The sequence below is a fragment of the Erythranthe guttata genome, chromosome 6 (genome assembly GCF_056151865.1).
Source record: "Erythranthe guttata isolate IM_541 chromosome 6, IM_541, whole genome shotgun sequence".
NCBI lineage: Eukaryota > Viridiplantae > Streptophyta > Magnoliopsida > Lamiales > Phrymaceae > Erythranthe > Erythranthe guttata.
The window spans coordinates 8,778,976-8,923,154 of NC_142538.1; the positions used below are offsets into that span (position 1 = coordinate 8,778,976).

At 33.5% G+C, this 144,179-nt stretch overlaps 15 protein-coding genes and 1 long non-coding RNA gene across 21 annotated transcripts; 13 read left to right on the plus strand and 3 right to left on the minus strand.

Annotated features, from left to right (window-relative positions):
• Positions 1-10,955: 10,955 nt before the first annotated feature.
• Positions 10,956-13,875, minus strand: LOC105965661 (uncharacterized). The gene is made up of 2 exons (XM_012990229.2): positions 12,991-13,875; positions 10,956-11,365 (listed from the first exon to the last, which is right to left on the minus strand). The coding sequence occupies exons 1-2, from the start codon at positions 13,440-13,442 to the stop codon at positions 11,140-11,142; spliced, it is 678 nt and encodes a 225-aa protein (XP_012845683.2). The 5' UTR covers positions 13,443-13,875; the 3' UTR covers positions 10,956-11,139.
• Positions 13,876-17,823: 3,948 nt separating this feature from the next.
• On the plus strand, positions 17,824-20,949 carry LOC105965666 (Homeodomain-like superfamily protein). The gene is made up of 2 exons (XM_012990234.2): positions 17,824-18,891; positions 20,143-20,949. Exons 1-2 carry the CDS (start codon positions 17,917-17,919, stop codon positions 20,857-20,859), a joined length of 1,692 nt encoding a protein of 563 aa, XP_012845688.2. The 5' UTR covers positions 17,824-17,916; the 3' UTR covers positions 20,860-20,949.
• An 18,339-nt stretch (positions 20,950-39,288) lies between these two features.
• Positions 39,289-39,747, plus strand: LOC148770090 (uncharacterized). The gene has a single exon (XM_088818971.1). The coding sequence runs from the start codon at positions 39,289-39,291 to the stop codon at positions 39,745-39,747; it is 459 nt and encodes a 152-aa protein (XP_088675097.1).
• Positions 39,748-49,429: 9,682 nt separating this feature from the next.
• On the plus strand, positions 49,430-51,962 carry PROT2 (proline transporter 2). The gene is made up of 7 exons (XM_012990230.2): positions 49,430-49,761; positions 49,860-50,084; positions 50,493-50,587; positions 50,668-50,857; positions 50,957-51,081; positions 51,170-51,385; positions 51,476-51,962. Exons 1-7 carry the CDS (start codon positions 49,638-49,640, stop codon positions 51,851-51,853), a joined length of 1,353 nt encoding a protein of 450 aa, XP_012845684.2. The 5' UTR covers positions 49,430-49,637; the 3' UTR covers positions 51,854-51,962.
• A 683-nt stretch (positions 51,963-52,645) lies between these two features.
• Positions 52,646-54,147, minus strand: LOC105965664 (uncharacterized). 2 transcript variants are annotated; one of them, XM_088819820.1, is made up of 3 exons: positions 53,995-54,147; positions 52,803-53,069; positions 52,646-52,770 (listed from the first exon to the last, which is right to left on the minus strand). In XM_088819820.1, the coding sequence occupies exon 2, from the start codon at positions 53,064-53,066 to the stop codon at positions 52,830-52,832; it is 237 nt and encodes a 78-aa protein (XP_088675946.1). In that variant the 5' UTR covers positions 53,067-53,069; positions 53,995-54,147; the 3' UTR covers positions 52,646-52,770; positions 52,803-52,829. The 2 variants fall into 2 exon arrangements, with proteins under 2 accessions (XP_088675946.1, XP_088675945.1); XM_088819819.1 differs by having other exon boundaries at positions 52,646-53,069.
• Positions 54,148-55,342: 1,195 nt separating this feature from the next.
• On the plus strand, positions 55,343-59,325 carry SYP81 (syntaxin of plants 81). Of its 3 annotated transcripts, none has more exons than XM_012990231.2 (8): positions 55,343-55,729; positions 55,958-56,064; positions 56,288-56,371; positions 56,483-56,587; positions 58,099-58,242; positions 58,343-58,609; positions 58,777-58,908; positions 59,110-59,325. In XM_012990231.2, the coding sequence occupies exons 2-8, from the start codon at positions 55,987-55,989 to the stop codon at positions 59,251-59,253; spliced, it is 954 nt and encodes a 317-aa protein (XP_012845685.2). In that variant the 5' UTR covers positions 55,343-55,729; positions 55,958-55,986; the 3' UTR covers positions 59,254-59,325. The 3 variants fall into 3 exon arrangements, with proteins under 3 accessions (XP_012845685.2, XP_088675947.1, XP_088675948.1); XM_088819821.1 differs by having other exon boundaries at positions 55,353-55,729; positions 55,961-56,064; XM_088819822.1 differs by having other exon boundaries at positions 55,357-55,729; positions 55,915-56,064.
• Positions 59,326-63,506: 4,181 nt separating this feature from the next.
• Positions 63,507-65,794, plus strand: LOC105953601 (putative sugar phosphate/phosphate translocator At3g11320). The gene is made up of 4 exons (XM_012977273.2): positions 63,507-64,192; positions 64,881-64,984; positions 65,092-65,320; positions 65,544-65,794. The coding sequence occupies exons 1-4, from the start codon at positions 63,743-63,745 to the stop codon at positions 65,694-65,696; spliced, it is 936 nt and encodes a 311-aa protein (XP_012832727.2). The 5' UTR covers positions 63,507-63,742; the 3' UTR covers positions 65,697-65,794.
• A 1,897-nt stretch (positions 65,795-67,691) lies between these two features.
• Positions 67,692-69,176, minus strand: LOC105953594 (Glycosyl hydrolase superfamily protein). The gene is made up of 2 exons (XM_012977265.2): positions 67,938-69,176; positions 67,692-67,856 (listed from the first exon to the last, which is right to left on the minus strand). The coding sequence occupies exons 1-2, from the start codon at positions 69,087-69,089 to the stop codon at positions 67,809-67,811; spliced, it is 1,200 nt and encodes a 399-aa protein (XP_012832719.2). The 5' UTR covers positions 69,090-69,176; the 3' UTR covers positions 67,692-67,808.
• A 48-nt stretch (positions 69,177-69,224) lies between these two features.
• On the plus strand, positions 69,225-71,012 carry LOC105953603 (L10-interacting MYB domain-containing protein). Its single transcript, XM_012977275.2, has 3 exons — positions 69,225-69,413; positions 69,909-70,285; positions 70,380-71,012. The coding sequence occupies exons 1-3, from the start codon at positions 69,287-69,289 to the stop codon at positions 70,866-70,868; spliced, it is 993 nt and encodes a 330-aa protein (XP_012832729.2). The 5' UTR covers positions 69,225-69,286; the 3' UTR covers positions 70,869-71,012.
• An 11,040-nt stretch (positions 71,013-82,052) lies between these two features.
• LOC148770091 (L10-interacting MYB domain-containing protein-like) lies at positions 82,053-83,211 on the plus strand. Its single transcript, XM_088818973.1, has 2 exons — positions 82,053-82,484; positions 82,579-83,211. The coding sequence occupies exons 1-2, from the start codon at positions 82,053-82,055 to the stop codon at positions 83,065-83,067; spliced, it is 921 nt and encodes a 306-aa protein (XP_088675099.1). The 3' UTR covers positions 83,068-83,211.
• Positions 83,212-90,044: 6,833 nt separating this feature from the next.
• On the plus strand, positions 90,045-91,881 carry LOC105977504 (uncharacterized). Of its 2 annotated transcripts, XR_016031810.1 has the most exons (5): positions 90,045-90,248; positions 90,386-90,425; positions 90,967-91,167; positions 91,341-91,523; positions 91,628-91,881. It is a non-coding gene; the product is annotated as an uncharacterized LOC105977504 (long non-coding RNA). The 2 variants fall into 2 exon arrangements; XR_001174566.2 differs by having other exon boundaries at positions 90,967-91,523.
• Positions 91,882-97,132: 5,251 nt separating this feature from the next.
• LOC148770092 (L10-interacting MYB domain-containing protein-like) lies at positions 97,133-98,291 on the plus strand. Its single transcript, XM_088818974.1, has 2 exons — positions 97,133-97,564; positions 97,659-98,291. The coding sequence occupies exons 1-2, from the start codon at positions 97,133-97,135 to the stop codon at positions 98,145-98,147; spliced, it is 921 nt and encodes a 306-aa protein (XP_088675100.1). The 3' UTR covers positions 98,148-98,291.
• Positions 98,292-103,589: 5,298 nt separating this feature from the next.
• On the plus strand, positions 103,590-110,723 carry LOC105953604 (uncharacterized). Of its 2 annotated transcripts, none has more exons than XM_012977276.2 (8): positions 103,590-103,962; positions 106,038-106,178; positions 106,273-106,465; positions 106,678-106,764; positions 108,097-108,486; positions 109,093-109,249; positions 109,620-110,252; positions 110,348-110,723. In XM_012977276.2, the coding sequence occupies exons 2-8, from the start codon at positions 106,108-106,110 to the stop codon at positions 110,446-110,448; spliced, it is 1,632 nt and encodes a 543-aa protein (XP_012832730.1). In that variant the 5' UTR covers positions 103,590-103,962; positions 106,038-106,107; the 3' UTR covers positions 110,449-110,723. The 2 variants fall into 2 exon arrangements, with proteins under 2 accessions (XP_012832730.1, XP_088675949.1); XM_088819823.1 differs by lacking the exon at positions 103,590-103,962 and adding an exon at positions 104,264-104,369.
• Positions 110,724-114,101: 3,378 nt separating this feature from the next.
• On the plus strand, positions 114,102-116,335 carry SBPASE (sedoheptulose-bisphosphatase). The gene is made up of 8 exons (XM_012977279.2): positions 114,102-114,235; positions 114,417-114,539; positions 114,631-114,816; positions 115,047-115,128; positions 115,218-115,439; positions 115,522-115,622; positions 115,720-115,791; positions 115,892-116,335. The coding sequence occupies exons 1-8, from the start codon at positions 114,119-114,121 to the stop codon at positions 116,171-116,173; spliced, it is 1,185 nt and encodes a 394-aa protein (XP_012832733.2). The 5' UTR covers positions 114,102-114,118; the 3' UTR covers positions 116,174-116,335.
• A 604-nt stretch (positions 116,336-116,939) lies between these two features.
• Positions 116,940-117,464, plus strand: LOC105953595 (uncharacterized). Its single transcript, XM_012977267.2, has one exon. It carries the CDS (start codon positions 116,940-116,942, stop codon positions 117,462-117,464), a length of 525 nt encoding a protein of 174 aa, XP_012832721.2.
• Positions 117,465-135,089: 17,625 nt separating this feature from the next.
• Positions 135,090-136,916, plus strand: LOC148770093 (uncharacterized). Its single transcript, XM_088818975.1, has one exon. It carries the CDS (start codon positions 135,090-135,092, stop codon positions 136,914-136,916), a length of 1,827 nt encoding a protein of 608 aa, XP_088675101.1.
• Positions 136,917-144,179: the final 7,263 nt, after the last annotated feature.

Consider the following 144,179-nt stretch of genomic DNA (forward strand, 5'->3'; position numbering starts at 1 on the left):
AGGAATCCTACCGCAGTTAAACTATCAAATTCCGACAACCAGAAAGAAAGTTATAACTCCGAAAAACACTATTGTTGGCCTGAAAAATTATGATGCGAAAATTCAAATTTGGGAAAGAATAAAATACAGAGAGACGGTTGTGGTTGACTAGAGTTTAAATCTGATTCTCTAAAGAGTATAATAAGTACTCTATGTGACCGAAAGAAATATGTCAAATTTTAAAGAAAAATCAGAAGATATCTTAATAGTCAGTTCAATATATTTCTCAAATGAGGAATAATCAAATTATCTCTTTTATTACTAAACAAATGATATTGTGCCAACTTTCAATTGATCAACCGGCACAATGAAGTTAGAGGTGCAATGGGAAAGGAAAAGAAAGGGAATGTTTAGCACTTTAATATATAACATACGGTCGAGCAATTAAGTTATAGAATACTAGTGATGACATGGAAAACATAACTTTATGATCAAATAATTAATAATGAATGCCAGCTCAACCTTTTGTTTTTCACAGTTTCCAACAGACAAACATGATAATCACTCTAAAAGACCTGAATTATTAAAAAAAACCCATGTTTTCATGTGAAAGTTGTCGGCCGCCGAAGCTGATTACATGTGATGTGGAATATTTTTTTTAACGAAAGAATTACAATTAATATATATGTGCACTGAATAAACTTACACTCTCTTATAATAACTTGCGAATCATATGAGAGTCGTGAATTACATCAAGTTAATAACGTCTGATAAGTTCTACTTAGCAATAATTAACAAGGGAATTCAAACTTGAGTCATTTAATACAAAATGTTTGACTCCAACTGTTGGATCATCCGATACGGGACGTGACACTCGTTTTCTTTTCTTTTTTTCCTATTTAGTGTGTTATTTTGTTCCATAATTCATTATTGCTATTGTATTGTGATTTTCTTGATTGGTGATTTTGGGAACTCCCTCAAAGACACTTTTTGTAAACAACTAAATCTAATGGTTCATGATAATTTGACTCCACCTTGAACCTACCGCATATCGAATTTTGAAAAAATAATTTGTCTTTTTTTTTCCTTTTCTTTTTTTTTTTTTTTTTTTTTTAATTGAGAAAGAATTTTGACAAAACTTGGTCATTTGAAAAACGCACTTATCATGCCATCCACCTTCACGGCTTCATCTTTGAGTTGGCCGTAGTTATTACTTATTAGTCCTTCAGTTTTATATTGGGTGAATTGTATTTTCCACCCTAGAAATAACACTAATCGGGGCTTTGCACCCTTTACTTTATAAGTTGGTAAAGTTCACCCTCAAATGATGTATCTCATGTCAAAAAGCACCATATATCAATTTCATGTGAGATGTTAATAAAACAAACTCAATATATCATGACATTTTAGATTTTGATTTTTCTTTCTTGCTTTCATTTATATTTCCTTAACTTATATTTTGAAATACTAGTACTTCACCCGTGCGTTGCACGGAGGTCAGATTCAAAATGAGAAAAATAAAAATATTTAAATGATTAGCTCTTTATAACAACACCAATTCAAGTAAAATAAAATTGAAGTAAATAAAAAAAATTATCTCTTAATTCAGAGTTGTAACATATGAAATTCATTTAAATATTACAAAAAATAATACATGAAGCGCGCAAAACACGATATGAAGATTATGTGAAATCATTTAAAACATATGGTATAATTCTATTTCATGGAATACAATTACTACACCATGTGAATCTTATGCAAAATAACTAACTTAACAACAAACATAGTAACACAATAGATATTCAAATAACCTGCAAGTTTATCACTAACAACATTCAATTAGTGATGTACATTACTCAAACAACAACACAACTTATAAATGTTGCAAAAGAGATACAATGTATACGCCACAACCAATACTGATATCAACACTGATACTAATATTAATACTAATACTAATACTAATACTAATATACTAATACTAATACTAATACTAATACTAATATTTAAATCAATATCAATACCAATACCAATACCAATACCAATATCAATACCAATACCAATACCAATACCAATACCAATATCAATATCAATACCAATACCAATACCAATACCAATACCAATACCAATACCAATACCAATACCAATACCAATACCAATACCAATACCAATACTAATACTAATACTAATACTTACTGATACTGATATTGATACTGATATTGATACTGATACTGATATTGATACTGATACTGATACTGATACTTATACTGATACTGATACTGATACTGACACTGATACTGATGTTTTATTGATACTCATACTAATATTAATATAAATACTAATACTAATATTCATACTCATACTAATATTGATACTCACAATCATGTTGATACTCATATTGATACTGATACTAATATTGATATTGATACTGATATTGATGTTGACACTAATACTAATACTAATAATATTGATATTAATACTAATACTGATATTGATACTAATATTGATACTTATACTGAAATTGATACTCATATTGATACTGATACTCAAACTGATACCAACATTGATACTTAAATTGATACTGGTACTGATACCGATATTTATACTGATATAGACACTTATATTGATATTAATACTAATATTATTACTAATAGTAATATTAATACTAATAACATTACTAATACTATTAATAATACTAATATTAATGCTAAAACTAATTTTAATGCTAATGTACTAATGCTAATGATACATATACTGATATTGATATTGATATTGATACCGATACTAATATTGATACTGGTATTGATACTGATATTGGTACTGATACTGATACCGATACTAATGTTGATATGGATAGTTATAATGATATTAATACTAATATTTGTATTAATACTAATACTATTACTAAATGTAATACTAATACTAATACTAACACTAACACTAATACTAATATTAATACTAATATCTAATACTAATACTAATACTAATACTAATATTAATACTAATACTATTATTAATACTATTACTGATACTAATATGTTAATGTTAATACTAAATTTAATGTTAATTCTAATTTGGATATGCTAATTATTATGCTAATGCTAATTATAACTGTAATTCTAATATTATTCAAATCCTTATCCTATTCTTAATCCTATTCATAATACTAATTATAATTCTAATCCCAATCATAATCATATTTCTATTCCCAACACTAATCATAAGCCTAATAATTTTAATACTAATAATGCAAATGCCAATGCTAATGTCAATTCTGATTCTAATTTTAATTATAATTCTAATCACAATCCTAATGTTAACCATAATCCTAATACTAATATATGTCACTAATTATCGTACTATGCATAATCATAATCTTATTATAATTCTAATACTAATATTAGTCATAATCCAATATTAATTATAATATTGTTAATCCTAATTACAATTCGAATCCTATTTCTAGTATTAATACTAATACTAATTCAAAAAATATTAATTATAATTCTAATTCTAATGCTAATATTAATCACAAATTTTGATTTTGCATCAGTATTTTTTTTTGCAATGATCTATTATTTTTTATAGAAAAAAAAATTATATTCAATCTCGAACCTTTATATCAAATTTCTTATGTGCTGAAGCATCAAAAAATGCATATTAAAATATATTAGAAATTAATATTTAATTATATTATCAAACTGACATTAAATTATTTAAAATATTATAAGGGTATAAGCAAACATTAAGACGTAAAAGAACAATAATCGTTGTTAATAAGATAAATTATGAAAATTCTCCTGAACTTAGGCTAAATTACAGAAAACACCCCCAGTTATTGGTGATTACCAAAATCTACTTGATGTTGTTTCTGTCTTACACGACCCCCTTATGGTGTGATATTATACGGAATATCGTTTATTCCATGTAATATCCCAAAAAATATGGGTTCTACCCTTGCAGACGTGTCATTTCTTTTATCGTACTTTTTAAATACAAAATTACGCTCAGGGGTGGTCATGGTCATAATAAAAATTTGTGAAAGTTTTATTTAGGAAGAATAAAGATTTCGCGTAAAGTCCCCTGAGGGTAATTTTTGTCTTTAAAAAATACCATAAAGAAATGTCGCGTGTGCAGGGTATAATCAACATTTTTCGGGGAATATTCCGCGTAACAAAAAAATTCCTTGAAAACTCATACCATAAGGGGGTCGATGTAAGACGGAAATAAACATCAATGGATTTTGCTAATTACAAATATGTGGGAGTGTTTTTCTTAATTTAGCCTAAGTTCAGGTGGTTTTCATAAGTTATCCTTGTTAATATACAACTTAAATTAACTTATTTACAGGTATGACCATATGTTAAAAACAAACATAAAGACTGATGCTATTGAAAATAGATCAAATTTCAAGTAAACAAAAGTCACTATAAAATGCTTATATAAATAAAAAATGGAAAAATAAAAATTAGCTGATATTCTAAATATATAGAATATATAGTATATACGATCATTATACATTTTAACCAAAAGATATGATATTCTTAATGTTTGGTTTGAAATAGAGTGAATAAAGTAATTTAATACCAAAGATTTAGAATAACATTGTTATATTTTGAAATATATAAAATCAATTCGTTTTTTTTATCAATTGATTAAACTTAACTTACGTTATTCAAGTTATTAGAATAATCATGATAAAGTTTTTATTTTAATTAGTATATAATTCAAAAAGCTAAATCAATCGTAAAATTTATTGTCACTATATTCGGTGAAGAAAAAATAACCGATTAAACAATAACATGAAATTCATGTAGTATAATTTCTAATATGGTAAATAATGGGGAGTATATTACTCTACACATGGTAGAAACACATAGTGTCGATTTTCGCAATATTGTAAATTCGAACATTTATCTTTTTTGTTTTTACATATAATATCAATATATAATATTAAATTAGTTAAAAAAACATATTCTCTGGTCATGTTCATGTAAAATGTACCATATCAAATAATTTATTCTGCAATATTTTGTTAATATAAATCCAAGTTTATGAATTAAAATACAAAATTTCTGTAATACCACCAATTAAGCAATTATAATAAGGGAAGATTTTAAATTAAATTTAACTAAATTAAATTAAATTAATTATAAAATTAAATTAAAAAAATAAATTTATTTAGAGTTTCCAACAAAGTTGATATATTTAGAGCATTTTATAAATGGTTGGATATAAATATATTAATAAAATAATTAAATAAATTTAATTATCTTTAATTTTTGGAAAATGATGACATGTTTTTTTATGATTTATTTCCACCAATCAATTCGCCACTTGGGATAAAATTGAGGACTTGTCACCAATTGAAATTGCCAAATGTCAATCAATTAGGTGTGCAATTCAACTTTTATATATTATATAGATTTTATTGTAAATAAAAAAATGTAAGAGAATTTTTTTAGTTTCTTTCATTAGCAGTCAATTTTTTTTAAAATTCGCAAAATTCTTATTTCATCCAATTTTAACTTTATAAAATATATTAAAAAGTTATAAAATTTTCAATACTTTACATATTTATTTTGAAAAAAAAATTAAAAAATACAATCTGACTTTATTTGATTTGATTTTTTTAAGGAAATGAGTAATTGATAGAAAGATCGACTGAATAATATAATTGGATTTTCAAGTTCTTTTCTTTTTAAGGTGTAAGACGATATCCAATTTTGATTTCAAAAGTTTCAAAATCTGAATATCAATTTCCAATTTTAAAAATTATTTCAAATTGTTTTGAAAAAAAAAGTAAGTAAATACACAACACACAATATAAATACATAATAATTTAATTTTTTAATGCGATTATTTTATTATCTTTCAAAATTATAAGGACAAAATAATATCATGTAGTTTAAATATAATTTCAAGTTCAACTCGGCTAACAAAGTAAAATCATAAGGTATTAATTTGTATTTGTTTATCTAGCTTCCAAGTAAAATAATAATTTAAAAGTACAAAATAAAAAATAAAAAATACCTTCAAGAATAAAAACGACTTAAAAAGTTAAGATATCGTGTAAAAACGACTTAAAAAGTTAAGATATCGTGATTTATTTGATTTTTTTGGTTAAAAACTCACGAGAATTAGATGTAGGGTGTAATCTGCCTTGAGATATTTAATATGAGGGTGTACTTTGCCAATTATAAAATTTCAGGGTGCAAAATGCTAATCACTATCATTTTTTGGGTGCAAAACGCAATTCACCAATTTTATATTATTTGTCTTTTTAGAGAGTTTTTTTTGTCCAAAATTATTATCATTTTAGATTTTTAATGCAGCATTAATTGAATTATTTTCAATTTTACCATTTTTCACGCCTAGTTAATTAATTATAAGACAATTAATATCAAGGATGTTTTGGTGATTTTTCACATTTTTTTTACTATAATCTATACACATTTATTGTGTTTCTTAATATGTGCGCAACAACTCAATACGTCATTTAAATTGAGACGGATGAAGTATATGCTCAATAATAAAATCATAAAAGTACAACTTTTGGTTAAATATTTTAATTATTTGTGTCGTCATTATTAATTTTTTTATTCCTCTAACCAGATTTCAGCTAATTGTTACTCCTTTTGCCCATATTATTCGTCTTTTTTGGTGTTTTTTTGTCCCAAATTATTTGTCATTTTAGAGTTTTAATAAAACATTAATTGCATTTTTATTAATTTTACCCCTATCAATCTTAATTATTTAATTGGAAAATAATTATTGAAAGGGTATTTTAATATTTATTATGTTATTTTTGATGTAATCTATACGTATTTATTAATATCGGGGTATAGTAATCATAAAAAAAATTATAAGGTTATCTTTATACATAAAAGAAAGGAACGCTAGGGCAATCTAAGAAATCATAACGACATATTTGTAAAATAATAATATTTTATGCATATATATAGTTTTATTTTCTATTTTGCGGCCACTTTTTTCTAATTACCTTAACACAAAATCGATTTTTTCGACCCTACACCCGGTGATAAACACCAGATGGATTTTCTGTTGCCATGTTGATTTTTTTGTATTCTATAATATATTCCCCCACTCGGGTTAAAAATGACACGTGGCAGCAGAAGACCCACCCGATTTTTATCACCGGGTGTAGGGTCGAACGAGTGCACAAAATATGGGCTAGCACAATCCTAATTTACTACCTCTATATATTTTTAATAATTGTTATTATTATTTTTATCTTCTATTTTCCACCCATTTTCTCTTATTCTTCTTTGTTTTATTTATTTAATGATCAATTTCATATTATGACAATTAAGTTTATATAATCTTTTTTCAGAATGAGTTGTATTATTAAATACATATAAATATTAATGGTTCTATTGATATCACTAATAAATTTTATTATAATTGTTATTGTTATCTATTAAACTAATCATTGTTTTCATTTTTGAAATACTATCTCGTGCATCGCGCGAGGAAAATTCTAGTAACTTATAAGAATTGCATTCCATTTTAAGGGGCAATTTGCTATAGATCCTCCTATAAGAGACTTTATATGTATTAATCCAACTATTAATTCCCTATTTTTGTTAAGTTTATTATTTTTATTTTGTCTAAAATATTCCTAACAAAATATGGAAATTAAAAATCCTCAAATAATAGCCCACTTTATTCAAGTTTTAATTCCACGGTTTCTTCCCAACAAAAAAATCGCTGCAAATCTTCAAATCCTAGCTACGATTTTACATTTCGTTCATCTTTCTCCTAAACCCAAAAACAGAAAACAACAAAAATTGATGTTCGTTTGTTGTTTGTTTATTGTTCGTTTGTTGTTTCGTCGTTTTTTTATTGAAAAAAAACCCTAAGTTTGTTTGTTTGTTGTTCGGCATCGCCTCATAACGCCAAATCGGAGAACCTCAAAAGCAAACAATATGGTGCAGAAACGTACAAGTCCGGGTGTTGAATATAGGTGTTGAATCTCTGTTTGCAGTTGCTTTGTCTCTGCCCTGCCATAATTAGGAATCGTTAGCAGTTTGCAGTTTTGAATTTATGTTAGCAATTGCTTCGTCTCTACCCTGCCATATGTAAGAATCGTTCACAGTTTGCAGTTTTAGATATATGTTTGAAATTGCATTTTTCCTACCTTGCCATAACTAAGAACCGTTCGCAGTTTGCAGTTTTAAAGTCTCTATTTGCAATTGTTTCGTCCTACCTTGCCATAACTAAGAATTGAATGGCAAGAATCATTCGCAGTTTGCAGTTTTGAAATATTCGTTTGCAATTGCTTCGTCTCTGCCCGCCATAGCCATTTTGAAATCTCCGCTTGTAGTTTTGAAATGTCCATAGTTAATAATCGTTTGCTTCGAGCCTAAGAATAGGTTGCAGTGTTCAAATCTCTCCATTTGTTTTTCGCTATTATTTGCTGGTTTGATAGTTTGATTAGATAGAGAAGATAGACGAAAAAGGAGAGAGATGTGTGGGATTTGTTTTCCCACTTACGTAAATAACTGATTCCATAAAAAAAATAAAGATTAATAGTTTTGAGGGTGCTTACGTATAGTAATTTTTATTTTTATGTAATTTATATTATTTTTTGGATAAAAATGACGTACACATGTATTCATCTAATCATTAATCATTATGATATCCACCCATATAATTTCAAGAAAGAGGACATCTAGCCAATTTCCCCCATTTTAAGTTAGGAATTTACTCCTCCAATTTAGTTCTGGTAAACAAATAAATTAAGAATAAATACATGTTTCAGCAACAAATAAATTAAGAATAAATACATGTTTCAGCATTCTACGATGATCCTCTGTTTTTTTTTCTCTTTAAATTTGTGTTTAAAATTTACTAACCTTGTTTAGATGGATTCATTTGAGTGTAAAATTTAATTTTAACTCCCTATAAAGTCATTTGAAATTATAATTAGGGCGAATGGCAAAAAGGCCCATCACATGGAACTTAAATGCATTTTGGTCCACAAAAAAAATAGTCTCTCAGTTAAACCCATCCCCATGTCTTTAGTCTAAAATACCCTCCATAATATAATTCTTATCAATTCCACCCATTATGCTTTAACTTCCTTAATATTACACATTGACCCCGGATTTAAACAAATATATCACATTAACCCCCAAAATGTTTTTTTTTTTCAGAAAATAATTTTTTTTCTAAAATGTTTTTTTTTTCGGCCAGATTCCGGCGTTGACCGCCGGAGACCGCCGGTCTCCGGCGTTGACTTTTTTTTTTTTTCTTAGAAAAAAAATATTTTAATTAATATTACTATCTTGACTACTAAATGACTGTCACACACAGTAATATTACTGTTTGGGACAGTAATATTATGAATATTATTTTCCCGAACAGGAATATTATTAATATTATTGTCTAAGACAGTTAAATTACTGTTGGATACAGTAATTTAGCAGCCAAGGCACTAATATTAATTAAAATATATAATTTTTTTTAAGAAAAAAAAAAGTCAATTAACAGTTAAATTACTGTCTCCGACAGTTAAATAACTGTTGGAGACAGTAATGTAGCAACGAATACAGTAATATTAATTAAAAATATTTTTTTTAAGAATAAAAAAAGTCAATTAACAGTTAAATTACTGTCTCCGACAGTTAAATAACTGCCGGAGACAGTAATTTAGCAACGAATACAGTAATATTAATTAAAATATTTTAAAAAAAATCAATTAACAGTTAAATTACTGTCTCCGACAGTTAAATAACTGCTGGAGACAGTAATTTAGTAGCAAAGACAATAATATTAATTAAAATATTTTTGAAGAAAAAAAAAATCAATTTACAGTTAAATTACTGTCACCGACAGTTAAATAACTGCCGGAGACAGTAATTTAGCAGCCATGACAGTAATATTAATTAAAATATTTTTTTTTAAGAAAAAACAAAATTATTAAAAAAAAAAAAAAAAAAGTCAACTTCGGAGACCGCGGTCAATGGCAGTTGACCGGCCGGAAAAAAAATTCTGGGGAAAAAAAGTTTTTCGAAAAAAAAAAAAAAAGTCAACGCCGGTCAACGGCGGCGACCGGCGGTCTCCGGTGGTGGCGGGTCAAAATTGAAATTATGGTTAAAATTGGTTAATTGATGAAATTGGGCTAAATTGGGGTGTAAATCATGAAATTGGAGTTGAATTGGGTTTCAATGAATTGGGGGTAATTTTGGTATATATAAAGAGATTTTTCTTATTTGCAAATAAGTTTGAATGGACTGTTATTTGAAAGACAAAAAAGTTGGATGTCCCTCTTTTAATTAAGTGCCCTTATCATGGGCCTATTTGCCATTTGCCCTTATAATTATTCCCTAAATTATGTCAGCAAATCGAAATATTTCAATCAAAATTATTTTGAAGAAAAATAAGAAATCACAATCACAAGCGAACACATATAAGCATATAGGACCTCGTAAGGTACCAGTTATTCTAAAATCAATTAAATTTTAGTGCATTTAAATTAAAGGGTAAATTACAAACACCCCCCTGAGGTATGGTCGAATTACAAAAACACCCCTCTTGTTTGGATAATTACAACCACCCCCTCAACTCCTCAAATTTAGTGGAATCTTCGAGATTATATGGAAAATTATCACTTTTGTACCCGTTTTATCCCATTCAAACTCTACATTATGAAGCAAGATGATCATAATATGTGATTTTTAGCTTGTATATATCAGTTTGTGGTGCATCAAAAACTGTATTTTTTACACAAAACGAGTACAAACTAGAGCACATTTCACGGAATCTAGATGACTATGTTGAATTTGGCACCATAAATGTGGAGGTCTAAGAAAAAATCATAGTTCAGGGGTAGATGTAATTATCCAAACAAGAAGGCGGTTTTTGTAATTTGACCATACCTCAGGGGGTGTTTGTAATTTACCCTAAATTAAAATATTATGAAGGTAGATGAAAATGTGTACAAATCAAAATGCCAGTAACCATGAACACATGGCAGAGTGTTTTCTAGTGTAATAATTTACATAACAAGTCACTAAAGATACATATTTTCACTTGATTTGTACCAAACAAACAACAACCGAGATTTTTTTTTTAAGTTCCGTCACTACTAATACACAAATACGAGATGTTATACCTCAGCAGATTAAGCGTGTTTCACGAGGGTACGTTGAAGTGGAAAAGCCATGAAATGACGAATGCAAAAACCATACAAGCTAACAAAAAATTGAGAAACCGATGACCTTTCCAGAAGTTTCTAGACTCTGACAGCCGTGCTGTTGTAATAGCAGCATCGATTGTTTCTTCGTTCCACTGCTCAATCATCTCTGCCTCGTTAACCCCAGTTACATTTTGTGCTATTGATCCGCATATCTCACATGTTCTGCAAATCCAAACATACACCAAAATAACGTTTGCATTAAATAATAGCGAACGCAAGACAAATTGAAAGCTAAAATCACAATGACCTAATCAAACACTAATTGGCTACGAGAAGCTTCGGAGAGGTTTCTTGAATAAAATTGGCTTTTTTCTTGATCCTTTTATCGCCCACAACTAATCGAGATCGACTAAAAAGATTAATTTCTTCACCGTTGCTTTCCCTGTGCCTTATAAGTTATAAGTCTCGTATCGTTGATTAATTACTATTGAAGTTCTACAATATAATTAATTAAACAAGACTAGACACTAAATCTATGCCCTGTTTGGTTGGCAAGATAAGATTAGCCGAGATAAGATTAAATAATCTAATGAGACCCAATTATTTTATTGGAGCTTGAAACGTCCAACAAAAAAAATTCATTAGAAGGCAAGAATAAGCCAAGATAAGCCATGATTATATAATTTTGGCGGGTCGACCCGGCAATTTATTGAGGATACCAAACATCAAATTAAGTCCAACTATTTAGTTAATCATGGCTTATCTTGGCCACCAAACGGGGCCTAAATATATTGCTTCCATTCATTTAATGGTAGCCGTAGATAGATTGTGTATGTATGTACGTAAAGTCGCACTAACAGATAACAGGAAGAAAAAAAAAAGTTGTGATAAGACGATCGTGCGCAAGATTTTGATTCCTCAAATGTCGGTTTGGCAAAAAATTAGGTCACGTGTTGACGTTTACGAAACTAGAAACAACAGTTGTGGTGAATCCCACTAAACAAACACATGATAAATGTTAGTCGAAAGCACTAGTTGCTACAAGAATTGCACATAGAATGAAAAGCAAATTAGCAAAATCAAGTAATAATAGTCATCCCCACAAATACTAAAGAAAGTAGATGCTCACTAAATTAAAAAGGAAAAGGAAAAGGTAAAGAATCATCGGCCACAAAAAGCAGAATTTTGCCTAGTGCTTTCATCTTTTCCTCTCTTGTATATATTCTTTTCATTTCATACTTCTTTTTCTACTATTGCCACATCCAAATAGTCTTTAGATCAGTGTTTTGAAATCCGAACTGGATCGTCCGGTTGAACCGGTTAAACCGCGAACAATTGCCTTGTCCGGTCCGGTTTGACCGTAATATCAGAACCCGAGTGAAAATGTTTTTTTTTTGTCCCAAACTGTCCTTTTTTACAAAAATAAAAAAATAAAATGACCGAAACGACGTCTTTTCACTGCCCAATTGAAAAATCAATTTTTTTTTCTGAACTTGGAAGACATGTTATCTTTTATTATAATTTCTATAATATTTGAAAAGATTCAACGTGATGTGTGTGTTGATATGTTGTGCATGCAAAAGAAAAATAAGTATAATTTACATTTTAATTGAAAATGAGTAACGAGTAATGAGTTGGACCCTGGTTGAACTGGTCCAACTGTGACCTTGTCCGGACCATATTTCAAAATATTGTTTTAGATCCCACTTTAAAAGCTACAGCTGTTGTTTCAAAAGATAAAGTTTCATTACTATCCCACTTCAAAAAGCTAATCATAAACATCAAAAATCAAAAAGAAAAATAAAAAAAAAAAAAAAAAAAGGAAGAAGAAGAAGAAGAAAACTTACTTATTGCCCTTAATCTTGAACCAAGATTCAGCACATTGTGAGTGGGCAGCAGCCAAATCGTTCTTACAAGAACAACCAAGTTCAATGGGGGTCCCCCCACTCCCAGATTCTTGATTAGTTGCATCCATGCTCAGATGGCAAATCCTACAATCTCTTTTCAAATTCAAATGCACCTTCTTTTCGTCGTGGGTCCCACATTCCAGATCCATCATCTCCACCGAACACTCCGACACATTAGAATCCCTCTTCTTATCCACCGCCGCCGCCATGTCTTTACTTTCCGGGACCCGAACAATCTCGTTTGCATCGGATGAAGGTGGTCCGGCGGCAGCAGCAACTTGGGTGCAGCAGCCATCTCCGCCGCCGCCGCCATTCCGAAGGGTATCAGAAGTATCATCATTAGCTGATTCTAAATCAAAACCGTGGGATTTCTGTACAGTAGTTGTAGACATTTTTCAAATGAACCCAAATCAAGAATCCTCATGTACAGGAAAAATATGGCACTGATATATCATCAAATAATACCCCTACCTACCACAGGTCCAAGCAGGACCCTCTCTCTCTCTCTCTCTCTCTCTCTCTCTCTAGTTTGTGATTTGATGGGACAGAGAAAAGAAGAAGGGGAAAACAGAGAGGCGGGCAGCAAGTGAAACGGAATCGTCGGTGAGGGAGAGGGGGGGAATCCAATGGCCAATAGGCAATAGAGGCTGTAGAGCTTGTTTTGCAAGTGAGATTTTTGTTGCAAAATATTTTTTAGCGACGGAATTAGTATCAATTATTATTATTCACGAAAAAGATGTGAAGTTGAAGCATGTGACTGCTGGGATTTGTCGGCTAATAAATGAAAAAAGAAACTTCAGTTGGAGCGCAATAATAATAATAATAATACTAATAGATTAGAGTAGAGGAGTACTAATCGTTTCACTAACTTTTAAGGTTAACAACAAGACAACCAACTCCGACTATCGCTTTAGGTCAACTATCACTTCATCAACTAATAAAAAAAAGGTATCCATTATTTTCCCTATTTTTAGTTGAATATCTGTTAGTACAGTTAAACCTCTATAAATTAATAGAGATGAGGCTAGCAAAATTTTACTAATTTAGCGAAATATTAAATTATCGAAGTAATAGTTTAGATGGTTTTCACCGAATCGGGACCAGAAGAAACTATTATTTAAGCGATGTTATTAATTTATCAAGTTTTGACTGTATAATTTATTCTTTTTTTAGGGAAACAATTAATTCTATTATTGTTGTGTGCAATGACTCTTTTATCCCACTTTATGTTTGATGGAATCCCTGTTTTTTTCTAGGTTGTTTCACTTACTGAACGACCGTCTCTTTATCTCTCTCGGATTTCTCTCCCTCTCTTCAATTTTTAAAAGATACAAAATCTCTATCATTCTCAATGTTTTCGTGAAATATATTGAAGAACTTTTGTATGAGCACATTAGAAGGATGAACTTTTGGTCTGAGGGCGAATTATAATATTAGAAAATATTTTGGCGGTTCTTTAATCCAATTAACTTAGAAAATTAAGGATACAATTTTAAGTAAAAATGAGGTGTATTATTTTCTTAGATTGTTGACGATTTTTAGCGTTCATTTAAATTCGATTTTTTTTTTTGTCTGTTTTAGTGTTCAATTTTAGGGATTTTGAGTGTTCTTTTTTTGTTTGTTTTTTCGGAGGAGGGAATTTGCGATTATTATATGAAAAGTTTTGTTTTTAATTTGCAATTGTTTCAAATTATAGTTTTATTTCAATTTTAGGAAAAAAAATTCAAAATTTTAGGAGGTTTTATGTTTTAAAATTCATCATCTCCAAGTATTCATTTTTATTGATTTGATTTTTTCAGTTTTTTTTTTATGCCTGAGATAAAAGAAAAAATGATTGAAAAGAGTGAAGAGTAATTGAACACAGTGAAAAATGGGCAAAAAAGAGTGAAAAAAAACTAATAAAAATGGTCAAAATTAAACAACCTATATATAGAGATTTTTAGAATATTTTCATTAAAAAAAAAAAAGCCAACATCTCTTTGCCGACTAAAAAAAATGACAGCAGATGGATGTTTGATGTCTACTATACATATAAGGAAAATATACATTATATATGGATAAATCATAAAACATAAAATTCTAATTACATGTTAAAAAATTGGTGTGCAAATTATGTTTGGGGCTAAATACACTATGCACCCCTGGGGTTCTTTTGGTTGGATATATTAGGGTGGATGGGACTATTTGTCCCGATTAATTCATTGTTTGGTTGTTGTGTTAGACCTCCTCTTGATTACTGGCCCTACAGATTTTATCAGTTAATTAGCTGACTATTTGTCAAGCCAATTTCGGCTTGACAAGCTATCATCAATTAACCCATCATCTGGCCATGTACGTAAATACAATAAAGCCCTTATAAAAATAAATTAATTACCAAACTATTACACATAAATAGTTATCTTCTTCACAAAATCTATATCGCCGAGCCCTAATCATCTGCAGGTAAGCAGCGTTGGTTTCTCCATCTTATTAAACATGTCTAATCATCTTTGTTTCATCTTTGTTTCTGGTAGAACAAGTGACGGTTAACCAATAAAGATGCAAGTTCACGCATCGATACTGCATATAATATAGGTTATTTTTATGCTACACCCGGTGAAGGTTACACTGGGTGATTTTTTACCGTTGATCTACACATACCAATGTTGGTGTGTGTGTTTGTATGTATATGAATGGTAAAGATCTACCCGGTGTATTTACCCGGTGTAGCATAGTATAAGCCCTGCATATAAAAAGAAGAGAAATAAAATATTTCTTGGAGAATCTTAAGCGTCGGGAGAGAGAAACAGAGGTAAGCATCGGCAGAGAGAAACAGAGGGACTGGGAAATTTCGTAACGAAGGACGCTGAAATAAATCTTCTTATAGTAGAAGAACATCGTGTTTGGCTGTGGGAAAACGAAAAGAGGCGTAAAATCGAAAATTGGAGACTACAGTGCACTGTTTTTTTTTTTATTTTTTTTCAATTTCACCTGTTTGACTTTCAAATTGTTATATGATTTGCAATTTGTACCCGTCAATCAGTTTAAGCCGGCCTTCGCCTCATCGCCGCCGCAATCCTTCGTCACAACGACGTTAATTGGGCTCAAAGCTTCACCTTCCATTAGATCAAGGCATACTGACTTATTTCAAGGAACATGGTCATCTTACCCCAACTTGTTTGTTCCTTGGATGAACAAAGTATATGGTGCTGTTATTCATGGAAAAAAGGGGCCAAGAGGCATAACGATTAAGAAAACGGGCCAGTCGCTAGTTTTTTGTCTCTATGAAGAGCCCGTGACACATGGGCAATGCAACATCGTTGTTGAGAGGTTGGCTGATTATCTCATCGATCAAGTTCTTTAAGGAATTATTACTTTTTTTATCGAGACTGAGTACTAGATTTTTCTTTCACATTTTTTAATGTGCCTTTGATGCTTGTGTGTGTTCTTTTTTGAGCAGTCATGGCTATTTTGACACAGTTCAAATTTTAATGTATTCCTGGTTCTCTGTTTTCAGGCAAACAAATGATATATGACATTGATTTGGGAGGCTATGAGTATATATACATATGCACCCTCTTTTTATAAAGGCACCATCCACCTCTTAATAAGTCCTCGTTAAAAGAATAATACCATCTCACAGTAGAAATAGAAGAGATAAAAGGAAAAAAATGGCATAAGAGATTTAATAAATCCAACAGTAAAATTAAATCATAAGTTAGTGTGAGTTTGATAAAGGCCTGAACATTTGTTGCACTTTATCTATTGTTCATTGTTTTAGAGGCCAAAAATATATGACTTTATAGTTTTGAAGCATTGATTCCTCATAAAGAAAGGAGTTGGAATATAAAGCTGTCCACATTTTTTCCAGAAAAAAATAAAAAAAATTGCATGTCTTTTGAATTTCTCACCATGTTCATTTAAATTGGGCATTTCAGACATTTTACAATTAATCCCATGTTATAACTCAAAATCAACCAAACAAAACAGAAGATTGTTTATCATTTGCTAGATAATCCCACAAACCAAATGCCATGATTACTAATGAAATTACTAAAACGTAATAAAATTTACCCCTCGATATAGCATTTGTAACACTTACCCCTCGATATCAAATATTTTATATTTTAAAATAAAACGTAATAACATAACTATCTAATAATTATTGGATCATAAAAATTAAAAAGTAACTAAATTAAATTACTGGGAAAAAATAAAAAAGTAATATATATTGTATAATGAATGAAAATATATTTTAAGAAATTAATGAACTAAAATAAATTTAAATACTTAAGATGACTATTATTTATGTATTGATTTCTTAAAATTTATCGATATGAATATATTTGATTAATTGATCCAATAACACGTAGATGTTATTTATTAAATATGTACCCAACAATACAAGATAATATTTTTAAAGTTTAAAATATTGCATTTTTCAACAGATATTTTTTTAGTTGTATAATTTATTTAAAATATTGCATTTTTCAACAAATATTTTTTAATTGTATAATTTAATTATTCTTTTAGTTATAATTTTAAATAAAAAAAGAAAATTTTAAGGTATTAGGATTTAAAATACAACTTGAATTGAGCTTGAGGGTGTAAGTGTTACAAATGATACTTTAGAGAGGTAAATGTTACAAATGGTATAAATTAACTGTATTTAACCTTTATGTTTGTAAGCACTTGCAAAATTTGGTGGTTAGTTGTTGGAATAGGGCCGATAGTCTTAATCACGGACCAAGCTAAATGGGCCACATGTATCCATCCAATATTTAGGCTTAGTTCAGTGAAACTCGCTCCATATTCGAAATTTGAATCTTTCTCCAGAATTGCATTTCTTTCTTCTTTGTTTGTCAGGCAGAACACCTGTTTGAGGAAATGCCTCACCCAAAACCGATAAACAATGAAGAACAAAACCCAACGAATACTCCACGAAGATCCCCCAGATTTCTTCACATAAACCAAACAGCCGCAGAAAATCGAGCAACCCCTAATCCGTCAACAAGGAAAATCCGTACTCCTGTTTCATTTTCTGCACCTACAGGCTCCGCCATTACCACAACCCAGAAGAGAGGGGTGAAAGATACCAAGTCCAGAAGTTCGACAAAATCTAGCAAAGGGTCTGCAAAATTGGACCCCAATTTGAGTAGGCTGGATTCGCCTACGACCGAGACGGAGAAGAGGGTGACAAGGAGTTCGATTCGTAGAAGCAGGTTCGCGAGCAGTTTGAAAAACGACTGCAATGAAATTTCAAGAAAGACGGATAAAAAAGTAGTTGAATCGAAAGATTCGAACAAATCAAGCAATGGTTGTAGAAGGTCTGCAAGATTGCACGGCGGAGCCAATGTGAGTAAAAAAAATGTAGAAGTTTTGGATTATCGGAAGCAAAATGTTGTAGAGAAGATGGTCACGAGGAGTTCGGTTTGTGGAAATAGGTTGGTATATATTGACCTCTGTGACTCCAGTTCCGATGAGGATTCGGGCAAGACTGTAAGACTTTTGTCGAAAAAGGAGAAGCCCAAAATTGGTGCTGATAGTTGTTCGGAAAACGTTGAGAAGAGGGTTACTCGTAGCTCTAATCGAACAAATACGATCAAGTCGGTTGAGAAATTGCCTAAAGGGAATGGTGAGTTATCTAAAATATGCACGAGTAAAAAAGTTGTTAAAGATTGTGGTGTTGAGATGGGAAGTGGAGACAAAAATCGTAAAGAGAACAAGAATATCGGTGACAAGAGAAAGAGATGTGAAGTGGAAGAGTGTAAAGGATGGAGCGAGGAGCAAGAATTGGCTCTGCGAAAAGCTTACTTCACAGTAAAGCCCACACCTCGATTTTGGAAAGAAGTTGCTCGAATGGTAATTAACGTGCCCTTTGTTGCTTGTGTTGTTCTCTACTATTTTGTTGTTGTTTTGCTTTTCCTTTCTTGTGAAAGAACTCATCTTGGGTCCCGTCATGCATAATTGCCCCAAAAATTTCGATATTGCAATCGAAGAAGGACTTGAAATGAAATCTCTCCTCCAAAATTTTAGTTGATAGGAGCATATGTACGAGGGCGAAAACTACGTCTAGTAGGGTATTGATACAATGTATGTAAAATATTACCTTTTAGATCCTCAGATTTATGGAGTTTAGTTGTCATACTGCAGATTGCTATGAGTTAGGTTTTGATACCGTAAGTGTCAAAAGGAGGATGTTAGTTATTAGCTTCTTAAGTTACGAAGATGCACTCGTGGTTTTGATTCGATAGTAAGAGTCGTATAGAAAGATCGATAAACTTCGTTACAACAAAACGAGTTTTAGATTCTAAGAGACGATTCTGTAACTATTGTCTTTACCGAGTAGAAAGTTGAAGATGAAAAGTGATCTGGCATAGACCATAGGGTAAGTAGTGTTTTCAGTGATCGGATCTTGGGCTAACACGGCACGTGACGAAAAAATGGTTCGAGATATGCCAGAATCTGGTAACGGTATAAAGGCTGATCGCCACCTCAGCGTATCTTGGCTGGTCTTATCTCAATGCAAGATTTAGGGTCTTGATATATTAACCTGCATTTGAATCTGAATCCTGATGGACGAACTAGTTACTCCAGTGAAGAGATTTAAATATTACAAATAACCCCCTTTCTGTTCTAATACTGTATATGACATCTCCGTTTAGATGAGGGAGGAAATTAAACAAATGCGATTAAAAAGATAAATCAGAGAGAATGTGTAAGAGATAAGTTCGGATAGTCCCACTTCTTTCGTAGCGTTGAGGGCAGCCTTCATTATCTCTAATCATAAGTTTCTTTCTCAAAGAAATTATGGATATACTGATAATCTCCTACTTATTTGTGACCTCGTTTTTATCGGAAGCAAAATGTCGAAAAAATAGAGGCTTGTATGTCTAAAACATTGTCTTCTATTGGTTAGAATGAGTTTTCTGTGCGCTCCTTATTGATATACATAATTACATATATACATATACATATATTTGTACCTTCATACATAGATTTTGCTGTAATGCTACATTAGCTTTTTTTCCATTTTATGTGAAATTTCTACAACTTTGTTGAGCAAGAATCAATCTCCATAGTTAATAAATCGACATTGCAATATATGTGCAGGTTCCTGGAAAATCTGCAAACGAATGTTTCGACAGAATCCATTTAGATCACTTAACCCCAATTCAACCCAAAAAGCGTTCACGCCCCAACAAGAAGAAGGAACAGTCACCCCTCGCATTTTCTGCGAGCAAATTGCTTAGTCCAGCTAAAATCAATATTAAAAAGCTCCGATCCAGGAAAAGAACATTTCTTGCTCAGAAAACTGTCAGACAAATACTTCAGAAGCAGCAAAACGAAGATCAAGATTACGAAGCAGACTTGTTCGACATTCTTGAATCGACAACAATTGAACCGTCTCTCGATTTTATTCAAGAGGGCACTTCGTCATTTGCCTCGCCTACACCTAACCAAGGATCGAAACACCAATATTCGAGATTAAATAGCTCGAAGAAAGCAGCCGCTGCTTTTGTGAGCCCACCGGTACTTAAGCAGATCAAGAACAAGGCCCTGCATGAGAAATACATAGACCAACTGCACTGCAGGGAAGCCAAGCGAAAGGCGGAATCTTTACGGGTTGCTAAACGGGTCGAGGGCAAAAACGACAAAAGTAAGAGCCGTTTGGAAATGAATTTTTCAGTTAAAGCTGCGAAAGATGCTCTGGTTCTTGATGCACAAGATGCTATCAGTCAGTTACGGAGAATTCAGTCATGTACGAATGATGACACAGATGACGATGATAATGCCAGTTATGGTGACGAGGATGAGGATGAATTTTGATGATTTTTCTTTCGGCTGTAATAAAATTGTGAGTATTCCTTAACTGTATTGATTTACGCGGCAGCAAAATTATGAATGTCGTTCACAATAGTCTTCTCTTTCTCTCTCTAAAAACCCCCAAATCCACCCAAACCCCAAAAGCCCCAAAATTCACAAAAACCCTCAACCTTTCTCACAAATCTTTCCAAATCCGAAAATCTCGTCAATTTGAAAGGTAATTAATCAAAAGTGGTTATATATATTGAATTTGTGGTTAATCATGAAAATCCCCAGAAAATCTAGGGATGGCAATATTACCCGACCCGGCGGGTACCCGCCCCGCCCCGCCCCGTTTTCGACGGGTAATACCAACCCCGTTAAGGATTGGGGCGGGTAAGGGTTTTACAATTTATACCCGCAACGGGTAAGGGGCGGGTACGGGTGTAGTAAAATTTCCCCCGTACCCGACCGTACCCGCCCCCGTTTACCACCCATATTTTTTATTTACGTATAATACCCTTATATGTATATTTAATATCATGTATATTATATTTTATAAAATGATTGTTGATTTGCATTTATATTTTAATCGTATTTAGTAATTAACAAGTATATATATTTGCATTGGAAAAAACAAGGCTATTTTTTTTAAGGAACATAACTAGAATTGATTTTTATATTCAAAGTAAGAAGGAAAAGCTAAAATGGAAGAGAGAAAAAAACGGGTCGTCAAACGGGGCGGGTACCGCTGGTGCAAAATGGGGCGGGGGCGGGTTCTACAATTCCAACCCGCAAGGGGTATGGGGCGGGTGAGGGTTGCTTGATTTTCCAAACGGGGCGGGTGCGGGGATTGCGATACCCGCCCCGTACCCGCCCCATGGCCATCCCTAAGAAAATCGCGATTTGGGGCTGTTTTTAGTGTTGGGTTTTCGAATTTTCCACGCCCAAAATGGGTGTGTGAAAGCAGTTTCCACGCCTAAACCAGGCGTGGAAACTGCTTTCACACGCCCATTTTCGGCGTGGAAAATTAGTTCGGACGTTCGGTCCAGACACCGGTCAGGGGTCTGCACGCCTAGACTGGTCGTTCGGTTCAAAATTTTTTTTGCATAGTATAAACGAAATGAATGATTATATTTAAATATGTATTAGTTAACAAACTCGCTGTAGCCTAGTTGGTCAGGGGACTCGTCTATTACACAATAGACCCGTGTTTGAGTCTTGGTAGCATGGCGTATGTATGTATTTTTTGCCTAGTATAATGAAATGAATAATTATAATTAAATAAGTTTTAGATATCAAAATTGCTGAAGCCTAGATGGTTAGGCAAGTTGGTACTTGCACAATAAGAACCCGTGTTCGAGTCCTTTACTTTATTGGGTTCCGTATCTCGATCGCTACAATAACATGGGTTTTGGAACGATTTTTAATATAAAAGTTATTAAAAATAAAATTGTAGAGAGAAAGAAATAGGTAGATAGTGGATTTTTTAAACCCGCATTCGTAATTTTGCTACCGCGAATATCACCTCCCATTCCTTAAACATGTGCTGGAATTGTCTATATACAGAACCTGTATTTTATTGTAACAGGTTGAAGGAATCAATAAGGTGTGGTGTTCCTTTCTCGAGGAAAAAGAAGCGGCAATTTTCTTCGATGCTGATTTGTTCGTGAGTTAGGAATATTTCTTTAGGGATTTCAAAATTCTTTAGGGATTTCAAATTTACAATATAATAACAAAACCTATCGAACTCGATTGGATAATTTAAGTCTCCATTTCGACGGAAAATTTCGAGGAATAGATTTCAAATTCATAACATCAAATCCCTTGTACTTGTTTGGACAGAGAGATTCATAACATGAAATCCCTTGTACTTGTTTGGACAGAAATATTTGATCTTTATAATTGAGCGGTTTATTTTATGCTACACCCGATGAAATACAGTTGGTAGATCGCTATCGTTTATTCACACACAAAACAACAAACACCAATATGGGCATGTGAAGATGGACGATAATTAATTTGTTTCGTTTCTTTGGAGCTTATTTTGAACGGAACTTATATAATCACCAACAAAAATCATGTTCATATGTTCAACGGAGACAAAAGTTTATTAGTAAAATTAGCAGCAAAGTTTTTACGCTAATCGAATTTTTTACGTAGGTAAACCCGACAGCATTTTAGCGCATATTTCTCTAGATCATCATCGGATCCATTGATGAATCCCTATCCTTGCACTGTAGTATCTGATCTTGTCACAAGATATCATAAAATGTCAAATATTCAAAAATGCAAATTTAGATGTCAAATTATTCAATTTTTTTTTTTGTTTTTTGGTATGGTTTGATTAACAAGCCATATAAAAAATTAATGGCAAACAATTAATTTAAGATTAAAAAAAACCTACCCTATGAAAAGCTTAGTTAAATAAGTAAGAGTGACAAACGAGAACAAGAATTATTAACCCTTTATTCAACTCAATATTATGATCCAAAATTATTAAAACCCCATTTGGATGAAATAATTTGAGTTTGAAGCAAGAATTTTAAATCACACTAATTGTGAAACTCAAAATAAATATAGGTCCAAATAGATATTTATTAATGTGATTTTTTTTTTACTTGAAAATCCATAATATTAAATGAATAATAGTGTTAAAAATATGAAAACAGAGCCGGTCGAGGGACACCACCAATTTTCAGGCCCACTTCTCAAGGTGTTTCTATCACGTGCTAATTCATAAGATAAGATTGACAATAACATCGGAATTATATCAAAATTATCGAACGACTCTATTTTGGAACAATAGTTTTAATTTCAATTTGATATTTTGTATTCCTTATACTTTCTATCTTTCTTTGGAACGAATTTCAAAACCATATTATCTTGGGATATTTTAATGAAAAAATATTTTTTTAATTATAAAATATAATTTATTTTTTTTACCATTTTGTGAGGTTATTTTGGACCATTATTTTGAAATTTAAAAAAAAATAATCCTGCATAAAACAATATAAATTTTCTTAATTTTATATTAGATAGAGGTTTTATGATGATCATATTATATACTATAAAAAAGGGCCTAGTGGCTTTGCAAGGGGAAGAGATGGAGAAAGAAAAGTAAATTTCTAAAGGTGATATATTCTCTATATTATTTACATATATGCTGAGCTCTTGTTATTTGTTGGGTGTAAGCGCTTACTTCACTTGAATATGTGCAGTTTCGATAAAGTTACAACAAATAGATAGGTTGTACTGTTGTATTCGTTCGAGAAGGGGTCGTGAAATTCGTCTCAAGAGAACAACCTAGTCTGAATCTCACATTGCCTATCTTCATTATATTGTAAAGGCTGCAGCTATATGCAATACTAATTCCACTTGTGCAAGACCAAATTAAAGAAAGATTCCAAAAGATTCCATTTTATTAAGATGAAATGACAAATATACCCATAAATTAAATTGTCTTTTGTTTGCTCATGCAAGACCAAATAACAAATAAAAAAAATATGAAACAACTAAATTTCGACATTAAGGTGTTGAATATGTGTCCTTAAATTCGACACCTTAATGTCGAAATTTAGTATATTTGGACTAATTTGCTAACAGTTAAATTTCGACACTAAGGTGTCGATTTTTGTACTCCAAAATCGACATCTCAATGTCGATTTTTACCTATAAAATTCGACATGTACATGTCGACTGTGTCTGCGTGGAATTTTTATTTAAAAAAATATGAAACAACTAAATTTCGACATTAAGGTGTCGAATATATGTCCATAAATTCGACACCTCAATGTCGAAATTTAGTATATTTGGACTACTTTGCTAACAATTAAATTTCGACACTAAGGTGTCGATTTTTGCCTATAAAATTCGACATGTACATGTCGACTGCGTCTGCGCGAGATTTTTTTTGGGAAAACGATATTCTAACTAAAAAAACACATAAATACATATTTTCTTGGGTTTTTCCACCGTAGATTCTTCTATTTTGATGTCTTCTGACTCCATACTTACCGTCTTTGTAAGATTTGTTGAGTTTTGATGATTTTGAATGTTTAGGTTTTGTGGGTTTATAGATGAGGAAGGAGAAAGGTTTTGATGGAGAAGATGAGAGTTGGTCTTGTGGTTTTGTGATAGGTTTTTTTTTTTTTTTTTTTTTTTTTTTTTTTTTTGAGTTTTTGGTATTGCACATTTGGAATTTTCTATTTTTTCAACAGGTAAGGGTATTATAGTATTTATACATTAAAAAATTTAATTTGGTCTTGCACAAGTGGAATTAGTCTTGCATATAGCCGCAGCCTATTGTAAATTTTATTGCAGATGATTAAACGTCAACTATAAAAGGAGAGACCAAATGGAGTCCGAGCCGCATTCCATTTTTTCGTGATCGATCGTCAAAGTGCAGCCGTAATTTCAACATATTAAAATTTGTTCTTCAAATCAATTTTAATTTACGAAAATATTTCCACATATTCTAATTTTCTTTTGGAAAATTACAATTATAATTATATTTTTATATTTAGTATATTATAGGTGATTGAAAAATAAAAACACCAAATCAAACAAAAATTGTGTTGAATATTAGAAAAATAAAAAATGTTTATTGAAAAAAAGTCTAATACCGAGCAAAAAGTTTTTCATAAACAAATAAACAAAGGGTCAACGCCGTTGATCCGCAGTCAACGGTGGAGTAATTGTTTTAGTTTCTTTCCTTTCAAAAAAGAAAAAAAAAATATATTAACGAGGAAAAAAGGTTTGTTCAAAAGTTAGTTAATTTGTAAGTTGAGTAAAATTAAGAAAATATTATGGGAGGTGATATTCGCGGTACCACTTTTACGAATATGGGTTTGTAATAATTCACTCTCTATCTCGCTTTTTCTCTCTAGAAAAAAATTATCTCAAGTTTTTAAATTAGAATTCTTCCCGAAACCAATCTTATTGTAGTGATTTACAAAAGAAAATGAGTGCATCGGTTGAGGATCGAGATACACAATCCAATGAGGTAAAATTTGTTACTTTTTTTTCTATAAATCAGGAAAACGTGGCTCACGACCAAAATGGGCGCATAAAATTGATTTGCACGCCCAAACTGGAAGCGGAAAAGACCGATCCATGCCCAAAGCGGACGCACAGTCGGTCTTTCCGCACCCGGTTTGGGCGCCCAAGTTCTGCAATTATTTTTTTTAATACTACTTTTGTTACTACTCTTTAACCTTATTTATAAGTATTTCAGGAAGAGCAACAAGCTTCTTCTACATTTGAAGTTGGTCATAGTGAGCATTTCATAATAACACAACTATTTAACTCGAAGAATGAGTTGATAGATTGGGCGAGAGTGACCGCCAATAATCTTGGTGTATAGTTGGTGAAGCGTAGTAGTCCTAAGAATAGAGTATATCTTACTTGTAATCTATTTGAGGCGAAGCAAATAACTTCAATAGACATAGATGTGGAAAACAAGAGATGGACTGGCACAAAGAAATGTCATTTAAATTTTATTTGGTAGGAGCCGAACACTACGAGGATAGATGGGAACTTAGAATATTATATTGGAAGAATAATCATGATCCCATGTATTTGTGGGGGCTTGGGTCTACGAAAATGACTCAAGAAGAGGTGGGCATTACCCAGATGTTGGCAAAAAGTCATGTACCGCCGAAGAAGATTTTAATACATTTGAAAGAGAAGAACTTGGCACGGGATGTGCATTTGAGATAAGTATACAATGAAAATGTGAAAATGAAAAAGCAAGCTAGGGGAGGCCATACAATTATGCCACATTTGGTTGGGTTGCTTGAGGAACATAACTATATAAGTTATTGATTTCATGTGGGCTCAACCTCAGTCGGTTGAAATGTTAACATTGTTTCTGTATGTTCTATTGTTCGACTATACGTACAAAACAAATGTGTGTAAAATGCCTTTGTTGGAGGTTATTGGTGTTTGCTCCGAGGGTCAGAATTTTACTGTTGTCATGGCATTTATGCGCCATGAGAATGAAGAGCATTATACATGACCGTTGAACAATTTGAGAAGGCTACACCTCCCAAATAGTGTACCGAGTGTAGTTGTGACTGATAGAGAATTGGGGCTGATAAAGAGTTTAGAAAAAAAGTGCTCTCGGAGTCATATCATCTTCTATGCACATTCCATATCAATAGGAATGTGGGTCGTCGTGCTGCATAATGCTTGGGTAATGGTAAGTCTCGAGGAATTGCATGCGTTCATGGGGCTTGGCAAATAGTTGTAACTTCACTATCTGTTGCAGAATTCGAAAGTAATCTTGCGGCAATGGCCGATGAATACAGAAACCACTTCCAGAATTCGAAAGTAATCTCGAGGAATTACATAAACACTTTCTCCAACTGGAATTTTAGAAATTAGGTGTATGTGAAGAATTTGAAAAACCTACTTCCAGGACGCTGTGGTTTCATTGTCAACAAGAGCAAACGCAAGTAGTAGCACTTGTTGAATGGCGTCTAAGCAAACGGCAATTAGCAACTTTTGTTTGTACTTAGTGTAGAGATAAGTTCCATCACACTAATAACTCTACGTCAAAACTTGAATCCATCCAAACATGGCTTGAAGGCCCAATGTGTTGGAATGTCTGTTGGTTTCAATACAACTCAATTGTCGTATTCGAGTTTGTTCTATGGGGTAGCTTCATGAACTTGGGTAATTTGTTCATTGAGGACTCCCAAGTCCCGAATAAGTTATCTCTGCAACGTTTCAAACCGTGCCAAGCTTGCATCCTTGAAAGTTGAAATTCCAAGCTGGATCATCTCGAACAGATTGAACCATTAGTGTAGCAATGTAGTTCATGTCCAAATTCGTGTGTTGATTCGAGATTTCATCCATTATGCAATTGTGGGGTCCACCATATCTCGTAATAAGAAAGAATCATTTGCCATATTTTTTTAATATCCCGCAACGACCATCTGCAAGGCTTTTCAGGCGTATTTTGCTTGCACTTGACACTCCATATCTTCTTATTACTTTCAAACACTGTAAATTCTCGTTTAGCAAACCGAATCGAATGGTCCATCACCGCAGCGCAAATGCAATTTTTTTTCCTCAAACACCATCCCGACCTCAAGAATATCTCGATCGCTGTTGTAAAACCTATTATATTAGCCCATTCCAACATCAACTGAATCGGCCGTGACTTCTGGAAACGACATCAAGAAAAATTGGATAGATTCATACAATGTTGGTTGTCCCTTTGCTTCCGTCCCTATTCGTTGTGCTGCAACAACGTCTCCCAAACATCATGCGCATCTACATCTTCATTGTCGTCGTCTCCGTTATCGGATGGTTCCAAATTTACAGGACTGTTTGGCCCAAGGGAGTCTCCTATAGGGTCATTATCTTCGAAAATGTTCCATCTCGTCCCACTTGACTCAACAACAAATCCCCCCCCCCCCCCCCCCCCACAAAAAAAAAAATTACCATAATTAATTGTATAGGGATCTATGTGCACCTCTCTTGCTCCATTAGTCTCACAATAGTTCTTGATCCTTAAGTTGGGGATGCCTTGTGTCGCCGCCAGAAAATCGAGAGTCACTTGTGGTTGTGAGTAGTTTGGTTCATTCAAATCAAATGCCTCTACGCTCACTTGTGGTGGGGCACTATCAAAGTATCTGGGTTCAACCTCTACCAATACTTCGATTGAGTTGCTCCCTTCATCCGGATCGATATACAATTGTAAATCTTTTTGTCATCTCGGTAATCATCTCCTTCATTCTTCCGCCATTTAAAACGTATGATTTGCAACACACTCTTAGACCAAACTGATTAATATTGAACTCTAGACGTGGATACAACTTTGACATAAATTGAGCAAATGAGAAGTCACGTTTAATTCAAAATACGGTTTTGTGGACTATACTATATCTCGCTACCCAATCGTCGGGAATTATGTGACCTCCAAATTACACGTACACTTTAACATTATTTCTAGCCGCCATCAATCTTCAAAAGATTAAGGAAATAATTATTAATTATTGATTTTAATTTTTTTTATTTAATAGAACTACAATTAACCATGTTTTAGAAATTATGCACTAACCCTAAAATCAAGCGCGTTTTAAACTACAGGTGATACAATCTTTAAGTTTACACATGCTATAAAAAAAATTAATAATTAAACACACATGCTATAATTAAACAAATAAGTAAACACATGATTAAATATTTAATAAATAAACATAAGACATAATTAAAGAAATTATTACCTTGTCGAATGGGCCAGACGGTGGCTGTGGGGCGGAGCGGCGGCGGCGAATCGATCGGCAGTGAATGGGTCGGACAGCTGCAGTGACTGGATTTAACAACCGGCGAGTTGGTCGGTGGGGCGGTGTGTGGGAAAGCGGTTAATGAAACCACTGGCGGTGGATGGAGTCGCTCAAAATTGGTTCAAAATTTTTGTCGTGCTTTCTTTTTTTGGACAGGGGCGAATATTGAGAGAGAGAAACGGGGCAAGTGGGCGAATTATGGAGGAGAAAAAAAGGAGTCGCCATTAATCGAGGCGACTGCAAATGAGAGAGAAAGGTGTCGCCCCAGTGACTGGTGACTCCAGTCAAAGCACGCTTATCGAGGCGTTCTTCACCACTTCTAGCAGTTGGATCGTTCTCTAATCTGAGCTACAAAAATATTTACATTAAATAAAACAAATACATTAATTAAAATTTTTAATTTAAAAAAACCGAAAAAAAAGAGTGTTTCGTGGTTGGTGCCGACTCCAGCTGATAAGCCATTGGGCCTGTCATCGGGTCCCAATTTGTTTACACCTCTGAAAATAAAAGTCACCACTACCGGAGTGTCTTCTGATACGTCTACCTCGCGTCTGAGAAGGTATAGGGGTATGGGAGGACGAATCACTATCTCTACGCAGAAGTCAAGCCGCGATCTTCGAGAAAAGTCCACTAATTCAAATTTCAAAATTAAAAAAAAATCGAATTTAAAAGTCGCCATGACACATGGCGGCACTAAATGAAGTCGCCACGCCACGTGGCGGCACTTAATGAAGTCGCTACGCCACGTGGCGACATACCTTATTTTGGTTACACTCTTCAAAACAACCCTATTTTGTTTATAAATTCTCAAAACGACCCTAGAAAAAAAAAACGCCCCTTTAAAAACTACCTTAAAAAAATTGCCCTGCGCAAAAGAGAGTCATTTTTTTTTTGGTTGTTTTGTGAATTTTGTAAACAAAATAGAGATATTTTAAAGCGTGTAACTAATTTAGAGTCTGTCGCCATGTGGCGTGGCAACTTCATGACGTGTCGCCACGTGGAGTGCCGACTTTATGACATGTCGCCACGGTCAGCGTCGACACTAAATTCGATTTTTTTTCTTTTCAAATTTCGAATTTTCAGGATTTGTTGAAAAGCATAAAATAGAATAAAATATAAATATATTTTTTTGATCTAAAAAAACAGAAAATGCATTTTTTTTATTCGAAATTTTATCATTTTTTTAAACTAAACGGGATGTGGGGTGGGGCTGGGCGACGAACGAGTTGGTCGGAGGGCGGCGAACAGGCCGGCAGAGAGTGGCCGGACAGAGGTGGGTTTTTGTTTTTATTTTTTTGGGCGAAATGAACGGGAGAGGAGGAAGAAGATGGAGGAGGAGAGAAGTGGGTGTAGGTGGGTCAATTATGAAGGAGAGAGAGTGAAGTTGCCGTTGACCGTGGCAACTCCAGTCAAAACGCATTTTTCGAGACAGTCTTCACCACTTCCAGCCGTTGGGTTGGTGATCTCGATCTGAGCCACACAAATTATTTTATTAAAATATATATATATATATATATATATATATATATATATATATATATATATATATATATATATATATATATATATATATATATATATATATATATATATATGGGGATCGTCCCCTTTTTTTTTACGTCTTTTCTTTCTCACTTTCTTTTGTCCCATTTAATAACGAAACTACGTCGTTCTAATCTCTCGGTCCAATCAGGCTCTCCAATTCTTTTATTTTTCCTTTATTTCTGAAGCTGCTCGACGACGACATGCCTGCTTGATTTTGCCTTTTCTTTTATTCTGATTGTTGTGGAACGACACCGTTTCAAAGCTTAGGGACTGACCAACAATTGTTGACCTCCGGGACCCTTGCCCGCCTCCGCTTCAATCGAGAACCGTCGGCGCTCCACCACCTCTCTTACTATTATTGTAAAGTTCAAGTCCGACACCAAGGCAAGTCTATCTGATGTTTACCTCATCCTATTTCTTTTGCTTGTCTGTTTCACGTTTTCTTCGTCCTACGTGTTGCGTTTCCTTGTGTCCTCATCTGTCCTCATCACCCCTACCCACCCCCACCCCTTCGCTCTTTCAGACTCAGACCAAAAGTAAATCAATTTCAATTTTCTAAAACCCCTACTGCCCAATTATCATCTCGATTTCCGTCGACCAACCTTGGCCATCCGGTTGCCACGGCGACATATAACAGATGTTTGCAATCGGGTAACGTTTAAAGTGTTTTGTTGCTGTTTTTTCAAAGAGAACTTCTAAAAAGATCTACGCTTTTATTGGGGATGGAGGAGGTATTCTACTAAATTCAGGTTCATTATTATTTGAATTGGGTTAGAGGCGAGCTTTGTACACCCTCTCTGAGAGCGTCGGATTTTTTGTTGTCTGAACTCTTACCCTCTCGGTTACGTCTTTTTGATCATTTGTTAATATCGTTCGCTTGAATTAATATTTTTAAATTTACAACCCGAATTTACACATTTATCTATTTTTGGCTTGCTTTTTCTTGCAGGTGTATGAATTGATTTTTCTTGCAGGCCTTTGGAAATTATGTTTCTTTGGGTAATAATACCAATAAGTTGCTATATTTACCATTTAATACGATTATTTTGCCATTTGTTTCCCTGTAATTTTTTTTCAATATTGATTTGGCTGATATTGGTTTCTTATCTCTGTTGATTATTTGTTTCACTGAGGATTGATGAAAGATTGATTCACTGTAGACAGTTACCATAGGTATCTCATCTATTAACAATAAGGTGCTTTAATTTTATTTTTATGCATGTTCTCTATTTCATTATTCCTTCAATCGGGGAGTCAGATTATTTTTGTATCATATACCTGTAGATATATGGCAAAGGATGCTGATAGTATTTGAAAGTCTTTTCCTTGTATCTAAATTTTTTTATTGTACTTCGGGAATTGGAATCTTGAGGGCTTTCATTTATTGGTACTGATTGTAGATCAGCACTCCTGGAATTGTTTTCTTGTGTTTCGACTAGGTCTTGGTCTCTCTATTCATTTACAGTTGTGCCCTTTTTTGCTGGTGACACTTACTTTTTACACCTGATTTTATTCGGGTGAGTGAATTCTGGGATGGAGATGAGTTCGGCCACGTTTGTTGATGGCGCCACTCCGGTGAGTACATTTTCGCGTCCGACGACTTCGTTTGATTTATGGCTCTTATATATATATATATATATATATATATATATATATATATATATATATATATATATATATATATATATATATATATATATATATATATATATATATATATATATATATATATATATATATATATATATATATATATATCTTACGATTTGTTTCGTTTAGGTTTTCGTATCTGTTTTGATTATTTGAACTTAATATCTTGTTGATGTTTGTAGAAATTGTACGACTCCCAATGAAAAAATCAGGAGCATCGTACGACAGCCAGAATTTATAGAGGTGAAATGAGTTCTTGTTTCTGTTACTCAATGTACTTCATTTTTATTTAGTCTATTTTTCTCGGTTCCAGAATTACGGATGTTTATTGTGCCCTAAATTTTGATTATGAGTTTTTTTTCAAAATAGGGATGCTGATGTTGGTTTCTTCAGCAACCACCACCAGGTTCGCTCTGATTTATTTTTTCTTCACATCACTTTTTCCTTTGTGTTCAGTTTAATCAGCCCCTGTAAAAGACCTCTATAATTCTTCATTTCCGTAGGTGGTTATTGACTTCTTGTTTCTTCACATTCTTGGAACTTACTGACCTTCCTTAGCTGGCTCTTGGGTCCGGTTAGCTGGTCATAAAAATAATATTCCCCAAAGTTCCAGAATAAAATTTATTAACATGGCTATTTTGATTCATTTTGATTAATGAGTATATATATCTTTTTGTTTGCATATATTTTACTATCTACGATGATAAATTCTTTGGTCTTCTATTATGATGATACTCGATAACATTGCACTATAGTTTGGAGTGAACCCCATAGTAGTAGGCTGAAAATGGTGGTCGTTCTGTATTATCTCTCAAGGTCCTACTTGCTGCCTTGAGCTTCAGGTTGTAGCTTCACGCTGTCAAATGTTTTCGCAAGTTCGCAACGGAAGAACACGGGTATTTGTTGGCAATCCTGATGCTAATAGTTTTTAACTTTTTTATAGGTGTGGTAAGGGCAATAGTAAAAGCAATGGAGATCCGAGTCTTGGATTGCATTCGTGGGTTTGGCTACGTGCCTAACTGCTTGTAGTTCTCTGCCCTGTCTGGATGCTTTTGCGTTTATCTTTCAGTTTATGAGTGCCAATTCATAGACATAAATACTTTCTGCATAGTTATTGGTTATTTATGGTTTATGGAATTCGCTTTATAATTTGTACGTGTTTCTCTTTTCATTATTCATAAGTTGTTGGCTCATTCGATGCCCGCTGCCGTCGCCACCGCTGCTTGGTTCGATGCCCACCGCCCCTGCCGCCAACATCAGTTCCCACCATTTTTTTTCCTCCAATTGCAGACTTCTCCACTTCCGATCACATTCAGAATTCGATTATTCCGAATTATGGGCTCCTAATTTTTGGGTTGCCTTCAATTCCCCCACTTTCTCTTCCCATGTTATTCACTTTATTTTCGTCCTCCTCTTCTTCTCATCCTCTTTTCTGCTACGATTTTATGCTCGCTTGCCCCATGTTTTTTTTAGGTTTATTGTTAATCATTTTCCCCTTCTATTATCCACTTATCTTTCATGATTTTCTTTGCAGAGGTAGCAATGCATGAACTTATTTTTTTCTACAAAATAACATTAAAAATATTTATCAGTTGGTAATCTAGAATTCGGTTGCTTTATTTTTTTTTGGGTTGCCTGAGGAATTACGAGCCCGATTAGAAGATCAAAAGGGGGTTGGCCCCTTTTAATTTGAAACGGCGCCATTTTGCTTTTGCCCATACGATTTGGGTTTTTTTGTTTTCTTCTTCAATTTCTTTTGCAGCAGCTAGATCTTGCTGCGGTCCTGGAATGGGCTCACTTGCCACATGCTTCGGCGATATTATGTACCACCAGCTCATGTTCAGTTGTATAGTAGGTTAATGCGTTTGATCTTCGAGCCATAATGTATTTTTATTTTTAACTTTTTCTTTTCTTCTGCTATACTTTTCTGACAGGTCCCTTTTCTATGGTCTAGAATGTACAAAATTTCATTCCACTAACCATACTAATTACTGAATGCTCAATAACATCGATTCGGGTTCACTCTGTACCGTCATTCTAATTTTCTTGTTTGAAGCCAAAATTCACTTTCAGATGGTTTATTACAAGGGATTTTGAATTATTGGATGAAAAATGAAATAGTTTTATGTTCCTTTGTAAGTGTGGGCGATCATTCATGTTTGCTTGTTGACGAGGGAATATCTGAATATTAGCTAGCTCGTCACGAGTTTTGGGCTTTTAGGGCAACATTAATCAGGTTGGTGAGATGGTTGGCAGATTGGAAAGTAAAGGTCTTGCTCTAAAAGGTACTATTTTCTTCAATTCATGAATTTTATCTTCAATTACATTGCAATGCCAGTTCTTCGATAATTATTTTTTTCTCAAAATTAGGTCTAACTTACTACCCTTTTGTTGTTTACTTGACAATTGTGAATCAAATGTCTGAGAAAGTTGAACAAGAGGCAGCAAATATTCTTATCTCAAGATTTGTTTTTTTATTGGTTTATGCAACTGTAGAGTTTCAATTTTCGGAATAGTGAGAATCACAGTTTTCAATCTTAAATACCGGTTGCAGGCTCTTCTCATATTGTTTATCTTTCGATTTTTTCAATCTGAGAATCACAGTTTTCAATCTTAACAAACACTCATTTATCTTTCGATTTTTCATGTTCTTTGGTTTTACATTTTTTTTTTTTGTATTTTTTTCTTACGACATTAAAGGTTCGCGGTTTGTACGGGTTTTACCATGTCTTACAAGATCGGATGTTACCTTGTTGAATTACATTAGGCCTTTTTTTTATCGAAGTAGCTTTGTGTTTATCCTTTTTACAAATGCCTCTGTGCACGTAAAGGAACATAATAGATGGAAGAATTGTAGCTATGTTGTTGAGCAAGTCCACATCACACCTGAATATGTAATCCAAACTTGTAAATGATGTTATACTCTGCATATTCATCTTAATTTAATATATTCACTCCCATATACATGAGAAATTTCCCTTGTCTTTTGTTGTATATGCATTCTGAATGCAAACATTTGACAGTTGAAATACTTATTTATTTCAGAAGAAAATTTATGTCAGTCTTCCTTAACTTCTGCAAATTGTGTTTAGTGCGCATTGGGTATTGTCCACACATTATTCCTTCTGCCAAACAATCTTTAACTGTCGGACATAAAACGATATATATATATATATATATATATATATATATATATATATATATATATATAGAGAGAGAGAGAGAGAGAGAGAGAGAGAGGCTGCTGAAGTCGCCACGCCACGTGGCGACATACTCTAATTTGTTTATAAATTTTAAAACAACCCTATTTTGTTAACAAATTTTCAAAACAAATTTTCAAAACAACCCAAATTTTCAAAACAACCCTATTTTGTTAATTTGATCTAAATAATTACTTTGTAACATACCTTCTATGACATGATATTCCCTCCGTTCCAAAATAATTGTCGCTCTGGAAAAAATTTCTTGTTCCAAATTATTTGTCCCTTCAGAATTTCAATGATGCACTAATTACTATTTTCTCAATTTTGCCCTCATATTCATTAATTAAGAGAGAATTAGTGGAGATAACATTAATAACATGGATATTTTAGTCATTCTATATACTTTTCTCTAAAATTCACGCACATTAAATAATTTTCTTAATATATGCGCAACAACCCAAAGCGACACATATTTTGGCATGGAGGGAGTATTTGGTTTACAAAAGCATTATATACTTTTCATTTTAGAATTGAATGTATCTTCATTGAAAGAATTGTTATATTTAGGTGTGTGTATTTCAAAATGAGAAAGGAAATTTTGGACAGAATTTTGACAGGTTTGACAAGTAAAATCTAGTTGATGTAAGAATTTGATTTTATCTCCATAAGACAAATTTGTCACATGCAGAGTATTCTCTGTTTACGACAATTATGTCCAAGATACAATGATTGTTTCAGTTATAACAAAGTAGCACAATAATTCTTGAAACACGGCGAATAAAACAATGTTTAGGACTTTTATATATAAGACACAAAAACAAGCACTAAAACTTATTGCAGCCAGGGGCGAGTCCACCCAAGGGCTGGGGTGGACTCAAGCCCCCCCTCATTTTCTTAAGTTTTTCTAGTATATAATATCCCTAATATTATATTTGATTTTTTAGCTCACTAATATATTATTAAGCCCACTCATTTAAAGCCCAAATTTGTTAATTTTACAATTACCTCTTCCCTTTTCTTGGACTTTCTCTCTCGTTCCTTTAAGGGAAAAGGAAAAAAAAACGTTCTCTCGTTCTTCTACAGCCCTTGCTTACCGGAAATCACCACCCTCCGGCAATCAGGCGCCCACCAAGAAAACGATATTTTGGGTTCCAAATATTCTAATTGATTACGGTTTGTCGACTTTTTTCTCATCTTAATTTTCAAATTGTATATCAATTAAAAATCGATTGTGTAATTTTATTAATTGACTTGATATTTATGTTTCTTTCTTATGTATTATATTATGAAAGTGAAGGTAAACAAATGGAAATTTGGAAAATAGAAACTCTTATGATGTGAATAATTGATGATAATGATGAAAATTAAATTTAAGAAATTGGGGTTTATTGAATGTGGATAATATTGACAAATGACGGAAAGAAAGAAATAGAATTGATAAATTGCAGTGCTGGTTAATTGAAATGGTGAGAATGAGAAGAAAAGGGGAAAAAAAAAAAAGAGAAAGGAGTTAGAAGACTTGCAGTGGGAGTTTTGGTTTCCTCTGCTTCTGTTTCCTCAATTCATATCTAATACATGAGACTTTTCCCCCTCAATTCTCATGAAATATAACAATATTATTATTCTATTAATCCACTACTTATTATTATAATATTATACATGAAGTGGCATTATTACAATAATTATTATTATTAGTACATAACTACACTAAAATATGATAGTTTATGAATTTTAAGTTCTTTTTCTTTAATTATTATTATCTTGAGTTTATTATCTTTTTACTGATATATTTTATTTTGTCTTGTTAAATAGCTATGTTGAGATATTTAAAGAGAAAAACACCTCCTCCCCAAGGTGGTGATGAATCTTCTTCCAATAAACCATTTCAAGAGATCAACTTAGAAGATCTTCCTGCAGATTCCGGACAAAGGCATGGTATCTTGCAATATAATGTTAATGATCGAGACCGAGTTCGTAGAGCATATTTTCAAAAAGGTCTATGCCAACCGAATAACCACGTATTTCCTCTCACAATTTATGGCAAGCAAAATGGAAAATTTAATAAACTTTGGTTTGCCGAATATAGTACTTGGTTGGAGTATAGAATATCCAAAGATGCTGCATATTGTTTATGTTGTTATCTTTTTAAGCCAGACATCGGAGGTCAATCGGGTGGTGATCATTTTGTTACTCAAGGATTTAGTAATTGAAAGAGAAATGAAAAGTTATGTGCGAGGTCCTAATAGCGCACATAATGAAGCTTGGGGAAAATGTATAAATTTTATGAATCAAAAGCAACATATTGAGACAGTTGTTCACAAGCAGTCGGATCAAGAAAAAACTAATTATAAAATGCGCTTGAATACTTCAATTGAGGTGGCTCGATATCTCTCAACACAAGGATTGGCATTTCGGGGTCATGATGAAAGTGAAAGTTCGGCTAATCTAGGAAATTTTATTCAACTTAAGAAAACCTTTGGCCAAATTAATCCGGATATCAAAGATGTTACTCTGAACAATGCTCCACAAAATCATAAGATGATATGTTCAGATATTTAAAAGAAGATTGTCAATGCATTTGCAATGGAAATTCTAAAAGAAATTAAAAGTGATATAGGGGATTCGACGTTTTGTCTAATGGTTGATTAAGCACGTGACATATCAATGAAGGAGCAAATGTCCTTGGTGATAAGGTATGTCGACAAATCTGATAGTGTGATCGAGCGATTTTTAGGGGTTGAACATGTTACTGATACTAGTGCTTTGACTCTTAAATGAACTATTGATGATTTTTTTTCTCGATATGGATTGAGTATCTCTAAATTACGAGGTCAAGGTTGTGATGGAGCTAGTAATATGAGAGGTCAATTCAATGGTCTAAAAACACTCATCTTGAATGAGAACTCTTGTGCATAATATATTCATTGCTTTTCTCATCAGCTACAATTAGCTTTTCTAGCAGTTGCTAAGAAGCACGACCATATTTCTTCACTTTTTGATTTTACTACAAGAGTGTTGAACATTGTTGGTTCTTCATGTAAACGTCGCGATTTGCTTAGAGAGAATCAATCTGAAAAATATAATTGAGGCACTCAATTTGGGAGAAATTTCAAGTGGGCGAGGTCTAAATCAAGAAATTAATCTCAAACGAGCAGGTTATATTAAGTTAATGCTTTAATAATATGCTTTTACCATTTTTATTAACGTCTCATCACTTCTCTTTTAATTTTTTTAAATACGTAGGTGATACACGTTGGAGCTCTCATTACAAAACTTTGTTGAGTTTGATCCATATGTTTGATGCAGTAATTGATGTACTTGAAGTTATTGGTCGCGATGCTTCAAGTACAACTCATCGGACTGAGCACAAGATATTGTCGATAGGTTTTTGTCATTTGACTTCGTATTGAGCCTCTTTTTGATGAAAAAGGTATTGGCAATCACAAATGAGCTATCTCAAGCACCTCAAAGGAAAGATCAAGATATTGTAAATGCAATGAGATTAGTTCAAGTGTCAAAAATTCAAATTCAGTCCTTTAGAGAAAGCGGGTGGGGTTCTTTATTTGAAAGTGTAACGTACATTTTGTAAGAAACACAAAATTGATGTTCCTCAAATGGATGCTAAATATGTTGCTCGAGGAGGAAGAAGACGAAATGAAGAAGAAATGTCAAATCTACATCATTATAAGGTTGAAACGTTTTACACTATTTTGGATATGCAACTTGCAGAATTAAATGCTTGATTCTCTGATTCAACAATGGAATTGCTTGTGTGCATTGCTTGCCTTGATCCATCTAACTCATACTCTCACTTTAATAAGGACAAATTACTTCGTCTTGTTGAATTTTATCCACAAGACTTCACCGAACTTGACAAATGCAAGCTCAATGATCAATTGGATACTTACATAGTTGATATGCGCCTAAGTAGTGAATTTCAGGGGTTGGGTGGAATTAGTGATCTTGCTCGCAAAATGGTAGAAACTAGGAGAAACAAGCTGTATCCTTTGGTTTACATGATTTTGACTTTGGCATTAACATTGCCGGTTGCTACTGCTACAGTCGAAAGGGCATTTTCGGCTATGAATATCATAAAGAGTAGATTGCGCAGTCGGATGAATGATGAGTGTTTGAGTGATGCTTTACTTATCTTTATTGAAAGAGACATGTCCGCAAGAATTGGCAATGACCGAGTTATGAATAGTTTTCAAAAATGAAAACTCAAAAGGGCCAATTGTAATTTGTAAAGAGATTGTACCATTATATTTTGAAATGCAACTTTTAATAGTTTTATTTATGCCATCTAGTTAAATTCTATATTTAGTTGCTTCTTTTGTGTTATTAAATGCAAGACAAATCCTTAAAAAAAATCGGGAGCGCTGTCCCTGAACCCCCAATATTTTTACGCTTAAGCCCACCCTCGTTCCAATTTCTGGCATCGCCACTGATTGCATCAGTATGAAATGAGGACTAAAAATGCTTGGATCCAGAAAAATAAACTCGAATTAAATTCCTTTAAACTAATGGATTTTCCTAATGGGGGTTTTGCAATTTATTTATAGATTCTCTCACCTATAAGGAAAAACAAAATTCATGAAAAAAATATTCACATCTTTCCCATCAACTAAAAACTTCTTCCACTAAAATAGATACCTAAACGCCTCCATATTTGTCGGTAGTTGCTTTTCACTTATTATTTCCTACAAGGCTACAACTAATTATTTTAAGTGAATTTAATTTCTCCTTCACCAAAATTAATTTGAAAAACTAAATTTAGTCCTCTTAAATATTCTATTAAAGATAAAGATAACCAAATACACAAAATTTCCAGCAAGAATTCACAGATGAAAGTGAGTGATATTGACTATTTATTCCAAGGCTCCCCTAATATTTTAAATTTATGTAAAAGTGGACCAGTCCTGTTGCACTAAATTTTGAATGTGTTGGAATATTTTCTTGAGAGAATGTACTTTCATTAATTCCTAGGATAGATAGAATATATATATATATATATATATATATATATATATATATATATTTGTGAAGAAAATTAGGTTTGGTTACTGTAAATGCTATGTTATGTCGGTTTAATTGGATTGACGATATGTGTCGATGTCACTTATTATTCATTTTGTAATAATATAATAATTAAATAATATTCTCACATGTTCCACAATATCTGCTTCTTTTTAGAAATATTATTGTGTCAGACTATATGTCACTTTAAATTTTCTATACTGTATTAAATACATTTTTCCTGTTTTAACTTTATTAATGCAACTCTAAGTATTAATTCTCTCTTAAAAATCATTAGATGATAAAAGTTGTTTTAGTCATTTTTATATGATTTTTCTAAACTCGAGCTACATTTATTGAGTTTCTTTAGTCTTTGTGAAAAGTGAAAAAAAACACTTATTTAGGAACATATGGAGTACTCCCTCCGTTCCAAATTAACTCCAGCTTTAGAGAATTTTTCTTGTTTCAAATTATCTATCACTTTAGAATTTTAATGATTCATTAATTAATATTTTCTCAATTTTGCCCGTATTACTATTCATTAATTGAAAGAGATTTAATGGAAACGACATTAATAACATGGATATTTTAGTTATTCTATATAATTTTCTCTAAAATCGACGCACATTTATTAATTTTCATAATATGTACATAACAACCCAAAGCGGCGTATATTTTGACATGGAGGGAGTAACATTGATCTTATATGAATCTCTCCCTCTCTCTCAATTAACTATTGATGTATTGTTGGACTTTTAGTTGCACACAGATTGAGAATTTCATTTAATAGTCTCTAGTTGATTAGGAAAACCCGAAAGTGCCTTTTATCTAGGCTAATGCGATGCTACACCCGGTGATAATCACCGGGTGTCTAATATCATGACACGTGGCAATTCTTTAATTTAATATATTTTGCAATTCTTTTTTTCACTTTTCTTTTAATTATTTATTGTTTATTAAAACCCTAGTTAGTCTCTCTCTTCCACCAAAGTTAGTTTCTCTCTCTTCCACTGGCTCTTTTGAAGAATATCTCTGCAACTTCCTCCAAGAAAGAAAATGGAAAAATATATATATCCAACTGATTCAATATCTTAACATAAAACATAAATAATCAATATCTTAACATAAAACACAAAAAAGACTAAAGAGAAATTCCTATTGGGTTTTCAAAATATCCCTTGTTTATCTAATTATTTATTTCTACATTCTTGCAATATTTTGGGTTGTGCCCTTTAGCTGAAAATTTTACTCCAAAAAATCAGTATAAATAACAAATTATCCCAAAATTCATGAGGTTACAATTTTAATAAAATTGAAATAAAATTAAAATTACCATTACAGAATGGTAATTGAATAGGGATCGAGAATCACAGAGAAATTGTACATGGGTGAGAATTTTGTATATGCAGTATAGAGTATAGAGGAAGGTGTCAACTTTCGTTGAAGAAAGAATGAAGCAGAGGAAAGAAATAAAAGTTGGATCAGTTATTTTATTGACAGGGACGATGGTAAAAGAGATGAAGTCACAGTTGTTTAAAAATAATAATAATTAAAAAGAAAGTGAAAAAAAAAATTGCAAAATATATTAAATTAAAGAATTGCCACGTGTCATAATATTAGACACCCGGTGATTATCACCGGGTGTAGCATCGCATTAGCCTTTTATCTATTTCTTCCTCCACATAATTAACCATTAATCTGTCATGAATTCATTAATCGTGTAGAACCTAAAATCCATTCCCCTCTTTCTCTCTCTTCTCTTACGGCTATATTACTGTATCTATACTTTTTTCTCTAAAAAGAAAGATTATAATGTATTTATATTTTGGTCTAATTTATGCTACACCAGGTAGATCTTTACCAATTATATACACACAAACATTCACACGCCCACATTGGTATGTATAGATCAACGATAAAAAAAACCACTCAATGTAGTCTTCACCGATGTATCATAGAAATAACCGTAGTAAAAATACCAAAACATGAAACATGTTTTATTACAGACTCTTGTTTTTTTTCCTCAATTATTGGTATTGGTAGCTAACCTATTAAGTGGGTACTCATGATTTCCGAATTCTTCATTCGAATGGTTTCCGTTACTTGCCTCAATAAGTGGGCACTTCAAAATTCAAATATGTACGCCTAGGACTGGGCATGGGTCAGATTGGATGATTACCGGCCAATTATTTACCCGATCAGATTACTCGATTTAGCAGAATATTGAAACTCATTACTGACCCGACCATTATGGGTTGAAGAATGTTTGGCAACTGACTTTGTTGGATAAACAATGGGTTGGTTGGAGGTATTGTCAGCCATTTGTATATTCATTTTTTTTAATAATAGTAAGATAAACTTAAAAAAAATTGTAAGGTGTTTAAAATTTTGGAAAAACTTATATTGCAAAAATTCTAAGTTTATTAAGAGTCTTTTTTTTTATTAAACTTCTACAATACGTAAATAAATAATGAAGATTGTGAAATAAGAATTATAAAATAGAAATAGTACGTATAAATTTGTGTTTTGACTTCTTAAATATATTATTTCAACGTTAAGAAAATAAGAATTATAATCAATTTTTTTTTAATAAATTTTAATATTAAAAAAGTCAGTTGACCGATACAATCGACAAACCGACTTTTGAGTAAACTGAAAACCACTAACCGACCCATTTATATATAAGTCAGTTAATTAGTGGTCCGACAATAAAATTTTTGCTAGAAAAAATTACCGAGCGATAAAAAAGTGGGTCTAAAGTTGGTTGGTTGGCCGATTAAACTGGCCCATATCCAGCCCTTCGTACACCCACCCCCTATTGCCAACTAAGCTCAACCAATGTTCAACAAATCATATAATATTTTCAATAACTTAAAAGATACCTCCTCCGTGCATAAATAACTAATAATTTTCTAATGGATCCACCTCAAAAGTATGGATGTGCACGGGTCGGTGCAGCTCGATTTTTGCATTAAACCAAACACGTATCGATAATATCGGTTTTTCATATTTTAAGAACCGAACATGTCGTCTTTTTTCGGTTCGATGTTAATCGATTTTTCGATTTTCGGTGAACGGTTTCGCTAATTAATTCGATTTATTTTCGGTTTTCGATTTAATCTATCGATTCGAATCAGTTCGGCAGAAAACCGATATTTGATTAACTGTGAATTTAGACTTTCATTACATTTGTTTGAGAAAATTAACAAATAACAACCCAAAATTAACTAATAAAAAAACATATCACATGGAGGCGCTCGAAGGATGGCGCGCTAGGGGGAAGACAGTAAATATTTATACCATATATCAATACGACGTCGGTTTGTATAAATCGGTTTGGTTCGAATAATCGATTCGGTAATTTTTTTTATTCTCCATACATAAATCGATATTTTGGGTTTTTTGAAAAAATACCGTATATACGGTTTTAAGTCGGGACGGTGTATATCTACTCGTTTTTTCTGTTTTCGGTTTTTCGTTTTCTCAGTTTTTCTGCTCACTCCTACTGAAAAGTGAAAAGTGTAAACCCCCTATTTTCACTTTATTTTTTAATATTTAATTTTGGGTTCAATTTACTACCGAAGCAAGGTCGTTCCTGAGAATTTTTTTTTTTTTAATATTTTATTTTGGCCATACGCGAGAGTTGTAAGAATTTGTAAATATATGGCCCTATTTGTATTTTATAAATAATAAACACATGAATTCGTTCTAATAAGCACGACTGGCAATAATTTTTTAATTAGGAGTTAAGATTTTTGAGAAAATATTACTTAAATATTGACGAAGTTAAGGTAAATCAAAAGTTTACGGGGTTCGAGGCAGAGCCGCGAATTATTTTTAAATAGTCATGAAAATATTATTGAACAACTAAATATATGTAACATTTGTTTAAATATAGTAAAATAAAATATATTATATTTCAACTTGTCGAGACTCTTTAAAGTTGGAGATAGGCAATGTAGATTATTAAAAAAATGCAAAGATTGCTGGAAAACAAGTTTAAAATCTTGAAATGGAGAAAAGTTTGATTGAAGAATTCAATATCTAACTGATTGTAATTGATCTAAGACATGATCATTCACATCAAATGCAAGAATAAGTGCAAAACTTTTCAACTAATATTTAAACTATGTAAAATAACATAATTATGATTGTTAAAAAAATTTGAACTATTTATATATTTTAAACATTATTTAATGCTATGACTGGTATACATATACAAAATATTATTCGAGGATCTCTTATTTTTTTCTAAAATTTGGGACCGAGGCGATTGCTTATCTCGCCTATAGTCAGAACCGGCTCTGCACTGAAGAAGAAGCTTCAAGTAAACTCGTGATCTTCTAAATTGTCAAAATATGTCTAAAATAGAGGATCTCGAATCTAATAATCTACCAACAAAACCATCACTCTTTATCATCATTAACCATTATCGCCCTTGGCTAGGTGGAGTATTAATAACAACACATGCTCTAAATGAATTGCGATAAAGTTTATAGTCAAGTGGCTTTCATTTTTTAGTCAAGGAGATATTTTTAGAAATTAAGAAGATTAGAATTTCTAAAGTATGGGGCACGATACATTATTGAGATTCAGATTTGCAAGTTGGTTGTAAGATATCTCCATCCCTATTAAATGATAAAATATTCCTATCCAAGTATTTGAGTGAGGATCTTTAATGAATCTCATAGGTTGCTTTCACTTCATTATTACTTGATTTCTTGGATAGTGATCATGTCAAATATATACTACCTTTATTCTGTTTTAATAGTCGTTTTTTAGCTTTGCACAAAGTTTAAAAATTTTATTAAATGTGTTTTGATTTGAAAATGTATGCTTTTAGATTAAAATGACATTGTCTTATAATTAATAAGAGAGATAAATTAGTTATAAAAAAAAAGGTGTTGGAAAGAGTTAATAAAAGTATAAACTGGAAATTATTTTAGAAAATTCTTGACATTTTCGGTAGATTTATTTTAGTATCCTGGAAGTGTTTTCGGTAGAAGCTCTCTACCACTTGAGCTGCAATTCAATTTCTTTTAAAATTACACAAGCAACCAAAGAGATTTGAATGAGCTGCAATTCAATTTCTCTAGAATTTATTTTAATAACGACGGTTCCCGCAGCCACATGAGAAATGCAAACCACAACATGTTAGCCATGTGTAACGAATTCAACCTATTCATGGAAAGAATAAGTTTGTATAATTTCTAGAGAAAATAAGACGTCATCTTTCCTTGTTAGGTCAAATAAGGTTTTAATGAGATCCTGTTTATATTTTTTTTTCATAATGAAATAAAAAAAATTGCCTCAACAAAAAAATGGTATAAATAGGTACATTTTATGTAATAATTTTAAATATAATATGTATATTATATAGTGAATCTCATTTTATTTTCAAAGAAAATGTACTAATAAGAAAATAAATATCATATCAAAAAATAATAATAATAATAATAAAATTACTCATATATTGTTGGAAATTTTATTTATTAAAATAAAATTATTTTTTTTTTTTTTGAGTAAAAATAAAATTATTTTTTTAATGAAAATTAAAAAAGGTTTTTAGGCACCTATTTGATCTAATAGGTGTGACAATATGAAGAGGTGTGGCCACACCTTTTCATTTGTTTAATTTCCTAAGGGTTGTGTTCATTACTCACAACCATTGAAAATCTATAAATAAAAAGCTCCACATGTTTGATTAGAACAACATAAAAATCAATTCAATTCCATAATTTTGTTCTATGGAATTCTTCTTTCTTTAGCCCGGAAATATTCTTCGTAGAATATTTTCTTCCGTATTCGATTCGAGAGTTTGAGACACAAAGTAACGTTCGTTGTACTCGAGATTTTGAGTGCTCATATTCCGAGTTTAGCCGTTGTATCTTGGGAGACCATTGCCAAATAACCGTAAGCACCGTAGCGGGGCAATATTGTCTTAAGGAAAGAGTTTTTTCGCCTCGGCTAATCTTTTCGTATATTCACTAATTAATTTGTTCGACCATTTTACTAAATTCACTACCCCTTTTATGTACCGGAACAACATATATTACCATTAAATTAGCTGTGCATATACAGTTGATCATTTCTTAACACACATATAGATTCTCTAGGCTGTAACCGCTTGCACACGTAACATAATTATATAATATTTGTAAAATAAAAAAATTAAAAAAAAAAATGCAATGTTGCGGATGCCGTGTTACATTTTTAGCTGAAATTTCTATTTCAATTGCGGGTAAAAGTACCCACCCGAAAGTCAAAAAGGGAATAGGTTTAAGAGTCAAAAAAAAAAAAAAAGTTTTAAAACCTATTCTGCACACATATCTAAAATAATTGAACAAAGCATAATTGTATTGAAAGAATCAACATTAATGGAGGAAATTTGTATTTACATTTTTATATTCAATTCATACAGCCATTATTATTTATTACATACACAAATCTATAAGAATATGACAGACTCATCCTCCGGGATTGAAAGTTGAGATCCCCTTTTTGTGGGATTTATTTACACTAATTGGGATTAATTAATTTACACTGAATTACGAATAATAATAATTAATGGGTAAATTACAACCACACCTCTGAGGCATCAAATTATGAAAAAACCATTTATATTTGAATAATTATAATTATCCCTCAACTATGAATTTTTTTACACGTCCACCCTTATGGTATCAAATTCAACATAATCTTCTAGATTTCGTGAAATGTTCTCTAGTTTGTACTCGTTTTGTGCTAAAATCCAGTTTCTGATTCACCACAATCTAATACATACAAGCCAAAAAACACATATTATGATCATCTTGCTTCAAAATTTGGAGCTCAAATGGGCTAAAACGGGTACAAAATTGAGAATATTCCATATAACCTAGAAGATTCCGCTAAATTTGACACAGTAACAGTGGACGTGTAAGAAGATTTATAGTTGATGGGTGGTTATAATTACCCAAATAAGAATGATTTTTTTTGTAATTTGTCCATATCTCAAGCGAATTGTTTTAATTTACCCAATAATTAATTGATGCAATATATTTTCCAATAACGTAATTTCATTTAGCTCAAACTATATTTGTGAATGAATAAGCTGGATCATAAAGATTGACTAACATAAGGTTGGGTCAGCTACAGAGTCCAACACTCATATATTGTTGTTGATTTTTCGCGTACACAAGTGCATGTATCGTTAACAAGCAATTAAATGGATTTGTGCGAGTTGGAATATTGTACTCATATGGGGCAAATTATTTTTCTACTTCTAAGTACTTAAATTGTGACAATTTATTTTTATACAGACAATAAAATTGGGTTATGATTTACTATTCAAACGACAGCTCACTATTTCTCGATCTAGTGCGGAGGCTGAATATCGAGCTGTCGCAAACGCCGTCGCCGAAACGACTTGGTGACGCAACCTACTTTTCTGAGTTGCTCTGTCCACTTTCGAAAGCCACCATTGTCTACCGTGACAACGTCAGTGTTGTTTACCTATCCAGCAATCATATTCAACACTCTCGTATGAAACATGTGGAGATTGATATCCACTTTGTCCGAGACAAAATTGCTTTGGGAAACGTTCGAGTTCTTCACGTCCCATCCGCCTACCAGTTTGCCGATATCTTCACGAAAGGACTCCCTACTCAACTGTTTCCACAGTTTGTCTCCAGTCTCCACGTTCTCTCATTTCCCGTTTCGACTGCGGGGATGTATTAGCTTATATTTATTATTATTATTATTATTATTATCATTATTTATTATAGTATATATCTCTTAGTTACCTTGTGTAATAGGTTAGGATTTACTACATGTAACTATATATATGATTAATATACGTGAGAGATATAATACTCTCTTTCTCCAACTCTATTTCTCCTATACACAATTCTAAATAATAATTCGTCAATCACTTTAATAAAACAAAATCACGAAATTTATCAGATTCATGAATAAGTTATGCTCAAGGTGAAGAAATAAATAACTCATAAAACTTGCATAATAGATAAATTTTCTCACATAGAATTCTAATGAAATCCTAGATTACAAGTTTAGCTACTCATGTTGTTCAAAGATAAACAATTTAAAATAGTAAAATTCACGAGTTCAAAAAAGAAAGATAAAAGAGAAACTATGATGAAGATTCATCAAGTCTTCGTCGTCGTTTCTCGTCTTCTTTCTCCAAGTTCTCTCTGATTTTTCACCCCCAAAAGTACCCTTAACTTGCCTTGAAAACCTTCTTTTTATGCCTAAACTTTTTCCCAAGTTTTCAAGTTTTTAGCAAAATTTCCGCACAAACAACTTCTCTGACCGCGGTATGAGAAATTGAACTTAAATTGAGACCACAGTCTGAGGGTCCAAACTTTTTTGTAACTTAACTTCTCGAACCGCAGTCTAAGAAATTGTGCTATAAAACGAGACAGCGGTCCGAGGCAACAGAACGTCAAGATTCTTTTCTTCTCTTCCGGACTGGGGTCTGAGATTCCTTCACGATCTTGAGACAGGGTCTCATAAGGCAGCACGGACATTTTTTGTCCGATTCTCTCGGATTTTAGCGTCGTTTCATCTCCTCAGTCTTCTATAATCCGGATTCTTCTATTTTTCCTACATAGTCAATTTGAACAACATATGAACGCACTTGTCGTATCAAATCACACAAAAGTTCAAACCGAAAGTAGATGTAATTAAGTGCGATTTTCACACTCAGTATATATATATATATATATATATATATATATATATGGCAAAACTATAACCGTCTAATTGAGTCAAATATACATTAAGAAACACGGCTTAAACACCATATTTGTCAACGCGCGCAAATAAAGTCGAATAGTAAATGATTTTGTCAGGTCAAATATGGATCCTACTACACACCAAAACAAATTAAATAATAATATATAAATAAAACTAGGCCCCCTACTCATAGTTAGTGGGAGCTGTAATAAATACAAAAATATCAGATATATGCAATAATACAACAAGATCATGCTGCTCTGTTTCTCCAACAATCCCAACAGAACATATACATACACATATACATATATATACATATAGGGGCTTGATCCTGAAATAGTAGTGAAATAAATAAATGGAGGGTCGAGTACGAAACGACGACGTAGTTGATGGAAGAATCCATTCTGTTGAAGTTCCAATTCAGAATCAGAATCACTTTTCTGTTGAAATTCCAGACACTGCTCATCAGATTAGCCATGGTTTGTTATTTTCTTCTTTGTTTCGTGTGCATCAAGTTTTCTTATTTTTATTTATTTAATTTAATATAGCTCATGTATATATGTTAATGAAAATGTAGATTCATGGTTTCAAGCTGGATTTGTACTGACAAGTGGGATAAACAGTGCGTATGTATTGGGATACTCTGCTGCTGTTATGGTTCCTTTGGGTTGGATTGGCGGTGTAGTTGGCCTTATTTTAGCTTCAATTGTTTCCTTTTATGCTAACTCTCTTATCGCCAAACTTCACGAATTCGGCGGCAAACGCCATATTCGATACCGAGACCTCGCCGGATTTATTTACGGTATGTGATTCAGATCCCCAATAAATGAATCGTAATAATAATTCCGATATAAATATTTCTATATTTTTTTCTTATTAAATCTTTGTTTTATATTAAAGGGTCCGTTTGGCTAAGCTTATTTTAAACAGCTGATAAACTCTTACATCTGATAAGATGTTTTAAGAGTTGATCATGATAAGCTGTTACATCTTGATTAGAATTAATTTTGAAAATGTTTGGATAATGAGTTTATTTGCTATTTTTATTCATTATAAAAACTTAAAAAAAATGTGGATTAGAGGTACTTATTAAAAAAATATCTTATTTGGCCTCCAATAACTTATCTATAAAAAGAAATAAGATCTTTTTTTTTTAAATTACAACTTATAAGCTCTTTTTAACATCTTATAAGCACTTTTGGTGACACAGGTAAGAAAGCTTATTCTCTTACATGGGGACTCCAATATGTGAACTTGTTTATGATCAATGTCGGGTTTGTCATTTTAGCCGGTTCTGCTTTTAAGGTAATTCATTCACTTGATTCATTTTTATTTTAGCTGTGATTGATTTCATCGACATTTAATTTATTTATACATACGTGCAGGCGGTGTATGTTCTTTTCAGACAAGACAATGCGATGAAGCTTCCACACTTTATTGTCATAGCCGGGTTTGCATGTGGTCTCTTCGCAATTGCGGTACCCCATTTGTCTGCACTTCGTGTTTGGCTCGGATTTTCGACTGTTTTTAGTCTTATTTACATTGTCGTGGCATTTTCTCTAGCCCTTAAAGATGGTATGTATGTCGATTCGTCGTTTAATTTCTTTTCTGATAAACATTAATTGTACGTATTCCTAAGTATTAGTTATTAATAATGCATTTTAATTCACATAGGAATTGAGGCTCCTCCGAGAGATTACAGCATTCCAGGATCAAAAATAAGCAGGATTTTTACAACTATTGGTGCTGCAGCAAGTCTCGTTTTCGCCTTCAATACCGGGATGCTCCCAGAAATTCAGGTATTTACAAATATATTAATCATTAATTGTGACAAATTAATTAAGTATGGTAATAAACGAAACTCGTTCTTGATCTTGATAATGGCAGGCGACAGTGAGACCACCGGTTGTAGAGAACATGATGAAAGGTTTGTATTTTCAGTTCACAGTTGGAGGTTTGCCTTTGTTTGCGGTTACTTTCATCGGGTATTGGGCGTACGGGTCCGACACGTCAGCATACTTGCTCAACAACGTCAGTGGTCCTGTCTGGCTGAAGACAACCGCTAATATTGCAGCCATCTTGCAGACAATCATTTCTTTGCACGTAAGCAATTATATTAATCGATCGTTTTTTCACTCTAATTAATTAATATTAATCAACTAATACATAATTCAATTTATTCCTCTCTGCCAGATATTTGCGAGCCCTACGTACGAATATTTAGATACAAAATATGGAGTTAAAGGAAGTGCTCTAGCTCCACGTAATTTGTCTTTCAGGATATTAGTGAGAGGCGGTTACATAGCGGTAACAACGCTTGTGGCGGCAATGCTGCCGTTTTTGGGGGATTTTATGAGCTTAACGGGGGCTATAAGTACCTTCCCGTTAACGTTCATTCTGGCGAATCATATGTATCTTGTGGCGAAGAGAAACAAGCTTACTTCACTGCAAAAGAAGTGGCATTGGCTTAATGTATTGTTCTTTAGCTGTCTATCACTTGCAGCTGCAGTTGCTGCTGTGAGACTCATTGTTATGCATTCTAGTACTTACAATGTTTTCGCCGATGTTTAATTTATTTATTTTTTTCGGTCAGGTGTTTGTGAATTTTGAATTGTATTATTATGAAAGTTAATGTTTGGTTCCCATTTTCAATAAATAAATATAAAGTATTTGAAAGTTGTAGCTACCTGAAATTTGAAAGTCGGAAGGTCCCGTTTGAGCATAATCTGGAGTCGGAGCAGTTAATAGACTATGAATCCCTTAAACAAATCGAAATTGTTTCTGTTGGCACTCTGGATTATACATTTAAAATTGAACACATGACGAACAGAGATTACATTCTTCCTCAAAATCGAGAGAAATCTCGATTTGACCCGAATGCCAGATCACAAATTATAGAAACATGATAGACGGAATACTACATTTTAGTCATGAGGGCAAAATGGAATTGGTTCTAGGTATCTGAAGAAAATAAGGCAAGAGAGTAGCTATTCTTCAATACATGTGTGTGTGTGTGTGTGTGTGTGTGTGTGTGTGAGAGAGAGAGAGAGAGAGAGAGAGAGAGAGAGAGAGAGAGAGAGAGAGAGAGAGAGAGAGAGAGAGAGAGAGAGAGAGAGAGAGAGAGAGAGAGAGAGAGAGAGAGAGAGAGAGAGAGAGAGAGAGAGAGAGAGAGAGAGAGAGAGAGAGAGAGAGAGAGAGAGAGAGAGAGAGAGAGAGAGAGAGAGAGAGAGAGAGAGAGAGAGAGAGAGAGAGAGAGAGAGAGGAGCGCAGATTTATCACAAACGTTACATTGAACAGATGATAAAATATTCATTTGAGAAATACCACGAGCATATCTTAAACAAATCGAGGGAAAACACGAAGTTTAAGCAAGTAAAACTCAGTTAAGAACGGAATCCATTCAGTCTTGCATCAATCAAAACACGAATATCCAATATAAAACCCTTACAAGTTACAACACAACAGAATTAGCATAATGCACACGAATATCCAACAAATAAAACCTACTACTCACCGTTTCAAACAAAAGGCGGTATTAGCATTAGCATTAACCAGACACCATTTTGACAACAATGCAGAGCAAATTGAGAAGTATAAGAGGAACTCTCAAGTACTGGGTAGCGTATATAAGGCCGAGAATCTGTCCTTTGAGCGAGTTTCTCTTAACACCCCCGGAATATTCTTGGAAACTCCATCCTCTCGGTGCAAGGAATCTGTCTTCGTTTAGAATAGCCAGTGCATTTGCAATTAGCAGGCATCCCTCTAACAGTGTCCACAGCCCCATTACCTGCATTATATTAATTTAATTAATATACCACTTTTATTACGGATTCTCTTCTAACACGAAATAGACTTTCATGCTACTACCAGGGGCGAGTCCCCCTCAATTGATAATTTTCTCCGTATATTATACCTATATATCTATTTAGCCCGCCCATTTTTTATTAATTAGCCCACCCAAATTCCAATTAATGCAAAAAAAAAAAGCTCGAAATTTTGTTTTTTTTCTCTTTTGTTCTTTTCCTATTTTCTGATTTTCTCACAAAATTCGGGGGCGCTGCCCATCCTGTAACAAATTCCTGGACTCACAACTGGCTACTACTATACCAAGTTTTTGACTGATTATGTAAAATAGCTAGACACATCTACGGAGAATCTAGAGATACCGTTCCCGTTTATCTGACAACTTGACATACAGTTAGGATGTACACGAGTATCTATAATGCGGAAAAAAGGCAGTTACTTAAGAATTTGTATGCAGTACTTTAATCCAAAAACCAAACAGTTCCACTAAGATTGACAAAAGAGTTGATTTCGGTCAATCAAGATTTGGATTTTCGGTTTTAGGATCCGAATTTTACGAAACGAAGGTGAAACCACGAACTAAACGAGAAACGGAGTAGAATTTATTTTCATCGTAATTTATACAAGTGTACATCAAACGTGTATCTGCATTCTAATCTATCCATACGTAGAAACCATTAGCCCTAAGTATCCAAGAACTAAACAGCAAATCCCAAAAATAATGCAGAAAATGATTTTTTTTTTAAAACACTAAATCTGAGAGTTCCTGTGGGTAAAATCGAAATAAAAGAACACTAAAAAAATATTGAAAACAAGATGGATTCAATCATTCAAGCTGGGTTTCATCAAACAGAGATAGATAACATAAAATTAAAATAATTCACAAATTATGTGTTTAAAAATGTTACCGAGAATAACAGAACAGAGTAGATGTGTTCGCCGGAGAAGAAGGATTTGGGGGTGTTGAAAAGATTACGAAATATTGGTTGATCGCTGCAGAATCTTCGATTTGGGGGTTTTGCCACAAGTAATTCAAAAGCATTTATAAATCCTTATTGAGAATAAAAGCATATAATAAATCAAACCAAAAAAAACAAAACAAATGGGTAAATTACAACCAACCCCCTGATGTAATGTTTAATTACAGAACAACCCCTATTTTTGTGTATTTACGTCCATCCTCCCATACTTTATAATCGTCTTACACGCCCCTCTGAGGTGTCAAACTAAACGAAATCTTTTAGATTATATACAATATTCTTTAGCCTATCACCATTTTACTCTGGCCCGGTGAAAAAACCCTAGGGGGTAAGTAGTAGTGAGGTATCTAATTTTAGAGGAGTTCAATTATAATTCAACACTAAATCGTGGCAAATTACACATCTTTCATATTAGTTGATAATGAAGTTACTTGCATAAATGGTGTATTGTTTATGTGGTTTATAGGAATGGTGTAAATCGCATGTACAAATTGGCACTTTTTGTTCGGTTTCTGACGCCCCGCATATTTTGCACAAACAATGTAGCTGGAAATTGTTTTTTCTTCATTTTCAACGGCTGAAATTTGGATTTGAATGTGAACAGTCAAGATTTAATCACAAAAGCAGGAAATGTCATTGGAATTCCTACTTAAGAAATTGCCACTCTATATGTCATTGGAATTCCTACTTAAGAAATTGCCACTCTATAGTGTGATTTATTCCATATGTCGGATTTTGGGCAAAAATTGCTACTCCCACTGAATATTTCTTCAGAAACTTTGACTGACAGCTGATCACTGCAATAATATAAGAAGAGAGCCGTTTCATTTTGGATTGCAGCACTTCAACATTCTAGGGTTTGTTTCTCTCCACTCGAAGTTGTTTTTATCCGATGTTCATAGTTAATTTTTTTTTTTCAATAATAAGGTATATTTTATTACACTCATGTACTAGTCATATATTAGTATACTAATTTTAGTTTGTTAATTTCTATACTTTCATCCGTGGGAACAAAAATTCAAAAATTGCAAATATTTTTAATTTGTTATTTTTAATTATTAGATTTCTTGTATTTTTTCTTCAAAAGTAAAAATATTTATTTTTAAAAGTCAATGGTTATATGAGTTGAATTTATCTAATAGCATAATACCAACTTTATGGGAGGTATCCGTAATTTTCCAAAACTAAATGGGGTCTAACTATTATTATACCAAATCTCAGTGGAGTTATGTATAATTTACCCTTTTATTTATATATATTTTCTATACAAATAAACTAAAAATCTATAATAGAGATTTGACGATTTGCAAAAGAGTTCCAGACTCTCTTTTGTGCTTGCTCGATTCAACGGCGCCGGCGATGTTACGACGGTCGACAGGCCATTGAATTGAGCTTCATTTTAACCTAATTTGATTTCTGGTGAATTTAACCTATTTTGATCTTCGTGCTTGCTGTGGTTGAGCCCACCAAATCCACCGCCACCACCACTCTATTCTCCACCGTCTCCCTCCGCCCCCTCAAATTCAAATTCGAGCACCGCCGCCGCTTTACAATTGACCGCTGATCTACCTCCTCATCGTCCATCACTTCAGCCGTCAATCTGCGAAATCAATTCCTCCCCGAAATCCTCTTTTCATTTCAAATTTTTAGCAAGCCGAATTGGGTAATTCTTCATGTTTTTTTTTTCTTTCTATTTTTTTCTCATCATTATGCGAAATTGTCATTTTGTATTTCAATTATGCTATCTTCAGTCGACTCTTTATGCTTACACTAAATATCAGAGTTTTTTCTTTGTTTTTATGTTCCAATTTTAGGTTGGGATATTTTATTTTATTTTTGCTAAATTAGGAATCTCAATCAACGGCTTTTCTGTTTGATATCCATAATACAGCAGTTACCATCTGAATCGGATTCGAGGGAATGGCAAAAGTTAGAGACAGAACTGAAGATTTTAAGGATGCTGCGCGGAGAGCAGCATTGAATTTGGGATACAATGAGGTCCTTCTCCTACCTGTATTTTTTTGTTTTTTTTTTATTCATCATTGTATGTTGGTTAGTTCTTGATTTTCAATTCCTGAAGCATTTTTTAAGACCATTGAAATCCTTTTCCATTGATTGCAATTTTCTTTTATGTAGAGTTATTCAGTTTCTTGTTTTTGGTAATATTTTCTGAACATAATGTCATATTCACCCTGTGAGTTCTGATTTTTTTTTTTGGCAGTCCAAAACTGCGGCAATAATGGCATCTTTTATCATGCATAAGAGTTGGGAAAGATCATCTTTCACCAAATCTGCACTAACAACGGTATATTTATTTTGGGTAGCGAGAAAGCACCTTAAGATCAGCCATAGTAACGTTTTTATCACATACATTGCTTTTGGTTTGAGTGATTTTTTTGTGACTTTGATTTATCAGCTTGAAAGTATTGGAGCTTTAGAGCAGTTCCTCATGAAGCATAAGAAGGATTATGTAGACGTACACCGTACCACTGAACAAGAAAGAGATAGCATTGAGCATGAGGTAAGATCTCTTCTTCTTCGTCTTCTTCTTCTTCTTCTTCTTCTTCTTCTTCTTCTTCTTCTACTTCTTCTTCTTCTTCCCCTTGCTTTATTTTAAGAAAGACATTATCATTTATTTATTTAAAGGTACTGATTTTCACCTTTAATCTCTGCATAATTATTGTTATAGTCCTGGACTGTGCTTTATTGTGCTTTAATATTGTCTGTGATTTATGTTTTGCTCATACTTTATTTGTTATTACACCTTCAAGAAGCCATAAATGACGGCTAGAAAGTTAAGTTGGAGTGTTCTACTACAAATATATTCTTGTTATGCATTTAGCGTATTGCTACCATTTCTCCTGATCTCATTATTCTGAAATAGAACAGTTTTGAGTAGGCTGCTGGCTGCATGAATTTAATCCCTGCTTACTAGAGAAGTATGCGTACATATGATTGTTTTATGCTTTCGATGGGTATATAAAGAGAGTAGTCTAGTGGAAGTTAAAAATTTGTTATTTGTTAACCGTCTGATTCTGTAACTTTCCCACCCACCTAATGTATTAATCCACATTTTATCAATATTTATCAGGTTCCCTGTTCTACTTCTTAACACTCATACTATTATTCAAAGTACTCTATCCAGGAGTAATAACATAGTTGAAAAGGTCTAATTGCAGTATGAACATATAAACTATGATATTTTTTTTTTAATTTCCCAAGGATAGCGGTCCTGCTTTGGAGTCTTAAATTTGGCAATCCAACAACTGTATAACATAATTTATATGTAGAACATATAAACTATGATTTATAAAGTGAATTTTAGTTGAAGAATATCAATTCCTGAAATTGCTATAGTGGAGGCCTGTTCTGTTAACCCATATCACATTTCGACTTATATAAGTGACTAAATGTTAACTATTAAGTCATATAGCTACAGTTGTCTCTTACATTTCTGTGTCTAATATGTTAAATGTAACTCTATCTATTGAGCACCTTATGCGAGGAAATATTGCAATAAACTGATTAGAATAAAATGGGGTAAAATATAGTGGCGATGTAATTTTGAAAGGATAGATCTGAGCTCATATATTACTGTTCTCTAGTTTGTATCTTCTTTCAAAATCTTCAATAGTATCGTGTCCAGCAGACATACCTCAATTGGATTCCATGCTGTGCCTTGTTGTGTTTCTTGTGAACTTTCTGTTTTTCGTAGTTGAAGTGTCATCTGCGACACGTCTCACTCTTCACCTTTCTCAGAATCCAATCCCCTGCCCTTATTCTCTGAACCCATCTTGAACATATTAATTGTTACAAACGAGATAATAGAGTAGATTGGGAGCCCAAAAAACGTGTCCCCTATTATTGTTGGCTCTAGTTTTAGGTGCTCTGTGTGATTTACTATGTCAAAGAGTTGTGCCTTTATGGTTTCTTAACTAAGTTGTTTGCTGCCAAATATATTGTACAGACAGATTCATGGGTTTTAATATCATTGTTTCCTTCTTGTTTCTAAATGAAACCTACATTATGCAGGTCACAGTCTTCATCAAAGCATGCAAAGAGCAAATAGACGTTCTAAAAAATAGCATAAATGACGAGGAAGCAAATTCCAAGGGATGGCTTGGAATAAGAAGTGACAATTTGAATGCTGACACTATAGCACATAAACACGGAGTTGTATGACAAGACTTTTATATTTGAGTTGTTTTGCATCAACAAAAACAAATTGCTTAGCTTTATTTTTCGAAATGTGAATCACTTTTCGCTCATATTGCAGGTCTTGATTTTAAGTGAAAAGCTTCATTCAGTGACGTCACAATTTGATCAACTCAGAGCTTTGCGCTTCCAAGAGGCTATCAATCGGGTAACACCAAGAAGAAAACCAAAGCGGAGTGTCACAACTAATAATAATGCAGAAAGCACTAGTACTGGAAATATGGGGCCCACAGAAGCAAATAATTCGGAAGTCAGACAAACAGATGTTCAGGCAGAGCCAATCAGGATGCAGCAACAACTGTTAGATGATGAGACACGTACCCTTCAGGTAATTAATGATGCAATAAACAGGAGTTTGTGTATACAAGTCTCTGTATATATAGGATTTTTGTATTAAGCGGTGGGGGGTCATGGCCCCCTATAGCTATACGTCAACTCCGCCATTGTTACGTCATTCTAAAAACTTGTTTCTTCGTCTGTGCCGTGTTGGTGCAGGTAGAGTTGGCTAGCATGTTAGATGCTGTTCAAGAAACTGAAACAAAGATGGTGGAAATGTCTGCACTCAACCACCTCATGTCCACTCATGTTTTGCAACAAGCCCAGCAGATTGAGTTTTTGTATGAGCAGGTTAGCTCTATTTATCGATTAATTCGATCTTTGCAAGTCAATTGAGATTATTATTAAAAAAAAACCGAATGTCATTAGCATGTCACAAGTATAATTCATTATCCCTGCTTAATTATGCTATTTCATTTTTCTTTTACTTCAATAAGTTATGTCTCGTCCAAGGAGATGAATTTGATTGTTTTTTGCTCACGGAATTAACAGGCAGTTGAAGCAACGAAGAACGTGGAGCTTGGTAATAAAGAGTTGTCGCAAGCGATCCAAAGGAATAGCAGTAGCAGAACTTTTCTTTTGCTTTTTCTGTTTGTCCTTACCTTTTCAATTCTCTTTCTTGATTGGTATAATTAAAACGGAAGATTGATTGTTACATGCTATACGAAATCTCTTTGGGGGTATCTCAGTTTAATTTTAACCACAAAATCGGAAATTGCGATTTTTGTATACGAAACCAAGGAAATTTGAATGCAACAATTAGTATATCTGCTCTTTTGGCTGAAGACATGGAACTTAAAATATCATATATGTGCTGTTATTGCACTTTGAGAAAGAATACTGTTGCGAGCCATAAATGTTTGAAATTTCTGTATTAGGTCTCTTTTGCATCTTGGTTCTCTGTTACCATTGATTTACACACACCAATGTGGGTGTGTGTAGGGGTGTGTACGAGCCGAGTTCGAATTGAGCTCGCCAAAATTTCCAGGCTCAAGCTTAAGCTCGTGTCTAATTTTGCAAGCTCATGCTCATCGAGCTTTCATTTTCTAGGCTCAAGCTCAAGTGGATTTATCGAGCTCGAGCACAGCTCATTTTGCTAATTTTTAGTTTTTTTTTTTCTAATTTTTATTACTTTATTTTATCAGTATAAATTATCTATGTGACTATAAAAATAAATATATATTATAATTTTTTTTTGTAATTTTTATATGTATTCATTTAATATTACTTTTTTTATTTAAATAAATAAATAAGAAGCTCGCGAGCTGTCGAACAACTATAATCAGGCTCGAGATTGAGTTCGAGCTTTTATCAAGTTGGCTCATCGAGTTCACGAGCTGGCTCGTCGAATTCACGAGCCGACTCAGCTCATGCGTTTGTTTGTATATAAATTGTGAAGATCTACTCAATGCACTCCCTTTGTTCCACAATATCTGTTTTTTTTTAAGAGGTGCTAGCTGCTATGAACTAATGCTTGTTGATGGCAATAGATGCAGGGCAGGAGACTGTCACTTTATAATTCCAATGTTGTATTAATTACATATATTTCAATTATATTCTTATTAACTCTCCAACACTATTTCTGCATTAATTAGTAAACATGGGTATTTTGGTCTATTTATATATATTTTCCTAAAATAAAGACATATTTATTAAAAATTTTAAGACTTGTGCCAATGTGAAAAACAACCCATATTTGCTTTGTCTTTCTGAATTCACAACTAGTTGTTTACTTTACCGATCTTAATTTAGAAGAGCTGCATCTGACTTTATTATCATATCAGTGCAAAGGTCAAAGGTTCAGAACTTGTCATGTTCAGATCTCAAATTGTTTTTGCCTGATCTGATCTATCTTGGTCATGGCTGAAATCAAAGAAAACTATTTAGTGTTCTATTTGAGATTGACATTAGAAGTTCACTTGAGCTTCGTTTGTTAACATAACGAAATAGTGTTAAACACAGCGTGTTCGATAAATTATGACACTCTGCTCGAGCTAGAGTTTGACTAGAAAAATAGAATTATAAAAAACCAAGTTATTCGAACTTGATTTGTGTTATGCTCGATTAAAGTCTGTTGCTTGCTTGTTTATCAAATCAAATTCAAACATAATTTTGAAAGCACGATAAAAATTTAACCAAACTCGAATAAACATGTGACCGGCTTGACTCGATTAGTATACACCTCTAATCTTGGATAAAAAAACTAGATACTTTTTGAGGCCGGTGTGCTTTCAATATCATTTTCCCATAAACATAATAATAAACAATTACGTGGTAACAATGATTATAAATAATAAATAACAATGATTGAGTAGTATTTTTCTTTGCTATGAGTTGTGACCTTTGACAAACGTATACCTTCTGCAAGACGTGACACATTAACTAATATTCTCAACTTCTAAGTAAGTTAGAAGACAGTAGATAAATAATAATGTTTTTTTTTTTAAATTATACTAAATGCTTTCCAAATTAGTAATATTATATCGAGCATATTATTTAGAGGATGGGAATTGAGTATAAAATTCAAATTCTACCAATTCAATCATAAATATAATTATTTAAATAAAAAATTTACGTAAAAGTAAACGTATTCAGTGTAATTTTTATACTCAACAATGTCTTCTTGGGCGAGAGCTTCGTACATATTTGTTGATGCGTATTCAAGCTCTAGTATTGTAGTTCGTGTTTTCATTAGAATTATTGATAATGCACTTTTGCCCGAGTACTTAAGTGTATGGTTTTGTACGTGTCCGTTTGTGCATGTTTTTTTAAGTGAGTGTTGTTGTGCATGTTTGTTGATGCATATTCATATCCTAGTACTGTAGTTCGTGTTTTCATGACCGTTTTTACGAATGCACTTATGCACGAGTACTTTTGTGCATGCAATTGTACTTTTACTGTTGTACCTTAGTAAATTAGTTTTATACCGTGAAACTTCAATAACCTCGCTCCAATAATAATTTCTTCAGATCAAAACTTGGTAAAAATGTATTAAATGATTAATTCGATAATTTAATATTTTGTTAAATAATTTTTTTTTATTAATCACGACTGTATTAATTTATAGAAATTTAACTATACTTATTTTTTAATTTTGTTTTCCGTTTATCACCATATTAATTATAGGTCTAAACTCTAAACAGCTACGAGGCTAAAATTTCATCATGCATTAGTTGGCATGTGAAATGTCTTCCTCCATTGTTGGTAAGATATCAGCAGATCCTTTTTTTTCTGTTTTTAATTATCTTTTGAACAAACATATATCAACAAAACTTTGACTTACCAAATTATGAACTTCTATTTATGGGCATAGTGACTCTATGCTCGATTTATTCTATATTACACCTGATGAAATTTTTTCGAATGGTATCCAATTATATACGTCTATCTACCTTACACACGTTTCAATTGTTTTATATCTACGCTAACACAATAATTGATATAACATGTTAAAGAATAAAGACCCTCCATTTTTGTGCAGTTAGCAGGTTCTCATGCGAAGATCGGAAATCTATATCAAATCCGTCAATTATTTATGCAAAAAGCCCTCAATTATTTACGGAGAACTTCCCCAATAGTAAACACAAAGTAACAAAGTGAAGTCCAACCCCCACTTATAGCGGTTGAAATTGGAACGAATTTTCAGAATTCCACCTATTATGATATAATATTTTTTTAATGATTTAGAATATTTTTTCTTATTTCAAATTTCGAAAAGTTTGGGCTATGTTTAGATACATTTTTGTTTTGTTTTCATTGTTTCCCCAAAACAAAATGGGATTTATTACACTTTTCAAATCATTTTCTCAAAATAATTTCAAAAGTTTCTCTCTCCTTCAGACATGATGTAACTGCTACAGTAAAATGATTTGACTGCTACAGTAAAAAATGTCTTCACTAAAAAACAAATAAACATGGCTTCAACTTTCAATTTTTTTCTTCAAAATATTTTTTTCTAACACTTTTATACATGATTTGACTTCTACAGTGTATTTTGTCTCCTTCCAAAATACAAACAAACATTACTTTCATTCTCAAATTATTCCCCCAAAACATATTTCCTCAAAATGAAATCAAAATAAGATCCAAAACGCTTCCAAACATTGTCTTGATTTCTGAATTTTCTGAAAACGGAATTGAAGTACATATTAATTTCTGGATTGCAGTTCAATTTTAATTTCTAAAAGAAAAAATAGATTATTTTTTCTCCAAAAATTACGCTTGCAATATCAATACCATTATCTATTTTATATTACAAGTGATAGAAAAATGAAAATTTTGGATCCTCTCAATTTCGATCAAAAAAGTTCTAATTGAACTAATTTCATTTTTAATTACAATATTTGAAATTCGGTTTTTTTTTTTTTTTATTATTTCTCTAAATGGAGTTAAATTAGTTTTTACACTTTAACTCCATTTGACGTAACAAAAAATATTTACTCCAACCATCAGCATTAAATATTTAATCAAAATTTAAATATATAAATAACTATGTCTTAAATGCCACATTCAATTAATGATAGGTTAATCGGATGATTATATTTTTAATACGTACGTAGAAGTTGCTCCCACACAACTCTACCAAAGACGTCTCACCAAATCTTCCAAACAAAATCAATAAAAAAAATATTTAATTTAATTCCTCGATTTGATTAATAATATTATTCCCAATTATATTATAAATAAAAAATATAAATTCAGTTGATTTATTTATTTATCCCCTGAATTAAATAAAACCACATTCGGCCCCTCTCCACTACAAAATTCTTCGTCGGTCGTCCTCAAAACTCCAGTATTACAGCGCACCTCCCAACCCCCACCACCACCACCACCGCCGGTCCACCACCGGTCCACCACCACCACCACATTTTCTCGCTAAATCCTTTGGAGAGGATTTTACTCTACTCTCCAAAGAATTCCCCCAAATCAATTTTCCGATGTGTTTCCGCTGAATCTGGACCGTCGAATTCCACATCACCACCACCACCACGGATGCATCTCGGTCCCTCATTTTCCCTCTTCTACAGATCCGTTCACAATTCCACTCAATCCAACCCCAACAATTCGTCGATCGATTGAAATCAATTTTGCCATTTAAACAAAAAAAAAAAAAAATTTTGGAAGAATGTCGGCGATGAAATCCAGCGGGCGATTGTTCACGATCGGGCTGGTGGCGTCGTGGTATTCATCGAACATTGGGGTATTGCTGCTGAACAAGTATCTGCTGAGCAATTACGGGTTCAAGTACCCGATTTTCCTGACGATGTGCCATATGATGGCCTGCTCTCTGCTCAGCTACATCGCAATCGCTTGGTTGAAGATGGTCCCGATGCAGACGATAAGATCTAGGGTTCAGTTCATGAAGATTTCCGCACTCAGCTTGATCTTCTGCGCCTCCGTTGTCAGCGGCAATATTTCACTAAAGTACTTGCCTGTCAGCTTTAATCAGGCGATTGGCGCCACCACACCTTTCTTCACTGCTGTTTTTGCTTATTTCATGACCTTGAAGAAAGAGGCTTGGCTTACTTACATGACTTTGATACCTGTTGTTACCGGCGTTATCATTGCTAGTGGGGTATGTCTTTTTCTTCTTCTTCTTGTTTTTTTTTTTTCTTTGAATTTAATTTGATCTGGAGTGTTTTTATTTGATATGAATCTATGTGTAGAGCGCTAGAGCTTAATTGATGGGGTGATGGGTACTACTGGGAAATTCAGTTATTGGTGGTACTGGTAATAGCAAGTTGTAAAGACGTAGGCCTCGTTTGGTTGGGGAGATTAGCCATGATTAACTAAATAATTGGACTTTGTTTGATGTTTGATATCCCAATAACTTGCCGGGTCGACTCCCATATATTATGTTATCATGTTTTGAGGGAGCTTTTTTGTTGCACGTTACGGGGTCTGATAAAATAATTGGGTTCTTATTAGATTATTTGATCTTATCTTGGCTAATTTTATCTTGGCAACCTAACGGGGCCTTATTAGGCAGATATAAGATATGTTCATGTGTTTGTGGATTGTGCACTCAACGTAAATTTTTTCGTACTAGTGGAGATTGGTTTGTGAGAGATTGAAATAGGATTGACTGTGTTTTCTTTAACTGCTTTATTGAGAATGGAAGTTGTATTTTAAGTAAAAAGGTGATTGATTATTGCAACATAGTTCTTGATTGTGATATGCACGGAGTAGCTGAGTATTTGTTTTGGAATGTTCCAGGAAATTAAATGTTAAATTCTGATATTCACCCTCTCTGATTGGTGAAGGGTGAGCCCAGTTTCCATTTGTTTGGATTTCTCATGTGTATCGGCGCAACTGCTGCTAGGGCACTCAAGTCTGTCCTTCAGGGTATTTTGCTTTCTTCCGAAGGGTAATAATTGTTTTTTTTTTTAATTATTAAACAATCTGGCAGGGAGTTCTTTTGTAAAATCATCGCAAGTAGATCCTAAAAAAGAATTATTTATTTTTGTGTTGAAGGGAGAAACTGAATTCAATGAATCTGCTGCTATACATGGCTCCTATTGCTGTAGTAGTCCTACTTCCAGCAACACTCTTTATGGAAGAAAATGTCGTCGGTATCACTTTGGCCTTGGCAAGAGAAGATGTCAGAATTATCTGGTTACTGCTTTTCAATTCCGCCCTTGCGTATTTCGTTAATTTGACCAACTTTTTGGTGACAAAGCACACCAGCGCTTTAACTCTTCAGGTATAACTATTTACTCTCCATTTTATAGTTGTTATATGTTCGAAAAGATGGTGTCGCTAGTCTTGCCCCAGAGTATATTGTTGGCACATTTAAGTTTTTCGAAACTGGAGTCTGAATAAGCACTAATTCTTGTTAGTTTTACCAACTGTTGTTGTGTGCTTTAATTTTTAACCAGTCTTGTGTGAGATGGATTAATATAACAAGGTTATGGGATTTGTTACAGGTGCTTGGAAATGCAAAAGGGGCAGTAGCAGTAGTAATATCAATATTGATATTTAGGAACCCCGTTTCTGTCACTGGAATGCTCGGTTATACTCTCACCGTATTCGGTGTAATCCTCTACAGTGAAGCCAAGAAAAGAACTACTACTAAATAATCATAAATCCAACCAGTCAACATCATCTGTGTATTTTCGGCCCAGAAGACAAGAGAAGAGAAGCGAAGCGAAGCGGCTTACAGAGGCTTTTGAACCAATATTAGCTGAGTCACCACAAGTTTTATTAACTTTTTCTAGTTTGGAGTCACCAAAAGAAACATCTTTTTTACCATTATATATATATATATATATATATATATATATATATATATATATATATATATATATATATATATATATATATATATATATATATATATATATATATATATATATATATATATATATATTCTTTCAGCAAGGCTCAATCTGCCCTATACTTCATCTTGTTACTATATATGCTTTTCTTTTTTTCTTTCTTTTTTATTTTTTTTTATTTTTAAACGATTAGTGAAAAAAAATTCACAATTCTATCAATTTGTAGCTATGTTTGATAAGTGGTTAAATGATATATGCTTTTCTCCTAAACAGATTGATGATTGTGTTCAACTTGTCTGTGCCCCATTGGCATCTGCACTACTCTTTACATATTTAATTTGTTTTTTCTTCTTCTGTTGACTGAACTTTAAAAGCAAATTAATTATTTCTTAAATCCAAATCATTCTATCAAATGAAAATGCAGAGTTTGTTGGTTTTGAACAATTCTTTAAATCCAAACGCATCCTAATGTACTTTTAAACAATTCTTTCAATTTTAATTATTTTTATAAATTTCAGCTATGTTCAGAAAAAATAAAGATTCTTAAGCTTAAATATGCAAACAAATTATTGATACTGATTTCAATAAACATAGTATATCAAGTGGTTGATAACTTGAGTATATAAATATTGTCAAGATTATTTAACAACATCGATAAGAGTCAAAATCAATGGCACATTGACCCAATTAACCTCTCGTTGACCTTTTAATTATCTTTTTTTGCAAATATCAAAATCAAACAATTCAAGAAAATTACATGTAAACTTTGCATGGCATATATAACAACATTTCAACATACAAATTACAAAATACAAAATGCATCTGAATATCTGATCCTTCCCCATTAGTAAAAACTAGTATGTTTCTTAACTCATAGCACAATTGCATTTTCACCCCCATCAAGATTCAACAAGAAATTAATTACCCATGGCAACTGCAAACTCCATTATAACAGTATCAAAAATAAAAATAAAAAATTAAATAAATAAAAAGCTAATCTAGCAACAATTCATTCATATAATTCACCAAATCATCGATGCCGGGATTAACGTTTTATTTAAGAAAAAAACCCTTAATATCTTTGGGAGAAAGAAACTGTTCACTGTCACATTTTCAGATTTAAGAAAAAACCCTAAAATCGCTAGGTACTAAGATTAATTTGGCAATGCCAACAAGAATACTAAGAGCGGAACAAATAAACGACGACTACCTGAACAAGAAATATAAATGCTATCGAGCGACCTTCATAATCATGTGGCAAACTTCCCTTCATAATTTTCATTAAGTAACTTCATTTTCCATCCGATAATACAGAGCACCGCGCTTATAATAAAAAAACAACACTGCAGCATGCATTGTTAAATACTATATATATATATATATATATCCTTTCCTACTTTAAGTTCACAAGATTTTGGAATGCACTGATGAAATAATACAAAATACGACCGAAAATGATTTATAGTTGAGAATTTGAAATAAGTCGATTCCGAAATACACTATACTGATTTGAAAGATAGTTCCAAATAGGTACAAAACTGTTCGAAATTTGATGTAACCTCAATGAATTCTTTATCATAAGTTGAAAACGAGACTGTGAATAAGCGCATTTTCATGGTAAATCAGGCTAAAAGATACAACCGATAGGAAAACTACTGTATTCTATGTTCATATATTGCACAAGGGACTTTAATTTTCCATCCCCATCAAGATCCAAGACAGCTAATAAAGCAGAATCTTACGCAAGCTAATCTAGCATCCATACAATCAAACATTAATCCAATCAAACACTTAATATTGTGTTCCAACAAAAAAAATTCAATAGCATAAACGGATCATTGTCACATCGATTCCAACAAAGCAGATCACAGCATAACTTTTGCCTTTACAATATCAGTAACAAGAGTTTTATGTTCAGCTGTTCGCCAAGATTACAAACAGTCCAAACCAACACAAAGTAACCTGTGCATATTATCATTCCCCAATTCAGCCAAAATGAAAAACACCCAATTTTTCGTACTAAAGAAAGAGCAGAACACTCACCAGAAAAGCAACAGCCATCTGCACCGAACTTACTCCATTTCCATTAGCCGAACCAGAGAAATCGACATTGTACTTCATAGTCATGTTGGGATACATAATCCCCCAATGCTGCCCTGCCTCTGCACCTCCAATCATTGCAGCAGCAGAAGCAGTTGTTGCATTCCTGCCATTGTTGTAGCTCGAATCAACCTCATCGAACAGCTGGTATATGTATGCCTCGGCCACACCTTCTTTCCTCAAAGGTGTACCCAAACCAGATCTCAAGTGTTTAATCAGCCCCTTTAAGTACATCTCTGCATAATTTCCGGCCGCCCGAGCCTCGTATTCGCTCGGCCACCCAGTCTCCGCCACAATTACTGGAATACTCTCGTGACCGGAGACCGTCATGGCTGCTACGACAGCGTCAACCATCATGTCGAACAGATTCCGGTACCGGACTCCGGTGATTAAATCGTCTCGGAAATTAAACGGATGCTCCTGGAACAGGACGAAGCCGATCGGAATTTCCGAGTTGATTCGGTACATGTTGTAAGGGTAGAGATTGACCAGTAGCGACGAGTTGGTTTCCTCCAGAAATTGGAGCAGCGGATGGAGGATCAAATTACCGATTGGCTCCTGGAACTCAGCGGCGGAGGGAGGAAACGACGTCGTCATTATGTCGATGAAGGAGAAGGTGGTGGAGACCGGTATGGTGCGAATTCCGAGGTCCAGGAGGGAGAGGCGGAGGTTGCGCATGGCGGCGAGGAGGACGGTGGAGGGATCGAGGTCGGGATTGGAGGTGGCGGCAGAAGTGATGACGTCGGAGCCGGCGGAGATGAGTGAAATGTGTGCGCGAGGGTGGTAGGGGAGGACATTGGTGTAGAGCCAGACGGAGGCGGCGGAGCGATTGGCGGCGAAGGAGGGGATGAGGTCGTTGGGGACGGAGAGGAGGAGCGTTATGTTGGTGTACGCGAAGGCGCGCACGGCGGCGGGGGTTGGTTCGAGGAGGCGGACGGCGGAAATTCCGCGGGACTGGAGAGTAGATACGACGTGCTCCGGCGGTGGAAGTTTCGGAGAGGATGCGTTGTAGGTGACGCCGATGGTGGTGGCGGAGGCGGCGGAGACCAGGAGGAGGAGGAGGATGGCGGTGTGAAGAAGGAGAGAAGGCATCATTCCTTAGAGAGAGAGAGAGAGAGTTAGAGAGAGAAATATCCGTCCAAGTGTGTGTGTTATGGCGGGGTTTTTTTAGTAGTAGTGTGTTGTGACTTGTGCGTGGTTTTTGATGCCGCCGAACGGCAAATTCAGTTACAGAGACGAGAAAGATACGGTGTGTGCTTGTGCAGGGGGGCGTATGGTGAGGCGCCACTGAGATGGTGCCAGCTCAGCACTCTTATTTTTTTTACGATTCTTTCCAATTAAATGCACAAGTAAAATTTATATTTAGCTATTTCTCTCAGGCCGATGTTTTCTCAATCCCTAAAATCCCCAAATTGAATGGTAAGTCTGCTGCTTCTTCTCGATCCCTTCGTTTTTTTTTCTTTTTCAATTTAGTTATGATTTTTCTGAATATTTCCTTAACCTTGTTTGATTCCCATTTCTTATGGTTTTATTTCATTTTTTTTGTGTGGTAAATTATGTTTTGGTGAATTCTGATTACCCGTTTTACCGTATTTGATTTCGTGATGGAATCGCAATCTCTCATGCTCAATAGTTGGAATACTGTAAATAAATGTGCTCAGGCAAAATGTGCTACAAATTCATTTTTACTGTTTTTATTTTTCTTGTTGTTTTTAGGGATTTTTGATTTAGGGTTTAGACAGAGATAATTATTCGATCCTTTGTTAATTCATCTTCTGGAATATGTTGGAATTTTGAATGTTAATGTCAATTGTCTACAGGGTAATGTTCTTTAGATGAATTATAGTAAGGTTATTGGAATTCGGAACTAAATCGTAAATCATGTATATTTCTAACTCGACTTAATTCGTACAGATTTCGCTTGTGGCTGTAACAAACGGAGCTTGCAAATGGGAAGCCAGAGGAATTCCGGGAAGCAAAAAATCAACCAAGTAAAAGCCAGTTGGACGCCCGAGAATCATGAATTGTTCATCGACTTGTGCCTCGAGCAGATATCGATAGGAAATAAACCAGGCACGCATTTGACTAAAAATGGCTGGAATAATCTTTTGGGTTCGTTTCACTCAATAACAGGTGTAAAATACGAAAGAATTCAGCTGAAGAATCACTGGGATATGACCAAGAAAAACTGGAAAATCTGGCACGATCTCGTTTCCACCGACTGGCTTAAATGGGATCCAGTCGAACGAAGCTTTGGAGCCACTGAACAAGAATGGGATCAATATATACGAGTGCGTACATCTCTTTTAATTTTTCTTATGTTAATAATAATGGTATAATACTATAAGTTCGGGACTATTTTTTTATTAATGGTTTTAATTACAGGAAAATCCAGACGCCGCACAGTTTCGATCGAAGGAGCTCCTATTTGCAGACAAGCTGGACATTGTGTTTGGCGGGGCTGAAGATTATGGGGTGAGAAAAAGACGAAATTGTGGTGCGAGAAAGATCAGTTGTTATACGAGAGCAGAGCCTATTAGTGTTGTTAGGAAGCATAATAATTACCCGGGAAATAATACATATATGCATGTGGAAGAAGAGCCAATGGTTGGGAATGGTAATGATGCAGTAGAATCAAGAAGCGGTGTCACCGTGCAATCTCCACCACAGAAATTGAGCTACAGCATTGAGGAATGCATCAAGGGCCTGGATTCGATCGAAGAACTGGAGCAAGGATGCGAGCTCTATTTATTTGGGTTGGATATATTTTTGAAGAAGGAATATAGGGAAATTTTCCTCAACTTGAAGAAGTCGAGCACGAGGATTGCATGGTTAGAAAGGCTGCAATCGAGTAACTCTTTGCCGATGAATTAGTAACTCCTTTCGTAAGGGAATAGTTAATTAGTGTATCTGCTCTTTTTGTACAATATGCGAAAGCAAGTAGCAACTAGTCGTTTGTTCTGCTCGACATTTAATATGCTTGTTTTCTCGATCGATGAAAGTAAATTATCTGCTGAACGGTGGTGGTTATTATGGAGATTTCCGTGCTAGCGTGCACTCCCGTTGGTATATTTTCTTGCAAGCTACCGAGTTGAGCTCGAACGGGCTTTGGTCGAGTCGAATAAAATAGTGTTAGGCTAATTTGATCGTTACGTAAGTAATTTATCATTTTCTTTCAGCCAAGCTTGATCTCGAGCTGAAGCACGTGCCTTATCAAACAAAAATATGTATTCAAACTTGATTCGTTAGTAATTCGTAAATCGTAACAAACCATAGATTGGAAGATATCTATGTTTTTATTGAAAATTACAAATCAAATTGAATATTTTTTTTCTAAATTTATAATTTGTAAATCGTAATAAACTATAAATCGTAAGAATTCTATATTTTTGTTGAAAATTGCCAGTAGTATAAATATATTTACATATTTTTTGCTGGACTTATAAATTGTAAGAATTCAACATTTTTATCAAAAAATGCTAGTGACATGATGATGTTTGAAAGAAGTTATATTTAATATTGAGATATACAAGGAGAAAGAGTTGTGAGATAAATTATCTTTGTCGTTTGAGCTAAAAGTGTAAAGATTTTTATGTATTGTTTCGAGAGAACTAGTACTGCACCCGTGCGATGCACGGGGTATTCATCGTAAAACAAATATTGAATATTAAAAAAGGTTCTCGAAATAGTAAGATTAATTGTTGTTATGTAATCCAAAAAAAATATTAAAGAAAAATAAGTAATTTGTATTGTGGAAGTGATGAAATAAGCCGAAATAAATGAAAAAACTAAACATCGAAGGTTTAAATTTCCACAACACAGAGCGAATATATCGTTGGTCCCAAATTTTAGCAACCACAATGACATATGAACGTTCAAATATTGCATTTGATCCAAACAATCACTGTTATTTTGTTTGATACCAACCTCCCTATACGCATGGAACGAACCCAATACAATGCAATTGACCTGCGTATGTTGTACAATGGTCATACGAAATATGTAAATTGTTACAAAACAATACCAATATAATTGTTTAATGGCATAAAACCATTGTAAAAGAATTACCTTCATGATATATAGTGAGCGAAGTCCATGGCAAGTTCGTAGTACAATTAAAATAAACCTACAAATGAGGAATAACAAAACATATAAATAATAAATAATAAAGGTCGTCATTGAATATTGTAATTTTTTTTTATATAAAATTACCTTCATATACGCTGAAAACATCCTTGTATACAACATTATTTGTAACGTTGGTCGTATCACCAGATTCCGAGTTAATCAAAATATATATGCCACTTCGACTCTTAACTCTCGAGAGTGCAACATAGAGTTGCCCGTGACTGAAAACATGTCTCGGCAATACAGGCCTACGTGAGAAAGAGTCTATCCTTTACTTTTATTGATTGTCATTGCGAATGATACCAGCAGCGGAAACTGACGTCGCTGGAATTTATTACTCATCCTTCTCTTTGAGGATAGGATCGTCGTTGGTCCATCTTTCACTAATGATCTCACAATTTTCTAGTAGTTGTAGTTCGCGCGAACACGCAAGGGACTATCCTTTCTATTGTTTGCCCTTGTTTTTCACGCTCAAAGGCCTCTCTCTCTTCTATAAAGCAATGCAAAGCGCATGTCGCTGAAGTGAAGAAAGCTCAATAAACACACAGGAACGCGATGCAGGGCATATCATAAATGAAAGCGCTGATCATTTTTGAAAACATATATGCTCAATGCAGAGTTGGATAGTACTAAAGTCATTCTAGGAATAAACACCATATCACCAACATGTTTATCGGATAGGATCCTGTTGAGAACGTGTTTTCCCATATTAATAATTTGAAGCCTTGTTCCATTGCACAATCTTCTGGCCCCCTCCAAGAACTACAACCTTCCTTCCGAATGGCATCTCTGAATCAAGTATTAATTTCATTGTCTTGTCAAGTGTCTCGAAACAGTACATGTGCATCATTGGTGTCTCGTTTCATATAATTAGCTTTTCTTTAGACAACAAACTGCATGTGGACTTTGTTGTATAATGCTGCATGTGGAGCTTTGAATTAGTATATTATTGAAATGTATTAGTATGAGTATCAAGATTACTAACCATATTGATAATGCTAATACTAATCATAATCTGGTAATGTTTATCCTAATAATAATGTTAATGCTAAACCTAATCCTAAACGTAATGCTAATTATAATTGTAATCTTAATTATAATCATAATTTTAATACTAACACTAACACTAACACTAACACTAACACTAACACTAACACTAACACTAACACTAACACTATTACTAATACTAATACTAATACTAATACTCATACTCGTACTCGTACTCATACTCATACTCATATTAATACTAATACTAATACTAATACTAATACTAATACTAATACTAATACTAATACTAATACTAATACTAATACTAATACTAATACTAATACTAATACTAATACTAATACTAATACTAATACTAATACTAATACTAATACTAATCCTAATGCTAATGCTAATACTAATACTAATACTAATACTAATTCAAAACCTAATACTAATCTTAATCTCAATCCTAATCTTAATCCTTATCATAATCATAATCCTAATCTTAGTCCAAATCATAATACTATCACTAATACTAAACCTAATTCTAATCATAATTCCAATCCTAATAATGATATTGATTAGTAATATTAATCCTAATACTAAAACCAATGCTAATCATAATTCTAGCTGTAATCCTAATCATAGTCCTAATCCTAATACTACTACTACTAATACTAATACTAATAGAATTTTTAATCTCAACACTAATAATAATGTTAATTGTAAAATTAATTCTAATACTAATCTTAATATTAACCATAATACTAATGCTAATACTAATGGTAGTGCTATGCTAATGCTAATTCTATTATTAATGTTAATCCTAATGCTAATGCTAATACTTATGCTAATGATCATGGTGATACTAATCCGAATATGGTAATGCTAATGTTAATGTTAATCCTAATCCTAATGCAAATGCTAATTCCATTCATAATCTTAATGTTAATCATAATTTCAATACTAATATTAATTATAATCTTAATTATAATACTAATCATAATCATAATCATTCACTTAATCCTAATTATTAACCTAATCCTAAATCTATTCAAAATCATAATCCTGATCCTCAGCCTAATATTAATCCTAATAATAATTCTAACCCCAATAGTAATGATAATCTTAATTCTAATACTATTCCTAATTCTAATTCCAACGGTAAACATAATCCTTATTCTTATCCGAAAACTAATAGTAATACTAATACTAATCAGAATACTAATAGTGATATTAATCATAAACTAATACTAATACTAATGTTAACTAATGCTAATACAACGCATAATTTCGACTCTAATCCTAATACTAATTCTAATGCTAATGTTAATGATAATGATAATGCTAATGCTAATGCTAATGTTATCAATGTTGATGCTAATGCTATGTTAATGCTGATGCTAATACTAATGCTAATGATAATACTAATACTAATCATAATCTGGTAATGCTAATCTTAATCATAATGTTAATGCTAAACCTAATCCTAAAACCCTAATGCTAATTCTAATCCTAAGCATCATCGTTGGTCTACTCCTAATTCTAATGATAATGATAATCCTAATCCTAACCCTAATCTTAATCATAATCCTAATCATAAACATAATCCTAATATTGTTCTAACAATAGTCTTAATCCCAATCGTCATCGTAATCCTAATGCAATGTATAATACCGATCATAATCATAATCCTAACCTTAATACTAATCCAAATGATAATTGTAATCCGAATTCTTAACACGATACTAATATTAATACTATTACTAATACTAATACTAATACTATTACTATTACTATTACTATTACTAATACTACTAATACTAAAACTAACACTAACACTAACACTAACACTAACACTAACACTAACACTAATACTAATACTAAAACTAAAACTAATATTAAAACTAAAACTAATACTAATACTAATACTATTCATAATCTTAATCCTACTCCTACTACTAATACCAATACCAATACCAATGCCAATGCCAATGCCAATTAGGGATGGCAATGGGGCGGGTATGGGGCGGGTTTTGCAATCCCCATCCCCGCCCCGCTATGAAAATCCCCATCCCCATCCCCGTAAAAAATCCCCACGGGTATTAAAAGAATCCCCATACCCGCCCCTTAAAATCCCTACGGGTAAAAATCCCCGTCTTTTTTATTTTTCTTTTTTTTTAATAAATAAATATGCAATTTAATTATTTATTTCAACAAATAAATCAATATTTAATTATAATACTAATATTTAATTATATAATGGAAACCTAAAAATCCCCATTGAAACTAATATTTAATATATTCCTACTATTTAATTATTTATATTTAATGTAATAATTAAAAAATATATATTATATATATAAATAATGCGAGGCGGGTACGGGAACGGGTACGGGGCGGGTCTACGGGGCGGGTATAGGCAAACCCATCCCCGTACCCGTACCCGGTCAAAAAAAAAAATTCAATCCCCATACCCGCCCCATTTTTTTTCGGGGCGGGGCGGGCCGGGGATCCGTCGGGGCGGGTCAAATTGCCATCCCTAATGCCAATACCACTACCAATACTAATTCAAATACTAATACTAATACTAATACTAATACTAATACTAATACTAACACTAACACTAAAACTAAAACTAATACTAATACAAATACTAACACTAACACTTACACTAACACTAACACTAACCCTAACACTAACACTAACACTAACACTAACACTAACACTAACACTAACACTAACACTAACACTAACACTAACACTAACACTACTTTCAATAATAAAATTAAAATTAATACTAATACTAATACTAATACTAATATTTATACTAATACTAATATTAATCTTAATAATAATATTAATTCAAATCCTAATTCTAATTCTAATCTCAATCATAATCCCAATCCTAATCTTAATCCTAATCTTAAACATAATCTTAATCATAATCATAATCCTAATCATAATCATAATCATAAAACTGACATTAATACTAACCCTAATACTAATCATAATTCCAATCCGAATAATAATAATAATAATGCAAATGCTAATCATAATTTCAATCCCAATAATAATACTAATGTTAATGCTAATCATAATTCCAGTTCTAATCTTAATCAGTCATAATCCTAATACTACTACTTATACTAATACAAACTATAATCTCAACACTAATGATAATGGCAATCATAATCCTAATTCTAATACTAATTTTATACTAATCCCTATATTAATGCTAATGCTAATATGCTAATGCTAATGCTAATCCTAATGCTAATGCTAATGCTATGCTAATGACAATCCTAATCTTAATCCTAATCTTAATCATAATCATAATCTTAATCATAATCATAAAACTGACACTAATACTAACCCTAATACTAATCATAATTCCAATAATAATTCCAATAATAATAATAATAATAATAATAATAATAATAATAATGCTAATCATAATTTCAATCCCAATAATAATAATAATGTTAATGCTAATCATAATTCCAATTCTAATTCTAATCATAGTCATAATCCTAATACTACTACTTATACTAATACAAACTATAATCTCAACGCTAATGATAATGGCAATCGTAATCCTAATTCTAATACTAATCTTTATACTAATCCCTATATTAATGCTAATGCTAATGCTAATCCTAATGCTAATGCTCATGCTAATGCCAATCCTAATCTTAATCCTAATCTTAATCATAATCATAATCATAATCCTAATCATAAAACCGACACTAATACTAACCCTAATACTAATCATGATTCCAATCCTAATAATAATAATAATGCAAATGCTAATCGTAATTTCAATCCCGATAATAATACTAATGTTAATGCTAATCATAATTCCAATTCTAATCCTAATCATAGTCATAATCCTAATACTACTACTTATACTAATACAAACTATAATCTCTACGCTAATGATAATGGCAATCGTAATCCTAATTCTAATACTAATCTTTATACTAATCCCTATATTAATGCTAATGATAATATGCTAATGCTAATGCTAATCCTAATGCTAATGCTAATGCTAATGCCAATCCTAATCTTAATCATAATCATAATCTTAATCATAATCATAAAACTGACACTAATTCTAACCCTAATACTAATCATAATTCCAATCCTAATAATAATAATAATAATGCAAATGCTAATCATAATTTCAATCCCAATAATAATATTAATGTTAATGCTAATCATAATTCCAATTCTAATCATAATCATAGTCATTATCCTAATACTACTACGTATACTAATACAAACTATAATCTCAACGCTAATGATAATGGCAATTGTAATCCTAATTCTAATACTAACCTTTATACTAATCCCTATATTAATGCTAATGCTAATGCTAAGACTAATGCTAATACTAATGCTAATGCTAATGCTAATGCTAATGCTAATGCCAATCCTAATCTTAATCCTAATCATAAAACTGACACTAATACTAACCCTAATACTAATCATAATTCCAATAATAATAATAATAATAATAATAATAATAATAATAATAATAATAATAATAATAATAATAATAATAATAATAATAATAATAATAATAATAATAATAATAATAATAATAATAATAATAATAATAATAATAATAATAATAATAATAATAATAATAATAATAATAATAATAATAATAATAATAATAATAATAATAATAATAATAATAATAATAATAATAATAATAATAATAATAATAATAATAATAATAATAATAATAATAATAATAATAATAATAATAATAATAATAATAATAATAATAATAATAATAATAATAATAATAATAATAATAATAATAATAATAATAATAATAATAATAATAATAATAATAATAATAATAATAATAATAATAATAATAATAATAATAATAATAATAATAATAATAATAATAATAATAATAATAATAATAATAATAATAATAATAATAATAATAATAATAATAATAATAATAATAATAATAATAATAATAATAATAATAATAATAATAATAATAATAATAATAATAATAATAATGCAAATGCTAATCAAAATTTCAATCCCAGTAATAATACTAATGTTAATGCTAATCATAATTCCAATTCTAATTCTAATCATAGTCATAATCCTAATACTACTACTTATACTAATACAAACTATAATCTCAACGCTAATGATAATGGCAATCGTAATCCAATTCTAATACTAATCTTTATACTAATCCCTATATTAATGCTAATGCTAATATGCTAATGCTAATGCTAATGTCAATCCTAATCTTAATCATAATCATAATCTTAATCCTAATCATAAAACTGACTCTAATACTAACCCTAATACTAATCATAATTCCAATCCTAATAAATATAATAATAATAATGCAAATGTTAATCATAATTTCAATCTCAATAATAATACTAATGTTAATGCTAATCATAATTCCAATTCTAATCCTAATCGTATTCATAATCCTAATATTGCTACTTATACTAATACAAACTATAATCTCAACGCTAATGATAATGGCAATCGTAATCCTAATTCTAATACTAATCTTTATACTAATCCCTATATTAATGCTACTGCTAATATGCTAATGCTAATGCTAATCCTAATGCTAATGCTCGTGCTAATGCTAATTCCAATCCTAATCTTAATCCTAATCTTAATCATAATCATAATCATAATCATAATCATAAAACTGACACTAATACTAACCCTAATATTAATCATAATTCCAATCCTAATAATAAAAATAATGCGAATGCTAATCATAATTTCAATCCCGATAATAATACTAATGTTAATGCTAATCATAATTCCAATTCTAATCCTAATCATAGTCATAATCCTAATACTACTACTTATACTAATACAAACTATAATCTCAACGCTAATGATAATGGCAATCGTAATCCTAATTCTAATACTAATCCTTATACTAATCCCTATATTAATGCTAATGCTAATATGCTAATGCAAATGCTAATGCTAATGTTAATGCTAATGCCAATCCTAATCTTAATCCTAATCTTAATCATAATCATAATCTTAATTCTAATCATAAAACTGACACTAATACTAACCCTAATACTAATCATAATTCCAATCCTAATAATAATAATAATAATAATAATAATAATAATAATAATAATAATAATAATGCAAATGCTAATCATAATTTCAATCCCAATAATAATACTAATGTTAATGCTAATCATAATTCCAATTCTAATCCTAATCATAATTATAATCCTAATACTACTACTTATACTAATACAAACTATAATCTCAACGCTAATGATAATGGCAATTGTAATCCTAATTCTAATACTAATCTTTATACTAATCCCTATATTAATGCTAATGCTAATATGCTAATATTAATGCAAATGCTAATCCTAATGCTAATGCTAATGATAATGCCAATCCTAATCTTAATCCTAATCATAAAACTGACACTAATACTAACCCTAATACTAATCATAATTCCAATCCTAATAATAATAATAATAATAATGCAAATGCTAATCCTAATTTCAATCCCAATAATAATACTAATGTTAATGCTAATCATAATTCTAATTCTAATTCTAATCATAGTCATAATCCTAATACTACTACTTATACTAATACAAACTATAATCTCAGCGCTAATGATAATGGCAATCGTAATCCTAATTCTAATACTAATCTTTATACTAATCCCTATATTAATGCTAATGCTAATATGCTAATGCTAATGCTAATCCTAATGCTAAAGTTCATGCTAATGCTAATCTTTATACTATCCTAATCTTAATCCTAATCTTAATCATAATCATAATCTTAATCCTAATCATAAAACTGACACTGATACTAAACATAATACTAATCATAATTTCAATCCTAATAATAATAATAATAATGCAAATGCTAATCATAATTTCAATCCTGATAATAATGCTAATGTTAATGCTAATCATAATTCCAATTCTAATCCTAATCATAGTCATAATCCTAATACTACTACTTATACTAATACAAACTATAATCTCAACGCTTATGATGATGGCAATCGTATTCCTAATTCTAATACTAATCTTTATACTAATTCCTATATTAATGGTAATGCTAATCCTAATGCTAATGCTAATTCTAACACTAATGTTAATCCTACTCCTAAACCTAATTATAACCCTAATTAATCCTAATCCTAATCCAAATACTAATTCTAGTATTAATTCTAATGGTAATCTTATCCATAATATTAATCATAATCGTATTGGTAATCCTAATTATATAATACTAATACTCATCCTAATATTAATACTAACGCCAATTCTAGTTCTAATACTAATCATAATCATAATTTTTATCGTAGTACTAATATGTAATTAATATTAATACCACTGATAATGCTAATGTTAACCTTAATGCTAATGGTAATGATAATATTAATACTAATCCCAATATGGTAATGCTAATGTTAATCTTAATCACAATTCTAACCCTAATGCTAATCTTATTCCTAATCTTTAATGTAAATCTTAATTATAATTCTAATACTAATCCTAACACTAATCATAATGATAATTATAATTTTAATACTAATACTAATATTAACACTAATACTAAAATCAATACTAATCCTTATTATAGTTCGCATTATTAGTAATTATCAAAGTAATGAAAAAAATGGTTCGATGGACACGGAAATTTGTGGCTATTTAGTGTTTTTAATATTGTATAATTTGTAGTTGATATATGCATTGCAAAAATAAGCTTTCGGCCCTACCACAATTATCTCAGTGAGACAGTGACTTTCAACATTATATAATTCTTTAAGCAAAATAAGTAAAATGATTACCAAACAATTTGATGATAGTAAAAAAGGCAGCAAAATATATCGAGTATAATTTACATAATTTTAGTTTATCATAATATACGTAAAATAAATCATAATTGTACAGGAATATATGATCCATTTCAAGCTTCCTTATTGTTCATTGCTACTGTTATACCAACTTCAGCTGGCCTTACAACTCAGTAATGAAGCATGTATTCAGCCTGAGGAATGGAAAGTTAAGAAAAATACATAAATAAAAAATTAATATTATTACAATTATTGTTTAATAGGTTAAGTAAAAGGAATCCTAATTCCCGATAATTAAAAAAAAAAAAAAAAAAAACGTGAGTCTCGCCACTATAAAAGAAGCAAGATACATAAGTGTAGCGAAATCAGACATTTCAATCCAAATTGAAGCTTTTCAAATTGCTATAGGTCATGACTATAATTAAACTTAAGAACTGTAAATTAGGTGTGAAAAATTGGGATAAGGCGTTGGATGGCTTTTATATTTGCGTGAGATAAAGTAAAAACTAATTTAGGAAAATATATTAATCTCATTGAATATATATATGGTCAACATTTTAATTTGAAATTCGGTAACTACTTTGATTTGAATTTGAAAGTTAAACGCTGAAATTCGGTGACTATTTTTGTTTGATTGATTCATATGATTTGAGTATGATATGCAAATCATTAATATACGTTCCAAAAACAACCACCAAGAAAATATATGTATAAATTTGAATTTTATTAGCTGATATTTGATTTAAATTACATTTGTTCATTTGTATCATTATGTTCCGAAGTATCGAAGGAAATAATAATAATAATAATAATAATAATAATAATAATAATAATAATAATAATAATAATAATAATAATAATAATAATAATAACACTAATTCTGGAAACTAAGTAAAATTCGAAAAAAAAGGAAAATGTGTAAAATTAATAAAAAAAATTAAAAATTTAATCAATTATAAATTATCACAAAATCAATGCTCAAATAATAATAAAATCACTTGATTAAGACGACCATATATTAAGGAAATCAACAAAAAAGTCACTATATCCTTTTTATTTTTTGTTGCACGTGTGAAATGATTTCTGGAAGTGAAGTTAGTCCAAAGAAATGGTTTTTAAAAATTCGTACAGATTTCGCTTGTGGCTGTAACAAACGGAGCTTGCAAATGGGAAGCCAGAGGAATTCCGGGAAGCAAAAAATCAACCAAGTAAAAGCCAGTTGGACGCCCGAGAATCATGAATTGTTCATCGACTTGTGCCTCGAGCAGATATCGATAGGAAATAAACCAGGCACGCATTTGACTAAAAATGGCTGGAATAATCTTTTGGGTTCGTTTCACTCAATAACAGGTGTAAAATACGAAAGAATTCAGCTGAAGAATCACTGGGATATGACCAAGAAAAACTGGAAAATCTGGCACGATCTCGTTTCCACCGACTGGCTTAAATGGGATCCAGTCGAACGAAGCTTTGGAGCCACTGAACAAGAATGGGATCAATATATACGAGTGCGTACATCTCTTTTAATTTTTCTTATGTTAATAATAATGGTATAATACTATAAGTTCGGGACTATTTTTTTATTAATGGTTTTAATTACAGGAAAATCCAGACGCCGCACAGTTTCGATCGAAGGAGCTCCTATTTGCAGACAAGCTGGACATTGTGTTTGGCGGGGCTGAAGATTATGGGGTGAGAAAAAGACGAAATTGTGGTGCGAGAAAGATCAGTTGTTATACGAGAGCAGAGCCTATTAGTGTTGTTAGGAAGCATAATAATTACCCGGGAAATAATACATATATGCATGTGGAAGAAGAGCCAATGGTTGGGAATGGTAATGATGCAGTAGAATCAAGAAGCGGTGTCACCGTGCAATCTCCACCACAGAAATTGAGCTACAGCATTGAGGAATGCATCAAGGGCCTGGATTCGATCGAAGAACTGGAGCAAGGATGCGAGCTCTATTTATTTGGGTTGGATATATTTTTGAAGAAGGAATATAGGGAAATTTTCCTCAACTTGAAGAAGTCGAGCACGAGGATTGCATGGTTAGAAAGGCTGCAATCGAGTAACTCTTTGCCGATGAATTAGTAACTCCTTTCGTAAGGGAATAGTTAATTAGTGTATCTGCTCTTTTTGTACAATATGCGAAAGCAAGTAGCAACTAGTCGTTTGTTCTGCTCGACATTTAATATGCTTGTTTTCTCGATCGATGAAAGTAAATTATCTGCTGAACGGTGGTGGTTATTATGGAGATTTCCGTGCTAGCGTGCACTCCCGTTGGTATATTTTCTTGCAAGCTACCGAGTTGAGCTCGAACGGGCTTTGGTCGAGTCGAATAAAATAGTGTTAGGCTAATTTGATCGTTACGTAAGTAATTTATCATTTTCTTTCAGCCAAGCTTGATCTCGAGCTGAAGCACGTGCCTTATCAAACAAAAATATGTATTCAAACTTGATTCGTTAGTAATTCGTAAATCGTAACAAACCATAGATTGGAAGATATCTATGTTTTTATTGAAAATTACAAATCAAATTGAATATTTTTTTTCTAAATTTATAATTTGTAAATCGTAATAAACTATAAATCGTAAGAATTCTATATTTTTGTTGAAAATTGCCAGTAGTATAAATATATTTACATATTTTTTGCTGGACTTATAAATTGTAAGAATTCAACATTTTTATCAAAAAATGCTAGTGACATGATGATGTTTGAAAGAAGTTATATTTAATATTGAGATATACAAGGAGAAAGAGTTGTGAGATAAATTATCTTTGTCGTTTGAGCTAAAAGTGTAAAGATTTTTATGTATTGTTTCGAGAGAACTAGTACTGCACCCGTGCGATGCACGGGGTATTCATCGTAAAACAAATATTGAATATTAAAAAAGGTTCTCGAAATAGTAAGATTAATTGTTGTTATGTAATCCAAAAAAAATATTAAAGAAAAATAAGTAATTTGTATTGTGGAAGTGATGAAATAAGCCGAAATAAATGAAAAAACTAAACATCGAAGGTTTAAATTTCCACAACACAGAGCGAATATATCGTTGGTCCCAAATTTTAGCAACCACAATGACATATGAACGTTCAAATATTGCATTTGATCCAAACAATCACTGTTATTTTGTTTGATACCAACCTCCCTATACGCATGGAACGAACCCAATACAATGCAATTGACCTGCGTATGTTGTACAATGGTCATACGAAATATGTAAATTGTTACAAAACAATACCAATATAATTGTTTAATGGCATAAAACCATTGTAAAAGAATTACCTTCATGATATATAGTGAGCGAAGTCCATGGCAAGTTCGTAGTACAATTAAAATAAACCTACAAATGAGGAATAACAAAACATATAAATAATAAATAATAAAGGTCGTCATTGAATATTGTAATTTTTTTTTATATAAAATTACCTTCATATACGCTGAAAACATCCTTGTATACAACATTATTTGTAACGTTGGTCGTATCACCAGATTCCGAGTTAATCAAAATATATATGCCACTTCGACTCTTAACTCTCGAGAGTGCAACATAGAGTTGCCCGTGACTGAAAACATGTCTCGGCAATACAGGCCTACGTGAGAAAGAGTCTATCCTTTACTTTTATTGATTGTCATTGCGAATGATACCAGCAGCGGAAACTGACGTCGCTGGAATTTATTACTCATCCTTCTCTTTGAGGATAGGATCGTCGTTGGTCCATCTTTCACTAATGATCTCACAATTTTCTAGTAGTTGTAGTTCGCGCGAACACGCAAGGGACTATCCTTTCTATTGTTTGCCCTTGTTTTTCACGCTCAAAGGCCTCTCTCTCTTCTATAAAGCAATGCAAAGCGCATGTCGCTGAAGTGAAGAAAGCTCAATAAACACACAGGAACGCGATGCAGGGCATATCATAAATGAAAGCGCTGATCATTTTTGAAAACATATATGCTCAATGCAGAGTTGGATAGTACTAAAGTCATTCTAGGAATAAACACCATATCACCAACATGTTTATCGGATAGGATCCTGTTGAGAACGTGTTTTCCCATATTAATAATTTGAAGCCTTGTTCCATTGCACAATCTTCTGGCCCCCTCCAAGAACTACAACCTTCCTTCCGAATGGCATCTCTGAATCAAGTATTAATTTCATTGTCTTGTCAAGTGTCTCGAAACAGTACATGTGCATCATTGGTGTCTCGTTTCATATAATTAGCTTTTCTTTAGACAACAAACTGCATGTGGACTTTGTTGTATAATGCTGCATGTGGAGCTTTGAATTAGTATATTATTGAAATGTATTAGTATGAGTATCAAGATTACTAACCATATTGATAATGCTAATACTAATCATAATCTGGTAATGTTTATCCTAATAATAATGTTAATGCTAAACCTAATCCTAAACGTAATGCTAATTATAATTGTAATCTTAATTATAATCATAATTTTAATACTAACACTAACACTAACACTAACACTAACACTAACACTAACACTAACACTAACACTAACACTATTACTAATACTAATACTAATACTAATACTCATACTCGTACTCGTACTCATACTCATACTCATATTAATACTAATACTAATACTAATACTAATACTAATACTAATACTAATACTAATACTAATACTAATACTAATACTAATACTAATACTAATACTAATACTAATACTAATACTAATACTAATACTAATACTAATCCTAATGCTAATGCTAATACTAATACTAATACTAATACTAATTCAAAACCTAATACTAATCTTAATCTCAATCCTAATCTTAATCCTTATCATAATCATAATCCTAATCTTAGTCCAAATCATAATACTATCACTAATACTAAACCTAATTCTAATCATAATTCCAATCCTAATAATGATATTGATTAGTAATATTAATCCTAATACTAAAACCAATGCTAATCATAATTCTAGCTGTAATCCTAATCATAGTCCTAATCCTAATACTACTACTACTAATACTAATACTAATAGAATTTTTAATCTCAACACTAATAATAATGTTAATTGTAAAATTAATTCTAATACTAATCTTAATATTAACCATAATACTAATGCTAATACTAATGGTAGTGCTATGCTAATGCTAATTCTATTATTAATGTTAATCCTAATGCTAATGCTAATACTTATGCTAATGATCATGGTGATACTAATCCGAATATGGTAATGCTAATGTTAATGTTAATCCTAATCCTAATGCAAATGCTAATTCCATTCATAATCTTAATGTTAATCATAATTTCAATACTAATATTAATTATAATCTTAATTATAATACTAATCATAATCATAATCATTCACTTAATCCTAATTATTAACCTAATCCTAAATCTATTCAAAATCATAATCCTGATCCTCAGCCTAATATTAATCCTAATAATAATTCTAACCCCAATAGTAATGATAATCTTAATTCTAATACTATTCCTAATTCTAATTCCAACGGTAAACATAATCCTTATTCTTATCCGAAAACTAATAGTAATACTAATACTAATCAGAATACTAATAGTGATATTAATCATAAACTAATACTAATACTAATGTTAACTAATGCTAATACAACGCATAATTTCGACTCTAATCCTAATACTAATTCTAATGCTAATGTTAATGATAATGATAATGCTAATGCTAATGCTAATGTTATCAATGTTGATGCTAATGCTATGTTAATGCTGATGCTAATACTAATGCTAATGATAATACTAATACTAATCATAATCTGGTAATGCTAATCTTAATCATAATGTTAATGCTAAACCTAATCCTAAAACCCTAATGCTAATTCTAATCCTAAGCATCATCGTTGGTCTACTCCTAATTCTAATGATAATGATAATCCTAATCCTAACCCTAATCTTAATCATAATCCTAATCATAAACATAATCCTAATATTGTTCTAACAATAGTCTTAATCCCAATCGTCATCGTAATCCTAATGCAATGTATAATACCGATCATAATCATAATCCTAACCTTAATACTAATCCAAATGATAATTGTAATCCGAATTCTTAACACGATACTAATATTAATACTATTACTAATACTAATACTAATACTATTACTATTACTATTACTATTACTAATACTACTAATACTAAAACTAACACTAACACTAACACTAACACTAACACTAACACTAACACTAATACTAATACTAAAACTAAAACTAATATTAAAACTAAAACTAATACTAATACTAATACTATTCATAATCTTAATCCTACTCCTACTACTAATACCAATACCAATACCAATGCCAATGCCAATGCCAATTAGGGATGGCAATGGGGCGGGTATGGGGCGGGTTTTGCAATCCCCATCCCCGCCCCGCTATGAAAATCCCCATCCCCATCCCCGTAAAAAATCCCCACGGGTATTAAAAGAATCCCCATACCCGCCCCTTAAAATCCCTACGGGTAAAAATCCCCGTCTTTTTTATTTTTCTTTTTTTTTAATAAATAAATATGCAATTTAATTATTTATTTCAACAAATAAATCAATATTTAATTATAATACTAATATTTAATTATATAATGGAAACCTAAAAATCCCCATTGAAACTAATATTTAATATATTCCTACTATTTAATTATTTATATTTAATGTAATAATTAAAAAATATATATTATATATATAAATAATGCGAGGCGGGTACGGGAACGGGTACGGGGCGGGTCTACGGGGCGGGTATAGGCAAACCCATCCCCGTACCCGTACCCGGTCAAAAAAAAAAATTCAATCCCCATACCCGCCCCATTTTTTTTCGGGGCGGGGCGGGCCGGGGATCCGTCGGGGCGGGTCAAATTGCCATCCCTAATGCCAATACCACTACCAATACTAATTCAAATACTAATACTAATACTAATACTAATACTAATACTAATACTAACACTAACACTAAAACTAAAACTAATACTAATACAAATACTAACACTAACACTTACACTAACACTAACACTAACCCTAACACTAACACTAACACTAACACTAACACTAACACTAACACTAACACTAACACTAACACTAACACTAACACTAACACTAACACTACTTTCAATAATAAAATTAAAATTAATACTAATACTAATACTAATACTAATATTTATACTAATACTAATATTAATCTTAATAATAATATTAATTCAAATCCTAATTCTAATTCTAATCTCAATCATAATCCCAATCCTAATCTTAATCCTAATCTTAAACATAATCTTAATCATAATCATAATCCTAATCATAATCATAATCATAAAACTGACATTAATACTAACCCTAATACTAATCATAATTCCAATCCGAATAATAATAATAATAATGCAAATGCTAATCATAATTTCAATCCCAATAATAATACTAATGTTAATGCTAATCATAATTCCAGTTCTAATCTTAATCAGTCATAATCCTAATACTACTACTTATACTAATACAAACTATAATCTCAACACTAATGATAATGGCAATCATAATCCTAATTCTAATACTAATTTTATACTAATCCCTATATTAATGCTAATGCTAATATGCTAATGCTAATGCTAATCCTAATGCTAATGCTAATGCTATGCTAATGACAATCCTAATCTTAATCCTAATCTTAATCATAATCATAATCTTAATCATAATCATAAAACTGACACTAATACTAACCCTAATACTAATCATAATTCCAATAATAATTCCAATAATAATAATAATAATAATAATAATAATAATAATAATGCTAATCATAATTTCAATCCCAATAATAATAATAATGTTAATGCTAATCATAATTCCAATTCTAATTCTAATCATAGTCATAATCCTAATACTACTACTTATACTAATACAAACTATAATCTCAACGCTAATGATAATGGCAATCGTAATCCTAATTCTAATACTAATCTTTATACTAATCCCTATATTAATGCTAATGCTAATGCTAATCCTAATGCTAATGCTCATGCTAATGCCAATCCTAATCTTAATCCTAATCTTAATCATAATCATAATCATAATCCTAATCATAAAACCGACACTAATACTAACCCTAATACTAATCATGATTCCAATCCTAATAATAATAATAATGCAAATGCTAATCGTAATTTCAATCCCGATAATAATACTAATGTTAATGCTAATCATAATTCCAATTCTAATCCTAATCATAGTCATAATCCTAATACTACTACTTATACTAATACAAACTATAATCTCTACGCTAATGATAATGGCAATCGTAATCCTAATTCTAATACTAATCTTTATACTAATCCCTATATTAATGCTAATGATAATATGCTAATGCTAATGCTAATCCTAATGCTAATGCTAATGCTAATGCCAATCCTAATCTTAATCATAATCACACTACTAGAAAATCACGATTTAGCTACGGATAATAGCATCGAACTATACATTCGTCGCTAAAATAGAGAGTTAGTGACGGAATTAGCGACATCGTACAAAATCGTTGCACTAGTTATAACACTTCACTTATAGAGACGGATGTTAGTTACGGATGATAAATTTGTTTCTAAATAAATATTTAGCGACGAAAATTAGTGATGGCCACAAATGTGTTTCTAAATATAAATACTTAGCAATAGATTTAGTGAAGGACGACATGTCCGTGACTAAATAAAATATTTAGTGATGAAAGTAGCTATGACCAAATTTGATTGAAAAAGTAAATATTTAAACATTTATTTTTCTTTACTACTATAAATTATTTTTAGTACACTAATAGAAAATATTCCTTGAGCAGGGTACACTATTATATTTATATATATTTAAAATTAAATTTACAACAAAGTAATAAATAAAATATTAAGCTAAAATTAATTTGAAGAACAATAACCCAAAATATCAAAAGTCTCACCCTCCGCTTCCATTTTATTATTTTTATAATCAGACTTTTCCTTCAAAAGCCGGTGGAGCCCTAATGCATACCCCATCCCACCATTCGAAAACCCAAGTCCAACGATAAAGGAAATCCTTCAATGGGTTTCACTCGATTTTTCTCAGGTTGGTCTATTTATTATTTTCTCCATTTTTATTGATTTCTATACAATGTATTTTGGAGAGGTAAGAAACCCAATTACTGTTTATGTATATATTATTGCTGCTTTTTAGGTATTGCTAGAATTACCCATTCAGATTTTTCAGTCAGGGAAGGAACGATTTATGCTGCTGCAATTCCTAATCTCAAGTTCTTCTCAATCTTATCCAGGTACAAGTTCTTTCTTCGGTTCGTTATTTAAGTTATCTATGAAAACCCTAGCATTTGCTTCTTTGCTAATTTGAGTCGTAGTTTAGATATTGAAATTACAATATATATTTGAAATCTATCCCAACTCCTGTTTGCAGGGATCTAGTTAATTTTAAGATTCTTTATTGGGCTTATGAGGTATGTTTCAGAATGTATTCTTTGAAATGTATTGTCCAATATTAATTTTTTTTTTTGTATTTGTGTGTTGGTGAATTTGATGATAGATTTGTTTTGTCTTTGTGTTTTGTTGCTAGAACAATTTGTATTCATAAATTTTATCAATACCTAGCCATCTTTATATATGCTTCCTTCCAATCTGAGTAGAAAAAGAAAAAAAATTCCAGTATCGATTCCTCTACTTACTGTAAAGCGAATTGGGTGTTGCAGCTATTTTCATTAGTTAACTTTGTGTTTGTGGATAACTTGTAGTTATTATGTAACAATGATAGATACATTCAGACTTTGTCAGATTTATGGTAATATAACAATAGAACTGGACATATACTCCACTAACAAGGATTGCATCAAGATGCTTATTGGGAACAAAGTTGATGTTGTTAGTCATTTTTTCCCTTGATTTCTCATCATTTTTTTTATCATTTATGTTTTTTTTATGCTTGCAAAAATAATTTCAAACAATCTGTATTTACTAATATTTTTTTGGTTACTTATTTAACAGAAATACTGCCAATTTAGTTAATTAAACAAGTTGTCGGTAAAGATTATGTGGGGCAATATTTTGAAGAGCTTGCACAGCACTGAACAAGGACGAGTACATTACTATGGTACTTTACTTCTAACTTGTCTTTCTGACCGTATGCCTACTTATTCCTTGCACTATGGAACAGCGAAACGGATCTAATTTTATACATGTACAATGGTAAGTCCACTTATCATTTTCCCTTTTCTTTTGAAGAGAATGGTGTAAACAGAGTAAATTTGCTTCTATTTATTAAACATTTGGATATATAAGCTAGATATTAGCCATTGAGTAGCATGATCTTTTAATATTAATGGGACTGATTTCTGATTAGTGGCTTATATTTCTTCTAGGAATCTCCTCAAACATCAAGGATTTAAAGTCTTGTAGAAATGCTGCTGACTCTATGCTACTAGAATGCTACTGGAAGGAGACTGAGGTTTGGTTCGATTTACTTATCATTTCTCAGTTGTCTTATCTTGTCTCTTTCACCACTGCTTCTCTTGGTAATTATTTTCAGCCGCAATTGCTAAGTTGTAAGTTAAATGTTTTACCTTGCTATTTATCTTCATCCAAGTTCTCTTCTTTAGATTTAAGTTAATATTTAGCTAATCATATTTTTCTTATTTTATTTTAGAAGAAAACCATAATTCAAGATGCTATCTAAGTGAGGCGCATAAAAGTCGAGCACAATTATCTGCTGGAGAGAAGGTCGGCAACTCGGCAATGCACTTACAGAATATAATTGAAGTTTTTTATTCTATGTTGCAAGCTGTCAGAAGATTATTAGTAATTAGTAGGCCATTTGTAGTGCACATTTATAAAATTGTCTGCTGACTTATTATGTATGATAATTTTATTGGTAAATATTATATAAATATTTGCATTGAGCTATTTATTTTTTTTAAAAATTAATTATTTTTTTGCAACGGATGTAGCAACGACTCTGTCTCTATCAAATATAGTGACAGGTTTAGTGACGGATTATGTATTGCTAAAATATCGACGATTGTAGTGACGGATTAGTTTGTTCCTAAAACTAGCGACGGATTTGGCAACGTTGTTGTTTTGTTACTAAAACTAGCGATGGATTTGTACCTTACGTAGCTAAATTTTAGCGACGCGGCTTTTAGCGACAAATATGGATACGAGCATTATCTGTCGCTGAAGCTATATTAGCGACGGAAGTTAGACATTTAGCAACAGATTTGGCTGTAGCTAAATCATGATTTTCTAGTAGTGTCATAATCTTAATCATAATCATAAAACTGACACTAATTCTAACCCTAATACTAATCATAATTCCAATCCTAATAATAATAATAATAATGCAAATGCTAATCATAATTTCAATCCCAATAATAATATTAATGTTAATGCTAATCATAATTCCAATTCTAATCATAATCATAGTCATTATCCTAATACTACTACGTATACTAATACAAACTATAATCTCAACGCTAATGATAATGGCAATTGTAATCCTAATTCTAATACTAACCTTTATACTAATCCCTATATTAATGCTAATGCTAATGCTAAGACTAATGCTAATACTAATGCTAATGCTAATGCTAATGCTAATGCTAATGCCAATCCTAATCTTAATCCTAATCATAAAACTGACACTAATACTAACCCTAATACTAATCATAATTCCAATAATAATAATAATAATAATAATAATAATAATAATAATAATAATAATAATAATAATAATAATAATAATAATAATAATAATAATAATAATAATAATAATAATAATAATAATAATAATAATAATAATAATAATAATAATAATAATAATAATAATAATAATAATAATAATAATAATAATAATAATAATAATAATAATAATAATAATAATAATAAATAATAATAATAATAATAATAATAATAATAATAATAATAATAATAATAATAATAATAATAATAATAATAATAATAATAATAATAATAATAATAATAATAATAATAATAATAATAATAATAATAATAATAATAATAATAATAATAATAATAATAATAATAATAATAATAATAATAATAATAATAATAATAATAATAATAATAATAATAATAATAATAATAATAATAATAATAATAATAATAATAATAATAATAATAATAATAATAATAATAATAATAATAATAATAATAATAATAATAATAATAATAATAATAATAATAATAATAATAATAATAATAATAATAATAATAATAATAATAATAATAATAATAATAATAATAATGCAAATGCTAATCAAAATTTCAATCCCAGTAATAATACTAATGTTAATGCTAATCATAATTCCAATTCTAATTCTAATCATAGTCATAATCCTAATACTACTACTTATACTAATACAAACTATAATCTCAACGCTAATGATAATGGCAATCGTAATCCAATTCTAATACTAATCTTTATACTAATCCCTATATTAATGCTAATGCTAATATGCTAATGCTAATGCTAATGTCAATCCTAATCTTAATCATAATCATAATCTTAATCCTAATCATAAAACTGACTCTAATACTAACCCTAATACTAATCATAATTCCAATCCTAATAAATATAATAATAATAATGCAAATGTTAATCATAATTTCAATCTCAATAATAATACTAATGTTAATGCTAATCATAATTCCAATTCTAATCCTAATCGTATTCATAATCCTAATATTGCTACTTATACTAATACAAACTATAATCTCAACGCTAATGATAATGGCAATCGTAATCCTAATTCTAATACTAATCTTTATACTAATCCCTATATTAATGCTACTGCTAATATGCTAATGCTAATGCTAATCCTAATGCTAATGCTCGTGCTAATGCTAATTCCAATCCTAATCTTAATCCTAATCTTAATCATAATCATAATCATAATCATAATCATAAAACTGACACTAATACTAACCCTAATATTAATCATAATTCCAATCCTAATAATAAAAATAATGCGAATGCTAATCATAATTTCAATCCCGATAATAATACTAATGTTAATGCTAATCATAATTCCAATTCTAATCCTAATCATAGTCATAATCCTAATACTACTACTTATACTAATACAAACTATAATCTCAACGCTAATGATAATGGCAATCGTAATCCTAATTCTAATACTAATCCTTATACTAATCCCTATATTAATGCTAATGCTAATATGCTAATGCAAATGCTAATGCTAATGTTAATGCTAATGCCAATCCTAATCTTAATCCTAATCTTAATCATAATCATAATCTTAATTCTAATCATAAAACTGACACTAATACTAACCCTAATACTAATCATAATTCCAATCCTAATAATAATAATAATAATAATAATAATAATAATAATAATAATAATGCAAATGCTAATCATAATTTCAATCCCAATAATAATACTAATGTTAATGCTAATCATAATTCCAATTCTAATCCTAATCATAATTATAATCCTAATACTACTACTTATACTAATACAAACTATAATCTCAACGCTAATGATAATGGCAATTGTAATCCTAATTCTAATACTAATCTTTATACTAATCCCTATATTAATGCTAATGCTAATATGCTAATATTAATGCAAATGCTAATCCTAATGCTAATGCTAATGATAATGCCAATCCTAATCTTAATCCTAATCATAAAACTGACACTAATACTAACCCTAATACTAATCATAATTCCAATCCTAATAATAATAATAATAATAATGCAAATGCTAATCCTAATTTCAATCCCAATAATAATACTAATGTTAATGCTAATCATAATTCTAATTCTAATTCTAATCATAGTCATAATCCTAATACTACTACTTATACTAATACAAACTATAATCTCAGCGCTAATGATAATGGCAATCGTAATCCTAATTCTAATACTAATCTTTATACTAATCCCTATATTAATGCTAATGCTAATATGCTAATGCTAATGCTAAAGTTCATGCTAATGCTAATCTTTATACTATCCTAATCTTAATCCTAATCTTAATCATAATCATAATCTTAATCCTAATCATAAAACTGACACTGATACTAAACATAATACTAATCATAATTTCAATCCTAATAATAATAATAATAATGCAAATGCTAATCATAATTTCAATCCTGATAATAATGCTAATGTTAATGCTAATCATAATTCCAATTCTAATCCTAATCATAGTCATAATCCTAATACTACTACTTATACTAATACAAACTATAATCTCAACGCTTATGATGATGGCAATCGTATTCCTAATTCTAATACTAATCTTTATACTAATTCCTATATTAATGGTAATGCTAATCCTAATGCTAATGCTAATTCTAACACTAATGTTAATCCTACTCCTAAACCTAATTATAACCCTAATTAATCCTAATCCTAATCCAAATACTAATTCTAGTATTAATTCTAATGGTAATCTTATCCATAATATTAATCATAATCGTATTGGTAATCCTAATTATATAATACTAATACTCATCCTAATATTAATACTAACGCCAATTCTAGTTCTAATACTAATCATAATCATAATTTTTATCGTAGTACTAATATGTAATTAATATTAATACCACTGATAATGCTAATGTTAACCTTAATGCTAATGGTAATGATAATATTAATACTAATCCCAATATGGTAATGCTAATGTTAATCTTAATCACAATTCTAACCCTAATGCTAATCTTATTCCTAATCTTTAATGTAAATCTTAATTATAATTCTAATACTAATCCTAACACTAATCATAATGATAATTATAATTTTAATACTAATACTAATATTAACACTAATACTAAAATCAATACTAATCCTTATTATAGTTCGCATTATTAGTAATTATCAAAGTAATGAAAAAAATGGTTCGATGGACACGGAAATTTGTGGCTATTTAGTGTTTTTAATATTGTATAATTTGTAGTTGATATATGCATTGCAAAAATAAGCTTTCGGCCCTACCACAATTATCTCAGTGAGACAGTGACTTTCAACATTATATAATTCTTTAAGCAAAATAAGTAAAATGATTACCAAACAATTTGATGATAGTAAAAAAGGCAGCAAAATATATCGAGTATAATTTACATAATTTTAGTTTATCATAATATACGTAAAATAAATCATAATTGTACAGGAATATATGATCCATTTCAAGCTTCCTTATTGTTCATTGCTACTGTTATACCAACTTCAGCTGGCCTTACAACTCAGTAATGAAGCATGTATTCAGCCTGAGGAATGGAAAGTTAAGAAAAATACATAAATAAAAAATTAATATTATTACAATTATTGTTTAATAGGTTAAGTAAAAGGAATCCTAATTCCCGATAATTAAAAAAAAAAAAAAAAAAACGTGAGTCTCGCCACTATAAAAGAAGCAAGATACATAAGTGTAGCGAAATCAGACATTTCAATCCAAATTGAAGCTTTTCAAATTGCTATAGGTCATGACTATAATTAAACTTAAGAACTGTAAATTAGGTGTGAAAAATTGGGATAAGGCGTTGGATGGCTTTTATATTTGCGTGAGATAAAGTAAAAACTAATTTAGGAAAATATATTAATCTCATTGAATATATATATGGTCAACATTTTAATTTGAAATTCGGTAACTACTTTGATTTGAATTTGAAAGTTAAACGCTGAAATTCGGTGACTATTTTTGTTTGATTGATTCATATGATTTGAGTATGATATGCAAATCATTAATATACGTTCCAAAAACAACCACCAAGAAAATATATGTATAAATTTGAATTTTATTAGCTGATATTTGATTTAAATTACATTTGTTCATTTGTATCATTATGTTCCGAAGTATCGAAGGAAATAATAATAATAATAATAATAATAATAATAATAATAATAATAATAATAATAATAATAATAATAATAATAATAATAATAATAATAATAATAATAACACTAATTCTGGAAACTAAGTAAAATTCGAAAAAAAAGGAAAATGTGTAAAATTAATAAAAAAAATTAAAAATTTAATCAATTATAAATTATCACAAAATCAATGCTCAAATAATAATAAAATCACTTGATTAAGACGACCATATATTAAGGAAATCAACAAAAAAGTCACTATATCCTTTTTATTTTTTGTTGCACGTGTGAAATGATTTCTGGAAGTGAAGTTAGTCCAAAGAAATGGTTTTTAAAAATTCGTACAGATTTCGCTTGTGGCTGTAACAAACGGAGCTTGCAAATGGGAAGCCAGAGGAATTCCGGGAAGCAAAAAATCAACCAAGTAAAAGCCAGTTGGACGCCCGAGAATCATGAATTGTTCATCGACTTGTGCCTCGAGCAGATATCGATAGGAAATAAACCAGGCACGCATTTGACTAAAAATGGCTGGAATAATCTTTTGGGTTCGTTTCACTCAATAACAGGTGTAAAATACGAAAGAATTCAGCTGAAGAATCACTGGGATATGACCAAGAAAAACTGGAAAATCTGGCACGATCTCGTTTCCACCGACTGGCTTAAATGGGATCCAGTCGAACGAAGCTTTGGAGCCACTGAACAAGAATGGGATCAATATATACGAGTGCGTACATCTCTTTTAATTTTTCTTATGTTAATAATAATGGTATAATACTATAAGTTCGGGACTATTTTTTTATTAATGGTTTTAATTACAGGAAAATCCAGACGCCGCACAGTTTCGATCGAAGGAGCTCCTATTTGCAGACAAGCTGGACATTGTGTTTGGCGGGGCTGAAGATTATGGGGTGAGAAAAAGACGAAATTGTGGTGCGAGAAAGATCAGTTGTTATACGAGAGCAGAGCCTATTAGTGTTGTTAGGAAGCATAATAATTACCCGGGAAATAATACATATATGCATGTGGAAGAAGAGCCAATGGTTGGGAATGGTAATGATGCAGTAGAATCAAGAAGCGGTGTCACCGTGCAATCTCCACCACAGAAATTGAGCTACAGCATTGAGGAATGCATCAAGGGCCTGGATTCGATCGAAGAACTGGAGCAAGGATGCGAGCTCTATTTATTTGGGTTGGATATATTTTTGAAGAAGGAATATAGGGAAATTTTCCTCAACTTGAAGAAGTCGAGCACGAGGATTGCATGGTTAGAAAGGCTGCAATCGAGTAACTCTTTGCCGATGAATTAGTAACTCCTTTCGTAAGGGAATAGTTAATTAGTGTATCTGCTCTTTTTGTACAATATGCGAAAGCAAGTAGCAACTAGTCGTTTGTTCTGCTCGACATTTAATATGCTTGTTTTCTCGATCGATGAAAGTAAATTATCTGCTGAACGGTGGTGGTTATTATGGAGATTTCCGTGCTAGCGTGCACTCCCGTTGGTATATTTTCTTGCAAGCTACCGAGTTGAGCTCGAACGGGCTTTGGTCGAGTCGAATAAAATAGTGTTAGGCTAATTTGATCGTTACGTAAGTAATTTATCATTTTCTTTCAGCCAAGCTTGATCTCGAGCTGAAGCACGTGCCTTATCAAACAAAAATATGTATTCAAACTTGATTCGTTAGTAATTCGTAAATCGTAACAAACCATAGATTGGAAGATATCTATGTTTTTATTGAAAATTACAAATCAAATTGAATATTTTTTTTCTAAATTTATAATTTGTAAATCGTAATAAACTATAAATCGTAAGAATTCTATATTTTTGTTGAAAATTGCCAGTAGTATAAATATATTTACATATTTTTTGCTGGACTTATAAATTGTAAGAATTCAACATTTTTATCAAAAAATGCTAGTGACATGATGATGTTTGAAAGAAGTTATATTTAATATTGAGATATACAAGGAGAAAGAGTTGTGAGATAAATTATCTTTGTCGTTTGAGCTAAAAGTGTAAAGATTTTTATGTATTGTTTCGAGAGAATTACATTCATGGACAAATTTCAAATTAAATTTACTACTTTTAGACACATTCGGTCCACTATCTGAGTTGATCGTTTATATCTAGGGTCCATTAGATATAACCCCTGAGAATTTCAAAAAATATGGATAAATCCAATCTTATATTTTTCATTTGAAAGAAACCCACATTTTTTATAATACCAAAAATGTCCTGAATAAAATTCCATAAATCATGTTACATTACCTTTTGAAAATTAGAAGAAATCACTCCCTATAATATCGTCAAAACAACAACTACCCATTAAACCACTACCCCATTCTACAGACGGCAACAGAGATCCAGAAATCCTCTCTAAACCAGATGCCGAAATCCAGCAATCACATCCCGTGGGACGACGGCGCAACCGACTTCACCGGACCATCACACCACCGTAGAAGGAACGCCTGGTTAATTAATCGACTAATGGAGTGTATTCGTTCATAACCCCCAAAAAAATCCACTGACAGGGGTTTATTTCGCTGCGTCGCTGTTGGAAATCCTTCGCCAGCAAACAACAACTCACCTATTGGATAATAAATGAATAATAGTCTATTAAAATATGAATGATAGTCTATTAATATATGAATGATAGTCTATTAATCGTTTGGTAGTACATTAATATATGAATGATGGAGTCTCAATGTCTGTGCGTTATTATTAGTTTAGTAGTATGTTAATATATGCATGATAGTCGGTTAATTGAGTTAATAAATGCACGATTGTCGATCAAATGCATGGTATTACATTAAATATCTAATAGTTTGTTAATGTCTACTGCTTATTATTGAATAGTCTGTTAATAAATGTATGGTAGTCCAGTAATATATGTATGATAGTCTATTAATCGCATGGTAGTACAATAATATATGAATGATAGTCTACTAATTCGACTACGTGAATTGAAATCTACTATCATGTGATATTAAATCGACTCTGGTATATCACATTGGACAAAAAAACATCACCATTGCTGAACCTAAATTCGGGACTAACATCGCTTATGACCAACAACATAGGATCTTACGAACAAAAACTGTAACACAAACACACATCCAAATTCAATAATCCATGGGAACGAAATCATCAAACTACGAGAAAGAATACATAAAAAATTTACGAGATAAAAAAAACAACAAAAACAGAACCACGCAAGAATACTCACATCTAACAATATATGTACGAGAAATCAGACCAAGTTTGATGGAAAACGATGAAAAAATTCTTCAAAGCCGATGGAAAACGATGAAACGATGGAGAAATTCTTCAAAGCCGATTGTACACGATTTGATAATAACGAAACCGCCAATATAATCACCTAATTTATTCTGTGATTTTAGGCAACGTATCAGCAATCTCATATCACGTAGTTAAGGAAATAAATGCCGTTCAAAAATAAAACAGGGGTATTAAAGGGAAATTAAATAATATATTGTGTCAAGTTGGCATATTTGAATGTATCTCAAAAAGGGAAAAATCAAATGGATCTACCTCATTTAGAAAATCTCAACACGGAGGTTATCCCTAATAAATCCTTATATCTAACGTGAAACTGACTTTTTTAGGCTAAAATTACTATTTAGAAGTATTTTGGAAATATGGTTTTTAACAATTATTTTTATTTTTATTATATGTTTTAATTAGAAAAAAACGAAAAGAGGTTTTATATTTTAGTTAAATTATCATATAATATTTGTAGACATATATAGTTTAAAATTTTGTGATATATTATATAATATTTTTGTGGAAAAAATTACTCTAATCCTCTAAACACACTTGTTTCATGATTTGAAATTCGAAATTCTAACTTCACCCAAATTTCATCAATAGACCATCTTTTTTACCATGACCGCCGCCGACCATTGATGTCGAACATCGGTGTGCTGTCAACATTTTCAAACTTTTTTCTCCCATAGGAAATTTTGTTGGGTTGGCCGGTCGATACAACAACATCAATTTTTTTCGGACAATATTGCTTTGTTGACCAATGTTAATTTATATGCCTATAAAAATCAATTAACCTAATTTGTAATTCTAGAGACAGTATTATGTTACAATTATAAATTATAATTCTTGTGTAAACACAGTTATATCAACTGAAAGCAGATAAATGAACACAAGAAATTAATGTGGTTCAGACATAAATGTGCCCTATATTCAGGTGAATTTGAAAACATGATTTCACTAGTTCAAATTTACAGTGTACATTAATAGGACTTATTAAAAACAATTAAGGTTTCGTTTGATAGGATTAAACACTGAATGCTGAATGCTGAATACACAACTAAACTGTTAAGAGTATTGTCTGAATGCTGAATACTGAATGTATAAGTTTGTTTGGTAACTTCAATGCCCATCATAACTGAATGATGTAATTTTACTATATTAACCCTCATAATTTCTAACAAATAAAATTAACTACTAACTAAATTGTAATGAAAAAATACTAAAAAAACCATGACACTCTTAAATATTAGTTTATTATACTCTTTTAATGAAAATAAGGCCAGGTTTGATAGAATTAAGCGATGAATACTAAATGTTGAATACATATCTGATTGATTAAGAAAAATGTATGAACACCAAATGTTGAACAATTAAATTTGTTTGTTAACTCAGAACTTATTACATCTAAATCGTGTGATTTACTATATTGTCCTTAAGAAAGTTTGATTGGCACAATTCTAAGTTTCTAGCCATGGAAATGAATAAAAATATCAAAGTTCATTTTTTTTCTTCTAAACCCCAATATAAAAACATCCTCACATCCATCTATCTATTATAAAAAAATATCGGTATATCACTTCTATCCCAAACAAACGAACCCAATTGTGTTCCACTTTCAATAAATGTGGCATATTACATAGATAGTTGAACCCCCACTATATAATTTAATATAAAATTGGTTGATATACTCAAATTACCATGGGACATATTTGTGTTAAATACATTCAGTTGTACTGCTGAATGAATAAGCTCAATTGTTGGAACTAGTAAGTGAATATCAGCTCCGTTCAGAGTTCCATGCCAAATGCGCTGAATTGTGAAACATCTGACCGAGTAAGAGATGGCTTCTGTTAAGAGGCCATTAAGAGCTCATTAAGCACTGTCAAACAAGGCCTAAGACTCTCTCTTAATTCTTATGTCGTTCTTGTACACAACTCAAACTTCGTGTCTCTTTCCACAGTAGCTCCACCCCGGATGCCTTGAACTCCCTTCAAGCGTGAACTCCCTTTAAAAACGCGGTTGATCTTCCTTGAGATCTATACAACATATCTGTATATGTTGGCACATGCAACAATGACACAGTTCTGTCTTTCCAACAGCTCCACCCCGGGTGCCTTGAACTCCCTTCAAGCGTGAACTCCCTTTAAAAACGCGATTGATATTCCTCGAGATCTATACAACATATCTGTATATGTTGGCATATGCAACAATGACATAGTTCTGCCCCACAGAACGTCTTAGCAATTTTTCAATACTATGAAGTGATTTTTTTTCCAAAAAAATGCGCACGGTTCTTTAGTGTCTTGGAGGCTTATAGCCACGAAAATAACCTAAGACCTAACTTGAACCTAAAGATTGTCTGCAAGTCATCAAAGCACTTCGTGATGGAAATAGTGTGACTGAATCTTTCGGAGCTATTGTGGAAGATTGCCGAAGAATAGCTCAAGATTTTCATTGTTGTTTGGTTCGTTTTGTAAAGCATTCGGATAATTGTTTAGCCAACGGTATTGCTAAATTGTCCTGTAATATTGTGCTAGAGGGTTTAACTCTTCGTTCTGATTTGGCACATATCATCTAAATAATAAGTGTTCTCTTTAAAAAAAAACATCATGAATCAAAAGTACAATTTGGGGTAAATTACAAACACCCCCCTGAGGTATGACCAAATTACAAAAACACCCCTCTTGTTTGGATAATTACAACCACCCCCTCAACTCATCAAATTTAGTAGAATCTTCGAGATTATATGGAACATTATCACTTTTGTACCCGTTTTATCCCATTCAAACTCTACATTATGAAACAAGATGACCATAATATGTGATTTTTAGCTTGTATATATCAGTTTGTGGTGCATCAGAAACTGTATTTTTTACACAAAGAGTACAAACTAGAGCACATTTCACGGAATCTAGATGACTATGTTGAATTTGGCACCATAAAGGTAAGAACAAATCATAGTTGAGGGGGGTAAATGTAATTATCCAAACAAGAGGGTTTTTTTTGTAATTTGACCATACCTCAGGGGGTGTTTGTAATTTACCCTACAATTTGAAATGTAAGGAACGAAAAATGTAATTGTGCTTATTTTGTCCTAAATTTTTCTTATTTAATTTTAACATAAAAAAGTAATTAAGTTTTGAATCGTCAAAAATTCAATGAATTGTGAAAAAAACAATCCAATCATGTAAAAGTTGAAAAATCGAATCGAATCTTAACCTGAAAATCATAATACTTAACCGAGAATTGTGTAGTGGACCAATCTAATCCTACTATTTAATTGGATTGGATCACATTAAAATCAATTTTATCTTGATTTCTCAAATCAAATTTGTAAGAATAAGAATCACGAATTTGAGAAAAAAAGAAAAGAAAAGAAAGAAAGAAAGTAAATTATAAGAGAAAAAATTACGTTTTAGCCCTTCCCTTTCCCCATAAATTCTTGTAATTTGCTCTTTTCCCCACCAACTCATTTTTTCTTCTTTTTTCACCCCCAAAACTATTTACTCAATCTGGCAAATTTTCCTTTTTGTTCACCGAATTCGACTGTGCTTGAAAAGCAGCATCAACACTTTCACCACCGTCAAAAATCAAAACCCTCCCCCCTCTTCAAATCATCCTCTTCATCAACAAAATTGAACCATTGTTCTCGTTTTCACCTTCAATCCTCAAAATAATATTTTTCCGCCATTAATGAAGTAGGATCAACTTCTCTCAGTTCTAATATATATCGTAACTGATAATAGTAAATTAGCTAAAGTTGTGCAAAAAAGAGGGCTGAAGATTTTGTCTGAGAATCATCGGCTGACACTCAAACGAAATCAATTGCTATCCAGGTACCTTCCATTCTTCTTTCTCTTCTTTTTGCTCTAAGTTAATATATCGACTATCTTTTGTTAACTCTATTTCGATGGGATTGCCCTCATTCTAAAGTAAGTGGCAGAATTAGAATTTTGTATGCACGTTGTTGTTTTCTTTTCCTATGCACATTTCTTAGATTTGCTGTTTGAATGCACTTTTTTTGGGATTTATTCCAATTGTTGATTCAATGATGATGATTTGTATAGGGAAGTAAAATTTAGTGAGAGATAAAAGAGTGAGTAAGTTACCGTAAATTCTATAGTTGCTTTATTGTAGAAGAATTGTTGTGCCACGTTGATTGCATTTTCCGGATAATTGGACTATTCTCTCAATCAATGTACAACAATTATGGAGCAGGGGATTTTCGAAATGTTCTCGAGTGGTACGTGCATGGGTATTTTTCTTTTTCTGGCTGTAATCCAGTCGATTAATGGTTTTTAAATTTGATGTAATCATTGATGGCTTATGTGGATTGTTCTTGTTCTCGATTTGGTCTTGTAGAATTATTGAAAGTAGAAAGGATCTTTGAAATGGCATGAGTTTTATGATTAACATGTTATTGCAGCCAATGAATGATTTATAAATGTGATTGTTGTCATTTTTCCAGTAGTATTTGTAGAATGTCTGAAATGCCCTTGAGTAATACTACGTAGGTGTTATGTCGATGGATGTAGTTGCTGTCAATTAATAGTTTACATGTAATGTAGCCATTAATGGGCTTATATGTGACCGTTGTCGTTTCCCTTGGTGTTGTAGAATCATCGAAAATAGAAAGAATCTTCGAAACGTGGTTTCTTTTTTTGGTTAAGATCAATATTTGATTTGTAGCCTATTAATGATTTATAGATGCGATTCTTGTCATTTTCCAGTAAATTTTGCATGAATTCTGAACTAAAAGTTTTTCTTCTAACTGTGGTAAAAAAGTTTTTCTTTGGTCTTTGTTACTGTGGGAGACTTTTTATGTTTGTTTGACATTTACTGTTGTCAATTGTTTTATTAGTGTCTAAAAAATTATGTAAATGTGTTCATGACATAATTGTCGCATCCGATTCGGTGATGGTTAAGATATCCAGTTTGGACAACATAACATTATGTAGAATCTTGATTTGGCACCAGTAATACACCAATCTTCGTATTTATAACAACATAACATATTATAAAGCTTGATCCGACACTAGCAATTATAATAAAAGTTACGTCAGAGGATATTTAAATTAGGAAATGTCCAGTTTTATCCATGCACGTTCCCGTAAAATACATTACCTAAGATATTCCGACTACCCATCCAACACTAAATGTGGTAATTACAATTTGCATCTAAAAAAAACTTATAATAACCGTGGTTGCAACCTGAATGGAATTCATCACAAAAGCAAAAATGAAATAAGCTTAACATTCATTGAGTTTGCCACACAGACCACCTTTTCCTTTTCTCTATTGGCCACCGTGGGTGTGGCTTAAAATGGAACCGTTTTTTGTGTTAAAGATTACTTTATTTATTATTCTTGAGTACTATATTTATCATCTTTTGCATGGATATAATATATCTGACAAAATTTTGAAATAAAAAAGTAAATTTCTTAAAACACAACCACATAGTAAGAAATTTTAATTTTTTTTTTCTAATATGTCAGGTTTTTGTACTTGTATTATTACAGTTGATGGAGTTTATTCTTCCGCAGATATTCTGGTCAATTACTAGAATTATGACATTTCATTTGGAACATTGTTTTTTTTAGTGCAATAGTGAGATCATAGTTTAAAATTTACCAAATGATTTAAGTTTATGTAGTCATTATCGAGCTTCCACCTGAGAGCACAAATCTAGCTCACAGTTCTTGGTAGATGTATTCGTAAATTTCTGAGATTATAAGGTTCATTCTGGTCCTACACTATAAAACTTTAAACACTACTATGCAAATTTGTTTGCCTGAGAATGTACACATATATTAAAAGACAACTTCTCTATTTGGCACCTTTCTTCTTTGTTTTTTGGTTTCCTCCTCACCCTTTTCTCTCCGTCTCTCAACTTGTATTTTATTTCTCAAAGGTTTCACACCAAACGTTCAAATCAAACTTCACCCCCTGAAAGAACCGTCAATAACAATTCTTAACTAATAATGGTTGAGAGATCAAGGAAGCCAAAGAAAGGCTCCATCGATGAAGAAGACATGTCCATTCTCTTAGAAAGGTAATGTTATTTTCCCTATTAAATATTGGAACGTAAGCGACAAAATTAGAGAAAATTCCTTTACGGTTGTTCCTTTTTTTTTTCTTCCCTTAAGGTACTCTGTGAAGACAGTGCTGACATTACTGCAAGAGGTGGAGAAAGTTGCTGGAGAGAAAATTGATTGGAATGCAATTGTGAAAAACACTACTACCGGAATTTCCAGTGCAAGGGAGTGTCAAATGCTTTGGCGCCATCTTGCATATGGGCAAAACCTAACAGATCAATTTGACAATGCTACAAACCCTATGGTATGCGTACCTTTTCAGATTCTTATTTAGGTCTGTCTGCTGTATATATTTTAACGCTCGTCAACTCATAGCCAGTCTTACTAATAATTTTGGATACTAAGGCAATTTTACATGCCTTCGTTAGAATTTCGTGAATTTAGTCTCTCTAGTAGGCTTGTTAATTTGATTGTTGGTCAATATTTCTGATGTTTATTTTCTGCTTTCGGTTGTAGGATGATGATAGTGACTTAGAATATGAGGTAGAGGCTTTTCCTGCTGTCAACAGGGAAACTTCAATGGAGGCTGTGGCATGTGTTAAAGTAAGTATGTGATTTATTCATCAGAATCGTTGCCACGATTCTTGTTCTAAAAATTTAGTAAGCTAAATATTGTTAAATAGTGTATTTTGTACTCACTAGAAAGAGGAAACTATTGTAGAATGGAGTATAAAACATGAACTATTTATCCCCAGATATATAAACATTTACCAGATGCGACATAGACGCATACATATGTTCCTTTTCCCCCATTTCACTCTGTCAGCTGAAATATTCGAGTCTTTATAATTACCTCATTCCTTATCATTTAAAGACATCCAAATCAATTCTTTGGCTATTCCGAGGGGTATCACTTGAGCCACTTTATAGATACTTATTCATAGATCACCCTATCTTGTTTTACCTCTAATGCATCTCAGACAGTGTATGCAATCCTTCTAAATATTAACTGCTTATCATGGAGATCAGATAAAAGTTACCCAATTATGCCAGATTCTGATTCTACTCCGTGCACCCAGATAGATTATGAGATTGTTGGGCTTTTGTGCAGTGTAATGATCTGATTCGCCGGTTTAGATAATCTGATTATAGTCTTACAAAGCTTTAATATTGTGTTGATTGGGGCATAATTGTGGCTAATAGTGTTTATAGGTGGTCACGTTGGTAGAAATTTTTAATGATACAAGATGTGTGTATGAGAACCCTCGATCTAGTTGAATACTTATTCTAAGAGTATTAAAGGAAATTAAGAGGTAGTTAATTTCCAATATGGTGTTTACTGAATTTGAAAAAAGTTACATTGCTGTCTTAATTTGAAACCTGTAAAATGCAGAAGAGTGTGTGCTAATGAACGATAATGTCGGTGTGGTTGAATTATTTATTATTCGTCTTTAGGTCCTCAGTAATGTTTCTTGGTTGTACTGTTTGTCAAACTTCCTTGTTGGTTGTGGCGCAATTAGTTTGTCTCCAATTACTAGCGTTATGGTTTGTTTTGTTTAATCTGTTTTGTGGGAATTTATATGAGGGTATAACATATTGGAAACGTGATGAATATTTGGTTATATTGTGGCAGAATAAATTGAGAATGAAAAGGTTGTAAGAGTTTAATATTAAATATAGGATTTCCTGAGTTCACCTGTTTTTTAATTTGAAAATCTCTAGAGCTAAGTCACCTATTTTTTTTAAATATACTGAATAAATGTACGTGTCATCAGGTATGCTGATTTTCATACTTCCTGTTCATAGAATCATTCTGTAATTAATATGGTGTATGTTTAGTAACTAATCTGCCAAGTATGTTTTTGTTTTTCTTTGATTGGCTTGCTAGTGCTAATTTCCATTTGTGTCTAACGAAGGAGCTTTTATTTTTTGTAGGTATTAATTGCTTCTGATTATCCAATAGATTCACATCCCCCAAACAATTTGACTATTGAAGCACCGATGACTATTAACGTGCCGAAGTTGAAGGCATTCACCTCGGCTTCAGATAATTCAGTTATTGCTAGAGCTATACAGGGGACAAATATTAGCATTCCTGTTTCTGTGCAAAAGCAGCCAGTGTCTTCTGGGACATGTGGCGAGAAAAGGCCGCCTAACAATGCGACATCTGGAATAACTTTTCCGCCCCGAAGAAGAAGAAGGGGTTGGTCCACAGAAGACGACATGAAACTCACTGCTGCAGTTAAAAAATACGGAGAACGAAATTGGGCTAATATTGCAAGGGGAGATTTCAAGAATGACAGAAAAGCATCAGAGCTATCTCAGGTACTAAATTCATGTTTCATGGTTTATAACACTTTTACGTTTAGTAGTTTGAGGAGGTTCGTCTTTTGTTAGCATGCTAGTTTTAATATGTATCCTATTTGTATTTCTTTCCCCTTTAGAATTAAGTACAAAAATAACTATAGTTATCATATGCGTTGCTATTAGAAATTCTTAAGTTTTGGGAATTAAACGGGAAAAGGGATCAAGTTCAGGTTCGACTTTGGAATGAGGGTTTGCTTTGATTTACCCGAAGAGAGCTTGAAAGCTAGTTTCACTGATCTGGGGGTGAATAGATAGAATACGAATCGGAATTCCATTAGTGAGGTAAAGCTTGCTTTTAGGTAAGGGCAAATTCGAATATCATAGTGAATAAGGCATATAACAAGGATATCCTTGATTGACCGTTGAGCCACCGTGGAGTATTAATGCCATAAACGTGCCGCAAGACTATATTTCGACTAACTTTGATTATACTCGTTGTCTGGCATTGTCAGAGAAGTGGTTATCGTTTCTGTAACTGATTAGGTTTCCTTGGTTCGGTACAGTCATTTGTATTCATATGAAGAATTTTTATTCAATTTAACTGAATGCAATCAACATGCACAGAGGTGGGGAACTTTGAGGAAAAAGCAGAGCGATTCAAATGTGGGAACCAGTTCGAAACATTCTGAATCTCAATTGGCTGCTGCTCATCGGGCCATTACCCTAGCCCTAAATACACCAATGGGCGACAATTTCCATGCAAATCGTAATATGAGTACTGGTAAATCTCTCCACTTCTTCTATACTACTCGACTTTTGATGATTATTATTGATTTATATATAACTATTTTATGGCGAAATGTACCTACAGTCATGGTTATTCCTATCGAGCTTTTGAACAAATTTACCTCTATTTAAACCTCGGTTTGGTTAAAAAAAAAGAACCCCTTTATCTGGATCCTGGCAATAATTGAGCTTCCCCGTAGGGTCTCCCTCGTAAAAAAATTGGGTGGAAAGTATTGTCTTGGGATCGTTTACTTGACACTAAACCGTCTCATCTTGCACATATATATAATTATTTAATTGCGTGCACTTTTTTTTATTTAATTTCCTTGTACTTATTCTGATCTTTATTTTTGAACTATCATCAGGTGGCATAAAATCCCAGCAACAATTTCAAAAGGCTTTAAATCCACAATTCGGAGTGGCTGGCCCTCCAAAAACTCAGGTTCCCACCATAACAAAGCCGAATACTATTATCCCAGATTCAAAGATCAAAGCTGCTGCAGTTGCTGCGGGGGCCCGCATTGCCACATCAGCAGATGCCTCCTCACTAATCGAGGCGGCGGCACGCTCTCAGAACGTGGTCCACATCACCACCGGAGGTGGAGGCACTTCGATGATGAAATCCTCCTCAACTACAAGCATGTTGACCACCACAAGTCAACTCCCTAGTAATGTGCATTTTATGCGCACTGCTCAGAAGAAGGCAGCACCGATTCCGATTCCACCCCATTCCGCCACTCTACCACCAAACAGGCGGCCCGGTGTCGAAGCTCAACCACCACAAGGTAACTCGGCGAAACCTGCTGAGCTGGCGACTGTTGTTGAGCCTCCATCTGGTTTGCCGAATGCTGCAGCTACTCCTCCGTCTGTTGAAGTTGCTGTGGTTTCTAAGTCGGTAAATGAGACGAAAGAGATTGTCCAAAAGGCTGTTGACCTATCGGCTCCATTGGTCGACCAATCAAAAGAGGGAGTTGATAAACACCAAACTTCAGCTTCAGGTAATGAATGTATGTTGAGAAAGAATTTGTATTTGTTTAAAAGCTTTGGTTGAATGTTGAGTTAGTTATAAAATGATGTGTTTGTGGTGTGCTAGGTGAAAAGAGTGCCGATAACCTATGCACAAGCAAACAAGCAAACGGTGAAGCAACGACAAGTATCACAGAAGCCGCAGTTGGTGATGCGGAGAACAAATAAAGCTATGTATGAAAGTTCGTAACGTACGTGTTGGCTTCCTTCACTGTGGATGGACGTAGAAAATATTTCTAAATTGGTTATATTATATTATTTATACATTTTCCCAAATGATAAGCATTGTGAATTCAGGTTTGAAGGCAATGTATCTTGTTGTGTTCTACATGTAACTGTTTTACAAAAGTAGCAGGAGTTTTATCTTATACTATTACAAATAGGAAAGTATTTATGAACTATGAACCGTGTAATCGTTTAGTTGAAAAGAATGTTGCTAGACACCCATTTTATGTTTTATTTTTGAAAATTCTTGTAGCTCTAGTTAAATGATTCGTGTAATTTCTTCTAAATTACGGCCAACTTCCTGAAGTTAAATTACGAAAAACCCCCTTCAACTATGTATTCGATCATTCAGTTGGTAAATTTGATCTTGTAAGTGTGAACGTATAAGACAATGCATAGTTGAGAGAATGGTTGCAATTATACAAAAATGAGGGGTTTTTTGGTAATTTGACCTTACCTTAAGGGGGCAACTATTTTAAATTCCAACTTTTGCTTAGTTGAATACTACCAAGTTGAAAACCACAATTGAGTACATATTTATAAGTTTTTGGGTAAATTACACACACCCCCCTGAGGTAAGCTTAAATAACTATAAGGTCCCTGTGGTATCGATAATTACACTTAGCCCCCTGAAACGTAGTCAGAAACTCTAATGGGATAATGAATTGGATACGTTATTCCGATAGGGTTCTAACGGAATATTGGTTTCAGAAAGTGGTGGAGACAACAAAAAGCTATGGGTGATTTAAGAAATGTTCGGGAATGTTCGGGGAGCCATGTCACCTCATAGCTCTTTGTTGTCTTCACCACTTTATGAAACCTTTAGTCCGTTAGAACCCTATCGGAATAACGTATCCAATTCATTATCCCATTAGAGTTTCTGAGTACGTTTCAGGGGGCTAAGTGTAATTATTGATACCACAGGGACCTTATAGTTATTTAAGCTTACCTCAGGGGGGTGTGTGTAATTTACCCTAAGTTTTTTCTTACTTTAATACCAAAATAAAAATAAAAGTACAAAAATACCCTTTCTTACAAAATATTAATTACATCAATTTTTCTTTGAAATTACCTATTTGAAAACCAAATAAAAAAAAAGAAAAAAAAAATTCAAACACAAAAAAAAAACGGCCAAACAAACCTTCAAACCTCCCTCCGTCCACCCCTCCCACGCCGCCCGACGCCGCCGCCACCGCTCCAACCATCGCCGCCGCCGGACGCCGACGCCAAACACCGCCGAACGCCGCCCAACGTCGCCCAAAGCCGCCGCCGTCGTCGTCTTCGAATAGTAAGTTATAGTTGTTTCGATTTTTTTTCTTTAATATTTATTTAAGATTTGATTGTTTGATATGGGTAATTAGGATTTGGTTGTTTTAGGTTAGAATGATCGTTAATTAGTAATGGGTGCATATCGATTTGAGCATTGATTTGAGATTCGTGGGTCGGTTCTTCGTTCACCATTTTCGACCTGTGTATGTCGATTTTTGATGAATTTTCGACAGGTTGATGTCGAAAATTCATCAAAAATCGACATATAGGTGTCGAAAAGGTGAAATTGTTGAATTTGGTATTTTGGTAATTCGACAGGTAGCTGTCGAAATTTGGATGAGTTTTCGACAGGTAGCTGTCGAAAATTCAACCAATTTTCGACAGCTAGCTGTCGAAAACTCATCCAAATTTCGACAGCTACCTGTCGAATTTGAACTGTGATTTTTTTTTTTTTTTTTTTTAATTTGTTTTCTTTCCTATTTTTATTTGCTTGTGTTTATATTATGTATATTAATTTTTATTTGTGTGTTGTTTTGCAGTGGAAGAACCACGTGAACCTCGTATACCTCCGACTGTCTCGAACCGTAAGAAGAGGAAGGAATTATCCGATAGAGGCAAGGGCATAGCAGTCACGACCAAGAAAAAGACCACGACCAAGAAGAAGTCTGGAGAGGGTTCTTCGTCAACGAATCCGGTGCCGGCTCTACCTTCGACTGTAGAAGTTGGTGATTCGAGCAACGAACCGGTCCGAGGTCCCGAGATACCGGAATTGTACACAAAATTTGATAAGCACATTGCTTATCATATTGTGAACGGAGGGCCAGATCGCTCGGAGCGCGGCTCAGAATTTCGAATTCGAAATCACACAGGAACATTGAAATGTTGGGAGCCGGCGCCGTTTATTACAGAGGTAGTACAAAGATGTGGATTAATGTCAGTTGTACAAGCATCGTACAACACTGTGGACGGCCATCTACTTAGAGCCTTCATAGAGAGATGGCAGCCAGCTACCAACACATTTCACTTACCTGTTGGAGAGATGACCATCACACTTGACGATGTAAGTACGTTGGTCGGTTTGCCAGTTGTTGGGCGTACCGTATCTTGCGAGCGTTTGATCCGTGATTCCAAAACGAAGTCCAGTAGTTTGATGTTCGAGTTGCTAGGTGAGTACCCGGACGATGTAAACAAGAAGAAAGCGGTGAAGTTGGAATGGTTGAAGGCTAAATTTAGCAAAGTGACCATGAGAGATAGTGCGGAGAAGAGGACATACGCCATTCGGGCGTATTTGTTATTTTTGCTCGGGTGTACTATACTGTGCGACAAGACAGGCAACATGGTAAGCGTGAAGTATCTAAATCTTGTATCTGATTTGGATCGGATCGGCGAGTATGCTTGGGGCACTGCATGTCTTTGCCGGTTGTACGATGAGCTTTCCTCAGCCTCACAAAAATCAACGAACTCGATGGCTGGCTGGCTGACGCTCTTTCAGTCATGGATTAGTCTTGTATTTTTTTAGATGGATGTTGTTTGATGGATTTTATTTGATTTACTTGTTTTTTAATTTAGTTTTATATGGATTTTGGTTGTTTTAAATGAAAATATTTTTGATAATTTTCAATTTTTTTTTTGACCAAAAACACTTAGAATATGTTTTTTATCTTACATTGCAATAAATTTGGGGTTAATTTCACAAAAAAAAGAAAAAATTGCAATTTTTTCAAAAAAAAAAAAATGATACAGATCAAATTCGACAGCTAGCTGTCGAATTTCATCTGTATCATTTTTTTTTTTTTTTTGAAAAAAATGCAATTTTTATTTTTTTTGTCCAAAAACACTTAGAATATGTTTTTTATCTTACATTGCAATAAATTTGGGGTTAATTTCACAAAAAAAAAATAAAATTTGCAATTTTTTCAAAAAAAAAAAAAAAATGATACAGATCAAATTCGACAGCTAGCTGTCGAATTTCAATCGACTTGTATTTATTTTGACATCAAATTATGCAATAAACCAAATTGCAGATACAAACAAAATGATGACAAAATGAAAATACCATTTTCACACAATATCTCAAATTATTAGCACACATATATTTGAGCCACAGATTTATAAGAGATAGAAAATGCCCACAACCTTTTCTCACTATATACATCATCCAGTCCATCTACTAAGCAGAAGCCACGTGTCACCACATGGTTAGCTGCTTATCTACTATCCCCTCCACTCCCAAAAAAATTCAGTTAAGTGGCTGAAAACTAGTTACAAGAACTTCCTCCTATAAGCAAGAACATTTTTTTCTTGCAAATAATTTTATTTTATTTATTAAAAAAAAAGAAAAAATATGGAGACTAGCATTGCATGTTGTACTCGTTCAACAATCTTGCCTAATGTTTCTTCACAGCAATATTCGGCTGCCCTCGCCTCGCCCCGCTCCGTTTATCCTTCTTTTAGCTCCAAGGTTTGTTGTTTTTGAACTATCCATTTAATTTAATTGAATTCTTGTTTTTTTTTTTGTTTTTTATGAATATCATGATCCTCGTATCGGATTAGAATAATAACGTAACAAGGAAATGATTAGCAAAAAAAAATTAATTTGTTATATTACAAGTTTTATAAACTATGAAAGTTGGAAAATGCAGAGTTTGAAAGCAAGCTCGCTGTTCGGAGAATCGTTGCGTGTGGCGCCAAAATCTTCGTTGAAGATTGTCAAGGCAAAGAATTCTTCCTCCCTTGTGACCAAGTGCGAGATCGGTGACAGCCTGGTGAGCATAACAAATTTTGCTTATCCTATGTCATCATGTGATTGATTGATTGATTGATTAATTGAATGATGTATTGATTGATTGATTGCAGGAAGAATTTCTATCGAAATCGACGAAAGACAAGGGTCTGATTAGGCTAATGACATGCATGGGAGAAGCACTAAGAACAATTGCATTCAAAGTGAGAACTGCTTCTTGTGGAGGAACAGCTTGTGTCAACAGTTTCGGCGACGAACAACTAGCCGTTGATATGCTCGCCGACAAGCTTCTTTTCGAGGTCAATTTATATAATTATATATATTATTTATTAGAATTGAATAATCTCTATCTATGTATATTAATGAACCACGTTAAAATTCGTGTCCTTTTTAATTCTGTTTCTACGAACTGTTACAACACTTTACGCAAGAGTAACGAAAAACTGATCGAATTCGACACAAATAAATAATATTTGCACGAAATGAATCTAACAATTTTTGAAACTTGGCGACGCGTATGTAATAATAGGCACTGGAATATTCTCACTACTGCAAATACGCATGCTCCGAAGAAGTACCCGAGCTACAAGATATGGGAGGACCTGCTGAAGGTGTGTATTATCAAGATTCGATTTATTTTTTTCCTCGTATATTTTAGTTTAATTATATAAATAAATAAAAAAATTGTTTATGTGTGCAGGAGGATTCAGTGTAGCGTTCGATCCACTAGACGGATCGAGCATAGTGGACACAAACTTCACAGTAGGTACAATATTCGGAGTATGGCCAGGCGACAAGCTTACTGGAGTAACCGGTTCTCAACAAGTTGCTGCAGCTATGGGCATTTTCGGTCCTCGTACTACTTACGTTCTTGCCCTCAAGGATGTTCCCGGAACACACGAGTTTCTCCTCCTCGACGAAGGTCTTTTTCTTTTTTTTTTTTAATTATTATTTATGTGATTTGATAACTTATTTATTTTATTTAATTTCATATTTTCTTGCAGGAAAATGGCAACATGTGAAAGATACAACCTCAATTGGAGAAGGGAAAATGTTTTCCCCTGGTAACTTGAGGGCTACCTTTGACAACCCTGACTATGCTAAGGTCTTTTTTGTTTTTTATTTGTATTTATTATTTAATATTTTAAATAAAATGTGAAATATAAATGACATAGCAATTTGTACATATATATATCGAACAGCTGATCGACTACTATGTCCGCGAGAAATACACGTTGCGATACACAGGAGGAATGGTCCCTGATGTTAATCAGGTAATCAACTAGTTTTCGACTTTTCGTTCATCCTTATATTTATTTATATAACCGTATTATATTTTTTATTAAATAAAAAAATGAATTTTATTACATGCAGATCATAGTGAAAGAAAAGGGAATATTCACAAATGTGATATCACCAACTGCAAAAGCAAAGCTGAGGCTGCTGTTTGAAGTTGCTCCGTTGGGATTCTTGATCGAAAAGGCAGGCGGATTCAGCAGTGACGGAAAACAATCGGTTCTCGATAAAGTGATTATTAATCTTGACGACAGAACTCAAGTTGCTTACGGATCGAAAAACGAGATCATCCGATTCGAAGAAACACTCTACGGATCATCCAGGCTCAAAACCGCTGCACCCGTTGGAGCTTCTGCTTGATCACGACGAATTTTATGAATTTTCTATTATTATTATTTTTTTCCCGTTCGGCTAGATTGAAAATGCTGTGTACACAAACTTGTCGATGATGTTATTTTTTTTCTACGAGAATTAATGATGCAAGTGAATTTATGATCATGGTATCATCAATTGTTGTATCAATTTGATCTCTCCTTAACTCCTATTTCATTTCTACGTCGCTATGAAAATCGTTTCGTTTCATTAGAGTTAAATTCTAGGAAAACACGATTTTTTTTCGTAATTGTAAATTCGAGAAGATCCCTTTTGGTTTTCGTAGTTATTTATTTCCAATGACGTTTGTTGAGTTTACTGCATTTACTAACCTTGTGTTATAACGAATTGCTAAAAAAAATCACTGTGTTATTAATATTTGCAAAATACCCTTGTAATGCATTTTTTAACACACAACCCCCTAAATGATCCGGTGATGTTAGGGGCTAGTTTGCTAAAAAGTTGCATTATAGGGTTCTGTTGCCAATATTAATAACACGGGAAACTTTTTTAATAATTAGACTACACATGGGGGTGTTGAATGCAATAAACGCGAAATTTGTGGTACATAGGAAGAACCCTTTGGAATATCAGCCTTTCATAGGATACTTACACAAGAAAATATGGCTGTCAAAGTTTCAAGAAAGCAACTTAGTTTCTTGTGAACATCTCAAAACTTATTGTATATAAGCTATGGTTAATATAATCCTTTATTAAGATTACAAACTTTTACTTCTCATCGTCATTTAATAAAATGTCGAGTCCTCTACAGAAAAACGAGGCGGTGAACCAAAAATGGCACGGGTCGGTGGGAGGAATAGTAGATGCACCAATAGACGAGGTGTGGAAAATAGTGTCACAAAGCAGTAGATTGCACGAGTGGATGCCTATGGTCAAAAATTGCACTGATTTGTCGGGAAAAGAAGGTGTTCCGGGTTATAGCCGTTTAGTCTCGGGTTTCATGTTCCCACAAAAAGACGAAGATAGGTCTTGGGTTAAGGAAAGACTTGTACTAATGGACCCTTTATCTTACATTTCCGTTTATCGAATGGAAGCAAGCAATGTAGGTCTCGATGGATCTTTAAATTCGTTGAAACTCATTCATTATGGTGATGATTCGACACTAGTTGAATGGACGTTCGAGATTGATCCCGTGGAAGGTTTGTCTGAGGAGGGTATAGTAGACTACTTAGGGTACATTTATAAGTCTTGTATTAATAGGATTGAGGGTGCTATTGAGGCAAAAAAATCTTGTGTAGCATTCTTGAAGAAATTGTGAATGATATAATTACCGAATCCATTTTATGTACAATTGTTAAGTGTATATTTTTACACTTAATTGTACCTTTTAATTGGAGCTTTTGGTGTGTTTTAACGATAATTGGTGCTTAAAATGTTGATTATTTGTATTTTAGGTACAAATTGAAGAATTGGAAACTTATGGGGTAAAAAATGTAATTTAGGAGAAAAAGTGGGCCAAAAGTAAAAAAATCAAAACTTCGAAGAATTGAAGACCGGACGGCCGTCCGGATTTCAGAACTATTTCTCGCACGGGCGTCCGGGTTCACGAAGTGGCGCAGTGAAGGAAGTTTAATTACACAAGGAAACCGCCCTCTTATGTTTTTGCACCCTATTTAAAGGCCAAAAAGCACACAATTAGGAATCTATCTTTTTACACGCAATCTAGGAGCAAGAGAACGGAGCAACGAAGACGAAGACTTGACGATTCTTCATCATAGTTCTCCCTTTACTTTTATTCATAATTTTTATGATTTTTCGTATTTTTATTATGCTTTTCGTAGAGAACATGAGTAGCTAAGTTTTTAATCTAGGATTTTGTTGGAACCCTATGTGGTGATTCGAACCTATTTTTCTAATATTATGCAAGTTTAATTTTTTTGATTATTTCTTCTATTTGATCTTATTTAGCGCATGAACGTAGCTAATTTATGTTGCTATATGTTATTGTTAGAATTGATTGACAGATCGTTTTAATAATTAGAACAAGGATAGAAGAGCATTCAAGTAGTTTTCACCGGATGAGTGTGTTAATTGCATGTATTATCGTAGACATATAGATAATACCTTAGGTAGCCGTTTTCGAGACTTGTTGTTTAATGCTTTATTCATCCTAGGTTTGCATAGACATATAGTGAATCGTTTATGAATAATAGACTCATAATACACGCAACAGCGGATTATGAGTAATTTCGTGTCTCGGGTTAATAATCAGGAATTGTAATTTGCATGATAGAGGTTTAATTGGGTGATGAATTATCGCATAGGGGGGAGATAAAATCCTAGACCCGTTCTTATATTAATACTTTCTCGTGATTATTTGCTTTCTTAATTAGTTTAATTGTTTAATTGATTTAAATTGACAAACTTGCGTAGGCTGGATAAAAATCATAATTGTTAGAATTTGGTACTTAGGATTAGGTAATTTGAGTATTCCCTGTGGGATCGACATCCGACTCTCACGAGTCCACTTTTACTACTTGTTTGCGATACGTGCACTTGCGTGTTAGGTATTTAGCACCCAACAACAATAATCTCATTAAAGATGGAATTTGGATGTTTGACAAATTAAAAACCATTACCAATTCACTTAAAATTTAAATTAAAGATTACAAAATGACATTTTTTTTTGGAAAAACAAATGTGGGACAAACCACTGGGGGCAATTTTTTTTTTGCTACAATAATTTGGCTTTTTTATTATTGAAAATGACACTTTTTGGTTTAATTTCATTTCTACAACAATACACATTTGAGAAATGCGTATCATAAGGAGACGACACATGACAACATACTATTTTCTCTGAAGAAGCAATTTTGCTAGCTGCGCGTTATAAGGAGTTGACATGTGGCAGCTGACAATTATTTTAAAAAGCAAGTTTTCTAACTACGTGTTATAAGGCATCGACACTTATCATCAACCCACTTTCTATTTATATATGCAGTATTTACTTTATTTATTTAATTTATTTTAATTAAAAAATCAATGAAGAGACCGTATAATTAATTAAAAAGTTATTTTAAAAAAAATATTATTTTGTACGTTCAAGTTTTTTTGATAACAAAAAATTATGAAAGGTTTTATTAATAAAAAAGTCTTTTTTTTTAAATTAAATTTATTTTTATTTGAATAACTAAATAAATAATAAAAAAATTAATTAATTAAACAACATTATAAATAAATGCAAGAAAAAGAAATTTTATGTTTCAACAATATTTTTGGTCAAATATGCGGCATATGGCTCCCGGTGCTACATCCTCGAGGCTTTCTAATTTTGTGCCCTCTACCAAGATGTCCACTCTCATCTGCAACGTTAACACTCGATGGATCTGTGGGTTGAAATATGTTGGTATCGAATGTAATAGGTGTCAGTTGACGATCCGAAAATTGTGATGATAAAGAGCCCAAGTGAAGCTGTAAAATCGGGTCTTCAGAACCCATATTCGGCTCATAATACGAGGGGGTATATTGAGTTTCCATCATATGATCGTTTGTAGGATGTTCATCATTATCGAATACATGATTATATCCTGCAGAAGTAAACATAGGCGTCATAGAAGTTCCTACCTCCCCATCGTACATCCCCGTAAATCTAGGCATCTAAGACTCGGGTATCTGCGTCTGTGACTGAGGCATTTTTGACTAGGCATCTAAGTCTGATATTGAGGCCTCTGAGACTGAGGCATATGTGGAGGGCCATGTCGAGTTTTGAGTGCGGAAAGAGTCGTCCCGAGCGTAGGGAGATACGAACAAAGCCATCCTCATGTATGGTGGCTCCATCTTCGATAGAAATGATCAACGATCGAAGCTGCTGACTCTGAGATAAACCAAAATATTATAAGTTATATAAACTATATTATTTCGACACAACTGTTGTAAATCGCCCTAATGGTATTGCTCTCTGGTTTGATGATTGTGGAAAATAAAGTATGACAACAATATTAAAATATAAAGAGAGAATACAAAGACAAAAATCCGTAGAGAGATTAATAAGGGTGTAATATTGGGGGAGGGAGAATTCCATTATATAGGTGGAAAAATCACCAGGAGTTACAAAAGGAAGATAAGCTACCACTAACACAAATGGAAAGACATGGGGTAGGTTAGTGATCTAGTGGGAAGTTGGGTGGTTATGTTAGGAAACCTCACAAACATATTATTTACAACACTCTCTCTTGGGGATTCCTATCAAAACCACTATTGTGCATTTCATGTTACCTCATTAAAACCTTCAGAGCAATAAAACCTTGTGGGACAAAAACAACCTCGGTTAGGAAAAAGAGTACAACGCACAATCTTTCCAATCAGCATATATTGCCTCGTTAAAACCTTAGCGGGTAACCAAAAACCCTGTGGGAAAATAAATCCCGCAAAAAGGAAAGAGAGTACAATAGGACATCTAGGTATCTTCTGGATACTGAGTACCTACACGGTACTCCCCCTGAAGTTAACTCCCCCCTGATGTTTATAAGGGAGCGAGCTCAGATAATCTACACATGCCAATAGCCTTAACATGCTTTTCGAAAGTGACTTTAGGTAATGACTTAGTAAATAAATCAGCGTAATTATCCTCGCTTCTGATCTGGTGGATCATTATTTATTTGAGCTCTTGTTGTTGCTGATTGAAGAAAAAAATTGGAGCTATATGCTTGGTGTTGTCACCTTTAATGAAGCCCGTCTTCATTTGCTCAATGCACGCTGCATTATCCTCGAATATGATCGTAGGATCTTCTGTGGTAGCCAATCCACAGGAATCTCAAATATGCCCATTCATGGCTCTAAGCCAAGTACATTCACGCACTGCCTCGTGAAGTGCTAAAATCTCTGCATGATTCGATAAGCTGGCAACTAAGGGTCTGTTTTATAGACCTCCAAAACACAGCTGTGTTCCTAATGGTAAGTACATATCCAGTTTGGGAACGAGCCTTGTGTGGGTCTGACAGATACCCAACGTCAACATAACCCACAAGCTTTGCATCATTTAATGATGCATAGGGATAGAACAAACCTATTTCTATTGAACCCTTAAGGTAACGAAATACGTCCTTTACACCATTCCAATGGCGGCGTGTTGGTGCTGAGCTAAACCTTGCTAGAAAATTTACCGCAAATGCGATATCAGGTCGAGTACATTGAGCTAAGTACAATAATGCGCCTATTGCACTTAGGTATGGCACTTCAAGTGTTAACACTTCTTCGTCCTCCTCCATAGGACGGAACGGGTCCTTCGACCTATCCATTGATCGAACTACCATAGGCGTGCTCGATGGTTTCGCTTTATCCACATTAAAACATCTTAACATCTTCTGGATGTAGTTCGATTGATGGACTAAAATTCCATCAGCACGGTGTACCATCTCAAGTCCGAGACAGAAATTAGTCCTACCGAGATCTTTCATCTCAAACTCATGTTTTAGGAGTTGGGCTGTTTTACGGACACCTTCAGGAGTCCCAATCAAATTCATATCATCAACATAAACTGCTACAACAACAAACCCAGAACATGTTTTCTTAATAAACACGCAAGGACAAATATCATTGTTCACGTATTCCCTTCCGAGCAAGTATTCACTTAGGCGATTATACCACATTCTTTCAGATTGTTTCAAGCCATAAAGTGAACGTCTCAACCTAACTGAGATCGTGTTCCGTGGTCTGGAACTAATTGATTCGGGTAATCGAAGTCCTTCAGGAACTTTCATATATATATATATATATATATATATATATATACTCGTATCTAGATCCCCATATAGATAAGCTGTGACCACATCCATGAGCTGCATAGTCAGTTCCTCGGATACAACCAAACTGACTAGATATCTGAATGTAATTACATCCATAACAGGAGAATATGTCTCCTCAAAGTAAATCCCATGTCGCTGAGAAAAGCCTTGTGCTACGAGACGAGCCTTATATCTCATAATCTCCTTTTTTCTCATTTCTTTTCCTTATGAATACCCATTTATATCCCACGGGTATAACTCCAGGAGGTGTAGGAGCTACCGGCCCAAACACTCAATTTTTACCAATGAGTCAAACTCAGCCTGAATTGCTTTTTCCCAATTCGGCCAATCATCGCTCTGTTTACATTCATCAATTGATCGAGGCTCAATATCATCACTAGATACAATTTCAGTAGATACTGTGTAAGCAAACACGTCATTGATGATTATTTCATCCTGATGCCACACCTCATTCATGCATGAATAACTAACCGAGATTTCTCTATTCTCGGGAATGGATACTAATGTCGAGGCGTCCCCAAATTTCGTCTCCAAGACGGATCCATAGTCCGGAACTATTTCATGAGATGGAGCAGGTGAGATCCCATTGTTATTAGTGCTAACCGCATTCAACTGTTGGGCATTCATCCGCTTCCGGGGATGAGAATCCTTTGATCCAATTGGTCTCCCCCTCTTCTGGGCAGGGAGATATGATTGGTTAGCAGGGACTGATGGCCTTCCCACGTTTTGTCCTTCTGAGACATCTATCCTTGCAGACACGTTTGCAGCTGGTATATGAAATCTCGTCACTTTTTCTAAGGCAGAGAATGGGTCTGGTATATTATTGGCTATTTTCTGTAGATCTACGAGTCTACGTACTTCAAACTCTCTGACTGAAGTAGGGGGATCGTGATGAGACACAGTGGGGTCATTCCACACGACTTCACGCCGTTCTTCAGGAACGTTAGTGTGAACGTTCTTTCCTCCCCCTAACGGCGGGATGACGGTCTCATCAAAGTGAAAGTCCGCGAATCGAGCGGTAAAGAGATCGCCTATCAAGGGTTCTAAATATCGTATTATAGATGGTGATATATAACCAAATAAATGCCCAATCTACGTTGAGGTCCCATCTTGGTCCGTTGTGGCGGATCAATCGGGACATAAACTGCACACCCAAAGTGCGTAAATGAGAAACGTTTGGTGTACTTCCGTAACGCAGAATATGGTTGGGTTGCAGTGGGCCTCAATCGCAATAACATAGCTGCGTGCAATATTGCATAGCCCCAAGCAGAGATTGAAAGTTTGGTGTGCGTTACCAAAGTTCGTGCAATTCTCTGTAAATTCTTAATAAATGCCTCTGCAAGGCCATTTTGGGTATGAACACGTGTTACAGGATGTTCTATGTCAATACCTAAGGACATGCAATATTCGTCGAAAGATTGCGACATAAACTCTGCAGCATTATCCAGTCAAATAGACTTAATGAGATAATCTGGATAGTGTGCTCTCAATCTTTTTATTTGAGAGAGGAGTTTAGCATAAGCAACATTCTTCGTAGACAAAAAATCGACCTGTGAACACTTAGTCGAAGCATCAACCATGACCAAAAAATATTTAAAAGGTCCACATGGTGGTGAGATGGGGCCACATATATCTCCTTGGATTCGTTCCAATAAACCAAGAGAATCTTTACTAGTTTGGGCATAAGGTGGCATATGATCAACTTTTTCAATAGAACATGGTACACATATCTTATCATTGTGTACAAGATCCTTATTCGTTAGTGGATACCCAATAGATGTGTTAATAATTCGGCGCATCACACTTTGACCCGGATGTCCAAGTTGGTCATGCCATAGAAAATATTTGCTTGGATCACTAGACTTCGAGCAATCGACAAGGTGTGCTTCCGGCACTCGAATTTTGGTCCTATATAACCCTATCGAAAGTCCCTCTAATTTTCCAAGGTACGCTACTGGCCGTACACGTTAGAGGTGATGCACATATATTCATCAGTTGTTTCTGTTGGGGATCAGGCACGTGTACGCAACGGAAAACAAAAAAACAATATTTTATTTATATAAACTAATTTATATAAACAAACACGTGCACAATAATTACAATTAATTGCATACCTTTTCGATTCCAATCACCGACAAACATGATCGCATATATAATTAATTTAAATTACATAAATTAAATCATCATAGCATGCTCGCGAAATTAAATCAAGTAATAAACATGTTCAACGAACGATTCACATAAACACATAATCGAACATATAGATTCATGTGATTCAATAATCAATTAACATACATTAATCTTAATTAACATACATTAATCTCAATTAATATAAATTAATTAATATATGTACATTAATTAGGGAAAACGAGATGTTACCCTTGAAGCGTGAATCGAACGAAGACTCGAGAAGATGGCTAGCTGCTCTTCCCACTCCTACTGATCCAACCTCTTCTCTGATCTAAAATTACAGGCGTGCTCCGACTTCAATATCTCCATAGTTATGCACTGGATGCACAATTCCTATTGGAAGATTGTTTATCCATGAATTGTGAAGTTTCTATCAAAATTTCACGTCCATCCGATCACCGGTTGATTGAAGGCGAATTTCTTCGCTGGACTACGTAGAAAATCCGAGAGCAATTTATCAGAATTGCCTCCTCGCATCACCTGCTTGTGGCGGCGCGTGGAGGCGCGTGGAGACGACCCTTGTGGCGGCGTTGGCGGAAAAATAATCTTCCTTGTCTTAGGTTTCACCTCGTATATTCAATCCACTATCCACGTAGCACTAGATACGTGATAGGCTAAGTACAACGAAGAAGAACAAGGGAAAAAGGAAGATGTCGATCCGGCGGCGCGACGGCTGGTGGCGGAGGTAGAGTTTGGCTGCAAGGTGGACGGCTGATGGAGAGACAGAGGCTACGGTTTCAAGCTTGTGTTGTGTTTTTTGTATGTGTTTCACAAGATATTCATAGTGAAATGACATTAAATGTCCAAACATGTACGCAAAATATTCATAGTGAAATCATTCTACAAGAATATTACATATTACTCATCTTGGCAAATACATTAATTCATAAACTTTTTATCTTCATTCACCAACAAAGTACAACTCATATAACAATCTATTCATGAAAATCATACAGTACTCGAAACATCAACCGAGATTTTCAAACAAATATCAAATGACATCAAATACATATGCTACACAACTTTTCATGCTAATTCGAATTTATCTAGCATGCATTCATATAATAAAGAATTTCAAGAGGTTAAGGCTTACTTGAAAATTGATAAAATTCAGATACTACAGAGAAGATTATACGTTCTATGAAAGTAGATCACCGTCTCACAAACGAACCACACTCACAATTTCTCGAAGTATTCTAGCCCCACGATCAATTGATCTTCCACGATCACCGCGAGCAATTTCGTACTGATAACATGTTATAAATCGCCCTAATGGTATTGCTCTCCGGTTTGATGATTGTGGAAAATAAAGTATGACAACCATAATAAAATATAAAGAGAGAATACAAAGACAAAAATCCATAGAGAGATTAATAAGGGTGTAATATTGGGGGAGGGAGAATTCCATTATATAGGTGAAAAAACCACCGGGAGTTAGAAGAGAAGTTACAAAAGGAAGATACTCTACCACTAACACAAATGGAAAGACATGGGGTATGTTAGTGATCTAGTGGGAAGTTGGGTGGTTATGTTAGGAAGCCCCACAAACATATTATTTACAACAAAAAATAAATAAATAAATTTAAATGCATACCAGTGTGATAAGACCATAATGATCCACCAATTACATGGATCCTCTAAAATGTATGGATTAATAACTCATATATGTGTCTATGGCATTTATCGGGCCCAAAGAGGAGGATACATTTTCCACCCAAATATGTTTTTCCTTACTCTTTCTCCTCGGGACCAAAGTAAGATGATTTTGTCTATAATGTTATATTTTTCGCTAAATTATTATGTCTTAGGCTACATAGATGAGAGGAAGTATTTATACTAACATCTTATGAGTCATTTGGGCCCCATCTGGTCTCGTGAATGATCTAAATTAACCTATTTTTCCCACTGTTCTCTTATCCTAGTGTTGGTCTTTTCACATTATTCTTCCACCTCACTATTGCATGTTAAGGGAGATAAAGATGACCCTAGACGAGGTAGTCTACTAGGCGAGGTCATACTTCCTTGGGGGCGAGCTAGCCTTTAGTAGACCTTTGTTGCTTCTTTGATGGACATTTAATGCGATGGAAATTTAATGATTTGATGGACCTTTAATACTTTAATGGCAATTCAATGCTTGTTTCTTTATTCTTAGGGAAATTTAATGATTTGATGCCTCTTTTCCCAACTGTCCTATCTACTTTTATGTGGGCTCCTAGGGACAAGCTCTCTTCTCCTTGTTGGATCCTTGTTACTCTCAAAGCCGAAAGGCTTCATGGCCCAACATGCCTAAAATTCTATTATTTTTTTCACGGGGAAATTGACCCAGATCACACTGTATCCATATAAATATGTTCTCCTACCTCAAAACCTGTACTCTCAACTGTGGTACTTGGTGATATGAACCGACAAGTATGCAAGTCATACCACTCAAAATAACCATCATTTTTAGTAGGTCCATCATTGACAGACGGATAACGAACAATATAGTTGGATCTCTGCTCCCATGCAAGGATATTAGAAGCATGTGGTACCTCTACGTTGTTATAGACATGCCTCTTAAAGTTTACTTCGCGGTTTTCAAGATCTGCTTGTATGGGTTGTATCATCCCAAACTATCGAACCACCCTCTCTGGTCAATGCATCTATACAACTACGTAGCATATTAAAGGGGCTCTCGCTGTCTAGATACTCTCACAATAGATCATAGGATCCTGCCCTAGAAATCTAAACTCATGATCGTTAACAGAATACTATAAACTGTCCTAGGAGCATCTGGTCCAACATCATCCTAAAAGGACGAACAGAGTGTGCACCAGACTTTTTTTATTTTTTATTTTGTCGAAATTGATATTATTCATTTTATTTTATTTTCGTATTAAAAAAAATTAAAATATTTTCTTTCTAAAATTTCAGAATTTTGTAAAATTATTAATTTTCATCCCAATTTTGGAAATTTCTATTGTACGTTGTAAAACAACTCAAAGAATTTAAATTAAGAATCAATTTTATTTTATCTAACACACTTAAGAACACTAACAATTTAACTATTATCCTACAAATAACAAAAAAAAAAAGTACTTGTGAACACAATATAATTTTTTCCTTTACGAACACATAATCAAACAAATAATTTATGTAATTTTGAAAAACAATTATTTAAAATTTAAGGAAATAACTGACTAACCTGAAATTAGTACACGATTACTTGCACCAAAAATTTCTCTCAAATGTTGCAGCAAGTGGAAGCCTTTCTCCCACAATACACTACAAATAAAAAATTTGTAAACCCTAACACACTCAAAACCAAAACAATAAATTAATACTTTTCCAACACATTAAAGTTAATCATGTTAATCATATTTTTCCAATAATAAATTTATTTCTACAAATAAATAAATCATATTTACCTCGAGTTAATGCTACCACAAAAAATCTCCCGCGATACACTCATGAATTCAAATTTTGAAAACCCTAATACACTCAAAACCAAAACGTAGATCAAACTACGAATTAACATTTTTTCAAACAGTTTCAAAAATACAAACAATTTAAACATTATTCTAGAAATAACAAAAAAGAAAAAAATCACACTTACCTCAAATTAATGATGGCACGAAAATCCCTCATATAAAACCACAATTTTCGAAATTTGTAAACCTAACACACTCAAAACCAAACCACAATTAACATTTTTCAAAAAACATTCAGACTTACAAACAATTTAAAAATGAAAATCATATTTACCTCGAAAAATTCTACCACCGAAAACCTCCCACAACACACCACATTTTTCTAATTCAAGCTACAATTGTAAAGTGTAAATAACTATTAAAAAAAACAGTGTTAATAAATAATACAAATACAAAGTAAATGAAAGTTAAAAAATGTTAAAAAAATACTTGTTGAGGAATTCCAAAATTATGAGAAACTATATACATAAATAAAAAACAAGAACTTATTAGCAATTGATGACAACAACAACAAAAAAAAAAAAGCTGTGAAAAGAGGGAAAAATTACATGTTGGACAAAATGGGAAGTGGACGAAAAGTAGGCTACTTGCCTCCTCTTTATGAAATAATTCCAATGTTCATCTCAATCCTTGAAATTAAATCAACGGTTGCCATAACACAATTTTCGAAAAGTATGTCATGCAATAAAGTGGGCAGGTCAAAAGCAAATTTCTGTACCTATACGTTTCCCCATCTATTGGATTGAAATCGACGGCTCGGATGAAGGTTTGTGGAGCAGAATTCCTGACACGTGGCGGATTTTTATGACGCACTATTTTGAACTGCGCAATGTAGTAAATCCGGAACGACCACGCCAACTACCCTATTTCTGAAATAAATTACTCAATATGTGGTAGAAAAAAAATTGTCCCAAACCGCCAATTAAGACCATTTGCCATTGCGTAACCAATCTCGTCGAGATATCTGACATAAAGAAGTATCAACGATTGAGGTCAGTTCGGCACCAATGAGCCAAACGCCCTACGTCCGAGATCATTAAGTCGAGGTCCACCAACTGATCAGAAACGAAAGCCCATCAAACTAAGGCCCAATGAATAATAGGTGCCACGGTGGGCCAAAGTGTTCGCTAAAATGGAGTTTGACAAAAACAAAAAAAAAATTGCCAACAGTTAGCCCACGGGCGCGGAGCCCATCTACCCGCATCAGGTCGCATAAAAAGAAAGGTAACCGACAATGAGTGGAGAGCTCGGAGATTTTTATTAAAAAAGAAGATCATAGAATAATTTCCGTAAATAAATAAGAAAAGTGTGTAAATAGAATCAATGATCTAGTAATCAATGTAAATGTCGGTCAAATTAACATGTGCTAAAATAGGTAATGTCTATTTAGGAGTTCCATGTATAAACAAATGTATTAACCCAATTAGGGTTACAATTTATCATCAACATACACTATTTTCTGAATTCTCTCTCTACTTTTACATTTTATATTTGTCTTGGTCATCTTCACCAGTGACAACACCGGCATTAAGTTAGCTTTTCTGGCGGTCAAAAGAGTAGGACTTGGAACGAGGTCTTGAGGGTGTAGATTCTACACCATCAAGTGGCGCCGTTTGTGGAAAAATGAATCAAGCTCCAAGATGTTGAGTTTTCTCAGATCTAAAAGGAAAGAAAACTTTTAAAACCTTTTAAAAGGGAGTATTAGTCTTTTTTGAATTCATTCAGTTATTTACCCTGATCAATTAAATACGCACAGTCCATTATTCTTTACACAAAAAAAAAAAAAAAATCAAAATCAAATAATTTTGGATAAATTACACCTACACTCCTGATGTATGCTAAAATAACTGAAGGTATCTATAGTATCGGTAATTACAATCACCCTACTGAAACATTGTTAGAAACTGCATTGAATAAGTTATTGCATGAGGATTCTAAGGGACAATTGGTTTTAGGCAGTGGTGTACATAATATAGAACTAGGTGGTGACATTGCTCTCTTAATATTTCTTAAATCCTTATTATTTGATATAAGATTTATAAATTTTCGTCTATGGTAGCATTAACAACCCCGTCAGAAACAAATATAATGCATATCGGTCCCTAGAACATGAAATCTTGGCTGGACAATACCACAGTAACATTAAAGTTCTTCTAGCATTCCTCTGGGGTGTATGTGTAATTACACCATTTTCTCACCTCTTTCTTGATTTCAGTTATTTTATATGTCCGTTCATCACGTTTGCCCAAGTTTCCATTTTGAATTCGGGAAATTCCTTATCTCACATCGACATATTGCATTCCAAATCCCTTCTTCGAATCGACATATTGCATTCCTTATTTTCATTCAACCACTTTTCCCAAAGTAAAAAAACTATTTCTGATTTTTCCAATTCTCTAATTTTCAATTTTTTTTGGGAAACCGTATAGTTAGATGATGACATGGGTTCTTGATCTAAGGACAACAAAAAGTGGTCAGCATCTCGTTACGTACGCCAAAGATTTATACACCTTAAAATTTGTATCAAAATTGTATAAACCAGCACATATCTAGTGTGTTGTGCTTTCCTCGGCTCCTCATGTCAATGAAAGAAAACAATGTAAAGAAAATAGTGAGTTCAAATTATATCTATTTTGAAACGATTATGTTAGTCAAATCTTAATAATTAATGTTCTTCGTAAAGCTACGAGGAACTTAAAATTTTGATGATGTAAACTGTAAGCATTGAGTCACAATATCACTGATGGAGTGATTTATGTGTTAAACGAAGAGCTGTAACCAAAGTTGTAAAAAGCGGTAATCGGGTCGGAGGAGGTTAGGCACCGACTCACGATCAATCGGTGCGGCGATGATTAATCGGTGGTAAATCGGAGATAAATCGCTTTTTAAAATTTAATAAAATATATTTCTAGATATTATTTATAAATACTCAAAACATATATAAATAGACATTTAAACATAGTTATATCCCATCATGTATACATCCTAATAACATAATAAAAGTTTAATAATAATAATAAGATCATAATACATAAATATCCTTATAAAAAATAAATAAAAAGGCAATTTTTTTGAATTTACATTTATTCTTGAACATTCTTGGCATACAACATTAGTTCTTAACAATAGTAGTTAATATAAACAAAATAAAGCATAAATTCATTTTTTTTTAAATCCCAACTTTTATTTTGAATTATATATTAAAAAAGAAAAAGAAAAAAAGAAGCGATTTTGACCGATTTTTGGCCGATTTTTGCCACCGAGTTTGACCCGCCTGAAAGGTTTGACCGCCTCAGACCGCCTAAAACCGTCTCATAGATAAAAAACCGATTTTTCAAACATTTACACTAAATTTCGTAAAGGTTTTGGACCGCCTCCGCCTCGGAGACGAGGCGGCCGATTTTTAGACCACTGGCTGTAACTAGGGATTTGCAGAGGGAAATGTTTGGCGCAATTTGAGATTAACTACAACTGATCAAATGAAATGAAGGGTGAAATTTCAAATACATGAGTTTGACAGGTGTTGTTTTCTATCAAAACTGACCAGCCAATTTGACGGAAAGACGAAAACCACAGAAAAATGGCATGTTTAGGGACATAAAATGTCACTTTAACTTGTTTCAAGACATAAAGCGAGTAAGTGGCAAAGTATATGGAAAAAAAATGTAATTATCTCTGATAGTTGTGCTTTATTTATGTGAGTAGGTAAAAAGAAAAAAGTGGAGAAACAATGGGGATTAAAGAAATCAATCCCAAATTTGAATTCCAATTGGGAGCGAAGACACCACCAAAATATCCGAAAGACCCGAAAGAAGTCATGAGTGCGGATTGGAGACATGCAAGAAACGAAAAGCGAAGAGCCGCCGCGTTGAGTTCCTTACCTCTTCACTTTGGTGACCAAGGGCTTGCAAGAATTGATTGACCTATAGATCGCACTTAAGGCGAACGAAAGAAATTAGATAAGCAAAAAAACGAGACACTTATGCTCAAAGCTCGAAGTTGTAATGAAGAAGGAGGGCAGACACCTCCATTCATGGAAATGGGAGATTCACACCGATAAAACATGCACTGGATAGAGCAGGAACAAAGGGAGGGAGAAGTTACAAAGTTATGTGAAATGTTTACACAAAACTTTAATAAAAATTCCTACGGCTCAGTCGATGATATTAGTAGGGGCATTCGTCTAAGGACTTAGGGAAGGAGAGTGTTGGGGATCTACATTTGTTGAGTGTAGATATTAAACTCAATACGTTTACTTTACGCGGATCTTTTGTTTAGATTTAATTATATTTGTACTTTAATTGATTGATTTTGTGTTTTATAGGTGAAAAACGAGAAGTAGGTGTCCATGAAGGAAAAAAGATCAAAAAGAAAGGAAAAAAGTGCAAATAAGGAAACAAATCAAATTGGAAGAAGGAATCCCGCCACAGCTTTGACAGGGTCCACCATTTCGAGCATATCTCTCTCATACGAACTCCGAATTAGGTGATTTTGGCGGCCATGGAAAGCTAATTTCAAGGGCTACAATTCTTATTTACACAACAATCCGAAATTGGGACTCCAACATGGCGAAAATGGAAGAACAAATCCTGATGAGGGAAAGTGGCGGAAATTGATTCGTATTAGGTTTCCATTACTTCCTTATCAAGAAAAGCCTATAAAAGCAACAATTCTGTACACCATAAGCCCGAAAATTTTACACCACAAAACGTGAAGAACGAAGATCAACGAAGACTCAAGCATAGTTTTTCTTATTTATTTTATTTATTCTATTTTTTTTCATAAGAATTACGAGTAGCTAAGTTTTTAATCTAGGATTTTGTTGGAACCCTATGTGGGGATGGTGAACCCGTTTTCTTGAGATTATTCAATTATGATTTTATGATTATTTCTTCTACTTGTTATGATTGTTAGTGCATGAACTTGATCAATTTATGTGCTTTATCTGTGATTATTGGGATTGACTCGACATAGCTATTTTGATAATAAGACGTTAAGTAGAAGAACCTTCAAGTAGTTTTCACCGGATGAGTGTGTCAATTGCATGTGGTGTCGTAGACATACAGATATCACCTTAGGTAGCCATTTACGAGACTTGTTAGTTAATGCTTTATTCATAATTTGTTTGCACAGACATATAGTGAACCGTTTATGAATAATAGACTCATAATACACGCGACAACGGGTTATGAATAAATTAGTGTCTCGGGTTAATAATCATGAATCATATATTTCATAATTGAGGGGTTTTGGGTGAGCAATTATTGCATAGGGGGAAGATAAAATCCTAGGTTCGTTTTTATTAATATTTTCTCGTGTTTATTTGCTTTCATAATTAGTTTAACTATTTAGTTGATTAGATTTGACAACTTTGCATAGGCTGGATAAAACTCATAATTGTTAGAATTTGGTACTTAGAATTAGATAATTTAAGTATTCCCTGTGGGATCGACAACCGACTCTCACGAGTCCACTTTTACTACTTGTTTGCGATACGTGCACTTGCGTGTTAGGTATTTAGCCCCAACAAGTTTTTGGCGCCGTTGCCGGGGAATACGGCTAAATTATCTATTTATTCTAATATCAAATTTTAGCAATTTTTCTTACTTCAGCCATTTAATTTTTTTTTTTGTTGTTTTTGTTTCATGTCTGGTTACAATGTCCGGGCACATCAAACGGGATATGAATGGCTTCCATCTGACGAAAACCTCCAAAACACCTATGATATGCCTCCGTTTTGTTCAGCATGTGGTGGAAATCATTATTCCGATCAATGTTGGGGATCACCAACTGATAAGTGTTCGTTTTGCACGATTTTTACTTATCAAATCTTCGAGTTTTGGTCTTCGTTCGTCCGAGTTTCGGCTTTATTTGTATATATTATTGCGTTTCTTGTTTTATTTCTATTTCAAGGTTTTATTAGGTATTTTTGCCAAGTCGAAGCCATTTGAAAGCGAAAACCAAATTTTCAAGCCAATTTTTGGGGCCAAGATGACCCAGATCGCGATCTGACATCTCTGGATCGCGATCTGGGGGTTGTTACAGAGCCGAAATTGATCAAGACCCAGATCGCGATCCAGCATTCCGTATCGCGATCTGGGGGGTCTGACAGAGAGAATATAGGGGTCAAATCCAGATCGCGATCCAGAAAGTCGGATCGCGATCTGGGGGGTCTTACAGAGCTGAAATGAGTCAAGATCCAGATCGCGATCCAGCATTCCGGATCGCGATCTGGCATGGCGGTGGGCAGTTCCCCGAGGCTGCCAGATCGCGATCCAAACAACCCGGATCGCGATCTGGGCACGTTTTTTGAGAAAGATATTTTGTTTTGCAAAGCTTCTTGAGGAAGCTTTGCATTTCACTATAAATAGAAAGGCCCTTCATTCTTCATTCTTCTTCAACTTTTTACGGTTTTCGACGGTTCTTCGCGGGAATCATCAACGGGGGTTTCGACTTGGGTTTTTCTTACGCAATTTCTTTACATTTTGTTCTTCATTTCCTTTGTACATTCTTTTGATACTATGTTTGTTATGAACTAAGAAAATTTTCTTCTAGGGCAATGAAGCCTTGTATATATTGATTTCGATCGTCATTTCTGTTATCTTTTTGTCGTGTTTCGATTTCGTTTATGTTTTCCTGTATTAAATGCTTCTGATTGTTTGATCAGCTATCGGATTATATTAAATAGGAATGAACTCGAGAGAGGATTTCTTGTTTGAAGTTAGGAAAACATAGCTCGGGGTGTGGAAACGGAGACCTGATGCACTTCGGGTAGCCCTTAAGGAATTGACCAAAATGCTCTTAATAGTAGGTTCTGAACGGAGACGTCGGACCTGTGGGTAGACTCTAACTACACTGGAGACGGGGGTTAGAGTACATTAGCGTCTGGGTTAACGAATAGGAGTGTGGCATTAGATAACGGATTTGTAGATCGTTGTTGATTAAACATAGGTGGATTTGGCCCTAGAAGTCCCCTTTAAATCGAAGTCCCCCCGCGTTGAGTTGTCGTTACTTTATTTACGTACATTCTTTATTTGCATGTTTACGATCTTGCATGCTTTTAAATTAGGGTTTCCCACCATTCCTAATATATACGATCAGTTAGATAATATAACGATAATATAATTACACTACTCAGCATGTGAATCTACAAGGTCCATGTGGATCGATATCCGGAACCACTGTTCTGCAAAATGCGATACCGTATACTTGCGATAATTTATACGTGAGAAAAACGCGTATCAAGTTTTTGGCGCTGTTGCCGGGGACCAATTTGATTTTATCTTTTTTGATAGTGTTACCAATTATCTGATTATTAATTTAGCTATTTACTTGTTTTATTTTCGATTTTTACCTTGATTTTAACCAATCACTTTGTTTATGCCCATGAGTCGAAATTTGGAAATCATACCTTACGATCCCGAGATTGAAAGGACGTTTCGAAGACGAAGGGCCACGCACAAACAACAAAGTGAACCAATGGCCGAAGATCAAGGAAATCCAGAGCACCTGGCCTTTGAGTACGATCGAGAGCCAGGACGAGATCACGAGCAGCCAAGACCGAACCTGCCACCCGAGCGAACAATGCGAGAATACCGAACTCCAGCTGTGAATGAGAACTATTCGGGAATCAGGAAACCGACGATAGCCGCAAACAACTTCGAGCTAAAGACGTGGCTAATCAACATGGTCATGGCGAACCAATTCTCCGGAGCAGCCACTGCAGATCCAAATCTCCATCTTGCCAATTTCTTGGAGATTTCTGACACAATCAAAGTTAACAGAGTTTCTGATGATGCCATCCGGTTGAAGCTATTCTCATTTTCTGTCAGAGATAAGGCAAAGAGTTGGCTTCTGAGTCTTAATCCAGGATCACTCACCTATTGGGAAGAATTATCACAAGCCTTTCTGGCACGATTCTTTCCACCCTCAAAGACCGCACAACTACGAAGAGATGTAGGCAATTTCAGACAGATGAGCCAAGAGCCGATGCACGAGTCTTGGGAGAGATTCAAGCACTTGTTACGACAATGCCCTCAACACGGATTCAACCCGTGGGATCAAATGGAGTTATTCTACATTGGGCTCGATCAACCAGCCCATCCTTTACTCGATGCTGCTTCAGGTGGATCATTGCAAAACAAGACTCCCACAGACGCTCGAGACATTGTCGAGCGAATGTGTGAAAATGCTTACCATTGGTCGTCCGAACGGAGTGGTATACAAAAGGTGGCCGGAGTCCACCAACTCGATCCGTTAGCCGCAGTTTCAGCACAATTAGCGACCCTATCAAATCAGGTCGCCCAATTATCGGTTCGAGGGCCACAGACCGGACGAGTAGCAGCAGCAAGTACTTCACAAGCCACAAACGACGATTGGGAGCAGGCACACTTTATGAACCACCGATTCAACAATGTCCGGGGAACCAACAATCAGAACCAAAACCCTACTCATTACCACCCGGGAATTCGGAATCACGAAAACTTCTCCTACGCCAATCCAAAGAATGCTCTACAACCAGCTTCCGATTTCAACCATCAAAGAGAGCAACGAGGGCCAACGTATGACGAGCGTCTTCACCGACAAGAACAGGAAATGGAGGGTCTGAAATCAACAATGAAGAACATGGAAAAGCAAATAGGGCAAATCGCCCAATCCATGTCCACAATGGCCAAGGGTGGATTCTCGAGCAATACCGAAGTCAATCCAAAAGAAAGCTGTCAAGCCATAACCACCCAAAGTGGTTTGCAAATGACCCTTCCTCCTTATCCGACGGACGAGTCACCAAGGCCAGCTGTACAACCGACCCCGATCGAGCCGGAAATCACCATTTCAGGGAGTGGTACAAAAGAGGCTAGTAAGCCCAATAACATTTCTTTTCCTAATAATCCTATTCCTTTTCCAGAAAGACAGAAGAAAAAGAAGTTCCAGGATCAATTGAAGAAGTTCATTGAAAAGATCAAACAAATTCGAATCAACATCCCTTTTGCAGAAGCCTTGGAGGTAATGCGAAACTACACCAAGTTCATGAAGGAAGTTCTATCCAAGAAAATTCGGATCGAAGAAGAAATACCAGTGACACTCACGGCAACTTGCAGTGCCATTCTTCAGTCGAATCTACCACCGAAACTGAAAGATCCAGGGAGTTACACTATTCCTTGTATTATTGGAAATTCTACTTTCGACAAAGCTTTATGTGATTTGGGGGCAAGTATTAATTTGATGCCTATGTCTGTGTTTCTAAAACTGGGCTTAGGAAATTTGAACCGCACTCGCATGGCTTTAGGAAATTTGATCGTTCATTAAAATATCCCGATGGGATTGTAGAAGATGTGCTAGTTAAAGTAGATAAATTCATTTTGCCTGTTGATTTTGTAGTACTTGAAATGCCTGAAGATGATGAAGCACCAATCATTTTAGGTCGTCCATTCTAAGCCAGTGATAAGGCGATGATTGATATGGAATTAGGATCTTTAATGCTTAGGGTAAATGGGGAAGAAGTTGTTTTTAATTTGACACATGCATTTAAACACTCTGAGCATGTTGAGCATTGCAGTAGAATAGACGTGATCGAGGACTGTGTTTCCTCCTTTTTTGATTTGTATGAATTGTGTGATTCTATTGAGCACTGCATTGTTAATTCTATTGATTTGCATTCTGCCTCCCCTGAAACTCCTATAGAAAATGATGTGCTTGATTGTGTGTTGTTTCTTGAGTGTACCGAGATTTTAGGCGTAGACGAGGTACGAACCATCCCCGAGATACCAGTTAGTGTGAAAACGGCCCCCGTACTGGAATTGAAACAATTACCGGATTATCTTTGTTATGCTTTTCTTGGAGCAGACAAGACATATCCGGTGATTATTTCTTCTAGTTTGAGCGAGGCCGAAACAAACACACTGCTGGAGGTCCTTAGAGAATATAGGTCGGCTATAGGTTGGTCTATTGAGGATATTAAGGGAACTAGCCCGTCTATTGTTCAACACAAAATTCTTATGGAAGACGTCTACAAACCGAGAGTCCAACCTCAGAGGCGGTTAAACCCGTCAATAAAAGAGGTAGTAAAAAAAGAAGTCTTAAAACTGTTAGGCGCTGGTATGATTTATGCAATTTCTGACAGTTCGTGGGTCAGTCCGGTGCAGGTTGTGCCAAAAAGGGGTGGGATGACGGTTATTTTGAATGATAAAAATGAACTTACTCCATCTAGAAAAGTCACTGGGTGGCGTGTATGCTTCGATTACCGATTGTTGAATGCAACCACTAGAAAAGACCATTTCCCCCATCCCTTTATCGATCAAATGCTAGACCGACTAGGAGGTTTCGAGTATTACTGTTTTCTTGATGGTTATTCGGGGTACAATCAAATTTCAATAGCCCCGGAAGACCAAGAGAAAACTACTTTTACTTGCCCCTACGGTACTTTTGCATTTCGTAGGATGCCTTTCGGTTTATGTAATGCACCTGCTACCTTTCAACGATGTATGATGTCTATTTTTCATGATATGGTAGAAGAATTTCTTGAGGTGTTTATGGATGATTTTTTTGTGTTTTGATCGTCTTTCGATCATTGTGTGCACAATCTAGAACTTGTTTTGAAAAGATGTACATAAACGAACCTTGTTTTAATTTGGGAAAAATGTCATTTTATGGTTCGTGAAGGAATTGTTCTAGGTCACAAGGTCTCGAAAAAGGGTCTTGAGGTGGATAGGGCAAAAATCGAAACGATTGAAAAATTGCCTCCACCGAAGGATCTCAAGGGGGTTAGAAGTTTTTTGGGGCATGCTGGGTTTTACTGTAGATTCATTAAAGATTTTTCGAAAATAGTAAAACCATTATGTCATTTGCTTGAGAAGGAAGCCGTCTTTGATTTTGATTCTGCTTGTTCGCAGGCTTTCACGTTTCTCAAAGAGAAGCTAACCCAATCACCGATTATGATTACTCCCAATTTGGAGGAACCATTCGAGATCATGTGCGATGCGAGCAACTATGTTGTAGGTTCAGTATTGGGACAGAGGAGGGACAAAATCTTCAAAGCCATCTACTATTCGAGTCGTACACTTGACCAGGCACAGAAGAACTATTCAACGACCGAAAAGGAAATGCTTGCTGTCGTTTATGCCGTTGACAAGTTCAGACCGTATATTTTGGGGTCTCAGGTGATCATTTACACCGACCACGCAACAATTCGATACTTGTTCGCAAAGAAGGATGCCAAGCCCAGACTCATCAGATGGGTGCTCCTACTCCAGGAGTTCGACTTGGAAATAAGAGACAAAAAGGGGAGCGAGAATCTGGTAGCAGATCATCTTTCTAGACTCATACTAGACGAAGCTCCAGCCAAAGGAAATATTCAGGAATCATTCCCAGACGAGCAACTGCTCGTCATTAGTACTCACACTTCGTGGTATGCTGATGTGGCCAACTTCTTGGCCAGTGGAATCATTCCTGACGATCTATCTTATCACCAAAATAAAAAATTCCTTCACGACAGTCGTTTCTACCTATGGGACGAGCCATTGCTTTTCAGAATCGACCCCGATCGAGTCATCCGAAGATGTGTTCCTGAAACCGAAGTACGTGAGATCCTCACACATTGCCACTCATCACCTTGTGGCGGGCATCACGGGGAATCTCGCACAACCGCCAAAGTTCTGCAGTCAGGCTTCTTTTGGCCAACCCTATTCCGAGATAGTTACGAGTTCGTGAAACGGTGTGATCGATGCCAACGAACAGGGAACCTATCCAACAAAAGCCAATTGCCTTTGAACAACATGCAAGAGGAGGAGCTTTTCGATGTTTGGGGCATAGACTTCATGGGACCATTCCCTTCTTCGAACGGGAAGTTATACATTCTGCTTGCCGTGGACTACGTGTCCAAACGGGTCGAAGCAATTGCCACCACTGCCAACGATGCTCGTACAATCCTCAAATTCTTCCACAAGAACATATTCTCAAGGTTTGGGACACCTAGGGCGATCATTAGCGATGAAGGATCTCACTTCTGCAACAAACTGCTCACTGATCTCACGAACAAGTTGGGGATCCGACACAAAATTGCGCTTGCCTATCATCCACAAACAAATGGCCTTTCTGAGTTGTCAAACCGAGAAATCAAACAAATTCTGGAGAAGACCGTGAGCACGAACCGAAAAGATTGGGCGTTGAAGCTCGATGATGCACTTTGGGCCTATCGAACCGCATTCAAGACACCGATTGGGATGTCTCCGTACAAACTCGTGTTAGGGAAAGCGTGCCACCTGCCAGTGGAATTGGAGCACCGAGCTTATTGGGCAGTCAAAAAGCTCAATTTCGATCAAACAGCCACCGGCGATCGTCGATTGCTTCAACTCAACGAAATGGAAGAGTTCAGAAACGATGCTTACGAGAATGCCAAGATTTACAAAGAAAAGACGAAAAAATGGCATGCCAAAAGGATTACAAAGCGAGAGTTCCGGGCAGGTGACCAAGTCCTGCTATTCAATTCTCGGCTACGACTATTTCCGGGAAAGCTCAAGTCCCGTTGGTCAGGACCATTCGTAGTCCTGAGCGCAACCCCACAAGGAGTTATCGAAATACGAGGATGAGACGGTCCGTCGTTCAAAGTGAATGGGCAACGAGTTAAGCATTACTATCCAAATGGTGCTCCCGAGGAAGTGGAGCGTGTCGCACTAATTTTCTCCCAATAAATCCAAAAAGAAGTCGAGCCGTCGACTGTAAAACAGGCGCTGAATGGGAGGCACCCTATTATTGCTCATTCTCTGTCATTTTTTCTTTTGTTCTTGCTTTCGTTTTCGTTTTTAGTCTTTTCTTGTATTTTTGTATTTTTTTGGGTTCAATATCTCTATTTCACCCGTTTAAATTTCAAATTTTGTGCAGAATACAAGACCCAAATCGCGATCCATCATTCCGGTTCGCGATCTGGGGAGTCTGACAGAGAAGAAATTGAGGTCAAATCCAGATCGCGATCCAGCATTCCGGATCGCGATCTGGGGGGTCTGACAGAGAAGAAATCGGGGTCAAATCCAGATCGCGATCCAGGAAGTCGGATCGCGATCTGGGGGGTCTGATAGAGAGCAATTGGGGTCAAATCCAGATCGCGATCCAGGAAGTCGGATCGCGATCTGGGGGGTCTTACAGAGAGCAAATAGGTAGAGGACCCAGATCGCGATCCGGCAGATCGCGATCTGGGGGCAAAAACTGTACTTATTCGAAAAAACCCTCTCTTTTTCTCACTTCTTTCTTTTACAAAATTCGAACACCCCCCTTTCCCCAACTCTAGAACTTCGATTTTCTTTCAAATTTCCTCTTCAAACTTGCATATTCTTAGATTTTCATCAACTATTAACGATTATTGCTTGTTTATATTGAGAATTGTGGACGAATCTTCAACAAAGGTATGTTCTTGACCCAAATTTTTTAGTTTTGCTTGAAAATTCGAATTTCATCCAATTTTCTTGTCTTGTCCCTTGGTTCTTCAATTCTTATTGCTTGTACGTAATTAGGTACTTGATTTTGGGATTTAAAGGCTTGTTTAATTGGTTGAACCAATGTTTAGATATAGGAATTGCCCTATTATGCTTAATTTCGAATTTCTTGTGAATTTTTGAATGGGTCGAGTCATATTATACTAATTTTTGCTCGTTGATCGTTATTAATTGTTGTTGTTGTGGTGATTGATGTAGGAGGGTTAGTTTTCGAAAGAAACTAACATTCAAGGAGTTTCAAAGAACTTGCGCACGCCAAGTGTTCGACGAATTGCCCGAACCAGTTTCAAGTTTCATTTTGCACCCTCTTTCACACCATGACTTCACCGGCAAACAAACTCCAAAAGACGGGCGAGAATTCCAAGAAAGCCCAACCAAAGGGCTAAGGAAAAGCACCGGAAAAGAAGAAGGGCAAGGCTCAAGGCAAAAGGGGGGAGAAGGCTCTTCACACTCGCCGTCACATTCGGAGGAACCAACCGAGCAAACCATGCCAAGAACCGGTGACGTGCCACTAAACACGGGTGCCCATGCCAATCAACGCACGCTCGTGAGCGAAGTTACCTTCGACGAACACGATGAAGACATCTATGTGAATGTCGAAGCCAAGAGCGAATTTATCGACCGCCTCCCTCGTCCGATCGTCCCAGAGCGTGAGTTGTGTGTCCGTACGATTGGATGCCTCTCGGTCGTCAACAACATCCACGAAAGGTGGTGGAGAGCACCCCTCTGAACGTGGGTGCCATTATCCACTCAGAGATTCGACGGTGCATGGGCGACACCTCTTTGGGCCCGATGTTCCCCTCCCTCATCACCGCCTTATGCAAAAATGCCAACGTGGCGGGGTTTGCCGACGACAAGGTCACAAAGGCTCCGAAGCCAATCTTCTCTTCCAGCCAGCTTCCGGTCCACATGGCGAGGACGATGGACCTGAGCCAGACGCGCTACCATCCGAGGATTCCCGACCAGCCCGAGCTGCACCAAGAGGCGGCAAAAGACAGCAGACAGCAACAGCAGCATGTCCGCCACTTCCGGAGTATATGACCGAGTGGATGGATGCCATGGAGGAGAACGTGGGCTGGTTCAAGAAGATGATCAAGGTGATGGCAGCAGCACTCCAGTGCAGGGCGGACGACGTTGTCGAGCCACGACCATTCCCACCACGGCCTCGTTTTGACGGAGCATCTACCTCCACCGCAGCCACAGAAGAAGCTGCACGAGCGGTAGCCACCACACTGGTGAGGCCCGTCTGGGAGGAGCACGAGCGTGGACTTCGAGAGGACGAGGACCAAGCTATCGAGGAAGACCATGACTTCTAGGGACGTTGTGTTTTCTATCCCTTTTATTTTTTATTCTGCTTTTGAGGATAGGGACTATGCTAGAGTTTGAGTTTGAGGGTGGTGTTTGTTGAACCTCTTTGTTTTTGTTTTTGTTTTTAGTTCGTTTGTTTTGGGATAAGTCGTTGGATTGATATTTCGTTTACGATGTATCTTTGCTAGACTTTGTTTTTATTTTATTTTATTTATCTTATTTTGATTTGGTCTTTTGCATGCATATCATATAATTTAGTTTCGTTTATGTATTTCGATTTCCGTAATTGTGTTATGTTTGTCACATGCATTTCATTTAGGATCGAGTGTAATTTGCATTTCCGGGTTCTATTGAAGCAAAGCAATTAATGAATTAGTAGATGCCTAGTTGATTCTAAAATTGAAATTATGGATAACCGACTAATTATAGATGAACCTTCCGACTGCGTTTTTGCAACTTGTGTGGATAGCCTTTCGAATCCTTTCCGATTAAGCTTGAGCGCACTTTTCAGAGGGGTATAATAGTCTTAGGTTTGGGGGGCGAGTTATAATTGAATTATGTGTTCACGATTTCCAGTTGTTGGCTAAAAGTTCTATCAATGGTCTTTACGTTTTTATTTTTTTGTTCGATGTTAAAAAAATAATAATAATAATAATAATAATAATAATTTGTGGTATTGTTGTGATTCACGCTCTGATTTCCCCGCCTTTCTGACTCGATCTTAACCCGTTGGGTGCACCTCGTCGCCTAAGTCTCCCGAGCTGTCGAGTTTGGGGGTTTCTTGGACTAAAGTTCGATACATGGGTCAGGGAGATAACACAGTGGTGTCGAGCCTTGCACGAGTCACGATTATGCCCGTTTCAAAAAAAAATGAAAAAAGGAAAATTGTGATGAAAATCACCAAAAATATTGTTGTTGTCATTTCTTTTATTGAATAAATAGACCTACTTATTCCCAACTCGAGTTTTTGAATTTCAGAATCAAAACTTACTTTTCACCCACATTTCTACTCAAAACCCTCGATAATTGTGTTTATTGTTTAATTACGGATTCTTGAGTCTATCTTTCATTTTGGTGTAGAAACAACTAATTGCGTCGGTAGGAAAGTCGAATACCTTAAGCCGTATGCCATTCTAAGATTTTAAGTTATCTAGCTCGTTTTATCTTTGGAATTAATTGCAATTCTTGACCAATCCGGCAACTTTGTGGGTGTGTTGTCTGAAAACCCTCACGAGACACAACTCATCCTTTGGGGGTACCCAGGGGTTCAACAGCTTGTTGCATATGCTAAATGCAATCGTGTTTCCTTACGTTAGTGGCCTAGTTTATTTTGTTGTTTTTATTTCATTTTTGTTGTAGTTTCGTTTTGATTTACTCGGGACGAGTAAAGATCTAAGTTTGAGGGTGTGATAAGTGTTTGTTTTGCATGATTTTTACTTATCAAATCTTCGAGTTTTGGTCTTCGTTCGTCCGAGTTTCGACTTTATTTGTATATATTATTGCGTTTCTTGTTTTATTTCTATTTCAGGGTTTTATTAGGTATGTTTGCCAAGTCGAAGCCATTTGAAAGCGAAACCCAAATTTTCAAGCCAATTTTGGGGCCAAGAAGACCCAGATCGCGATCTGATATCTCTGGATCGCGATCTGGGGGTTGTTACAGAGCCGAATTGATCAAAACCCAGATCGCGATCCAGCATTCCGTATCGCGATCTGGGGGGTCTGATAGAGAGAAAATAGTGGTCAAATCCAGATCGCGATCCAGAAAGTCGGATTGCGA

Bases quoted from the DNA above. Each gene is read 5' to 3' on its own strand.
- LOC105965661 (XM_012990229.2), bottom strand. From the start codon at position 13,442: ATGTCTACAACTACTGTACAGAAATCCCACGGTTTTGATTTAGAATCA. The intron at 11,366-12,990 runs GTAAGTTTTCTT...TTGGATTTGCAG, and splicing joins TTCAAGATTAAGGGCAATAA to AACATGTGAGATATGCGGAT.
- LOC105965666 (XM_012990234.2), top strand. From the start codon at position 17,917: ATGCCTCACCCAAAACCGATAAACAATGAAGAACAAAACCCAACGAAT. The intron at 18,892-20,142 runs GTAATTAACGTG...ATATATGTGCAG, and splicing joins GGAAAGAAGTTGCTCGAATG to GTTCCTGGAAAATCTGCAAA.
- LOC148770090 (XM_088818971.1), top strand. From the start codon at position 39,289: ATGGAATTGCTTGTGTGCATTGCTTGCCTTGATCCATCTAACTCATAC.
- PROT2 (XM_012990230.2), top strand. From the start codon at position 49,638: ATGGAGGGTCGAGTACGAAACGACGACGTAGTTGATGGAAGAATCCAT. The intron at 50,085-50,492 runs GTATGTGATTCA...TTGGTGACACAG, and splicing joins CCTCGCCGGATTTATTTACG to GTAAGAAAGCTTATTCTCTT. The intron at 51,386-51,475 runs GTAAGCAATTAT...CCTCTCTGCCAG, and splicing joins AGACAATCATTTCTTTGCAC to ATATTTGCGAGCCCTACGTA.
- LOC105965664 (XM_088819820.1), bottom strand. From the start codon at position 53,066: ATGGGGCTGTGGACACTGTTAGAGGGATGCCTGCTAATTGCAAATGCA.
- SYP81 (XM_012990231.2), top strand. From the start codon at position 55,987: ATGGCAAAAGTTAGAGACAGAACTGAAGATTTTAAGGATGCTGCGCGG. The intron at 56,065-56,287 runs GTCCTTCTCCTA...TTTTTTTGGCAG, and splicing joins TGAATTTGGGATACAATGAG to TCCAAAACTGCGGCAATAAT. The intron at 58,610-58,776 runs GTAATTAATGAT...GTGTTGGTGCAG, and splicing joins ATGAGACACGTACCCTTCAG to GTAGAGTTGGCTAGCATGTT.
- LOC105953601 (XM_012977273.2), top strand. From the start codon at position 63,743: ATGTCGGCGATGAAATCCAGCGGGCGATTGTTCACGATCGGGCTGGTG. The intron at 64,193-64,880 runs GTATGTCTTTTT...TGATTGGTGAAG, and splicing joins GCGTTATCATTGCTAGTGGG to GGTGAGCCCAGTTTCCATTT. The intron at 64,985-65,091 runs GTAATAATTGTT...TTTGTGTTGAAG, and splicing joins ATTTTGCTTTCTTCCGAAGG to GGAGAAACTGAATTCAATGA.
- LOC105953594 (XM_012977265.2), bottom strand. From the start codon at position 69,089: ATGATGCCTTCTCTCCTTCTTCACACCGCCATCCTCCTCCTCCTCCTG. The intron at 67,857-67,937 runs GTGAGTGTTCTG...TAATATGCACAG, and splicing joins AGATGGCTGTTGCTTTTCTG to GTTACTTTGTGTTGGTTTGG.
- LOC105953603 (XM_012977275.2), top strand. From the start codon at position 69,287: ATGGTGCCAGCTCAGCACTCTTATTTTTTTTACGATTCTTTCCAATTA. The intron at 69,414-69,908 runs GTAAGTCTGCTG...TAATTCGTACAG, and splicing joins TAAAATCCCCAAATTGAATG to ATTTCGCTTGTGGCTGTAAC. The intron at 70,286-70,379 runs GTGCGTACATCT...TTTTAATTACAG, and splicing joins AATGGGATCAATATATACGA to GAAAATCCAGACGCCGCACA.
- LOC148770091 (XM_088818973.1), top strand. From the start codon at position 82,053: ATGATTTCTGGAAGTGAAGTTAGTCCAAAGAAATGGTTTTTAAAAATT. The intron at 82,485-82,578 runs GTGCGTACATCT...TTTTAATTACAG, and splicing joins AATGGGATCAATATATACGA to GAAAATCCAGACGCCGCACA.
- LOC148770092 (XM_088818974.1), top strand. From the start codon at position 97,133: ATGATTTCTGGAAGTGAAGTTAGTCCAAAGAAATGGTTTTTAAAAATT. The intron at 97,565-97,658 runs GTGCGTACATCT...TTTTAATTACAG, and splicing joins AATGGGATCAATATATACGA to GAAAATCCAGACGCCGCACA.
- LOC105953604 (XM_012977276.2), top strand. From the start codon at position 106,108: ATGGTTGAGAGATCAAGGAAGCCAAAGAAAGGCTCCATCGATGAAGAA. The intron at 106,765-108,096 runs GTAAGTATGTGA...TATTTTTTGTAG, and splicing joins AGGCTGTGGCATGTGTTAAA to GTATTAATTGCTTCTGATTA. The intron at 109,250-109,619 runs GTAAATCTCTCC...AACTATCATCAG, and splicing joins AAATCGTAATATGAGTACTG to GTGGCATAAAATCCCAGCAA.
- SBPASE (XM_012977279.2), top strand. From the start codon at position 114,119: ATGGAGACTAGCATTGCATGTTGTACTCGTTCAACAATCTTGCCTAAT. The intron at 115,440-115,521 runs GTCTTTTTCTTT...ATTTTCTTGCAG, and splicing joins GTTTCTCCTCCTCGACGAAG to GAAAATGGCAACATGTGAAA. The intron at 115,792-115,891 runs GTAATCAACTAG...TATTACATGCAG, and splicing joins TGGTCCCTGATGTTAATCAG to ATCATAGTGAAAGAAAAGGG.
- LOC105953595 (XM_012977267.2), top strand. From the start codon at position 116,940: ATGTCGAGTCCTCTACAGAAAAACGAGGCGGTGAACCAAAAATGGCAC.
- LOC148770093 (XM_088818975.1), top strand. From the start codon at position 135,090: ATGGCCGAAGATCAAGGAAATCCAGAGCACCTGGCCTTTGAGTACGAT.